Here is a 137,210-nt window from a genome sequence, read left to right on the forward strand (position 1 = left end):
CTCGCTTGTGAAACGTCGATCTGCGTGCAGATCGACGAGATCGCGACCGATAGGGCTACGAGCCACCCGTTTCGTTCTTTAATCAACCAGGCAGGTGTTCGAAACTCTATTACGTCACGCTTTCTAAGTCTTCGGGTCACCGATGGCTAACGTTTGTTTCTTTTTCGTTCGTTCTGAAACACTGCCGCACAACGACAATCGCAATTAACAAACAATGACGAACCACCCGTCGATCGACAGTCGCGATAAGCGTTGAAAAGTTGCTTGTCGATAATTGAGCCGTCGAGTTTCGATACCAGCCACCGTGATCAAATCGTCCCACGCAATTTGGAGAAATTGAACGTGTACTGTTTCGTTCGACCCCTCGGTTCAGACTTTCCAGGGAAAGTAAAGAAACTATCGATCCGTTTATTAATCTTTGTTAATGTTTATTATGCATTGCGGCAAAGTGGGAATATTACTTAGTCTCCGCGTTTCCGCGACACGAACTCGAAACTGGAAAATCTCCTGGTGATTGGAAAACGAAATGAGGAAATATCTCCCGAACACGCTCGTAAAGATCTATGAATATAAAATTCCCCACTCTCGCGTTCCGTGAACATAGTCGCGTTCTTGTATCCAGGAGGATTGCATAATTTCGTCGCGATACCCTGTACGCGTCTCCGACTTTGCACGATCAATTACAACGGTCGATTAATTATAGAGTATAAATATTCGAATTTGCAGCGTTTAAATATCGATCATATGTGCGTTAAAATATTGCAACAGTTCCAACCCTGGTCGCAATTATTGCAAATCTGCCTTTCACGGTCACTAAAACTGATCGATCGATCTGCCACCCATTTTTAGGAAATAAACAGAATCTACAACTATCGTGACATCTCAACAAGTAATAAATAAAACTGTATCCTGTCAAAAATAATGCCTGTACTTCTCTCCTCGACGTTCCGTTCACATACTCTTCAGGCGGGAAACTAGGAATCATAAACGATCGAATCATTAAAAAAATAAATTTTTATTACCTCCGGAAAAACGAGTTCCTATTGCCAAACAACATCTACACTTTCTACCGACTCTTTCGAAACGTCACAACGGTTGCAAACCTCCAATTTGCGGTCACTATAAACGATCGATCGAGTTCGACTCGTCCTGTGGATGAATTTCCTCTGAAAATCTTTCGACGAGACGTTTCGTTCACCGCGCGCACGAGTACGGATCGTCACAAAAAGGATGTTCCAGCCGCAGAGAGGAGCGTTTTCGTGCCTCTGGAGGTCCCACGATCGCGAGTTTCCTCTCGAAATGCCGCGTGCTCTTCGAGTCTCCTCGTTAGAGTCGCGAAGCTCGATCTATCCACGAGTCGGGCATATGTATCTGCATATAGTGCCCCGCGCTCTATTTACTTAGCCCCGACTGCCCGGCGCACGTTTAACGTGTTATACAACCTCGAGTGTACATTATGTATTATAATGTGTAACGAGTATGTGGCCGTATGGGATCGTGAGTAAATAGTGTACGGTAGGTGTGGCGATAGAACACCGAACGGCCATTGGCTTTCCATTGGCGGGGTGCACGCCGCGAATGAAAGTGAATTCCCTATATAAAGGGTGGTTTTCCTCCAATGCGACAGAACACGATTTAATTCATCGAGCCAGGACACGCTAACCAAAGTATTAACCTATCGGCCAACATGAGGATCTTGGTACGTCTAACGTTAAGTCCGAGTCCTAACTTCTTGACGTAAACTTCGACAAAATTTACTTTTGCCTTTTCGAAGCTGATCCGACGCTTCGTCAAGACCGACGATCGTTGCCTTAAGAAGATTTCTGTCGAAATTTAAAAATAGGAAAGGGTTCTCTAACGGACCCAACGTTAAGGGAACCATCGTGCGCTAATCTCTTGCGTTTCTCGCCGAAGGTATGCTTGTTGCTCATCTCCGCGGTGTTTGCCGAAGAGGCTGAAAAAAGCAAAGACAAAGCCGCGGTCCAGAAACGTGGCCTGACTGGTCTTGGCTGGGGTGGATGGAGCGGACTGGGTCTGGGTGGATGGGCCGGTGATGTAGGACACGGAGGACATGTCGCGGTCGCTGTTCAACAAAAGACTGTCGCGGTTCCAGTTCCGGTACCGCAACCGTACCCAGTCGCTGTAGACCGACCAGTCCCGGTTAAGGTGAGAAGAACACGCATGAAGTCTACTTCGAGCTCACGGTTACAAAACTCGACGCGCTCTATTAACTTGGTATCTTTCCGATAATTCGCAACGTTTCCAGAAATTCTCGTTAACCGTTCGATCTAGACGCAATCTAGAATCCAGGGACCATTTTCTAATCTTTGAGTTTCCGTACAAAACATTACTCTTTGCATAATTTACATCGTTTTACTCAAATTTTCTTCCTAATCTAAACAAGAAAGAAGGTGTATCGTGATTTAGGAACACAGGGAAGTTAACTTTGTTGCACCATGTTTTCTTCAGGTGCCAGTTGCGGTCCCACATCCAGTTCCGGTACCAGTTCCGGTTCTTAAGCCATACCCAGTGGTCCAGACCCAGACCGTCCATGTTCCAGTCGACAGACCAGTGCCAGTTTCGGTTCCAGTGAAGGTGGCAGTGCCTGTGCCCGCCCCGTACCCCGTGAAGGTGAGTCAAAATGTTCAATCCTCGTTGCAAGTACTATTGCACTTGGGAATATTGAATATCGAAGGAAATTATTCACTAATTAATTGATTTGTTTCTGATTTGCAGGTCGCCGTGCCCCAACCTGTTGCGGTCCCGGTCCCCCATGCAGTTCCAGTTCCGGTTCCACAGCCCGTCGTCGTTAAGGAATCGGTTCCCGTTGTCGTTCAAGCTCACGGTCACGGTCTTGGATACGGCGGACACTACTAGATGAATTTATCCCACAACATGCCACCATCAACCCATGTCCTCACCCTAGCCACCCCCGCAGCATCGCAAAAAGACATCGTAACGAGCGCCGTACCAAAACAATTTCTCCTTCTACCGTAGCAAATACGATTCGTGAAATAAATTGATTTTATAAATGTTTTCTAAAGAAATGTCTGTCATTCTCTTCCCACCGCTCCCTAAATCTCAATACTCTAACTACTAAGATATTTACAGTAAACGTGAACCTAGAAGAATATTTATATTTTTGAGCTCGAAAAGAGTGAATAAGGACCTGAGATTCTTCGAAACCAGTGCTGTTCTAGAGTGATAAATTCACGGGGGAACGGGACTGACGCAACAGGGATACACGAAATCCTAAGACGCGAACACGAACACGAACACGAACACCTCGGTTGATCGTAAAATCGGATTACCGGACTGTCGTGCAATACGCCGGTCTTTGCGGGAACAGAGCTGGTATTAATTATGTACGAAGCGTTTCGACATATCCTCGCGCGACAAGATATTACTATAGGTTCACGAGTGCTATCTGATCCCTCATTGTGCAGAAACTACCCACGACGTTCCCTCGTCGGAACCTTGACTGCGATTTCGCGCGATCTGGGAAACGTATCTACGATTCGAAATTTCTTCGGGATCTCACGGAGTACGCGGAATGCGTGTCACACCGTGAACTTTCCACCGAGTTTTCCTGCGATCCGCGCGCGTAAATAGACAAGGGGGCTTTTTATAATCGCGAACAAAAGCGAAGGATCGTCCCTGAAAGCGGCTCCCGACCGTGTACGGCGAACTTTTCACTTAATTGTTCCTGACGAATTCAGGTTTCTTCGAGGGAAACGCACCAGACGCGTTAAGAGGAACGTTTATCCGAAACAGGAGGGAAACAATCGAAAATTGGTACAATCTGATGTGTTACGTTGGTTCGATAAGACGAGACATGACTTGTCTTCCTCTAAGTCTCATCCAACCCTGATCAGCGACGCGTCTGGTAAAAGAAACATACAATGTTCAGCGAAAATAAAATAGAAAAAAAACGCGATAATGTGAAAGTTGGAAAGGAAGAAAGAGTCACAAACAACGATTGGCGAAATCTTTGATGCGAATGGACCAATCGTGGAAATTTACGATGGATCGGGAGTCATTTAACCGAGTCTTGACAACTCTTTCCATATTATCGAGAGAACGTTGGACGTAGAACGCGTGCCGTCTGGCTTTTTATCTTTCGCCACCTGTCACGGCCATCGAGCACTCAACTTTCTTCGATAGATTATTCAACGTGTCGCGCGGAAAACGAGATTCCGTCGCCAAAAATCGAAAGATTATACAATACGGTTTAACGTCACAGGCGCGAGCAACGCCACAATTACGCAAAGGCTACTTGAACCTCGAGTTATGAAAGTAAGTGTAACGACAAAAACAGCTCGAAACGAGTTTTTTTTTCTACGTAACTCATATCACGACACGCGAATTTCAGGTCAAATTCCGTTTGTCTGGTCACTATCGCGTGCATTTATTTTGCGACACGAGGTTGTGTTCATTTCGATGAAAACAATGAAATAAAAAACATCGACTTGCTAATTTCTTAACCGTAATCTACATGTATCGTGTGTAAACCGCTTGGTCACGGTAATCGATCAACGACGTGAATAATCGATCTTTGCAAACTTTTCCCCATATTTTTAGCAACTTATAAGCTTATGCTTACCTCTTGGACGTTGCAGAGGAATGCAACAGCCTCGGATCATCGCGCTCGAAGCTATGTTTTGCTATGGTTGTCAATAAACCGAGGTTTGCGTAATATTTGAGACATCTTAATAAAACCTAAATAACAGAGTTAATGAATTCGTGTTATAAAATTTAACGAAATACTGCGTCGCGTTGCGAAACGATACGGAACATCCGCAGTCGAATTCTGCCTACTAATTCGAAATCTGCCAAAGAATTACGATCCGAGGTGTTTCTGGTTTCACCTTATAAATGGTTAAGTGACAAGATGTGAAAACACTCGAAACATGACGAAATGAAGAGTAACGTCTGTAGCGAGGGATTACTTCACAGAAGCACATTTCGTGGAAGAAGCTCTGATTAACGCTTAAGGTTACCAAGGAAAGTTACACGAGAATCTCGTTTGCCGTGGTTCCAGGCAGGAATCTCGATCAAGTAGAAAATATTGTTGCTCGAATTCCGGATGATAACTTGAAACGTGGGATTGTCGTGGCTCGGATTCGGGAGTAAAAATAATTTATCGACGTTTACGTATTCCGGAATTTCGTGTCGATTGCTCAATTGATTTGTCATCGACGCGCGTGTAGTTTGTCGATTTAACGATATCGACGTCGACTACGCGACAAACTTGACTTTCTTTCTGGACGGAACGGAGGCCGACAAGGAGAAATCCGACGTGTAATAACAGCCCGATCATGCTCATTTTCATGACAATAAACGACGTGGACGGTGTCCTGAAGCCTGGCGACACAAGCTAACGTAAATCTTGCGTGAAATTTTGGTAGATTTCTGCACGCGACAGGTCGATCGCGAGCTACATGCAATAAACAGTTCGTGTAATCTTTTCGGTCGTTCGAGACCGAGCAAATTGCATGCTTCTCGCGTATAACGACGACTAATAAAGATATTTGAATCGTGATACATATTTGGACGTTACATCATACAGTAGCACCGTGTACTCCGGACAGTTATTATAGGAATCATAATTTTCAATACAAATACGAAGTTAAAATTATAAATATAGATTAGTAAGCGTGTTTTGCTGGAGATTTTTTCGAGACACGGAAATTCCAAAATTCCATTTATGTAACGTTTAACGTAGAACTTGAAATAATTCTTTCGCGGTGACGTCAATTTTATGCAATAATGCATTTTTTTAACGGTTTTAAAATTGAAGTAATCTTGCCTGTTGCTTCATAAATATTCACTTCCTTAATCAATGATCGGACAAGTTATGTATTTGGCATTGATCTTTGAGTCGAACTTTCCATTTGCTGATCTGAATTTGTTTTTCCAAACTGTGCAAATAACAAGAATTATATTTACTAACTATCGAACGAAGAAAACACATTTTCATTAAAGCCTATAAGCGGTTTTAGAAATCAATATTGCGCGATCAATTGCATCAAACGCTTTTCTAAAATCCATAAAGATAATATCAACATGAACGGTATGTTCAACTTCCGTAGATAAATTATTGCAAATTACGAAATTAGTCACAGTGGATCGTTCAAACGTGAAACTATGTTGAATATGTATAATATTTGTTAACGACTGACACAATTTGCTTCGAGTAACTTTTCTCCTTTTTGAATTAAACGAAAGGCTTGCAAAATCTTTAGTCGATGTTCCCTGCGTTCGATGAGTACCGAAATAAAATTGCAATTATTATTGGAGCTGTGTCTCTTCTCTTTTTGGTGACGGGGACCCATCTCAAAGGAAGGGAAAAGAACAAAGAGGGTTTCCGGTGTCGAAATCGGTCGACAAACAATTGATGCAACGCGCGGGGAGGATTCGGGGCCTCTTTCCAATCGACTATCGTCGATTAGGTGAAAGCTGTCGGGGATACAATGGGGGGCCCGTTGATCGGATGAAAACGAGCGACAACTTTGACGAAGGACGACGGAATTAAAAATACTGACGAGTACAAAGTCGCGCGAAATTGATGGACATCGCGAGTAAGCTTGAATTCCAGTCGACCTTCTTTCCCTTTCGCGATCCTACGTTACGAAGGTTGTTTCTCCGGGCGAAGGTACTCCGGAATCACGTACGTTTAGAAGAATTACACGGTCAGCCAAACTGCAATCCTAGCAGATAAATATTAATCGAGTTACTTTACTTGAGTTCCTAGATCTCTCTCTTCCTAGACGAACTCTTTTCGCGAGTATGAATTTTTATTCGCTAGATTCGTTGTTTGGCCCACTATGCGATGGCCTTGTAACACTGAGCACTGACCGCGTCGTGTTTCCAAGGGGTTAGATAGGTAAATTTATTCGGATCCAGACGATGAATCATCGACGATGACGGCAGAAAACAACAATCGACTTAATAAGAACAAGGCAAACTAGGAGGGAGGTTGTTTAGAATCCGACCAGGTCCAACTGGGAATGCAAAACGTCCTTCTAACGTAGTAGACGGGGTTTAGGTCTGGGTACCTGGTGTACAAAATCCATACAAAAAAAACCCTTTCCACCCGTGTCTCGGTCCTGACTCGTCTATTCGCCCGATCGTAACGAACTGGCATTCCTAGGTGGAGCATCCCGAGCATTATTCAGAATGACGCACACAAAGTTTCAAATTTACAACGACGATCGAGAACTATTAATTACGGACACGACACGGATCTGCTAATGTACAAGACTAGTCGTCGACCTGTCTGCTTTGGTAACGTGGGTTAAGGACGTTCGAACTAAGTATTCGCACCGTCTCGTTCGTCACGTTTTTAGACTATTTACATAGGAATCCAAAAGGATACGCCTCTTTCAATCGATTCGAAAATGCTTAATGCATGTTAAAAACATAAAGATCGATAGGATGTCAGAGCGCCGAAGAAAAAAACACTGGACGAGATCGGACAAACGAGCTCGTTCGAACGTTCTGATTTAAATAAAGTATACCTAACCCGGATCATTTAGAACACTCGAGTTTATTTTAACAAAAAAGAATCGCCAAAATGTTCTCCTTCCTTTCTGGAGTAAAGGAACAAAGCGTTAAAGAATTTGTATACTTTGATTCGTCTCCTATTGTTTATCTTCGTAATTTTCGAATATTTTCTCCCTCAACCCCGGATACTTAGGCGATCCCGTGGTCAGGGTGCGACGTCCAAGCGTGTTCACCGCCTGTCAAACAGTAACCAACGAGTAACAACGAGTCTGTACCAATATTCGCGCGATTATTACTCGTTGCAGGCGTCACCGGTACATCGGATGCACTTCGAACAGGCCAATAAAAAAAAACTGCACCGTGCTAAAGGCACCCTGACCCAGCCGAATAGATGACTGGCAACAAACTGACGACCGACGATACAAAGTATTAATCAAGAAGCGAGGGAGACGGAGGGGATATAATTCATCTTTCGCAAGAAAAAGGAGCGCGAAGAGCTTTGCCTTGGATTGCTTTTCGGGGACCCCTGCGCGCTCCCCACGCCCAATTTCTTTTCACCGTTTCTCTGGCCCGACACTGCCCACCACCTCCGTCCTGCTCAAGGGTTTCGTCCCACTGTATAAAAGCAGAGGATCTTCTTGGTATTTCATCAGTCGCAAAACCACGACGCACCAAGTCCGAATACTGCAGCACCATGAACGCCAAGGTGAGTACTCGAACTTCTTGGACACTCGGAATACTGTTGACCACCCTTTCGAACGAAGGGTTGGCAGTTTTTAAAAAGACTAATATATAACACACCCATTAACTTATTTCAATTTTGGCCTGACTCTACAGTAATTATTCGACTGCTATTTCTCGGAAAGGGTTCGTGTTGTTCGAACGCAATAAATTTTTGAATAATCTGCAATAAGTGGACCAAGAGATAGGCAAGTGATTACAAATAATACACGAAGCTAGTGAACGAAATTTCCGTAGTTTCACATAGTAAATTTTTAGGTAGAGAACTGTCTCTCGAAGGATGAGTCTTAAAGATAAGCTAATATATATGTTAATTATTTCATACCGACCGAAACCGTCCCACATTTTCAGCTCTTCATCGTTCTCGCCCTTGTGACGGTGGCTTTCGCCGAGGAGAAGAAGCCCCAAGCGGAGGAGCCGAAGAAGGACAAACGAGGAATCTACGGTCTGGGATACGGTCTGGACAATGGCCTAGGTCTGGGAAGCAGCTTAGGACTGGGTGGATACTCCAGCCTGCCATCCATCGGGATCCAGCACGGTGTTTCGACAGTCGTGACCAAGGAAGTTGCTGTTCCCGTTCCGCATCCGGTGGCCGTTCCCGTCGACAGACACGTCGCCGTCCCGGTTAAGGTAAGAGTTTACGCTCCATCTATAAAATATGAACAAACGTTTTTATCATCATCGACACACGAAATTTGACGCGCCATGGAAACAAAGGCGATTTGATCGTGGAAACGAGAGGACCTCGATCATCCAATCACGCTCTGTTTATCTCGGGATATCTGCTTGATTAGCAGGCGGAGCCTTCATCGTAAATCGTTAATTAACGTCTCAATGCGAGCGAGTACGAGGATTTCGTAATTCGGAAACGTTATAGTACGCACGGTTGCGTGTTGGCTTTCTTGAAAAACTTAGTGCACCGTTTAGATCGATTTCCATCGCGATTCTCGATCGGTAGGCTCGCTGGGAACGGATCAAATGCAATCTAGAGTTTCGAAACTTCGCGCAACTATTTTTATAATCTTTCGCAATAATTCGATTTGCAAAACCTGTAGCATGTTAATATTTATCTAACGCGTTGTCTTGCGATGTCCAGGTTCCAGTGGCCGTTCCAGTCGATCGCCCGTACCCTGTCCACGTCCCTAAACCCTACCCAGTGGAGGTGACCAGGAACGTTCCGGTTCCAGTCGACAGGCCAGTTCTCTACCCAGTCAACGTTCCAGTCAAGGTTGCAGTTCCAGCACCGTACGCCGTCAGGGTTCCCCATCCGGTTCCAGTTCCATTCGTAAAACACGTTCCGGTTCCGGTCGCACAGCCGATCGTCGTCGAGAAACAATACAGCGGCTGGGCACCATCTTACTCTTCATGGTAAACCAACAAGCATCATCGTGAACAACCGGGGAACCAATTTTCGGTCATATCACAATACGAAGCGACATCGTTGGGTTCCACCGACAGAAAAAGTTCCTGGCGACGAATCGTCTCGATGTCGACTCGGTGGAAGAATGATCGAGGACGATTCCGAACACTCCTGATAGATCAACCGTCAAACTACGATCGCAAACACCATTTCATATCTCGTTTTCGAGCAATCAGTTCATCAAAAATGGCGAGTGAATTGGTTCCCCTAACCCAGACCAGGAGACTGACGCCCCCACCTTCTGTTCTCGGTGTCCTCGAACGATATTCGACGGATATCCTTGAGAACCGAGTGAATTGAAACGAGCGTATCGCTACTGTGACATTAGATATAATTTTGTAATTGTTTAAATCCTTTTTTTTTTACGTAACTCGACGCGCGTCTTGCATCACTGAAATAAAGATCTTTTTTCGTACGAAAACCGGTCGTTCTTTATTTGCCTTGAAACCATTTTAAAAATACATTTGTAACGTTGTTTATGTCTAGAGAGACATGATCTACGTTACCAAGAACTTGAACAAGCAAACTAAGTTACATAGAACCTTACTCCCAAGTGTGGTATCTGAATATTTTGAATACTTTTAAAGTGGCCAATGAGCTAGATAGAGTAACAGCTAGCTGATCAGTTAACGCTAGTTCAAGAGATCATCCGGTATCGTGCAGCCGCAACAAGGTGGCGAACCGTCGAGTTCCCTTTTACTATACCTGGACAAGGTGCGAACGTTCACTGCAATTTTCCCCACCGTATGTGGATCGAAAATAGCTCGACTATCAAATATAGTTTGCGCGGACATTGAATCATGCGCGTGACTCATCAAACCGTGACACCATAATTTACTTTCCATTCCATCGAAGCATGAAAAACCGTTCGACGTATGGGCAGCATCTTTTTTCCTAACACTAGCAAATCTTACTGGGATTTTCTCGCGTACAATGAATTGTCAAAGCACGACGAGGAATACAGGTGTTTCAAACATACATCTAAACACTTAAATTAAGTAAAAAGTGTCCTACAATGGCGAGGATATGAATAGGGAAAAACATTTTCTTTTAAAGACGATCGACGTTAAAAGAATCAACCAACGTGCAGGATCAGGAGGGGGTTTGGATGCAAACCATACGAGTTTAACCAACCTTCCAGCTAGTAAAGAATCCCAAAAAGACCGTACAGTTCAGAGGCATTAACTTTTATTATAAAACATAGGAAAGGAAGAACAGAATTAACCAACAAGAGCAAATGACAAACACAAACTTAACGAGACAGACTTGTCGATACAAAGTACGTATAATCGGTGGAAGTGGTGTTAGTTCGAAAACTTCCGGTTTCAACTAACTGGTCGACGTCGATGCAAACGAACGGTGCAACCAAGGAGTAGATCGATCCTGGAAGTAAACGCGGCTCGTACTGGGTCAGACGTTTTGATCAGCCACCGCGAAAACCTACGAGAATTACTCTACGCTCTCACGTTCACCTTAACCCGGAACTGATCCGTTTTTCTCCTTGCAATACCTTCGTTTCTTCGATCGCTCATACTTTCTCTTTCGGTCTGCCCATTTGTGTGCAATACCCCCAACGCCTGGTACTGTATAGGGATGAGAAATTAATTGATTGACCTGGTCATAGACCAAAAGCGAGCAAAAGTTAAATTCGTATTCTCCACGAACGGTCGTTTGTCTTTTTTCGAATTTAGATATAAGCCTGCAGGGAAGCGTCTAACTTTTCGTCTCTGCACAGTACTCCAGACTTTATGACATAGTAAAGTTGTAAATTTCTTCAGACACAAAAACAAGTACGTATCGATTGCCGAAACAAGCTAGCAAGAAGGGTGCAAGACCAAGTCGTCGAAAGATCGTGTAGTAGATGTCATATCTACCTAAAGGCGAATAACTCGAGGAATATTGAGAAGAAAGTCTTGCACTCCCCTTTGACCCCTCTGAAGAAATTTACGACCTCGCTATATCGCGAAGGCGGTACGTTCTAAGTCACCGTGTCTATTCCACCGACTATATAACGAGAAATGGCGACTGCTCATTGATGGCCACTGTAGTCGGGCTGCGAAGGCTGGAAGTGGCCCTGTCCACCGACTTGCTGCTGATCGTATCCACCGTGGCCCTGATCGTTGACGGTGTAGGAGCTGTAGCTGCCCGATTCGTGAGCAGAGTGGTCGGAGGAGTCGTAGCCACCGCCGCCGCCGCCGCCTCCACCCTCGGATTCGCTGTACGCCTGATATGGAATCGGGTGCGGTACCGGGTAGTAGACAGACTTGGTAATGGCTACCGGGTGTGGAACAGGAATCGGCTGCGGTATTGGCACTGCCTTCGGCACCACCACCGGTACTTGCTGGTGAACAGTGATCGGGACTGGCTTGGGCACCTCGACCGGCAACTGTTCCTGGACTTTCACTAGCTTCGGGTACGGAACCGCGATAGGATGGTTCACCGGTACCGGAACTGGTATGTGATGGGGCACCTGCGAACGAAGAGAAAGGAACTCTAGATCGATCGGAAACAACGTCGATTCGGGCGACCAGAAATCTTCCGTTTCACGCGCCTCGGGGAAAGAGTCGATCGACTATGCAGTCACGTACGTCGAGTTACTCCAGATTGGACAGCGTTCGGGTGCTTTCTACTATCGATGCATTAGTCATTTATTTATTCAGTTTACGGGCAGAACCCATTTCGTATACAGAAATCAAATAAAACGAACGGAGAACGCGCGCATAATGGCGTGCAGAAGTTTCCGGCTAGATCGTATTTTCACTTTCCCTACCAAAGATGGAACTTAATAAGATTTGATTTAAAACTGCACTGTATTTAAAGAAAATAGGTCCTTTTAGTACGCACCTTGACCGGATACGGCACTGGAACCTTGACGACTGCCGTTTTGGTGACCTTGATGATCTTCGTCGGTATTTCTTTCAGATGCACCGACTGCGAGATAAGTTTTGGCTCACCGCCGCCGTAGCCATGGCCGCCGTAGCCATGGCCTCCATCCAGGGAGGATAAATAGGAGGCCCTCGCGACGGTCACGGCCAGGGCGAACAAAAACTGCAAAGTTCCAATCACGCCATGAAGAAGGTTTGTCGAACCGGACAGGCAAAGGGGCAAACAATAGGAACGCGATGCTCGTGATCTAAATTGTTAGTCACGCGATTCAAAGGATTAAACGTTGTTCAAATTCGAGAAGAGAGCCGTTCTCTCTCAACACGAGCAATCGACGCGGCGAGATCTACTTTCACTATCGATCGATATTCGCCACAATGTAATCTGTAGCCATCGGTGGCAACGATCATCGAGTTTGATCGAAGTACTTTCGCCGGGAAGAAAAATTAATCCCGTTCCACGATCGATAAGAGAGTTGACCCAATAGTTGATCGCTCAGTGAAAGATTTTCAACACTTAATTATTTCATTCTTTCGGTAACCACGATTGGATAGCAAAACTCTGTTGTACAAAGAGACGCGGGTAACTACACTTCTCTAAATTTCCGATTTCGTCCGAACCCGTCGTGGCACTGGTGTTACACCTTCACGAAGTTACAAGATCAAAGAGAGAATAATGGAGGGAAACGGAAATCCGTCGAAAACAGAGTCTTCCGGGTCTCGTTCAACTTCCTAGTCGATTTCGAATCAATGGTGAACTTACTACTCGCAACATCGTTATCCGGTTCGTTGGTATAAGAGATTAGGTGGTTTCGATGGGACGAATCACACTGACAATTGCTGTACCGGCAGTTGCTTATATACGAGGACCTTCACCGTCGTCGATTCACGAAGAAAGCACTCTCTTTCCGACTGGCTTGCGTTCTCCGATCTCGTCTCCGCTTCTCCCCTTTTTTTTTTTTTTTCTTCCTCGTTTATTCTCCCGTCGACTCCGGAGTTCGACGACCGACGCGAACGTACGGTCTTCGTTTCCGAGCTCGATTTCAAGTGCAATCGAAGCCCGATCCTCTCCGCTGGCGCATCCTCCTTCGACTGAGCTCTCAACCGAAGAAAATGTTGGTCGTTTCGTAACTGACCTCGTCTCCCAGCTTCCCTCGGTAATCCATGTGCCTCTTCTTTGATCCGATGTTCCAGATACCGGTGATCAATGAGTCTTCAAGTTTAAGATCAAGTCGTTTTCTTGCACAGTCAGACTCGACAGGATTTGCATCTGTTAGAAGCTTCTTATTAATTTCCTGATCGAGCAAATTTTTCCATTTCTCTACTAGTATTTTTATAAACGAATAAAAAGCATTCGAAGGCTCCGCGGTTAATCGAGGTACCAGCGTACCGATATTCAACTTTTGTAACCTGTTATGTACTCGAGGCTCAGCTCCGCGTTGAAACAAATCAAGAAGATATATATCTGAGAGTTCGGAAAAAACATGCGTCGCCATTAGTCTCGCCAATGTCCAACATCCTTTCCTGTTAATATATGGAGCCATCTCGAGCAGATCAGGGTAGTCAACACGATTATCGGGTGAAAGCGCAGTCTACCGTGATCACACGAGCCCAAGATGAACGAGTGGCGTCAACGAGTACTCGTTTAAACATTTGCGATTGAATTCTTAGCTGTCCCGTCTGGTTCTGGTAAGAAACGGTTGCTTTCTTCATAATGGGGTGTCATCGTAAGCAATGGTGGCAATTACGCAATATCGTATATTTCACGCGTGACGTTTCACGATCGTTCGTGCGTTCCACGCAATTTACACGTTCGGAACCCTGACGGGCAATCTTTCGAAATTAAGATTACGATGCCCACGCACGCGATGCAAAATGGAAGCTGTAGGATCCTGATCCCTTAAAATCATTTCTATTTTCTTTGGCAACGATGGCTCAAACGCTCGCTGTATGTGTTTCGCAGTTCTTAACTCTGATTAAAGTTAACGTTACCATTTGGTCGGAGTATAATTCGTCCCATCCGATTAAAGGGCAAGATAAGAGATTCTCTCGTTGGGCTTATAACGGGTTAAAAATGTTCTTTTCAGAGACAACGACAACGTGGTGTGTTCTCGCGCGAGTGCGTACGAACGAACTCGTAGCATGGAAAGAACCAGATGATCCAGATTAGTCCTCTTACTTTGGACGTTCTTTCAGTCTCTGAGCGGTAATCCTTTCACCGTTCTCTCCCCGGCCGTGAATCGTCTCAGCCGGATCGCGTTTCGGAATACCGATTACTCTCTCCATTTTTATAACAGGAAATCGTACCGCGAGACCGCGTACGAAACGTTACTTCCTGTCGCCGTTCCTTCGATCGCCGAGTATCTGAGAAGGAAGTACAGATAAAGCATTTCACGCATTGCTGTTTAACAATTCGCGCTCGCAAAAACATCTTGTGTAACAGAAACGTCTACAACCGATCTTTAAAATGTTCTCGTTAAAAGTGGCGAACGAACCATGAAAGATGACTGAATCACAGAATTTCATTTCAATTTTTATTGGTATCCGAGTTTATACCGTTGCTTCTACAATTTAATTACTGTAAAAGTAATCGCTAGAAGAAGCAAAGAAACGTCAGTAAAAATGATCTAGAATTCGATACGTTCCAGATTGCAAGACACCTATTACAAGATAGATATCTCAAGCGTCCTATTTGGTACCGGTATGTCAGTTTCTCTTCATGAGAAGCAGAGTAAAAACTTGACGGTCACGTGCAAACTTCAGTGAAGACGACGTGTCGAGGCAAGCATCGAAATAGGAAAAAGAAACTTCGAACATCTCCGACAAAATGAAATCTTCCCCCGTAACTTGGAAACATCTAAACTCACGTTTGCCTATCGCCATGAGAGCGACTCTGCTGGACATTTTCTCTCATTTTGAGGCGATCGATTCCTGAGAGGATCCTCGATCCTCCGACAGCCTGGGTGTGCCAGTTTATCCGATCACGGAGCAAAAATGTCGGATTTAATCGGTATCGGTCCTCTCGTAAGGGCGGCAAAAACCGGTTCAGTAAGTCACAAAAGCAAAAGTAATACTATTATTTGTCCAGCCTTCTTTCTCCTCTCACTTTCGATGAAAGCTAGCAATACCGCGCCAAAACGTACACCAATTGATCTCTCGTGCGGAACGAGATCAAAATTCGCAGCTGCTTCCTTTGGAACGAATCTGACTTAGATCGTGCCACTGCAAAACGAATGCAGTCATTTCTCTAGGCCATTTAAATAAATATACACGTATTTGTCTAAAGTAAAGTCGGCGAAGAGTTTCCTTCTGATGTCGGAATACTTCCGCGGTTTTGACCGTGACAAAAACTCATAGACACATACGATGAACTCCGCTTGTTCTTATTTTGTTAGTTTCGTTTTCGCGGGAGAAAGGCAGAAAGCAACAAAAGATACAAATCGAAAACGACACATCGAAAGAGTGGGCTGTGAGAGGGAAGGTCCACGAGTTTAACAAACCTGAAAGCGATAACGGTATCTGTATCTAATCACATAGAATGCCATCAAGAAACACAATATAACTTTCGTTCGGCCGTTCTTCCGACCTTTTTCAGTAACACGACTGCTCTTAATAATTTCAGACGTGTCCGTCGTGAGCAAATACGTTCCTCGCGAAAGAGACAAGCCGTCTTCACGGTTGAGCTGTCAAGAAAGCAGCGTAGGCGTAATTAAACTTTTACAAATAGGAAAAAAGCTGATTCCCGAAGCATGAACGGATAGATTCTACAAGATCGAGAACTTTAAGGTCCTGGAGTCAAACCAGACGAACCACTTAACATTGAAAGTGTGATAAATTTAATATTAAAGCTCAGGTACTCGCGATAAAAATGTTTGGTGAAACTTCGTACAGATAGGCGAGTATACGCGATAACAAAATCCAGAAGTAGTTTGAAAGAATTAATAATATGTATAACTTTCGAAAGCAAATTGAATTCAAATTAAATGAATCGACTTCAGTTTCTCGATCTGCCGAAAGATACGTAGAAAATAACGCTTGCGGCGAGTGTCGCGGATCGTCTGGGTGAAATGCGTACCAATTTATGCAGAACATAACGAAGATAATTAAGCCACGAACGGGAGCCTTTTCCTTCCGCGTAGCAAATCTTGCATCTTATGCCAGCGAATGGATAACTATGATATCCACTCGTTTAATGATATTTTTGCTAATGACGTGGGTGCAGTCGCGTTTGTCTGCAATTTATGATACGTTCACTCTCACCGCAACTTGCCTCGCCGCGATCTTGATTTCTGTCATTAACGATAAACGCGCTGTACTCTGAATCCTTTCAACAAACTTGCAAAATACTCGACAATGTTAACTGTGATCGTTGACATCAAAACTGAACCAATAAATCGGTTTCTCAACAATCAACTTGCCAGCTATTGTGCAACACCTATTTTGTACCAGAAAGTATTCTAAATAATTGTTATTGACTTTGTTTCAAAGTTTCGATAAGATCCAGAGTGCTGGTGATTCATGCACACCGAATCTTTGTTCGTGTGTCTTCCAATGTGGTAGAAATATCGCGATAAACTTAATTTTTTAAGTGGCTCTAGAAGAGAAAGTCAATTGGATGTTAACGGAGATCATTTTGAATACTTTCTAAAATAAAATAGGTATATATTTGTAATGAAATACGTGAATCTTACGAAGTTTATTTTCTGCTACGCAAACGTAATTTTTATTATACAATGTATCTAACGAGCTACGTTAATGGAACCATATCATTTCGTACAGAAGAATGTAATAAAGTAGTCGCCTACGGATTTTAGCTTTGAATGTTGATAACCCACTCTTGGCCAATGACACTTTTCTAGCAATAATCAGACTTATAGGTATCATGCTTCCTCTCCGATTATGTGTGAAGCAAAAGCGTCATTGCTCGATGGAAACCACGTGAAGGTGGTGGGTTCTCTTCCATCAGGACGGGGTCAGGAGAAAAAGGACAGATGGAGTCATTTTGAACAACAAGTTTTTAAATTGGGTCTAAAAAAAAGGCCATCTTGAGCAAGGAAAAAAGACAGAGGAATTCACTACGATCGATAGCTCCGAAAATAAACAAAGATCGCGAACTTTGGGATTACGTATTTCTTTTATAAATTCGACAACTTACACACTCTCTTTTAATTTCAATTTTGGTAAAATGACCGACTTCGAGCAGAGAAAGTAATCGATTTAGCATGCAGCGAGTCGTAGGTGCATAAATTATAGACGGATCTACATGGCCCCTACGTTCTGGCAACCTTTTACTCGCCTGTTCCAAGCAAAGTCTCCGCGCAGGCTGCAATTGCGACGTTCAGAACACACTGTTACTTTCACCCTCTTATTAACAGATAGAGCCACCATGCTGTTCAAAATTGTGAATTCGAATTTAGTTCTAATCGCAAAAGTTCTCCATACTGCATCGATATAACTTGATAAATTTAGAAAGATGAACAAAATTTATAATGTAAAAACATACGACTAATAGGAACGTGTTTTAAAATTATCTTAATTTTTTTCTCGAAACTGCATAGGAATTCGAGGGTATGTCTGTTCACCAAAACTGATTATAATTGACCCCTGCAACTGAAAATATTTTTTCCAGAACGTTTTGAAAATTTTTTTTTCGCCGAAAAATTGAGGTACATACGCGAATTTTTTTCTCGAAAATGGGTAGGATTTCAAGGGTGTGTTTATTCACCAAAAATGATTATAATGGACCCCTCCAACTGAAAATATTTTTTCTAGATCGATTTGGACAAATTTTTTTTCGCCGAAAAATTTAGGCACTTACCCCCTGTCGATTTTTCTTAGAAATTCGTTTTTGATTTTTAGTCATTTTCTTTGACGTCCTACAGAAAAATTGACTAACACTTTTTTGTACGTACTCATGAGCTTTACTTCAGAAAAAAGTTTCATTGAAATGTACTCATTATTGTAGGAGTTATGGCTGTTTGAAAATTGGACCATTTTTATGGGGTTTTTCTAACTTTATGGGGTCAAGTAACAACTTTTCCAATATTGTTAGAATTTCTGTATATTCTTTACCAAAATACGCGTCGTTTCTTTTTTTAAACATTAAAATCCTCCAATCCGTTCAGGATTCATGATGTTTTGAAGATACACATGACATTTCAGTAGATTATTCCTGGTCAGATATATTTTCGTTCATCACAAAATGTAGAAACAAGTCTGTCTAGACTCCAGATACGTCCATAATGCTAGACATTTCGATCGAGCATCTTCGCCAAGGTTACGAACCCACCTAATATCCATTCGAGAAATATCATTGGATTTTGAGCATTGTAATTCATCACTTTTAACTATGCTATCCATTACACTTAATTTTCTGTTGTTAAGAGAGATGTTAGGGAGAAGCTAGAAAAAAAAAACTCCAGTCATAATGAATAATCAAGGCATTTCGAAGCGTTAAAAATATTCAACGATTCCCCACAAAAAATGAACTGGCCAAAAAAAACACCTGGCAATTGAATTCCTGGATCGACAAAAAATAGAGACTAACAAGATCGACCTTACCTTAAGAATAATAATTCGACGATATTCGCTCGCTCGTGATACATATTTTGGGATATGATTTTATATTTATCTAAAATAAGACGAAATTGTATTATGGTTGCCTGTTTACGCGATTTCGCGTGCTGAGACCCACAGAGAATTTTAGGATGAAACAAACCAGCCGACGCAACGGGATCCGGGTTTTTATACGACGAGAAATAATGATCGAACGACCAAATTCTCTCACGAGCAATTTCGGCTGACAGTAAATGCACGTTGCAGAAATCTCGTTCTGCCACGAGCAGTCGTCACGGAAATCTTAACTGGCGGATGTACCTAGCATCGAAATAACAAATTCCTACTTAAAAAATGCTTCAACGCCCCGTTTTAGAAACGAGTTTTTATTGAAAAATACTCTTACACTTTCTGAGAAATGTCTTCGTTCGAGGATTTAGTAATGTAAAACGCCATTAAAATTAGTTCGAAAAAATTACGACACGACTCCCAGACGATCGACTATTTCTCGCAGGCCAAGGATAGGAGGTTTTCATTGATTTACAATTTAAATTCTCCGCGGAGATATTTATAGTTGTTAGCAGGTAGAACTGTAAAAATATGATACCCAAACTTATGTCTTCGTAGACTAGAAATGTGAATAACATTTTTGTAGAACTTTTGTAGAAACGAGTCTTCTCGACTGTTAAGTTTATTTGATTGTAAAGACATTTCCTCTTGAGTCTTTCTTATATTTGCTTATCGTTTGCTTGACACGAGACTGCCTAACACGGTCATTATTTATAACGTACGATCTGCATAAGTGGTGTAACCCGTATACTAAATAAATAAATAAATAAAAGACGGTGACGCAACGGTGGCTGTCACGAAATGAATCGATACGCGTGGCTGTTAGAGAAAGGAGATCGATCCGATGCACCCGTTCGAAGGCGCACAAATTACCCGTGCCCGGTGGCGACGGTCCATTAAACCTCACAGAAATTCGTTGTTCGTTATCCGAATCCTTTAAAAGCTTCCTGTCCTCTTAACGAGGCCCGATAATGGGCGTGTGCGCGTTCAAGGGACGTCGAAAAGGGAGAGTTCGAGAGAAAGAGGCGGCTGGGGATCTGCATAATCATCCGCGTTCCTACCGATCCCAACGAAGCGTCGAAAAAAACGCTGCAAACGCGAGAAGAAGAGAGACGAAGCTGTACCAATATCGTGAACGAACGAAGGAATTCTGTTTTCTTCGTCGTGTAACACACGGATGTCACGCAACACCAACACAACGGAGGGCTCGCTTTGGAAATATTTCGGAACATCGTCCGGGGAGAAGGCCTTTAAGAGGAGTCAAATCTAGTTCTACCAATGCCACAGGATTGCGAAATAAAATGGAGGGAGCATCGATCGGGTATAAAAGGTCGAAATATCATCGGGATGATGCTCAATTCCTTATCCAAACACCATACGGACACCATGAGGCTCCTGTTGATCGTTCTGGTAAGAGTCCTCCTTCATCGACTCCCTTGAAAAGTTAGTCCAAACAAGATAGCAACTCGTTCGAATATTCTTTTTATTTAAATTTATTTAGGAAATTACAGTTCACTACAGACGATCTTAATAATTACATCATTGTGTACCGTTAAATGTTCCTGCTTCTGATTCTAATGTATCGTGTGAATAGGCTGTTAGATCAACTTGAGACTTAAAACACATGCTCGCGTGTATGTCCAAAATAATTCGAAGCGTATTTCAGACCTGCCTGGCGGTTGCTTCGGCCAAACCCACGGAAAAGCAAAAGAGAGACATCCTACCAGGAGATCCTCGCTATGGAACCGAGCACGATCACCTCCACGGCCATGACAGCGTGGTAGAAACTACAAAATCTATCGGTGGGTATGCTTATAGTATTCCAGGCACCTCGTTTCAGTTACTTCAAGATAATTATGGACTCCTCGGCTATGAACCAGGTACTCCTTACAACAACGTGTACTTGTCGACGGTTCTCGATGCCAATCGATACTCCACGCCATTGTCAACTTACGGAATATCCGGCACTGTACAGGTAACCCTGATAAATCTTACGAATAGAAATGCACCTCGAAAGGCAAACGCGAAATTTTACGTCGACGAATCCCTGTACAGATCCCTCAACTATCCAAAACCGTTGTGAGACCAACCTTCTTGGAGACTAGGAAAACATTCTCGGGCGCGGCTATTCCAATTACATCCATAAAGGTAAACGCGTGTTTCATCTATTTTACGATCCCGTAATAAGAAAAAGAAAATGCTACTTTTCTTAACGCGCGTTGCTATAATCGCAGACGGTGAATGAATCGCCGCTAACAACCTCCTACGGAACTCCTGTGTTCGACCAGTCTAGAGTAAGTAAACTATTCTTATCTCGACAAATGCATACATCGACATTGAATAACTTTTTCGATCGTAACGTTTCAGGCCTCCTTCGGAACCGTCTCCGATCCTACGATCAAGACGATCAACGCCGAAATTCAAGGCCAGACGGTGCTGAACGAACAACCATCGCTCGTTCAAGGTAAAAATTTTGTCGAATTTTCCAACGAACAAAAAACCACGGAACGTCGAAATGGAAGACGCGATTGCGAAACGTTTGGGTTTCGAAACATTGTCAATACATTTAGGCGGTTAGCGAATTCGCGACAGCACGATGCATAGAAATGTATTCCGAAAATAATTTATGCGGCTAAAATCCTCGACGCCGCTTCCTCGAATGCAAATCGCGGTATTTTTAATGTCCTAATTTACAAGAATCCTGTCGTTTCGTGCCGTGGCTCTCTGATCGTAAAAATTAAGATCGAAGACTTTTCGAAGGACTGGCAAGGACAACTTTTTTACAGGTCTTAGGGAATTCGAAAAGTCTTCTATTTCTTTGATACAATTTGTGTAAACTTACTAATTTACAGGATATACTGGCTTCGCAAGTGGAGTGAATGTCCCTTCGGTTACCACCAGCGTAACGAAAAATCTCGTCGGCGGGACTGTGGTCGGCGAAAGGTTGCCTACCGTGTACAATACCGAAGGGCTCGTCAATGTGCCTGGTTATGAAATCCAATCGCAAAGGCCCTCCATCTACACCAACTATCAACCCGCCTACAACGCAGCTTTCCAAACCGGAGGAATTGGGTTGAAAACCGTGCAAGTTAACGTTCCAGCGCCGCTTCCTCTGACTTCCGTACAGGTCACGAAGAGCGTCCCGACTACCTATGCAATTCCAGTTGCCGTCGATCTCCAGAGAACGTACGTCCAGGTTCCGCAAACACTCACACAGATAGCCCAACGCGTGCAACCCGTGCAACCCCTGCAACCCGTGCAACCTCTGCAATCCGTGCAACCTGTGCAACCCGTACAAAACGTACAAAACGTACAAACCGTAAAAACCACGGCGTCCGAGCAGCCTATACGCACCATCCAGACCGTAAAAACGGTGAACGAGGTTCGTTATCCGTCCGTGAAACCCCAGCAGGTTCCTCAACATCCTGTCCAGACCGTGTCATCCGTCACCTCGGTGCCTCCGGTTACCACAGTACGCTCTGCGGAATTGCCACAGGTGAAAACATTGGAATCGGTGGCATCGCTTCCTGCCGTAGAATCAGTGCATAGCTATCCGTCTGTACAAACCTTGGAATCTGTAACACCAGCTGTCCAATCCGTGCAGAACTATCCGTTCGTGCAAACCTTGGAATCTGTAACGCCATTGCCTGCTGTCCAATCCGTGCACAGCTATCCGTCCGTACAAACCTTGGAGTCTGTGACGCCATTGCCTGCTGTCCAATCCGTGCACAGCTATCCGTCCGTACAGACACTGGAATCTGTAACGCCATTGCCTGCTGTCCACTCTGTGCAGACGTTACCTTCCCTGAAATCCGTGGGAACGATAACGTCCGTGCAACACCGTCAGCCTGTAGTCGACTTCGTATCGACGGCACAACCCGTTCATCCTGTGCAGTCCGTGGACGTCCTGACGCCTGTCCGTCATCCTGTGCAATCCGTGAACGTCCTGACGCATCCTGTGCAGTCTGTGCAGACTGTGACCAAAACTGTCCCGACGATTCAGAAGAACGTGAACGTTCAAGTGGAGAGAGGCCCGATAACCGATTTCTTCGAGAACTTCTCAGCTAACTTGCCCTCCTTGCCCTCCTTGCCTTCGTTACCTCAGTTACCCCAGTTACCCCAGTTACCTTCGTTGCCCCAATTTCCTTCGTCGACCGTTGCCCCGGTCGAATCGTCCACCCTACAGGCCGTCCATGTATCCAACGGCGTCGAAAAGGACTCCATCACGGTCGATAACCCATTTTTGCGCGGCGAGGTGTCTACTCATGAGTATGTCCAACCGACGGACGTCAACGGCGGATATATTTATTGAACGCGGCTTCTCGAGAAGTTATTCGTAATGTAAGTCGGAGGAGATTAGGTTAAACGAAGCGAACGTTACCAAGAGGAAGATGTAGAAGAATGTTGTCGCTACTGACTTATGAGATGATCTAATCTTAGTATATAGATATAGTTTCACAACCATGCTATTCCATGTCTAATTAAGTTTCTTAATTAGACTCCATTTCGTGCAGGTACAGACACAAAACGCAAACATGTAAACATTGTAAGTAAATAAATTTCTTTTATTACAAACATTGGATCGGCCTGTTATAATCAGATTCGAAATACTTCGATTTTACCGCCGTTTTATAGAATCGAAATGTCCCAAATCCCATTACTGCCCGTCAACTCTCGAACGTACTCGAACCGCAACGTTTCGATAACGAAGACTTGAAAACAATCATAAAAAACACTTGTTGCACGCGCGCAACCGTGCAATAGTCAGTAAAACTCGCATATTTCACACAATATTCTGAAAGAAGGAACAAAGTCTGATTAAAATCGTCGTTACCACACACGACATTTCTCAGCAGGATTCATGTTCGATCCCGCGGGACACTTCCAAGCCTTGCTGAATTCCTTGGAGTTCCTCAACACCCCGTGAAGTCTCACGTGTCCGGGGCAATGGGTGTCTTCCAATATCCATTTCAAAGATATTGGTGTGTATGCCTCGCACCACAACTACAGTCAATTAAAACGTCAATCTATTATTCCGTTGAGGACCCTTTCACGACATTTGCATCATCAATATTCATAGTGGATTACTTAATTTATTATGAATTTCATTTTCGTCCAAAGGATAGAGAACGTTTTTGTTGACAAATGACAAAACCGCATTAACGATACATAAGATCAGGTAATCTTACGTGCGCGAAACTGAGGAAAACGAGCTGCTCGTGAGTGAGATGAGTGAATCCCGGAAGCAGAAGCTCCTGACCGTGCCTAGCCTTCCATCTCTCGTAAGCAACGACAGCCTCTCTAAGGCCACCATTGTCGGCTATATTCTCCCCCAATGTTCGTTCCCCGTCGATGTAATCGTCTACCTACTCGAACAGGCTCGCGGTTAATCTGTCGTCATCTTGTGAACAGACACAACTATCGTTCGAAACCCCGATAGTGACGAAGATGTACCACCTCGTTTCGAAACAAATTTCAAAACAAGAACCAAACGAATTACTGTACTTCGAAATAGCTCACTTACCTCTTTTTCGTAGTAGCTGCTATAGTGTTTGATGAAGCACTCGGTCTTCTCGGTATACTCGAAAATGGTTTCATTGGTCCACCATTGCCTCACGTTTCCGTTACTGTCGAAGTGTCTGCCATTGTTGTCGAAACCGTGTGTCAGTTCGTGGCCGAGCACCGTACCTAAAGCGCCATAATTCAAAGCCCTGAAATCAGAGAAGTCCTAGAACCACGAGTCTGGTTTTCATATTCGAAACGATGTAACGATCGATGCAATTGATTCTGATCTTACTCGATACCCAATTCGTAAAATGGAAATTGAAGAATTCCAGCTGGTATAGCTGCATGTGTGTTTAAAGAAATGAAAGAAACGATTAAGCCTATTCGTGACCATATTTAATATTCTAATTAAAATCAGGATTATTCTATACAATTTATTGTTAATATCGAATCGCCACGTACTTATGTGATTGAACTCGTAGGTGTGATACGCGTTGACGTCTGTTGGATCGGTCGCCCAACTGAAAAAAAAAAACGAACGAAAACTCGGAAAATGTTGCACATTCGTTGTATCCTATGTTAGTATTTAAAATAGCAACGCACTGCAAAGCATTGTCATAATTGACGCGATGAATGCATTCCAATTTGGACACTGACATCAGACGGACAATTTGAATCATGTTGTTCAGGTATTCCGCCTCCATGAGGTCTATCTGAAAGTACGCACATTTCCAAAATCGATTAACGGTCGTATATTCAGAGAATTGGTAAAACGATGATGAGTTTCTTACGCCTTCGTAATAATAATTAAGGACATCTTCATCGAACAGCCACTTAGGAAAGCCAATCTGCGACTCCATCTTTCTGTTTTTCTCCAGTGTCGCCGTTTTTGTTTGCTTGTCCATCCAGTCGGTGTGCGAAACCAGCGAGGCGAAAGCTTCTTTTACGTCGTTCAGCATCTCAAACACTTTTTTACCTTTATCTTCGTGGAAGGACGGGTCCACGAACAACCACGAAACCGCCATTCCTAAATTATTGCAGCGTCCATAAAATTTCGCAACAAATTCCAACAATACCGGTATTCTTTCAACCGATATAACCTTGATCTTTAAACTAACCCATTAACTCGTTCACGGTGGACGCGCAACGTAAAGACTTGGATTCGCCTAGCTCGACGTACGTCACTTTGTTGACATGATCGAGCCAGATTTTTCTTAAACTATCGGACACATGCGGTACGACGATGTCGACCACGACCCACCAAATATAAGTCTCTGAAACGAACCAACATTTTTTTCTCGAGTTCCCTGCTTTCTTGCAATAACTGAAATTTACCTAACTCTTCCTCCTCGAACGTGGACAACGCAAGAGCAACATCCTTTAGGTATTCCAAATCGCCTATCAGTATTTTATCCCTGCCGCTCAAGTCCAAAGACTCGACATCTTTGTAAATCGTCTCGATGAACGGCCGCCATAACGGTTTAGGAGTTAGAGACGAATTTGCTTCTATTACATATTCGTCGGTCAACTTTTGAAGATCGTCCACTGAGATGCAGGTTATATCCGCTAAATCCTCGTCCCATATGCTTTCATTGCTTTCGAACCGCGATAACTATAGAAACATAACCTCCTAACTAAAAAATATGACTAACTCTACTCCGTAAACTCTACTTTGTCTCGCAAATATTGGACATATCCTAGATTTCTCGAATCGATAGTAAACCTACTAGAGGATCCTCCTGTAAAGAAATAAATAAATAACCGAGAAGTACTTACATAGTAAAAAATGCTGGTCAGTTCATAGAGCGACTCGACGACTTCCTTCAACTCATTTTCGTCGGCGAACGAGGAATTATCCTTTAAGGTACAAGAATCGAGAGTTCCGTTGTTGACAACCTGCTTAATGATATCAGTCATGTACGCCACTTCTGCTCCCTTCAGCTTGGACGAACTCTCGTCTTCCTCCAACTTCCGGAAACGCGATCTGACCGAGTGCAGTCGTTTCTCCAGTTCATTGTCGCTGTGTACGATTAAACGCTGATTAGCGTCAGGTACATTTTGAGCCAGTTATCTATGAGATCGTACTTCGGCAATGGGCTACTCGTGACCGGCGTGTGTAACATCATGACGTTGGTACTAGTATTCCGGGGATCGGGAAGAACGTCAAAGCTGAAGAAAACATCCCTTCCCAGTACTTTCTTCACCCTGGCCATCTGCTCGATGTAACCACTCGTCTTCTTCGTAAATGCCGGAGGAACCGGAGGTAAATTGAGCTCTTCCAATATCTCGAACAGCGGCGTCAGGCCCAGTTCGTTCACCGCATCTGAAGAAACGAAACTTGAAATTAGAAGCGGGAGTGTTCGGACGATTTCAATCGCTCGTTCGCCAAATCTTCAAGAAAATACCAACGTACGCACGTCCATACAGCTGTTGTACAGTATTTTAGCCTGCTTCACCGACCATGGAGCATTGTTATCGGTGATGTTCTCTCGAAGAAGTTCCCGAATCTTCCTCAACATTCGTTCTCTATGCTCCTCGAACCACGAATTCGATAGGCTGTTGTCGGGCATAGGGTGTTCGTTCGACCATTTTCCGCACGCGTACCTAAGTGATATAGTTCTATAGTATAGTATAGTAATATAGACACGCATATACTTACTTATAAAAATCGTCGCAAGGATCTACAGACGTGTCCATGGATTCTTTGAAACTAGCCGCTAGACAAACAGAAGTTTTGTTAAAGACTGCTTTCATTGATTGTCTTAATAGTACGTGGGTATACTTTTCTTAATAAAAATCATTGCTAATCATTTACTCACCTATGCGAACACAGTTCTCAGTCTCGCATAGCTTTGCCTGACTGTACATAAAGTCTATAAAACAAGACAAATGTAAGACATTTTTATGCAAGCCAATTGATGCGAAAGTAACTTCATTAACCAGTGATAAATATGCAAAACTCATACATACATGAAACTGCAAGCACCGCCGTCATTATCAATAAGAAAATCATCAGGAAAATCAAGAAAATCATAACCAAATTCGGTACGTGTCTTCGTCTCTTCAGGCTACAAAGAATACAGGGTATAATTATGATGTCCGGACAGTGAACGTAATTTTTCACTTACTAAGCGTGTCTAGATCTTATTGGGACCAGATTCGTGTTGCTGGCGACCGTGTAAATCGACTGCGTCTCATCTTCTGAAAAAAAGAATAGGTCGTCAACGTGGAAACGAAACTATAAAACCAACGTCTGCAACGGAAGTAAGGTTAAGAACTCTTCGGTCAAAAACACGAAGACACTTGGTTGTAGCGTTAATCTTCGGATCACTAAGACTTTAAGAAAACAAATCGTCCACAATTTTAACCTACAAAATATTTCAAACGAAAGAAAACAAATCTTTCCCGCGATAATATTTGATCACGAAGTTGAAAGATGCGAGAGATCCAAACGACACACGAAAGTAAAGATTGAGCAATGGAGGGGGGACTGTTTAATACCGATCCATCTCGTCAGAGGACACTGAAACTCGTATACGCTTTTCTATATGAAACTTTCCACTCTATCTAATTCTCTTTAATTTAAGAGGGGTTTAAGTAAATAGTACCCTCTTTAAAGAATTGATTCTTAAATCAAATCGTGATATTTGTTATTATGCAGTGCATTAAATGTAACAAAAATAGTTGAGCTCTAGTCACAAATTTTTCATTGGTAGTGAATGCAGAAATAATAATTGTGCATGATCCGGTGAGAGCCTGCATCTTTTATCTATTAAAATATTTTTATCTAATGAAAGTAAACGTTCTGAAGACACTGATAAGGTAACAATTACCAAGTACTTCTCTGGAATGATACTCAAAGTCGGATATATTGGCCTGTGCTATGGTCAATAATTTATTGGATTTCCCTCCCGAGGTATCGATAGTTGATCCGAATAATGTTTTGAATCGGTAAGCATCTCGTTCTAATGATTTTGAATAATACTTACATGATATTATCACTAATGCCATTCTCAGTATTCTTTTCGGTTGATATGATATTTGTTTGGTCGATTTCCCTCATTATCTTTGTAATACGGAAGTCTTCAATACGGAGGAAAACAAGACAACGGGGAAAGAAGAAATATCGATTATCGATTCTCAGGGAAAAGAATCGAAAATGTGTCGGTAGAAAGTCGATTAAAAAAATCGATTTTTTGACCGAACGTATCGATTTTTACAAGAATCAAATCGAAATCGAATGTGTCAATCAGGAAGCGGCAATTATAAAATATAAATATACTCACTGCGCTCCTTCATGCTGAATGGCCCACTGACCGGATCGAACTGACGACACTGAACAACCTCGAGGGACAACGGGCTATCCATACGTTCACATTTTCCTGGTCTGCCAGTGGTTCTCGTCACGACATCGTACAGTTCATCAATTTTCACCTGTGCCGTCGTTACGTTCACCCCAACCAGGTGCCTCGCCCCGTTCAAACAGCTGGTCACTTCTCTGTCAGCTATACCTTCGTAAAGTTTTAACACGTTCGTCGAGGATGACGCCATGTTGCGGCTTTATTTCCTTAAACATTCGTCCATCTCACTCGTTAGCGTTTCTGTAGTTTATTTCGCGTTCCGTTTGCTGATAGAATTTCCCAACCGAGCGTATCAATGGTGGTTTCGGTCGTATTGGCGTTGTCGCGTTGAACAGTCGCGCCATTTCCGTCTAATTGTTTTCCAGAAGTTCCTTGTTTTACCGGAAACTAAGGAAAACAAGAATCCGTCGACTTTGCATTCTATTTCTTAAGTCTGAAAATTGACTGAAATTAAATTAATGGCATCAGATGCGTAGAGAAGAAAAAGTTTTCGTAGTTTTTTATTTCGCGACAGTTCGTGCACTATAATTGCGATGTATAGAAGAAACTTTCTTTTAGGGGATTAAGAACGACCGTGAAAATTGTTGAAGACAGCCTAGCGAATCGACCTTCGCGGTAATCGACGATTTAATCATTAAAACATCCACTTCCTGGAAAGGGGCATGATCGATAGCATTATCGTTCATGGTTTGAAGAGTAGAGACTCTTTCCTAGTTACGAAAGAAACTCTGTAAAACGATCGTCTGTCTGGAATATAGTGTTCAGATCGTGACTAAGAACATAATCAAAGAAGTTAAGTAAAATTGAATTATAAATGTTTGGCTGAAACAGCAACGTTAGAAAATCCCATTTGCATAAACAATGTTTCGTCGATGTTATTTGCATGACTAAACAGCGTTCGCGCTATTTCGAATTATTCTTTGATGAAAACAATGGAATGTGGTTCCGTTCGAATACCCACGATATGTAATAATTAAGCTGTACACATTGGTTACGTAACAATTTCTAACGTCTGCGTTATAAACATTGTAATACTCGGAGAAAGTAGAGCCTAATGCGAGAGCACATGTGCCCGTCGTTAGTTCGCGTAATCGCCAAAGTACTGCATTAGTTATTCGACAAATTGTTGTTCGTGTTTCCGGACGTGGAATCGATTATCGATGCTGTTTCGTTGAGGGGAATAATCGGGCTACCGAGTAGACAAATAAGGTCAGCTTTGCAATTTATATTCGAATTTTGCATTCTAATTCGATAGGACGTTAAACCCTCGTACGGACAGTCACACGCCTCTATTAAAAACAAATTAAGCTTTCGATGAACAATGAAAAGTTCCGCGACGTTCCAACGATCGATACTGTTGTAGAAATAACATAATCGTATCGTGCAAAAGTGGGTGACATTGTGCCATCGCATGTCGGAATCGAACTCATGGAGTTCGACTTTGTTGAACTTAACGGAAACGCGCTAAATTATATTAGGTTCCGCGGATCAATCGAACGTCCCATCGTTATAGATCTTCGATCGTGTAAGTGATTGATCGTACTAAAATTTAGTTGCCGCGCTCCGACACGCTCGTTTTCAATTCAGAACGCATCTACTTTAGAATTAGCCGCGGGTAGCGAATTTGCACTTCGCTTTCCATTTTTCCGCCGCGTTCGTAGATGATTGGCAAAGAAATCGGCGGCCGTGCACCGCGGGAAAAAGTTTGCACCGAATAGTAACGACGCGGCCGGAGGGAATCGCCTAAGGCGAATTCTCTGCATTCTCCCCTCTCGATTTTATACACGTCTCGTTCGTTCGAACGACACCCGACACACCCGTTAATTATAATTAACATTTCAAAAGAATGGATGCTCGTTTCCTAGCGAAATTTAGGTAATATTCGTTTCTTTCATTATTTCTGTGTATCCAATTATTACGTAATGCTCGTTGAAAAGAACGTAATTGGACGCGCGGGAAACCCTTTCATGTTATTGAAAGCGGTTTGTACGGAGCCGTGCTCTCTCCAGCGTGTAAAATGGCCCGCGAATAACTTCGAACGTAATTTATTATGCGAGATTACGAGTGTCAGATCGATTATGCAACTGGATAAAATGCAGAATAGAACGCGACGATGGATGGAACGGTTGTAATCGACGTACACGGAAGACGAGCCGTATCGCCTCGATCGCCACGCGATTCGACCATTTTCCGGTTCGTTTGTGCGGAAATACGCTGCTCGAGGTAACTGTAGCAGAATTTCGTACGCGCATGTGCGATACGCGCGAATTGAATCCAGATTCTCTGCGTCCCGATCGAAGGATCGACGCGCATCGATCGAGAACTACGAAAGTTTGAATGTTGTACGCGTTCCGCGGCGCAGAACCCGCGAGATCCTTCGGTGAATTTCATTAAGTCCGAAGTGACTCATTTCGAGTTTCTACAATCGTTCTCTTCGTTCTTTTTTCTTTCGCGATAGTCTCGTCACACTCTGTGCCAAACCGATTTACGATTCATAACGCTTTCTCGTTGTGCAATTCTTACAGCGTCGCCTCTCGAACGGTTTTTCCTTTTATTTTTAAATAACTGCGATCGTAACGACGGTTGTAAAATGGAAACGTTGCTGCCGACGTCCTATTCGCGATCACTTTCGACCGATACCGGATAAAAAAGGAACCTAACCCAGACTCAAACGATACTTTGCAGACCTAACGTCACATTGCTAAATATGGATTAAAAATATAGTCACAGAGTTAAATAGCAGAGCAGGGCAGATTTTATTCGCGGATAACGAGCACAACTTTTCGATCGATTCGTAAACTAACTTCCATGTTTCATTTATAAATAAGATTCTATTAATGAATTTTTTATACGAATATTCAAAGTCGCGGGCAAAAGCTAGCTTACGAATGAATTGTCCGGGCGTAAAATTTGCCCGACTCTGTTCAGTAGCCTCTACCATTGTCCGAGAGGCTGAAAAGTAAACGGCCACTGTCTTCCCGAGAGTCTCGTTTCGAGTTTTTCACAACCGATTGGAAAACGTTGCGACACTTTAAATGGCGGTTGTTGCATGCGAGAACTCCGAACCCTGACGTTTCGAAATTCTATCGAGATCGTCGACTATCGTCGGAAACGAAACGATACGCCGTGTATTTTTTTCTCCCAGCACGCTGAACTGCGAAAACAATGACGGCGGGTTGAACGTTTCTGTTTGCACGATCGGTTACCCTGGATACATCGGATTGATTTCTATCGTGCAAACGCTATCGCGTCGCACACGCTCTCGAGAATTATTAAAAACGCGTGTCAATTCAAATTGATAACGATAACGTAAACAGAAGACAAAACAGTCGTTTTGGTCGAAACATTAACTGTATCGTTACTCTAATCGCAAATATGATAATTATGTGCCGTAATCGTTGCTTCTATTACTTCGAGGAAGTATTTCCGTCGCATTATAGAGACTCTTTACAGGAAACGCGTGTTCGAACGAATGCTCGTCCGCCGGGAGAAATCGCAGGAAAGAGTATAAACGAAATGACCACACCGCTGGTATTTATCACAAGACATAAAAATTAACTTTTATTAGAAAATAAATAAAAGTGTTGTTGCAGAAATATGATTGGGGGAGGAGAGTGGGGGTGGTAGGCGGAAAGAAGAGAAGAGAATATACAACGAAGGCTCCGATGTCGTGATGTCTTCTTCAATATCACATGCCGCACGAGAATTTCGACGCGATAATACAGGGGGTAAGGGGGAGGGGTTGGTGAGACTGTAAAGAAGTCGCTGCGCTCGTGTTGAATGTGTACCGTGTGTGTGTTTGCGTGTCGTATGTATAACTGCTCTAAAGAAAGACAAAAATAAAAAAATTGGAGAAGTAGACTTTTGTTTAAAGGTTGGCTGCCTGGTCTGAGGGTCTGAGGGTGGTCCAAAGCGTTCGCCGATCCTGAGTGGGCCGATTTTCGCGACTCCGCGGTACATCGTGCCTTTCGTCCGCGCGGTTCTAATTTCAGCTGGATAATACTGATCTGGACAATAGACCCGGCTCTCCTAGTCCCGAACGGATAACGCGGATCCGTTCGTTCGCTGGTGCGAGCTCCTGGCATCCCCCGAGGACGAAGGACCCGTGCCCCTCGTTGCCCCGATTCCTGTCGACGCGGTTTGCTTCGAGTGTATATCGTCTCGGGCCTCTTTCCCGCCAAGAGAATTTCGATGATTGGCCGTGGTTATCGTTGTACATCGCAAGGCGTCGCTACGTCAAGCACCTCAGGACGCGGCTCGTCCAGGATGGATCACCCTGGACCAGCGGGTTCAGTTGGTGCCGTTCCGAACCTTAATCCCAGGGATGATGGACGACGGGCTGGTGGACAGCCTTGACGACCTTCACGGGCTCCACGTACGTCTCGACACCGATCAGATGAGGCTTCACGATGCCAGCCGGGTGGTAAGGTATTCTAGTGGACTGGGCGTGCACCTTGATGTTCAGCGGCTGGGGATGAAGTGGCGGAATTGGCGGTTGCTGGGGGATCTGGATCGCGTGTATCACTTGCGGTGCATGTACCTGGAGGAACAGTTTTACGAGCGTTAATCTTCGTCCTGACGATAATCCGGATGATGAAGCGGCCTCTTCGACCGTCTACTCGCTTATTCTTAGAGGAGGATAAACTATCGACCGAGAGCAAAGGGTTAGGAAAACGTAACGCGATTAGAACGAGAACGACTGCCGATGATTTCGTTAGAAGGCTCACAGGTAGCTTGGTTCTGGCGAGAAATTCGATTAGACGATGATCGAGCGATTCGATTCCGTCTACCGACTGGGAAAGTCATGTTACGTGACTCGTAAATGACGCTCGGCATCAGACGGACCGTTAATCATGGGAAATGAGAAGTTATCGATGATGCGGTAGTCGTTACGAGGAAATCACCGGTCGGGGCTCGTAAATTACAGCGATGGTAGGAAACGATTTAGACGACCGGCTGAGAGGAACACGGAACAGAAGTCGCCAGAGCAGGGATTCTAACCGTAGCCTGGTTATCCAACCCAAAAGGGTTCGCGTTAGGGTTAGAATCCCTGGTTGCCAGTGAATCGTCGATTACTTTATCCTAAAATTATGAAACCTTATCGTCGAACGATAGTAGAGAATCCGACCGTTCTTTCCTTTGCTTCCTTTACCTGACGAGGCATTACCATTATCGATCTCGGATCATCTTTGTCGTTACCTGTGGCACCGCGACCTTCACGTACGAAGGCGCTGGAGCGACCTTCACGTACGTAGGCGCTGGAGCAACCTTCACGTACGAAGGTGCTGGAGCGACCTTGACGTACGTAGGCTGGGGTGCTACCCAGGGTTCAGGTGCTGGTGCTGGCCACGGTTGAGAGACCTAAGTGTTTCAAAATCACGAGTTCGTTTCAGTAAAACTGTCTCCGGGAACAGAGCGAACAGCTTGGTTACGGTTGGTTATTGTCGGGGAACAGTCGCGAGGAGATTTTTATTCCGAATAACTTGCGTTTCGAACTACTTCAGTTTAAGTCAAAGCATTATAGGTTCTGTATAGAGCCAATGCACTTTAACTTGAACCGATACAGTTCGAATTTTAGTCTCTTCGTAACAGATATTCGGAGTGAAAGTTCTTCGTATTAGTTTCGACCGAAACTTTTATATAACGGTTTGAAACAATTATTTTCAGAACCTTCTCAAGCCTTGGTTATTTTCCCCCGAGTGTGTCCAGTTACTCGGTTGTCGAAGAACGATGCGAAACGCATCGAGTAGACGATGACAGACAAGATGTCCAGAGGATTAAACGATGAACGAGAAGGTAGAAGAGACGCGAAAGTGGCTGAATCCTTCGCAGCCCAAGCTTTGTCGAAAGAAACTCGGGCGTCCAGGAGTTGCACGATGACGAAATTAATGAGGTATTAATTGAAGATTGGGCGAACGTTGCCAGAACGGTACATGATATAATTTCGGTTTTGCCAAGGCAAAGAACAGCGAGAAGCTTGTCAAAGTTAACGAGCACCGTTTTCATAATTACGACTCAACTATTACTGTTTTGACAACGTTTCTTTGATGGTAGACTTTCGAACACAGCGTCGATAAGAGTTACTCTTGTTATTTCATTAAAATTAAAATGTACCTTTCGGGAAATCCTTCCACGAAAAGTCGTGTTAAGGTTTTAATGTTTGAAGACAGTACGCAGTCCTGCGTTCCGCTGAATAGTAGAAAATTATTAGAAAATTATTATGCAACATGCAACGGTAATTTCTAAATGTTATATAATGAAATGCTACGCGAGGTTCGCTGTATTTATTATCGTCGAGGCTCGAATTTCAAGAAAATTGTAATTTTCGCTTACCGGTGCGGCCCATGGGATTCCGGGGAAGGCACTGGCGACGGCCATGACGGCGAACAGAACAATCTACAATTACAAAAACAACAAATGTAACGTGACAGTAATTAAAATACTACTCCTTACGATCCACGGTATCTTTTCCAAAACTTATTTACAACGAAAGGGAATCAATGATTGAAAACAGATCAGAAATTTTGACAAATACAGTAGAGCTCTTTCGCAAGAAATTGTTAAAAAACACTCACAAAAATGACGGACAATGAAATTTTACTAAGGAACAAAATCGTTCGGAAAAATAGCAATGTCTTACGACTGAAAATTATTTTCAAGATATTCTATCAGGGATAGAAGGAAACCAAAGACTAAGACGGAGTCCTGGGCCTTGTAACGGGGCCCGGGCGATGGCGGACAATGAAAGAGTCGCTGGTAGCAGGTTGAAACTTACGACGAACTTCATTGTGGGCGATTTTTCTTGTGCGGTACACGGGAAAACACTACGTATCTAAGGGGCGACGCAGTATGCTTTTATAGCGGTGCCCTGCCCAAGCCCAGGGAACCAAGATGAGGCGGGGGTATAACGATTGCATTGCATACGGACCCCTTTCACCAATGGCGATCGACCCTTTCGGACCCCTTATTCGGCGCTCTGCTGACCGAGGAATCATTCCACTTCCGGCAGCCACAAGGACACCAAAAGAAAACCCGAAATCCTGACCCCCATGGCCTGTGATAAGCTTTCGGACAAGACCCAGGTCGCCAATGATTGACCTCGTTTTCCGTTCCAACGACATTGCAGTCGCATTCGTCGAACGAGAAAAAACCGAGAGATTGGAGCACGCGGGAAATTCATCAAGGATCAGGTACTATGCCTTTCGCTTAAATAATTAGTCATCTGATCCTGCCTTTTTGTCCGTAAAATTTTGAAAAATCATGCTCTGCGAAATTTCTAACGTTTTTATTTTTAACGAGTCGGATAAATCTTATCTCATGCAAATATAGCGTTACGGGCTTAAAAATTAATTACCACGTGATCAATTACAGAACATTATACCGTGTGTTTCTATCGAGAATAACTGTTGCATAAGTCGTGCGAAAAAATTGATCGGTCTTCCTGTTTGGTTTTAACGCACGCACGGTGAAGGGGATATTCATGAAAGAAGAAATATTTATCTACAATTATTTTGCAACCGTTTCGAAAAGTAGACTAACGATGAAAAAGCGTATGTAAACGCGTGTAATAATCGCGACACGTTCGTTCTATCGGTTCGAAGACTCCGGGGACGACGTATCGGTGCCAAAAATTTCTAGAAAGTTTTCCACATTTGGCACCGTTAAATTAAATACAGACAAAGCTGTTTCGTTATCCGTCGAATTGCAATCCCGCGTCAATCATCTCGAAACAGCTGAATACCAATAGAGAATATTACACAACGGAAAATGAAGCACCACTTCCGGTTGGATTGGCGTAACCGCGGAATCGCAACGATTTTTCGTCGGTAATTTTGTGAAATTTCCCGCTGAAATTTTTCCTTCTCGCCGCATATTAATTTTCCCGCTCTCCTTTGCCTCGTCGTGCCCCGTTACCGCCCGACAATACTAATTTATTATCGATATGGCGTCGGGAACATGGCGCCTGCGTTCGTGCATTTCGCCCGGGACCGTTTCGCTCGGTCGTGCGATTACGCAATTTTGGTTAAAAGCAAGTTCGTCGCGGCAAGAAATCGTTACAACTGAAACAACGCTACGGATGACAAAAACTCCGAGGCGCGTTACCGTTTTATTGTTCCCCATGTACGGCGGGCATTGTACCGACGTGAAATTAAAACGTGCCACCTTTTTCTAGGCAAAGCAACACGTTGAATGCAATTTGAAAAACGAAAAAGAGAATCGTATCGTTCCGGGATGACGTGGGTGAGAAATTGACCGTTGTTCTTCGTAATCGCTCGCTGTTAATGCACCGCGCGAAAATGAGAAACGCTAATGATGGTGTTAAATATTCTCAGGATATTATCGTTAGACGATATTAATTGATACATGTATAACTGGTACGCTATCGCCGTGGAAAAGGAAGGTCAGATACATTCGCGAATCTGAGAATAAAACGTCGGTAATATTCGATTTCATAATTCCGAACGTACAGCCACATGACTACAATGGGAATGAAGAGGTTAATGGCGGCGAGGGAAGAAAGCGAGCGGTTCTCGTTGCGAGGCAAAATTCTTTGTACTAGATTTTTATTTAAGGAACATTATGCAATCCGCGAGGGAAAAAGGTGTGTTTCCGTGAGACCAAGCGACACGGGTAAAATTCAGTATCAATTTTCGTCTCTCCCACCCTATTTAGCCCAATTATCCCTCGCGTCGCTAATAGGCTGGCTTTTACGACTCGCCAATTTCGTAAGCGCTGTAAACGATAGAACGCTGTAACCTAACGAGCCAATGCGGTGCAAGCAAAGTCGTAAATGCAACCAGAACAAGATCATGCATTTGCATTATGTTCGAGTCGCGCGTTAATCGTAGGAAAATTGTCCTCCTCGTCGATCGCCGACGATCCTCGATCCTCCGAGCGGATTTTCGATCGGGACTGTCCCCAGTTCGTAAGCAAAGATAAAAGTCGTGTCTTGAAACCAGAAACCAAAAGTAACAACAGAAGAAAATTATGTACTGTAAAATCTAACGAGTTTCTCGTAGTCTAGCATCGTAAAAAGATATTAGACACAAAATGATATAATGTTTCGTGTAGGTTGTGGCGCAATTGATTTCTATCGATGTGACAAAACCGATTTCTTTCCTGGAAACGTTCAATTAAAATGCGATAGATACGGATTCACACGCAAACTTCTTGCTGTTTGGAAAAATTGCGAAAACTTTTGTTTCGCCGATAAATATCTCCCTTGAAGAGCGGACAGACATTCACCTACGTACTCTTCAGCTTCAAGCATGAAGGTTGCAACTATTCGCGAAGTTTCCACCTTGGCACGGATTCTCTAAAGCGACATTTCTCGCTACCTTTGGCCTGCACGATCGCCTTTTCGAGAAAACTGGCCGCCCTTTACATGGGAGTGTGCCAACCAGTTGGCCAATCTTCGCTACGCGAGCGGAAAATGCTTTGACGCATAGGCAAATTCTTCTAAAAAGATGACCGATTTTAACACGCCAATCAAATCGCGTTTGTGGGGTAAAATTGATCGTGCAAAGCGAGACATTCAACTTTGATCTATGTAAGAATTAAGTATTGTTCAAATTCAATTATTCCATCCACTCTTCAATTTCAACGTTAAACAGAGCAGAACCTACAACGAAACGGCTGAATCGTTCGATTAACAAACGTGCAGTTTACATATTAGTCAAATTTACTACGAAATTTGCGTTTTAATAAGTATGAAGTTTCTGGATAGTTTTTGCAGGTTTCTCTCTAATGCACGCATCCACCGTGCAAAAAACGATCCACGCGTACTTCGAAATTAGACTTCGACTTCGTTTTACATTTTCTGGATGGATACGATTCGAAAAATGCACGTAGGAGGCCCGATGTCCAAACTCGTTGCGTCTTTCGTGTTTCCTTAGTCCGTGAAAGTGATAAATAGCGATTATACGAGACCACGTTCGGTTTTGCCAGTTACCGCTCGAATTTTGCGCAACTGTTGGTGCTCTTTGTTTCTGGACGTGTGCCCGCGGAGAGACGGGAAGACAACCCCGCAAGGATCTAAACGCGCTCGGGGAAGCGCTTGCAAAACCTGGAAAGTTTAACGATTCGGTTCAGCTTGGATTAAATATGAAATGTTCGGCCACGGTTCCGTGGTCGTCCATGCCTGAGAACTTTGCAACAACGGTGATCATTTCGCAACGCGATAGCCTATCGGTCTCTCTTCCTACAACATTTATTCCGAACCTATATTTTCAATCGGACGCTGGAAAATCAAGATATAATTGCGCTTTGGTACAAATAATTACCGTCCACGAACGGCACACGGCACGGACAAAGCAGCGTGGAAAATGAATTAACCGTCGGCGCGATTCGATTTGAATCGAGTTCAATCGCTTGCTAATTAGCTGTAGCAACGTAACGCGATTGCCCCGTCGTAGTTACGTTTCATTAGAGCTTTCCTTATTCAGATACGATCTTCTGGGATCCTTAAGTCGTCGCAAATACCAACCGATCGCGATCGTTTCCATCCTGCAAAATTAGTCGACGACGAGACTCTGGAAACGCGTCCACTGTCTCGTCAAACATGTTTCCAGTTATTTCTTTTGCTTTCTGAAAAATAATTGTACACAATGTAAATTGGCCACCGAGTAAATCGAAAATGCATTTGACATGGCTGATTATAACGCTAGTTTCAGCATAGGTTCACGGGCCGGCGAGCGAGCAGCAATTTCTGCATGCATCGCGAGTTTCCCATACAATGGCGGTCCGATCGCGAAGAATGATCTATGCGTCGTGATCGACGGTGCACGAGGAAGCTCCGCGTACAACGAATTGGGCAATCCGTTTGTCCAGATAGAATCGCTCTTTCGCTGACCGTTTTAGATTATACGGATCGGAGGAATTAGAGAAGCTAATCGAAAGGCTAGATCTCAGTCATTCAGATCAGATTTTGCAAAAAGGAAATTGCTATACACGCTCCGTGTCGGAATTAATCTCTATTCGGAGGGTATTCTACTGTAAACCTTCCAAAAAGAATTCATTCTTTTTCTCTTACATTTAAACCTTCGATGCTTTTTGTACCTTCATCGACGTTAATTAAGAAAACATAGTAGCAATTACTACGTTTTCTCCTTTCCATGTCGTACAAGCATGCATTGCTGAATTCAGTAGCCGCATAATTATAAACTACGACTCTACCACGGTCACTTAACTGGATGCTTTTCTTGGAATGGAATATGAATATTAAAAAAATACGCTTCGAGCGATCGGAGACTCGATTATGCCGACGTAAAACCGGTCGCAGCAGAAAAATTCTAATTTAGAACCCCTGGAGCGAAACTAATTAAAATTGTTAACACCTTCGCATGGGCGATAATCTGTTCCGATCTCTGAGAAATAGTTGTGGAAACCACCTACGCGAATAATAACAAAACTATTCGGTCCATTAATTTTAAGAGATTTCCGCGATATCGGGGAGATTACCGAGGAACCGACAAAATTTCCTAGTCGCGACCAGAGTTGGGCAAAGTGTAATCTAATTACATCTGCCCGCGATACAATTACGTGTAATCACGCTGCAGTTACACGGTAATTGCCGTCTAATTGCGGTGCTATCGTAATCGTAAATCGTTTGAGCACGCGATAACTCTCTTGTTATTGCGTAATTGCACGATTACGATACAATTACAGGTCGATTAAACCTTTTGTAAACGTAACGGAGCGGAGAAAATGTCGCGTACCGATAGGACTGGCATTTTCGATCTACTTCGTCGAGATAATGGTACTACGGCGTTGTCAATTTGTTTCATGGAAAGATTATTATGCCATAAATCGTCGTGGAGCAGTACACGCGTGTCGTTAAAAGTACTCGAACGGATCAGGGAGTTAAAAGTTAAGGCGAACCACCGTTTCCAATACATTCCAGTGCATTTTTCTGCCTGGCGGACAGCTGAATTTGTCCTCGTGAACCTCGATCGTTCCCGATAGCGACGAATGGCAGAATGTGATTTCTTGTACCTCGAGTGATCGCGTTTCTTGACGTTCACGAACTGGACATTGCCCACGGGCTAACGTACCGTGTGACCTGACAATCAAACAGACTTAACCGTACTTGCTTTTTCTACGCGGCTATCCATCGGTTCTTTCTTCGCGGGTCCACCGCAAAACGAGATATCGCAAGACAGCGGAACGATTACGACGAAACGACCTCCGAACACGAACTTGGGGGAAAAAGCCTGACTCTAAGAGACATATTCCATATTTCGTACCAGCAGGTCTGAGCACGATTCGACCGTTTCGTAATAATAACGTAATTAAACTTAGCCGCCGAACAGTGCAATTAAAAAATAGGGGGAGCAGAATTCCCGGCGAGAAACGAACGTTGTAGCTCGGCTCCTCCGGTCGCGTCAATAAAATTTACGACTTTAATAACGGTGTCGATTACACGAATTCCGGGGCCCGAATTTTTACGAGAACGGTAACGATGAACAGCCGGTATCGACGCAACGAAGGAACATTTACGAAACCGACGTACAAGAGACATAAAAAATAGCATCGTTACCGAGCCACTTGCAACAGAACGCAATTCGAGGAATAGCAAAATACGATTCCTAATTCCTCGGCATTCCTGGCCGCTGGCACCGTACGGTGCCTTGGGGACCACGTACCGGGTGAACCGACAATATCTAATAACCGATAATCCTGAAAGACAGACGCAAAATGGCTGAACATCGTACGAATGATCGTGTTTGATTATAGTTCCTTCCGATGAAGAGGGGTGAAGATGACCACAGAGACTAAGAAAGGGAAGTAACCAACTTGTTGGGCTCTCTACGGTAGGGGTGGTGAACCAGCAGCTAATTGTGATCCCTTCCCCTACTTTCCTGATCCGTTCAAGCGCATACGAACTACCTACTCTGTACCTACTCCGCAGAGCTGGGACTGAGGCTTGCTGGGCATTTAATTAGCACCTTTCGTTTCCCATAAATCGAATTTTAATCCAAGGATTAGAGGACGCGTTCTTGATGCCTAAAAGTACTAGAAACGCGTAGAAGGGAGAATTAATTCTTTTTTGAACGTCCACGGTACAAAAAGACCCCTTAAGCTCGTTTGAGGCGGCGATTGGTCGCGTTCTCTATGTCCACCGACGGAGCCATGTGCTCTAGATTCGTGTCCCAAGGATGGCGATTGCAACAATCTTGGTGCCGATGCCCCCGGGGGCAACACGGATTCCCATATCTGCGAGCACACAGCACGTCAACGAGCTTAGAAAGTAAACTTCCATGCAGTGGGGCTACGCCTTCGGCTGCTCGCTGCTTAATTATTTAATTATACGAATCCCGGCGGCGGCGGCGGGAGCCCTGCTCGCGGAAGAAAGCAGAACAGCCCCCGTTGTTTGCTGCAACACGACGCCAGATCGAACGCGGCAGTTTTTTTTGTTTTATTATCTGGCAAAGATTTCCAATCGCTATTACTCTTTCAGCCACGGTCTGAAACGCTGTAGCTTTAACCCTTACGCAGGGAACCAAAAATCGCCCATTTTATAATTACGATCGAAGCTTTTAACACGCATGGGTTAAAAAAGAAATCGTACGACTTATTGCTAAAAGACAAATAACGAAAATAATTGCTGTCAAAAATTACACATTATTTCCCCCTTGTTATGTGACACGCATCCGGAATAACAAATCTTGGCGAACGTCCGGTTGAAATTAGTGTGTTCGATCCTTTTAATTGTTCGCCTGTCGTGTGTGGAACATTGCAAGTCACGGACATTGCAATTGGTTTAAAGGTCGCCTTTCGTAATTTCCACGAATTCTTAGCTTTGCTAATTCCAGATATTCTTCTGATTTTGGCTCATCCACTTCTCGTACGAATTGTACAGTATTATTCTCCAAGTGGTATTGTCGATCCTCGGAGACCAACACGGCGTTTAACGTGTTGTAATAGTTTTGACAGTGGCAGAATAATTGCACGTCTGTGACCCGTGCCAAAGTAAGCACCGGTCACCGAGAAAAGCCAAGTTTAACGTGCCTGGTGTAGAATGATCGAGCGTCGGATAGGAATGCCTGTCGATCAGCTGCGTCATCCGACGAGAAGCGTCGATTCCAAGTTTGTCACTCTCAAAGTCATTGCCCGGGGCTCTGGTACAACGAGATGAAATAATGCCAGACCAGTTCCTCCACAGCAATCGTCCCTCCATCTTCGATCGATCGACGGCTACCTTTAGTTAATAACCAGCCGTGGGGATGAGTATGAATTCGCAAGATCAACTTGACCTCGGTCTTCTTACGAGTAGTCCCATTCCGCGGATGCTCGTCGTTCCTCTCCGGGGTACGTCAGCGTTACGTTTACTTGCGTGATATGGTCGAAAAAATGGCTCCTTATTTTTCCATATTTGTTTCATTAAAATTTAATTTGCAAACCTAAAACGCCATTGAGCAGAGGAACATGACTCAACGCGGTCGATCGAAACGCGTCGGGGTACGGAGACCCGAGCGTTTGTTAATCCTGTATCATACTTTCGTAGCGGCGCGTTACGAAATAATGATAAGTCGGGCCGAGAAAGGTGAAGATCTGCACGCGATGCCGATCAAGATTAACGTAATAGCTCGCGTAAAATTCTCATTTTCTACGGAAGCACGGCCACGAAATCTGTTTAGCGTTACGGGGCGTTGAATTGCTTGGCCGATGCAGCGCCCATGCATGGACTTTCATCGCGAAAGCGTAGCGATAGATATGGAAAAGTGTATTACGTCCCGGAAGAAAATACGCGCTGTCGGTTACCGCAACCTGAGGAATCGGTGCCTCGTAAAATCATAGATTAAACAGTTCGTAACTAAATTGCGTTGCTCGACTTGGCGTTCGTTCCCGAAAGCGTACGCCGTTTCTCCATAGTAGCACATTGTGCCCAGTGATGGGAACGACACCGAATCAATACCATCGAAGCGAACTCTTAAGGGGCCTTTCTACCTTGTAGGATTAAAAAAATCGATATTTTTTTTTGCATTTTCCTTTAGTATGTAGTCTCGAAAATATGTCTACCAAATATTGAATTGAAATTTGAAAAACTAACGAAGTTATAGCCTGCTGAAATGTACCGCGCGCAGGTATAACAACTGGGCGTGAAACTTTACAGCTGTTTTTCTCGAAACTACATTTTTCGGCACTGCGTGCGTGATAACTAAAAAACTATTCAAGATATCATCAAATTTATACAGTATCTTCAGAACTGGTCTCCCTATAGCATGAACTAGGATAATTGCGATATATGCAATACTTTTTCTTTTATTAACAAAAAAGCAACCAAATATATGAAAATATTCAGTATTTTTTCGTAAAATAGCTGCCATTTTGCCATTTTTTGTTTTTTTGAAAAGATCCTAGTTCATGCTATAACCACACTCATCTATATTAAGAATATCGTTGGTTTTAGGATTTCGAATAACTTGTTCGCAAGATATCACGTACGCAGTCGGGTGCCGTTCGTAAAAACTGTTGTTTGATGATCAACAAAAACAGCGTAATCAATAGATATTATGCGTTGCAAAAATTCGTAAATATAGCTAAATATATAATAAATGTATCTACAAAATCCGGAATTAATCGCTCTTTAATAACCCGCAAAAAAAAATCACAAAGAAACACGTATTTTTCATGCCTACAAGGTAGAATGGCCCCTTAAATTCTAAACAGCCATCGGACGGTATAATAAGATAAAAATGATTGAAAATGTCTTCGAATAACATTACAATTTTTATAAACGAGACAATGTTTCATTATTTGAGACGTCGATGCTAGTTTCGATAGAAAGTCAATGGCTAGAAAATCAATTTAGATCCAATATGGAATCGATGCCGGAATCGATGTGATTCAATTTACTACGAGGTTTAATTCTTTGATTGTTACGTGCAATATCGAGATAATTGATCGATTGTTATTGTTGCTAGCAATTTCGATTGAAGTACGGTCGATAAAGCCTACACTCGGAAACGAGCCCCAGAAGATATGCAACCGACTGCCATCGTGCAACAAGCATGCACGACGGGTTGCATCCATGCAGGGTTCGCCATTTTAGCTCGCTGATAACCTCGCTATATGAATAAAGTATTTATGTTTCATATATTTATTGTAACTGTTACATGAGAATCTCCTCTTAATTTGTTACATATTGCGGGTTTCCATGAAGTACAGCACAAAATACGAATCACGAATCTAAGTAAGTTCATACTCAATGGTTATTGTGCATTTAAGATGTCGCCATATTTCGAACAACGGAATGCACTATGATAGCTAGCTATATTGCAAATAGTCGATGCATTGAAAAACAATATCACGATCGCGGTAAAAAAGAATATCGTTGTTTCCTATTTTTTATCGTATAAATTCGACAATTACGTACGTTCAAGTGTAAGAAATTAGTGGTATGCTGTCTCTAGACAGTAATGAAACTCACCAAGATGAGGTACGCGGATTCCAATATTCGTCCTATAGTGTTGTAAACGTTATATCCTCAACGTATTAGGTTATATTGTATTTGTCATTGCGATATTTATCTGATATTTTTTAGGGACTCTTGTATGCGTTTTAACTTTTATATTTTCGTTTTGCATACAGGTACCTAGAAAATATACGATTCAAACACTGTCGTATGTTATATCTTTTTGTACTGTTAATTGTTTACAGTGAAATGTGTCAATGTTTTCAAGACCTCGAAAAAAATATTGTTTAAACCGACTTGTTTCCTTTTTATTTGTTCCTTGAATTATCCTATTCCCAGTTAGCAATATTTCGACATTCGTATCTATCGTTTTTTCAAATCCAAAGGGCTAGAATAAAAACATTTTTTAGGAAACCACTAGCGAAAATGGATCCGACGATTATCAAAGAATACCTATCACCATGGATGAGCCAAAAGAATGGACTTACACAATGAGAAGACACATGCAGGTAAATCAAATATACATTTGCTGAAACAATGAACTGTTATAAGTATGTTGATATGAAATTAATTTATAAATGTCTATGTGTGTGTATATAAAAAATATTGTTTAAATTAATAATTACCTTATATTAGGAGGTGGTACCTGGATTATACCTCGGTCCATACAGTGCAGCTAGTCGGTCAAAACTACAATCTTTATTAGAACATGGCATAACTCATATAGTGTGTGTTAGACAGAATATAGAAGCAAATTTTATAAAACCTAACTTTCCAGACAAATTCAAGTACAAAATATATATATACAAGTTACTAGTACAACCTGGATAAAACGATACTTATCTAACAGATATTGCACGATTATCGTTTTCTCTAGATCCAGTTATGCATCTTCGGTGTAATCTATATTAAAATGTCCAATTGTAGGTATCTTGTTTTGAATATTGCTGATACAACAACAGAGAACATTATTCAACACTTTCAAAAAGTTAAAGCATTCATCGACGATGGTTTAAATTCTGGTGGTCAAGTCTTAGTACATGGCAATGCTGGTATATCAAGATCTGCTGCATTAGTGTTAGCATATGTTATGGAGACCTATGGATTATCACAAATGTAAATTTTTAATTTAGAGTAATATGTTATATTTTCTATAAAAACTATATACTGAAATGTTAAATATTTTTCAGACGCGCGTATGCAATGGTACAACAAAGAAGATTTTGTATAAATCCTAATGAAGGTTTCATGGCACAATTGAAAGAATACGAACCGATATATCAAGCACAAAAAACGTTAAAAAATGGGCAACAAAGTTCAATGAAACAACGAACTAAAAGAACGATTCATCAAATGGATACCGAACGGGTAGAAGATAGATGCAACGAGATGGACAGTTGATGTTATATGTGAAAATATTAAAAGTATCAAAAAGACTTATTCTAGATTAAGTTAAAATAGCGATAGACTTGACGGGAAGTAGCATGCTATACGTCATGTTTTGAAAAATACCTAAACATAGGTATATTGTGAAATCAAATTTAATTGCTAATATGATATATAAGAATTGAAAATTAATTGCAATATGTTCTTATATGTATTAGCTAAAGAAATTCATTATCTAGGTAAACAAGATATTATAGCTTTGAAAGCTCTGTCTAAATTTTAGACCACAGTATACACTTATAATAACCAATAAACTGTAAAAAAATTTTTAAACATACGTGATAAAAAAATAATAATTCTATTTTTTATTTATTCAGCTTCTAAGTTATTTATAACTTGTTACATATTTGCTAAAGAAATATAGATAATATTTTTAAGGTCTTCATTATTTATTGCCACAGTGTAATGTCCTATATTTATTTTTGCCAATACATTAACTTTTCCAAGACTAAACAAAATATTTGTACACGCAGTACATTAAAGTAACTTAAGAAACGTAATGAACAATATTTTACAATTGTAAATATTTTGTATTTATTTCGTACCATTTTCGTAAAATACACACTTCCTTAGAAATAATATCACGAACTGAATCGATACCATTCATTTAATTTTTGCTGGGATCAGCAAACAGACTATGTCTTCATTATTTTCATCTCTGAGTTCCCATTTTATAATAACCGATAACTACAACATAATAATAATAAAAATTATAAATATACCATTAAAAATCATAATAATATCGTATAGTATATAAATTAAAATACCTTAGGATAAGCTAATAGAACTGGTAATGTATTTTTATAATGATATACTTCTCCAGTCTTAGTTAAAGGACACGTGATTCCCGAATCTGGATCTTTGCAGGCATCTGCATTTGGTAATGGAAAAGGCATAGGCACCTCCATTATAATACCACGTACCATTGCATAAACATCTTTCATTTCTTTATCTGTAAAAAAAAACACCATAACTGTTCTAATTACTCTGTATATAGATTCAAAAATTATTCAACAGAAGCATACTAACCAACTGTAAAATCTATGTTGATTGATGCATTTGTATTCCTTACCAAATCACATACAGATTGGGTCATATCACAACCTGACAAACTTACAGATGTAAACTTGCCAACCTTTGAGCCTATATAAAAAAAAGAAGCTTATAAAATGTTTGACATTCAGTCACAACATTCAGGGATAATTTTAATAGTACCTGATAGTTGCTGAACCATTGATTTAACCAGATACTTGTAAACAGTCAAACAAATACTGTTTACTAAGTATTTTATCAATATGGTAAACATTTACTTTATTTTAACATTGAAAAAAAACACAGATTGGGGAAACATTTTGCATTTCTTTGACAAAAAAAAAAAACTTAAATAATCGCCGCTCGACCTCAGTTTTCGAAATAGTTGCCGTTGGCGCGTTTCGTCTACAAACGATCGTCGCTTGTTTCTCGTGATAAAATTTCGAAACGAAAATGTTGGTGCAATATTTGTTTAACATTTCGACCGAGTCGTAATTATTAAAGTGCGAAGTGAACAAACTCCTTTAAAAAAACAACTCTCGTTTGTATCTTTTACGTAAAAGGGTTTTCACACTGACGTAAGAATAAACCAGTAGCAAATTTCATGACTCGTAATATTTTTCCGGAGACAAGTATTGCCTCTATTATCATTGCAACCACATAGCATTACACCAATTACACTCCGTTCGGTCGATAATTAGGTATCATTTATTAGATTAGATACTTGCCGCGAGAATTAAAAGAAAATTGATACCAAATATGCTTTTCAGCTTAAAGAATTAACCGCAACTCGGTGAATAATGAAAACAAATTTACTGCATAATAAATAATAAACGAAACGCAAAAAACTTCAAATTCGTCTTTTTAAATCGAAATGTATGAATAATAAAAAATTATATTTCTGAAAACACAAAAATGCAAACACGATCAACCGTCGAATCGCAAAATTTGTACATATTAATTTGAGACCTGCACAAATAAATTCTGAAATTGTTTAAAACGTCGCATGATTTCATATACGTATAGCATGGTCTGATTATCAATTGCGATTGGAAGCACATGCACATTTATCAGCTGCGTATTATTTGAACGATGTGATGATGCATTCGTATCTGACATGAAATATATTGCTCAATTAAAAAATTGACATTTAATAATTCAATTATACGGACAAATTAATAATTCTTATATATACAATTTCGTTTCATTTAATTTTCGTAATACTTCGTTTTTCCAAAACATATTCATTTCTGCTTTGTTTGGTCTAATAATTGGTAATCGTAGAATTCTAAGTATTATACGAGATTCCCTTGCCTCGATTCCATTTCGATTGCAACAGTACACTCCTTAACTACGTGTTTACATCAAATACTTTTGAAACATACGATTGGGACGCTTGTATTGTAGGCACAATATGTATACATATGTTAGAGGTTAGTAGAATTGCTTACATTTGTCGAATATAGCTTTCAAAATGTAAATAGTGTATTATACGAATACAGAATAACCGTTAAGAAAAAAAAATATGACTCCAACGACAGCCTTAACAGAAACGAATTAGGTAAAAAACAAAGTGGACTGCTTAAAGGGAAACAACATGTACGACAAAATATAGATCACCATGATGTAATTATCGTGACTAATAACTAAACAGTCGATGAAGCGTAAGAAATAAGCAAAGAAGACTTAGAAACTGTAAAGGTCCATTTAAGGTCCGAGCCGAGCAAATAACTACACGGTCGAAGCATGCATTGACAATGTTTTATTGTTATTTCAGATTATTCGTTAATAATATATCCATGCAAAGCCCAATAACTGAATGCTAACTTAGCAGCTATGTCAACAAAATTTGTACGAGTCGCATGTTTGATTCGTTAGCAACGAATTTTCAACGAGCTCGGTCAATCCTAGTCCGGCATAGTTACAAAGTTATCATGCAGCAATAATCAACTGTTTGAATAATCGACGGTTCTGCTGTATATATTTATTCTTATATTATAGCCTTTTTATGTAGAACAAAGTCTAAACTTACCGCAGTCGGTGATCTCCACGGCTCGACATATCGGCGATACACACAAGCTTAGGAAGCATAAGACAAGAATGGTAGCGGTCGTTCCGTACATCTTGTTTGGTCGGTGTCCGCGCGGGTAATGAAGGTTCACGCTGCCTCGCATTGAAATAAACATCTCTAATCAGGTAGTTTCGGCATACACTACGACATCGTCGTCGTTTTCAAATTACGTGTAAGTACAGAGTGATTCTACAAAGTCGACAAACACAAACTGATACTCGCCCTCTTTCTCGATTCCCCGAAACTGTCCGAAATGAGCGCGAATGCACTTCGGATCGTCTTGAGGGAGCCGAGAAAGAAGACGAATTGTATGCCTTTCCTTTTCGCTCTCGAACCTTGCTCCTTTACCTTTCCCATTAATTTCTTAACTATTATAAATTCATAATAATGAACTTTTCCGAAAATACGCGATGCCATCTATAAAAGGGGATTCTAACTACCAGAAAGTTATCCGGGCCACAAAATACTAAAGGAGGTGTACAACGTATAAGTTTCCCGCCATTTCTACTACTCGTTCCACATATGTAGCTTGAGCATTTCCCTTGCACCGAGGGCTCCGTCTGATATCACTCTCTTGTAGTTTTTATTCTATGGTTCATGCAGTATCTGACGTGTACAAAAATCAAAGTGCACGGTCACTAGTAGGTTAGATCTCAACATTGAATAATAAACAATTTTTTATTATTAAGAAATCGTGTAATTATGCTCGATTTATTTACTATATTTAGTAAAGGTGGAATTGTGCTTTGGTGTTTCCAAAGTACTTCGCAAATATTTGCTCCTAGCGTTAATGCATTGATACGAAGTGTCATATTGCAAGTAAGTGCGCGCCTCAGTTAAAGTTTATTATTTTTTTTAATTTGTGTTCGTCCGTATGAAATGTTATTAAAGATACAATCCATGTCCAAAATAATGTAATTTGTACAAGAAACGAGAAAAAAACGTTTGTGTCCGATAACCTATTCACATGTTTAAAATTTCCATTTGCAGGAACGAACAGGGAATCACACCTTCGAGTATGATTCCTTACGTTTACAGTACAAACTTGACAATGAATTCGAGCTAGTGTTTGTTGTCGCCTACCAGAAAATACTGCAGTTATCTTACATAGATAAGTTTTTAAATGATATCCATCTGGAATTCAGAGATAGATTTAAAAATGAATTGGAGAGGTCCCAGTGGTTTTGTAATTTCAATTTTAAAAATAATTATGAGAATGTACTTGCTATGGCTGAACAATGGGCACGAACTCAGGCTAAATTACCTAAGCAAATGCGTACATTTGATGAAAGTCAAAAATCAAAAAAGACTGTTGCTAGTATGATCGAACGAAAGGATGACAAAGATAATAAAAAACAGGGTATGTATAAAGTTTTAGTTATGATAGAATTATTGAAACTTCAAGTACCTTTTCTCTGGTCTAATAAAAAAGTGTTTAGATTGTTTTGTAAATTTCTGGTTGGAAAGTGTTTGTCTAGGACACAATATAGAATCACAAGGAATTTTAATTTAGGTAGTTTGTCTATTCCAATATGGTTATCACTAACAGGAAATGGGGATTTTATTCTTGGCTTCTAGGTAAAAGGAAGAAAGGAATTAATACTAGTAAAGATGATCAATGTAAGTGATATTGAATTTCATGCACAATACATTATAAGCATGAGTCGCGTCTTTCTACCGCGTGCTAACGATATTAACAGTAATTGCATCTACAAGAGAGAATAAAATTGGATTTTTTATTTTAATTTTTGAATACTTAGCGTTTCCGTTAGTTAATTAATCGATTGGTTGATAATAAAAATTAATTGTCGCGTTTATGATTATTATTCTTTATTTCGTTCTTTAGCGAAAATTCAAGAGATCCCAAAGCAGGATCTATCGAATAATCGCAACGAAGAAATAGACGAAGAAATGTTAATTGCAAATCGTATGAAATTGGCACAAAAATTAAACAGTCAAAAAAAGAAAGTCGATAAACAGTAAGTTTATTGAGTTAGGGAGCGAAAAAAAGTGTATTTTAGATTTAATGGTAAAGTAGGTGTAATTTCGTAGGAAAAGTCCTAAGCCTGAAAAGGCGGGGAAAAAGCCTCGCGTTTGGGAATTAGGTGGGACCATCAAAGACCTCGCTACTCTAGAACGCACTAAAGATAAGCCAGAGGAAAGCGGCGATTACGTGGCAGCTGATAAAACAGTAAATTAATAAGTTTGAATCGCTCAGTCGTATATTAAAAGACGCGTGTACTATCGAAAACTATTTAACGTTTTGTTCAGTTAGTAGGCCAGATGAAAGGCAGTATACGTGACTTGGAAGTTGAAACTGAATCCGAGGATGAGTCTGACGAGGAAATCGAAACTTCCAAACCGCAAGTAAAAAAAAAAACGAATAGCATGTTTTCAATGTTCAAGAGTTTGGTTGGCAATAAGTGCTTGAAACACGAAGACATGGCTCCGGTTTTAGAAAAGCTGAAGGATCATTTAATTTCGAAAAACGTGGCTGCTGATATTTCTCAGAAATTGTGTGATTCTGTCGGCGTAAAACTCGAAGGGAAGGTACTCGGTACGTTCGACAGCGTGACGAATACTGTGAAGGCAACGTTGACGGAGGCATTGGTACAAATACTTTCACCGAAAAGACGAGTGGACATTTTACGAGACGCAATGGAAGCCAAGAAGAACAACAGACCGTACGTGATGACATTTTGCGGCGTAAACGGAGTAGGGAAATCGACCAACTTGGCGAAAATCTGTTTCTGGCTGATCGAAAACAACTTCCGTGTTCTTATCGCTGCGTGCGATACATTTAGGTGGTTTGAGCTACTTTATTGCCGTCAGTTTCTAAATGTCCATGCGCATTTAAATAAACGATTTGTTTTACTTCAGAGCCGGTGCAGTCGAGCAACTGAGGACGCATATGCGTCACTTGAATGCCCTACATCCGGCAGAGAAGCACGGAAATCAGTCTATGGTTCAATTATACGAAAAGGGTTATGGGAAAGATGCCGCCGGCATAGCTATGGAAGCGATACGATATGCAAAGGATTCAAAAATCGATGTGGTCTTAGTGGACACTGCTGGTAGAATGCAAGATAACGAACCATTGATGAGAGCATTGGCTAAGCTAATCAAAGTGAACGAGCCAGATTTAGTACTTTTCGTCGGTGAGGCTTTAGTTGGAAACGAAGCTGTCGATCAATTAGTGAAATTCAATCAGGCATTAGCCGATTATAGCCAATCTAGAAATCCTCATATCATTGATGGCATCGTCCTGACTAAATTTGATACAATCGATGATAAGGTAACCAAAATATAGTGTATTTTAGTAAGTTAGGGAATTTACGATAAATGTCTTTTATTTGCTTTATAAAGTTTCTATTTTCTCTGCGTATTCTTTGTGACGTTGTTCTAAGTTTGTTTCGAACAATGGAGTTTTAGGTTAAATTAGCGTTAGCAGTTATAGGTTAGTTTCTCGATATACGGTATAAAATTGATCGTTAATACTTTTTCAGGTAGGGGCAGCGATTTCTATGACATACATTACCGGACAACCTATTGTTTTTGTTGGTACAGGACAAACTTACACAGACTTGAAGTCGTTAAACGCGAAAGCTGTAGTACACGCTCTGATGAAATAATTGTTGATCGATTAATAAAACGATATTAAATTTATTGTATAAAAGATTACGATTTCATGGATTGTTATTGATAAACTGAAGAAAGGAATTGTTATTACTATGATCACGATAAATATAGAACAATTTCGAAATGATAATATATACGATAAGATCGCGTCGAGAGACAATGGTTTCGATATATTTCGATATATTCGAGAATAGAAAGGAGACCGACGTTGTTTTTAATTACGTTGGCGAAACGATCCGGTACACGATGCCGTACAATTTCCAGAAACGTTCGTATACTGTATTAAATCTGTTTGTGTTAAAAATTATTTATTGTATACGTTTATAGAAAGTTTTCTAAAAAATATAAATAATGTAATTGGAAACATTACGAATATACTACATGTCCGTTGTATGTACGTTTTCCTATCCACGTAAAGTTTGTTCGGTCGATAATCGATGATGGAACGTTTGATCAGTCGGTATATGTTAACTTTATGAACTTTGGTTTAAAAAAAGAATATTAATTTTTTTCTTTGATTTGTTCAGGTTCGTGTTATCGTTACGGTGGAAAAAATGCGTTAACGGTGGTGAGAGATTTGAGGGGAATTTATAATTTCAGCATTAAACGTTTGTCTAAAGATGTGCCGCAGCAGGTAACAAAAAGATTTATTTCAAACTGGACCCATCGGCAGCTGATCACTAGAGTTGTTTCCTCTTTTAATTTCAATTTCCTGCGAAGATTCTTCTTCTTCTAATTCCCAATGGGCTTCGTCGTCGAACTTGTGTTTCTCGAGAATCGAGCCGCAAATCGATGCGCGCATTATTAAACCTACGAAAGAATTTATTTATTTTCGTTATTGCTACAATCGAGATTGAGTCATCCTTGAGAAAATAAATTGACTTTCAACTCGATGAGGAAGAAAAAGTTTTGTCCGTACCTTCGTTACTTAGAAGCTGCACATTGTCGGAAGAATTTATAAAAAAATGACAACTACCTGTTATTAATCCCGAAACAATGGCAATTCCCAGAGTGATCACGAGTGCTAATAATTGATAGGACGCCTGTTGTCCTGCTGTTCTGTCCAGCCCAGGCAACGTGCAATCATTGACCCTCATCTTGGCCAGCTTCACTTCAGAGCTTGGCGCTCGAGCAGGGAAAATCTAATAAAAGATAAACGAAAATATTAGTAGCATGTACGAACGATGTGGAAACCTTAGGTACCTATCGATATTTTTTAAAGTTTCTCAGCCTAAAGACGAATCTGTTAACAATTATCCGGACAGCCAGCTGATTAATTCTTCTAACGGAGGAGGAAGTCGAATGGTGCATACGTACTTTGTAAAGGCAATCGTAAGAGGATTCCGTAGCTAGTCCAGCCATGAGCGCGCCGAAAATCCCACCCAACACACCAGGTATTCCGTGGAGGTTGTGTACACCGCACGTGTCGTGGATGCGGAGGCATTTTTGTATCAGGGGCTGAAAGAAACCGGACAAGAACACTCGACACCTGTGTAATTAGCGTAGATTTTGATCAGCAACTAGATAGGATAGGAAAAATGAATCGGTTACCGTGAGATATTTGTATCCAAGCACGCTGATGAAACCGGCGATAGCACCGACGATCGAGGCACCCACTGGCTCGCACATCATGGCTGCGTTCATTCGGAAAATGTGGTTCGATCAGCTTCGTTAGGAGCCTATTATGGGCCAGGAGCTAATTAATGGTCGGTATCTACCTGCAGCAGTGCCGATGGCTACACCACCGGCCAGCGTCGAATTCTGCACGTGCACCATGTTGAATTTGCCGTCCTTGGAGACCAACGCCGAGGTCGCGAAACCGATCACGCAGCTGGCAGAAATCGACAGCAGAGTGTTTATGATGGCTCTCTGTTGATCGTCCCCTTCGAGGGCGGCGCTGTTAAAAGATGGCCAGAACAGCCATAGAAACACCGTGCCTATCGCGAACAAACAATTTCTCTTGGCCAAAAGAAACTCTGGATCGCTTGAATTTATAGCCTCTATTATCTATATTTATATGTTTAATCAAACGATTGGGCAAACAGACCGATCATGGCGAATATGTCCGAGTTGTAGGAGGGCCCCTCGAGGCGATGTTCCTTCGGTTTATCCTTCATCCCGAGGACGAAGCTAACGGCCAGTCCAAAGTATGCCCCAAACGCGTGAACGAACATGCTGTCACCCGCGTCGACGGCCTAATATCGCAAAAGCGAGAAATTTTTGTTATTAACATCCTTGCTGGATCGATCGTTCGGCGAAAATTGAGAAATACGTTGTCACCGGTCGATAGATAGCTAAAGGATTAAACTCACCATGAGTATATGTTCCCCTACGTATTTATTCACAGTGAAGACGATCAGCTCGAGGATTCCCATGAATAGGAGTTGTATGTAGGTCGTCTTACCGAGTAGCGCGCCCATTGATATTAACGGGGTGGCCACTGCAATGTCGGCGCTCAGAAGGCTGAAAATGGCCATCGTTAAGGTATTAACGCACGAACGCGTTATTAACCTGCATCTAGCTAGAAACTGGAGATATCAGTATTCGTAACATTCGCGGGAACCGAACACACATACGTATTTCCATGTATCGTAGGCGACAATGCCAACATTGAGACGCTAATACGATTGATCGGTTACTCGTGCATCGAAGAGATTTTCGCTAACCTTTCCAGAGATAAGTAAGCCTTGTTGTCCGTTAGGTTCGTCACCCCCTCGCAAATCATGGCAACCTGAACGAGGAGCGCTCCGACCAGGAACGTTAGTCCTATGGCGCTCTGTCCGTACCGCCTCAGGAACGTCATCAGGAAACCGAATCCCATCCAGATCATCACGTGGACATCTTGATACACTAAGATGTTTTAGTGGGGCCCCGGAAGAGTGGAGAGAAAAGAACAGAAAGACCTGTTTGTAGGCACATGCATGGCTCGCGTGCAGTTAATGTGCGCGCAACTTGTTTGCTCGTTCGCTCGTCGAGTGCTGTTAATCGCGTGTTAATTGATCGCTGCAATTACGCGGTCTGGCTGGAGAGGCTAGCTGCCCGCGACGGATTCGAAGATAACCAGAGACTTACGCGGGAGACATTTCTATGTAACCAACCAATTTCGCTGTACAGGGCAGTTTCAAACGGAGAAATAGTTCTCACGAAATTTAGAATTGCTTCTCTGCATCTTCGTCCGTAAAGTGACTATTAATATTAGAACTTTCCATCTTAACGATAACATTAATTCATTTATAGTATCGTAATATTAATATTCTTACGTAGTTTTCGAGGGAAAGTAGGTCAGAATCGGGAACGAAGAGCCGTCTCGGCGGATGATCTATTTATTTACGTTGGATATTGCAATACCGCTGTCACCGGTGTAATTTATATCCAAATAACCGATGATCGAGAGGTCACGTCGAAACTCAAGAATTTAGGTCAAAACTGCATATCATAAATGGAAAAGCCTTTCTTCGATCCGTTAGTCCCACTGCCGTGCACGTACGTTTTCATCTCACCCTCTCCAACAATTTTTATTTTAAATTGTTCGCAAAAATGTAACCAAGACTCTATCTTGTTCGAGAAAAAAGAAGAAAACGAACAACCTTTCCACCGGGAAATCGGTGCTCGATTTGAAATTATTCGAGGCGCGTTCGTGTAATCTATTTATCACTCGAGGCAGTGCTGTCCCTACCGTGACTTTTATACGGGAAAAGCAGCAAATTCGACGACGAATCGAACAGTTTGATCTCGTGCAGTTTGATCATTATTAGAAGATTTTATGTTAGAATTTTGTCATCCCCGTTCTAAGAGGCGCCCAAGGAGAGGAAAGAAGGATTTTGAAAAATCCCTGTCCGCGTAAAAATATCGACAGGCCAATCGAGCCAATTACCAAGCACGGAAAACAGGCAATCTCGCAACAGCGAAGGTAATTATGGCCGGGAGCGTATAAGCAGAGCAACGCGAACGCAATACGATTTCGCGTAACACAATGCCGGCCATATTTCGCAAAGAGGTTTCTGGTGTATGGGGCCACGACGTTAATATACGTACGTACGTACATATATGTACACCTACTTTATTTGACTCCGCTGCAAAGTTAAGCCCCTTCGACCAACACGACGTCGCGTCCTCCTTTTGCATCGTTATGCATACATACGCGAGTTTCTTGGAATATGTACTACGTACGAGCCTCTCGTTATCTTCCAGGGCTAGTTTCCCTACTTTTCCCAGCCTTTCTTTCAGCCCCGCCGTGTAAGACTAGACAACCGGTTGCGTCTTTCAAGGTAAACTTGGAAAATACGCGCAGGGACTACGCAGCGAGGATAACAATTTGAAATTTCTTTGCCGACTTTGGAATCGCCTGCACCACCTGGCGTACTACCTGCCCTTATCGTCCAGTTTTTTGTTTTTTATGCTCGGTATCTTTTTGTCTTACGGTGGACTTTGGAGAACTCGTTTCCGCTGGGCCGAATATAAATACGGAATTAAGTAATTCAATTTACTCACTCGGATAAATTTTCAACGAGTCGTCGTCCCCTGGTTTCTTGACGTCCGACCAGTCCTCGTGGTTACCTGAAAGTTTAATTACCCCGTTATACCGTGCACGAAGCTCGGAAAATTATACGAATTGTGGAAATCTGTCGCGGGACACCGGCCCTTCTCCTGTCCTTTCGTTCCTAACGATTCGTTCGAGCATAAACGTGCAAGAAAGTCTTTATGTTTTCTGTATGAAAAGTGACTGAATCCGTACCGACCTGCGTGATTTTTTAGCAAGTTAGCATTCGCCTCCGGGCCGTACGTCACCAACGCTCCCATTATCACAATTAGGACGATCTGGACGAAGAACAGCATGTACACTTGCTGTTTTCCACTCGTCACTGAGAACATTTCCTATTCGTAGAAAAATAGAAGATGAAATTACATTAAGAAACAGGGTTCAGTTTTCGCAGTTAGTAACATTGAGAAAAATTGTTTGCCACGATTGCAAGAACTGTGGTAAATTGCTAAATAAAGTCCATGTTCACGTTAGGCTTACATGCAGAAATGTTTAATAATTATCAGCTAAGCTTACTATCTCCGTTTTAAAATGTTTGGTGCAGGATGCTAGCAACCATTCCGCCGGTCAGTTTGAGGTTTAAACGCGATCAAAGATCGATTGCTTTAATGAAAACTTGGTAATCCGTTAAACGTTTGTAAAGATAATATTTGTAGGGTAAATTGCGTACGGGAAGCAGATACGATAGAGGGGTAAATCAGTTTAATGAGATTGCATAACGTTAAAGTTTCCTCGTCGCGTCACTTTTCGACCGTGATATTATGCCGACAATTCGAAGCGTTTTTCAACCAAAAACGTGTACTCGACAAGTATGAAATTAATATGACACAATAACATTACTCGCCCGTGATCGTATTGGAAAACGAACAAACGATCGTTTTACCTTTGCAGCGCATATGTTCGAAATCTATGCATAGTTCTAATTAGGTGTCGAATTTAATATTGGTATAAAATTCGGCAAAAGACGAGAGTAAACTCCTGGCATGCACATTATGAACATGCAACGAGAATTCGAGCGAGGATATTAAACATTCGCAACGCGATGAGACAATACCTTTCCCATTTTGATTCGGACACCCTTACTATTTTCTCGATCGAAAGAACTCGTTTCTCCTTCGCACAACCGCGCACAGAAATAGGAACACTCACCGTGCCACGTTTAGTTTGTTTCTATTGTTTTTCGATATTGTTTCACTCACGGGATGTGTTGGTTCTTAAACAAAGGTACTTAAGTATCTTTAAGTATCTTAATAATGAATTTAATATTAATATTGACAAGGGCTGTATCGATGATCGTTGACGAAAAAAAAATACATAGATGGTAACGATAATTAATTTAATTTAAAAAATTACGTAATGCTAAAATTGTAGATAAGAAAGGAGACTGTAATTCGTGCTTCTTCTTAACGGTCCAGCAGTTTTGAAAAATTATAGAAATTCCTATCGCTATTGCATGACTAACGAACACGATGTCAATGATTGGTCGTATTGTCTGGCGATTAAGGTACGATTGCTATGGCCGTATCGATCAAGACGATTTTTCTTCGATGAGCTCCAGTCACGCGACGGCCGCTTAAATCTCTCAGATACATTAAAAATAAGACCAAGTTAACCGGTCGACGTTGTTTGCGCGACTTCATACGGAATAACAAAATGGAACCGCAAGTCGATTGTCATAGGTACGCGAAATAGCTAAACAAAGTGTGTATGTATATGTACTCCGTCGATGGTTCCTCGGAGGAAAGATTAGAACTTTTTAATAGAATCATTGGTGTAAGAAAAATTTCTTATCAGCGATTTATATGTACGTAAGTCAAGCTAGGGAAAAAGGAAATATGGAAACGGTAAATGTAATAATTTAAACGAGCTCGTGACTGGTCGCGCGAATCCCCGATATAAAGAACTCGTTCAATTTTTCCTCGCGGCCAAGAAAATATCGGTTCGAAGCAATATTGAATCGTGTAAATTGATTTTCGTTCGCTTCTTGCTCTCTTTCGTTCGTAACTCGAGCCTCGCGAAGACGAGAAGAACATCCAAAGGGAAAGCAAGCTACTGCCGTAGTAGGTTATTCGATCTACCACGGTCATATTTATTCGAAGAAAGCTTTTGAGCTCTCTGTAATTTATGAAACCATTTTACTAAATATCTAAATATCGATCGAGACTTATTCCCGCCACTGTTCTTACTTGGCTCGTTCGAAGGTAAACACCGTTTTGTTACTTGATCGATTATGGTCGATCGAAACAGTCGAGCGTTTAGGGGACCCAAAACACGTTTCACTGCACTCGACATACGTTCCAGCACTGTGAGTTTCTATGGTATCCTCGAACGCTTTTATGTAAACTCCGCGAATTAGCAACAATTGGCGGTTTTACATAATTCGCTGGCTCGCGATCCGGCGTCCTCGTCCCGCGTTCAGAAGTAGCCGCTCCTTGGCCACGAAGATCCCGCGAATCTGTCAACTTGAAACACGAAACCACGCGGTCGTCGGCAATTAGCGAGACTAATTGAAAGTAGACCGCCGAGGAATGAGGATTTATTGTGTTCAAACGCTAATGACGTCCGCGACGGGAGTCGGACTAGAAGATAATAACGCGACTGAGAGGTCAACAAGAGCCTGTAAACGATCGCGAACGGAGGCTAGAGAACAACGAGGTAGCCTCGTGACCAAAAGTACGCTTCGAGGACGGAAAAATGTTTTAATCGGTATCTATTTGATATCGTTTGCTCGAAAAGTTGCTTGTTTTTTGCTCGATTAACCAGGAAACAGCCGTTCGACCGATCATCGTCGCTATGGATCCATAAATTCGTGAATGCACGTCCTGGCGATCGCTGGGCGGAGATATTTGTTATATTTACGAGCTACTTACCGGAGCACATTTTCCGACGAGCTTACCGTGTCTTTAGAAAAGCCTCGATGCAACTGAACCATTTCGTGGTAATTTATGCCGTTGTATCGACAAACTTTCGAGTTAAATACGCCGAGCTAACCGTGCGTACGCGACAAGCTCTTCATCGTAAGAAAATCAATGATTCGTTGAATATCGCAGGTTTGAATTGCAACTAGGATCGCGATAGTGTTCTCTCGAAGACGAACGAAACGAAACTCACGGCGCGAATAGGCGTTCAATGTCGACGGATGACGCGTAATCGATTGGTTCTGGAACTCGAATCGATGAGAGTCAATTTGTGTGTCGATTCGATTATGCACCGGAGAGTTTGACGAGCGACTCAAAGGGAGGAAGAAAACGCGTGTTGCTCGAGTACAATTGTTTAGATCGAACAAGCTATTTATTTATCAAGTAATTCGTTCTTCGAGGGAAACGACGAAGGATTAATATTTTGTCGATGGTTTGTTTATTACTGTTAGATCTTACAAAAAAACATATAATACATATTACAGGTTGACAGTAAATTCATAAGTAGTTTAGTTAAATCTTAACTTATCGTAGCGCTCTTACGTCTGTGTAGCTTAAACGATAATCGTACGAAAAACTCGTGTTCTCTTAAACACGGACGAGTATACGCGTAAGGTACGAACCCTATGGAACGTCGTTCCATCGTGTTGTTCAGAAACACGGAAACACGCGAAGAGAAACGAATCATACGAGCGTAAATGCAGTCGTTGAAAGGAGTAAAAAAAAATGAAATTCCATGATTGGTGATAATAGATCGTTCGAACATGAAGAGAGGTAACAAACGCATTCTCCTTAAAACATTTGCCGGCCACTAGTGTTTGTTTGCATACTCGTTCGTAATAACTCGAGTTTAGCATTTAATCCGTAACTGCGATCAGACGGTTGAATTATGTTACGAGCTTTCTAACGACTAACATCGAACTTTCTTTATCTTTGGTATCTACGGGGTTTAATATTTTCAGTGGATTCGCGATGTGTATGCGAGCGAGTGTGCGTGTGCGTGTGAGTGTGAGTGTAAGTGAGAAAGAGATTCGTACTTAAGACTATCTTACGATATCCTATACTCGAGAATCATTGAAAACACTTTGACTGTCTGTTTAAAGACATTGCGTATAATCTTGATCGGGAAAAAACGCATTGCGCGCATGAAACGTTATGGGAAACCATCGTGATGCCCGGTTCGTGCGTCCATTAACAGTACTTTTAATTCTTCAGACTCGCGAGAGGAATAACGTTGCGTACGCGGTAATCCCGGGCTAAATAAACGCTATAATTTCAATTACTTTATCTCCCTAAATGTTTATTCTTCATACGCGTACGTGCGTCTCGATTGATAATTGTACTGGACGCTTGGACGACGAAGAACAAGGGTAAATTGGCACGGGACGCGGACCGCGACGAGATTCCCGGGTGCAGCGTGATATTCGTTGATGGGAACGTACGAAAATGCGTCTGATTTTTTATTATCGTTAAGGTGATTTTTAACGTTCGAAGAAATAAAAAACTGCGAATAGAATAGAGTAGAAAAAGTTGTGCGCGATCGTTCGGCTTCTGTCTTGGTTACGCTTGGATCTATGGATCGGGTGAATAAGTCTCTATCGAATGGCGGTTTGCTTCGCTCGGACCAACTTCACCATCAACGTACCCCCATATCGTCCCCGGCCACGTAATTCTCCACTCCGATCTTTCATATACTATATATCGCGATACTATATGTATATGATAACGTATATACTATGACAAACAATCTCAACATTATCGATAATTTCTTTGCTACTTTTGTCGTTTTTTTCGCATGTAGGGTAACCGACGCTCCGCGTTTATCGATCAGCCTGCCTGGACATTATCGAGGACAATGATTGCGTTTTGTTTTTTCCTCGCCAATACGATGCCTTTCGTTCTTTTCATTGCTCTCTTGCCGGTTCACGATAAAAGCGACGGGGTTTAATCGAATGGATAACAAAGAGAAAAGAAGACAACTAAACCTAGACAAAGAAACTTTTCGGCCTCTTCTTATGCGTACCAACCTCGATCCGTAGCACGATCCTACGAACGATCCTACGATTCGTTCGACTAACTTACTTATACGTATAGGCATATTTGGTCACGCATTGTGTGCTTCGCGGAAGTCGTTTTCGTGTTCGAACGTTTGCCTAATTTGCGATCGAATGGTCTTTACGATGGATCAGAACGCGGTAGACGTTGTAATATAACATATACACGTACACACGTATATAGAAGTTGTTATGAGATGGTAGATCATGATTTACAACGACGCGAAAACATGTTACTTGTTGATACAGCGACTTCTTAATTAAACTTTTATTTACACGAACGTTCGAAATAAATTATTCTTTGGTTGTTAATTGCTCTCTTGTCGCTCCTTTTCTGCCTGTCGTTTATTTTAATGCTACGGAAATGACATTAATCGTTATCTGCTCTTACCGTAATAAGATCTTATTATTTAATAGATACCTTACTATTTTTATAAAATATAAAAATTGTTCGTCGTTTCGTATTTAATTAAACATTGTTTCTTTGTTGAGCAATAATAAGGTAGTTTCGTAAATCAACGAACGTTATTATTCGCCAAGACATCAAAGAAGTACATATATACATAGATATATGTAATTTGTAAGTAACGAGAAACACGCGATAAGAAACTTTGCGTTATAGAATCGATCTATCTTTGGACGTCGCTTCGTAGTCTTAAATTTTTAATTCTACTACGTCGGAGATGTTACGTATATTATTTTCTAATTTCTTTTTTGCTATGTTCTTTTCGATACGTCTTCGTTATACCGCGAAAGAGCCGATTAATCGAAGTTGGTTTGTCGAGCACTGCCGCTAAAAGCTGATTAAACTGCGTCGACTGGCTCTTGTAACGTAAAGCCGATTGATTGGCAGGCAAAGTATATCACGTCTATTGCCATGTTATTAAAATCAAACCTGCCCGAAGGGTGCGAAAATCGAAGTAAATTTACAACGTACTTCAACGGTTGCTGTTTGCACATTTATAAACGCAGGAAAGTTTGATCACCGACGAATTAGTTTTACCGACTGAAAATTAAAAGGTTCTGGAAATAATAGGAAAACGATCGGCTCGTGTCTGAACGACTAATAGCTTCCACAAAGCTCACGAACTCCATACATACACAGTACAGATTTATTAAACCTTCTATCCCGGCGAGTTGGACGATCGCGGGGGATCTAAATCGTTAAAAATAATAAGTTAAGACGAAAATGGATAAGGGTACCGAGGGTGAAGGAAAGAAACGATGCTCGAGTCGCGACATTGGCAACCGATTCCCGTGTCACGCTGTTCCACTTTATCTTTTCATTTTCTTTTCTCTGCTCGGTCACCGCTCGGTGACTCTTCCCGACGTTCGTTCTCGATTGTCTGACGTTCAACTAGAGGCGTAATTAAGACGCGCTCGCTCGCTGAAGGAGGCTCGACGGAGACGAAGAGACGATAGACACACCGTGGGACGAAGAACGTAGTTGGAGCAGGGACATCCCCGGCCTTTGAATTCGAGATCATGCTAATTTATTCATTAGATACGGCACGCGTCGTTCTCCCGCACAAAACTGTAGAAGCAAAGTGTCGAGTTCGTGGGAAGAGCGTCGGAAGACGATTCACCAGGAATTCGAGTCACCGTGGACGTTGGGCGAGGCGAAGGATGCGCGAGGAAGATCCTTCGAGCGAAATTTCTTATCAACGACCGACACGCGGCGAGAGATACTTGCATACGTATACGATCGACGATCTATAAAAATTATTACAGCGCTGGAATGCTGAGAAAAGAAATTGTTTTACCGGTCGAACGTATGCGTATGGGAAAAGTAACTGATCGGGGAGAAAAGTATCTGTAAAAGTTGTCGATAGAAAGTGATCGATAAAAAGGTGTACCATTACCGCGAATGCTGTAAGTATCCTATAAATGTACAGCGATAACGATCCAACATGGAAATGGAAGCGAACGTTCGTTCGGAGTGGTCGTGGCGACTCTACTCACGATAAAACGCGTTCGATACTCTCGAAACAGTTACAGGTGCATCGGTCGTGATCCTTAATGTACCCGGTGAGCATGCGCGCGTTGTCGGAGATCGTCACACCGCACCGCACAGCACCACACACCACCGTCGTATCGCACCTCACCGCACCAGTTCCGATCTCCTCCGATTTCGCCCAAGGACGGACTGACACACTCGCGAGTCTCCTCGCAGCGACCAAATACCCATCGTCGCCTCTGCGAACCTTTGAACGAAACTTACCTTGCTTCCATTTTCGAACGCAACCGGGATGCACTCTGCAAGACCAACCGGTGTTCTCTGTGGCCTGACCAGACATTTCTATCGACTATATGACGCAAGATACTCCGATCGAACAGTGAAAACGGCAGAGTGAGAAACAACGATGGGTCTCGGTGAGCCGTTCTCGAGATTCGAGGCTGCTCGAAGTGTGTCGAGTCTCTGGCCCATACGCAACGATACACGTATGTACGTTGATTATACAAGCGTCTCGGAATACCGAGAACCACCGTCCTCGCCTTCGCGTTCGTGTTCGTCTTCATCCTCGTCCTCGTCTTCGTTCTCGTCTTTGTCCTCGTCCTCGTCCGTGGGCCATCCTTTCGATCTGTTTAGTGGGTCGTACGACGAACGGAGCCGCTTCTACGTGAAGAGCAACGACAGCAAAAGGATGAAGGGGTAGACGAGAACGGGCAGCTCGAGGTGGATGGTCTTCGCCGAAGATGAAAACCAGATGGAACCCGAGGATCCCACAGGAGCGTTCTCGTGCCGACTCGACGGCTGCTCGGAGGCCATTAGATCCTCTCTCGAGGGCTCCGGGCACGGTAGCTCCTCCATCTTCAGCTCGAATAGATTCTTCATCTGCATCGATTTGCCTTCTATCAGCTGCACCTGTAATAAACAGAGCGTGCGAGTGTCACATACGAAAATCGATCCCGCAATTGTCCAGGCAACGAAAACGCTTTGAGTTACGATATAACCGATGCTTTGTTTCGATGATAATTGAAAAAACGCAAGCTAGAGGTGCGGGAATCGTGTTAATTGTAAATGGAAATCCACCCAGCGGGCATGTTAAACAAATTAATCCGAAAAGGCTGTTAAAATTCGCGGCGTTCGAACTTCATTGCGTCATAAATCTTCGTTAAAAACCGTTTTACATTTTTCGATACGAGCGAACCTGTTTTTTCCTTAAATTGCTGTTCCCGTTCGCTGATACCCTTCGTTTTTATTTCGCGGTTCGAAAAATCCTCTTGATACCCGTTTAAATAAAACCTATTCGATGCTACGATCGTAATATTTATGTGTGAAACTGATCTCGGCTGTGGTATCGAGGAAAATATATGTAGAGGGTTACGGTATCGCTTACCTTGGACTGAAAATCGAAATTCGAATCCTCGTAGCCATCTTCGGTCTCGTATTCGTCACCCAAGTAAGCGTTGTCGTCCTCGATGTTCGCGGTTCTCAAGCTTTCAGGCACGTATTCCTCTGTAACAGTGAGAGAAATCGAAAAATTCTAACAAAAGTACCTACTAGTAAATCGAACGTTAAAGCTTGGATTAAGTAAGAAATTTGAAGTTTAGCGAACAAGGAACGCGAAAGGGATACGACAACCGATGAGAGTGTAAGCAGAGAGACCCACTTGGATTTCGTGCAATCTTGAAATCCTCGTTCCATTCGAGGTCCGCGTTGTTGATCTTCTGCGATGCGTTATTGCTTTCCAAGAAGCAAGTGAGCTTCTCCAAGGCATTCCGTAGCTTCCTGTTCTTTGTCTCGTTTCTCAGGCCCCAGATCCACGCCAGTTTGCAGTCACAAATCAGTTTGTTGCCTAAAACGAACAGAGTCAACGTTTTATTAGACACGTATCTTTCTATTAGTTATTTTTTTCATTTCCTCTCGTTTTAGAAAGCAGAAACGCAAAGTGGTCGTTGTCGAACAATTTGTAACGCAATCTGTTTAGGAAAGAATTGCTTCCAACGAGCGTTCGCGACTGCATAATTGAAAAAACGAAGTGAAGTTTTTGGAACGACGAAGAGGGTTTCGTTCGTGCGTGTCACGGCCGTGTTAATTAATTGTTAAATAATATATTCCGAGCGTCGTAGCGAAGGTTACCGCGTAGCCTTCTTCGGAATTTCCTCCCTGGTGACCTTGGAAAATTCATGCGATTGCTGTGTGCCGTCGCAGGCGGTACATATTCAACCGAACGCGACCGACCCCTCGCAAAACCCTCCGTGAGATTGGCTTTTCGAGTTCCTGCCGGTACTTTTACGGTTTCGTCGCCTCTGGTATCCGTGAAGCTAACCGCTTCGACGAAATTCGACTTTTCGCGTGGAATTTTAGGACGAAATTCAGGTTGGGAAAGCTTTAATGCCGATAGGCGGCTTCTTCGGTCGCTTTTAATCTTCGACCGATCGATAAAGCTACTTTACCAAAAATACGCTCATTTCATAATGGAACCATCGATATTGTACGTGAATGGAAAGTAATCGTTTTACCGTTTGAAAAGGTAGTACGTTTAAACAAAAGTACGTAGTAATTTTTAACGCTGTCCTTTTCGGAGCAGCAAAGCCGTGTAGCGTGGGAATTGAGCAGATCTATCTATGGCTGGAACTGGAAACAATGAGGCCATGATAAATGAAGATTGAAGGGACAGAGGGACAGTTGTGTGTCTTGGCTCGTCTTTAGCTACCGGCTCTACAGCTATTATGAGCCATCATCAGCTTCAAAGCACGAATATGGGGCATAGTTACTATATACATAGCGCTTTCATTGTTTCGAGTGCCGCTTTAAAATAATTGCTAAGCGCTATTGTCTACGCAACAATCACTACGGCGGTATCCATTACATTCGTAGCGACGCGGTGTTACCTTCCGCTAATCCCTCTTCTCTGAATCGAAAATTAAACAATCGACTTTGGTCCTTTCGCGGGAGAAATACTCTTATCACTTTCGCGTCAACGGAGCCCACGGCGAGCAGCACACTGGACGTTCGAAAATTCCTCGGATGATTTCGGAGGAGCAAGAGCTCCAACTATTTTCAATCGAGCTAGCCATATCGAAGCGAAATCCTGATGCGAGGGACCAAGGATCAAAGAAAAGATGCGGTTCAGGATCAGCCTTTCCTCCTTTGAACTGTCGCAAATGTTTTCTCCGAATCGAACCTATTTCCGTCCAAGATGAAAGGCCCGTAGAGAGAAAATCGATGGCTTTCCCCAAGAAATTACTCGCTAAATCTATCGAATAGTTGGCAGGAATAATTTGTAACTCGTTGAAAGTTTATCTGCCGCGAGCGATGGTATTTAAGACGATCTTAAAAGAAAAAGGGAAAGCTATGTTGGATATTTTGAAAAAATTACTTCTCGATTTCATTGGGTGTACGATCACTATCCGCGGCCAATACGATCCGTCGAATCTTCGTTTCACGATTTTGTACATACATACGTACATACTGTATACGTATGTGTACGACATTCGACATTCGACACGGTTTCTCAGCGCATCCACCGCCGCAAACCGCTTTCAATCAGTGATATCGTCGGGGCGGGCGGTTTGGGGGTTTGGAAAATTTCCTGGCGCGAAGGATGCCGGAACAAAAGAGAAGAGAAGGATAAACGGCTAGCGGTGTTTCCCTTTTTCGAGCGTGCCGCGAATGCTTCCCGTCGCGTCGCGTCGGTTCCATCGGGCTTTCCATTCGTCTGGCAGGATAGAGGGCACATCGGGAACCGATCATCGATTCTATCGAAATGAAAGAAAATTAATGGTTCACTTTTCCTCCAAAGAAACGACGCGTGAGCGAAGAAAAACTCGAGGAAACAGCGAACAGCGAATTCTATTCGTATTCTAATCTGTTTCATACAAAACAACCGTCTAGTCTTGTTTGTTACATATATTTAGGACATTTTTATCGACATTTGTTCGTGCTAGTATGGACCAGTTTGTTTGAAGCTGCTGTACCTAGACAGTTGAGTAGTCGGGATCTGCAACAATGATTGAACGCAACGCCAACGATGCCGACGATTTCAGATTCGTGGTAGAACTGTCGCGTTTCACGTTTCGTTTCTCGATCGAGATGAAAGCACGACGAGCAGGCAGGATCGGAAAAGCGGCGCTCGCAGATGATTTAGTGGAAACGCGAAAGCCTCGAAGCGGAACGATCACGTTCCAAGTCACGATATCACAGGGTGGGTGACGAGAATTAAGTTTGTCCGCCAGCAATGACACCTTTAGAGCGTCATATTTGCGGAACTTTGTACGTCATGAATCATAGATAGGCTTTCTGCCTTGCCAAGACGTATTTCTTTCGTACATATCGCGTTTAATACCTTGAATTTTGTTTCAGAAATAATCTAATATTATCGTACATCAGTCGTATAATCAATAGGAATTGTTGAAACCTTTTTAGGTATGTAGCGTCAAAGTAAATGTGAAATTAAACATAGAAGGGAGGATAAATTGGAATAGTTGATATGGCCATCGGATAGGGGATGAAATGCCCTTTAAAATGAGCGTTCGAACGAGTCGATAGCTTTATTAGTTCCGGAGATATAGCGATTTTAGTTTCAAGTCGATGCGGTGGCTAGTTTCGGAGATAGAAGAGTCCGAAGCGTTTGTTTACTACAGCCTTGTCAAGGCCGTTGACCGCACGTGCGCGTAGTAAGTAGTAAACATTACGTCACTCATTCACGCGGTCAGTGGGTCAACGTGCGACAAGGAGGTCCGACGCGACGCGTTAGACGAAGACAGCGATAGTCGAATTAAGAAAAATTACCTTTTACATAAATTACGATATCTCGAAAACGGAAAGTACGATCGTCAAAAACCAAAAACCATTTCAAAGAGGAAGGCTTACCGCTTCCAATCATACCTCGATTTTGCAAAAAACATGAGTGGCTTCGGAACTGCGAGCGTTTAAAATTTATCTATTTTTAATACGTGTCGATACACTATTTGAATTTTTTTCTCGAAAACCCGTAAGATTTCGAGGGTACGTGTATTGACCAAAAATGATTGTAATTGACCCCCGCAACTGAAAATAATTTTTTTAGAACGATTTGAACAAATTTTTTTTCGCCGACAATTTCATCACATATTCAAATTTTTTTTCTCGAAACTGGGTAGGAATTCGAGGATATATCCGGTTAGATTATTCTAAGACATTGTAGATTCTCTCCTTTTATCTTTGCTATAAATTTTCTATTGATCTCTGGTCAAGATTCATTTCATTAATCCAATTGTCCTTTCGTTGAACCAATACCGACGAGCCACCGCTAATTCCTGAATTAATCTGCACAGCCGCAAGCTGCGTAGTTTACTCGGCGCCGCAACTTTCCATTCGTTATCGTGGCTCGTTTTGTTTTCCGGTGAATAGCACGAGGGTACGGCATTTGTCTCGCGAACACGAAACCGATAATGGAGAAACGGGAAGATGCAGCAACGAACGAACGAAAAAAACTAGCGGAAAGGAAAGGGAGAACCGGTGATATTTGACGTAGAATTCGATCGAGATCGACTCTTTCGCTTATTGTTAGTTTTTTTCTTTTTTTATCCCGCTCGTAACATCGTTACATTGGGATCGAGACTAAATTTTTAGCATATTAATTTCATTTATCGCGTCGATGGAATCTGATTATCTGCGTGGTTTGCACAGTGCCCGAACGAACCATAATGTTATCACGAATTGAATAATCTGAAATACGCTTCGACCTAGCAGGCGCATACAAGGTAGAACTGCAGAAATATAATATAATAAAATTTCAATGTGTTATTTCGAAACACGTGTACGAACTCCCCAGTTTTTCCACGCGTTCGTTAACCGTACGAATTAAAACTGGGCTCACCCAATGTTCCATGAAAATCCAACATGCGCGACGTATGCATGTTTCATGAACTAAACGAAATAAACTCGATTTCCTAATGGAAGGCTTTGGTAGAAAATATTTAATACCTTTTATCACGGATTCCTGCTGAATTAAAATAACTTTATATTTTTGTTCGTTTTTGCATTTTCTCTCGAAAAGGGAATATGCACCTCCAAACTGCCAAGATTTGACTGAAAATTTCTGAAATAAGATACGTCTGTCCCTTTGAGTAAGGGGAAACACGACGCTGCGACGCACCAGACGGTTTGTTTGGCCGGAACTTGGTCAGTAAATAGCGAACCGAGCAAACGAGCATACAAGAGTCTACATACAACGTTACTCTTTTCATCCCGTAAATTTATTAAAATATTATTGCTACTCGTAGTAATATTGAATAGATATGGATTCTCGCGATAGCCTCTTATTACGAATTTCGGTTGGGGGTCTCTTAATTAACCGGATGTTCGCAACGGAATGATCTTTCGCTGGTTTTCGACCGACAAGATATATTGGGCAACGCGTGCTGCTGCGAATTTCCGCCGAATTAATAATTGCCTTTTGATGAATTGCACAGATTACGCGTCCTGTTACGCGGTAAGAGTCCGGGCCTCTCCGCGCCGGCAGGACGGATTAATCGTTCAGGGTAACGAGGATTTAACGTTGGCCAAACTTCTGGAACTTGGAACGGGCTTCCCTGGCCACCGCGGCAGGTTGCTGTAGCCGCCGCCGTTTAGAAGCTCTTTTGCTTTTACGATTGTTTAATTAATCGAAAATATGTAGACGATCGAAATTGGGGAGTTGCGGTAGAGGACTGGTTCCCGAACGGATTTATGGACGGAGAGACGAAACGCGGAACTATTTCAACGACGCGAACTTGCTCGATCCTCGCGTAATTTGTCGACAAATTGCATACCTTCTTGGTACCTCCGCGACAAGCGTATTTGGCGAATACTCGGACGAAGCGGCGACTTTCAGAATTGCATGGTCTTCTTTCGTTGCGAGAGAAACGCATCGCTAACGAAACGTCGAACCTTTTGCCGGGAAGAATATAAACGGGGAGAAGTTCGTTTGGCAACGAAACAGGACGTTTGACGATGAGCAGCGTCCTCGTAGGAAATGTAACTTTACGTCGAGCACCGGTCTTAAATCCAGAGTTTCAATTTAGCCAAGAAGTTCGTGTGAATTCTGAAGGGGGGTTAAGAGACGCTCGGTATCTTGTAGAACAGTTTCGTATTTTCTTAGAAAATCTTGCGTCTTGAATTTCGAGGAGAATGTTTTCGTATTAAAAACATTCCGAGCGAATTATCAATTCCATTTATAAGTATTCGAAGCGTCTATCGTAACGAATCTTGTAATAATCGTGTCTCGTATCGATTTCAGGTAAAAGGGCGAGGCTAGCAATTACCGTGCCCGGAATTGCGGAAAGAAATCCTGTCGTTGTCATCTAATGTTATGGTAGTATAATTGTACGTATCACTGGGAGGCTGTGATTCTCGCAAACCACTTGCTCCGACCTATAACGAAGACATCCTTTTCTCCCTCGACGAGCTACCCTCCGGTTCGACGGCCTCGCTTCGATACTTTCAACCCTTGTCGGTCCTCGTTCGTCGTGCAAACCAACGAGCGAAATTGGAGCCAGTGACCTTGAAAATACAGCCACGGATTTGTGGGAGGGTATCTCGACCCTCGTGGGACAGTCGTCGGTGACGGCGGTGGAGGCGGAGGCGAAATGCGAAAAAACACCGTTTACAAGTATGGGTCGAGGAAAAGCAGGGAGACACGGCGGAAAAACGATGAAAGGCGAACGAGGGAAAGCGAGAGGACCAGTGAAAGTGAGCGTAGGATCAACTAACCGGTACGCGGGGGTGTCGGTGGGGGTGAAAATGGAAACATAGGGGAAGAGCGACGTCAACGAAGGGTTCGACGGGCATCCTCCGGTAGGCGTGTCCGTATATTAGGTTTTAATCATTCGGGGGATGAAATTTTAGGGACGGGGCGTGGTAGTCTGCTTCTGTACCGGGAACACCCTCTTCCTGAATCGAGATTCATCGATGTCGGGAATGTATCCGCGCTCGTACCACGCACCTGTTTACGCGGGGGCCAAAATTTTCGAGGTTTACCTTTACGAAAATTTCTCCAAACGATCGACACACAATTCTGCTACGTAATCGGTAGAGGTATGTACCTTGTATATACATACCATCCCGAGATCGTAGCGGAGACACGAGCTCGTAGATCGTCGCGGGGGCGAAGATGGTCTCACCCCGGAAAAAAGTCTGCAACCTGACCCCGTTGTAGGTAATCTGCAGTAAATTTCTCTCTCTGGCGCGAGTAGGATGGTCGCGCGCTCGCGACTACGTAAGCCGGTCCGTGGATTTACGTTATCTTGCGATCTACCGTCGCGATTTACAATCTTTCGGACTCTGGTCCCGTTTCCCCCTGAGCGGAATTCACGCGAGAAAGCTCCACGCGATGGATTCCATTTTGGTTGTCGACGAGTTCCACCGAGACATCGAAACCGGACCGTCTATCTCGCTCTCGTCGCCAACAAATTATTTACGAGCTTTTTTCCTTTCTTGGACTACGATTCGATCGTGTGTCGGATTATGGAGCGAATCTAGATAGGAATTTCTTTTTAGATAAAACGAATGCTTTATTCGCTGCGTTCGAAATCGGAAAACTTATTCAGCACAAAATAGAGGATATTCTAAAGGGATAGTTTTTGACCACGAACCAACGACCGTATTGTAAAGTCGAGATCGAGAAGAAAAAGAATAGAATGTCTCTCGAGCCGATACGACGGTTTCTCAGCGAGAAAATTGGCTTCTCAATTATTCAACGCGATGCATCTTTCCCGAATCCTCGAAGCAGCGAGACCGATCTTCGAAGGGAAAGCGCAGGAAAGTGGTTTTCGCGTTTTCTTTTCTTCGTTGCTCCTTTTGCGCGCGTCTATTCGCGACAGAGGCTTCGTCGTAGTGTTTTTTCGAGACGGGAATCGATACGGTCTCGTCTTTCCGAAGGGAATCGTAAGACAATTCGGAAAATATTCTGCCACGGTACACCCTTTACTGCTAGCTTTCTTCTCAAAATTCTGCTAACAAATAAATTCACCAATAAAAGCGCTGGACGTTACATCAGTTGAAAGATTTTTGCTATATTTTCCCTCGATGATCGAACAATAAATTATTAAGCTTCGCTGGATTAAAGTTGTTATTATCTGGCAGAAATAGGAAATTCCCATTATCGATAATAATGTCGTTGTAACGGTTACGGCGGAAATAATATTTCGTCGACGATTGGCAAAACATTTCGTAACGGCGGTGGAAAAAAAAATTGGATCAAATTCACGGTGGACTTGGATAGGAACGCGTAATTTAAATTCATGAAATTGGTTCCCTGGCGGATACAAAAAATGCTTTTCATTCTGCTTTTTAATGGATAAATGGTGTTCGCGTTTCTCTTGGTACTCCATCCACGATTTTCCATTACTCTTTAAAATCGATTTTTTTTATAAAACAAGGCCTGGAAGGCCGTGAAATTTTAGCTAAAGGTTAATAAACGCTGCTTACACGCGGGCGGATCGTTCGTCGCGAAGTTTGGATGAATTTTAAACGCGAAAGACAATTTACCGGCCGTTATCGTAACGTTGCTCGTTTCTCGAGGAATTCAGGGCGGAAGGGGCGCGCGGGAAATGAAATTCAAGTCGACGTTTGGTCCGTTGAACTTTTCGTCCATCCGGGAACTCGGTAATATCGTCCATTCTACGTTTTACTTCCAACACCGTCTCTTCTCGCTTCGGTCGCGGCCCGTCCGTTCCTTCTCGAGTCGCCACACTTTCTTCCCGACTTTTCGTGTTCCTTTCTCGCCGAGTTTCGAACTCGCGCAACTTGCGCGCCCTTCCGACAACGGATGTAACGAGGCGGGTGTAATTTCGTCGCGTCGCAAAACTTCCGGCTCCCGGTGTCCAGAGTCGCGACGAACGAATTTAATTTTTCGATTCGAAACGGGAACAAAGCACGGGGCCAAACGATCGTTTCACCGGCTAATTTTGATCGTAACCGATTTCGTGGCTCACGGTGTTTGCCGCCGAGTAAATTGCGTCCGTCGAAATCGGCCGAAGCAACGCAACGACCACAACCGAAATGCCACGCATTGAAATCACTGGTTCGCCTCCTCCTGCAGTCTATATCGCACCCGGCTCGTTTCCCCTAACTATACTGATTGGTGTAAATCAAGTTGTTCGTTTGCGTTTTTCTCTCATCCGCGATCCCTCTCCCGCTCTTGATGTTCGCTTATAAAATTTTAACGCGGCCCGTTTCATCGATCTCGTTTCACGTTTTTTCCGAACCCGTTTCACGGATGAAAAGCGTCCAAGTTTCGAAACTCCACGTTTCCTGGCTGAAGAAAGGGTCAAACGGACGACTAGGAATCGGCGGTAATTAACGATGGTCTCGGTAAGACGGGAAAAATAGAGAATAATGGGCGTTTATCGCGGCAGTCGTCGACGTAGGAAGTTTCGCGTTAACTGATGGGGACCGTGAACTTCCGTTTCGCGGTAGGATCGTTCTCCCGTGGCAAGTATCTGCGTCTCGAGGAGATAACTCCGAAAATGCAAATCCGAGGAACATAGCCGCGGGCCGCAAGATGGCGTAAACCGTTCCCGCCCCCAAGTCAGCTATCTCCGCAGCCCCTCCTCGTCAGCCGATTCGGGGAATCCCTTTGTGCTGCGAAATTGGCCGAGTTCGGTGGCTTGGCTTCTATAAACAAAGGCTCGGAGGCTGGAAACGGGAGCATCCGTTTCGTCTTGCCGACACAGCAAAATCCAACGTTCGATCGGCGAATGCGGAACCACCCCTTTGCTCTGGGAAACCGAACCGTTAACGCGAGCATGCGTTGGGTACTTTGGTCGTCTCGAGAATCTTTCCTTACGATCCAATATTTAAAATAAAAATGTATAGTAGATGGGTGCATTCTCTGGCAAAATCGTCTGCCCTGGTCCGATCGCTAATCATTTTTCCTGTATCGTTTGCGTTCTTCTATCTCCTGTTACGCGAGCGTCAGCCTCGACGTTCCTATCGACGAGCGAGCGTTAACTGTATCTCGATCGCTCCAGAACGAAGATAGATCCTCGTCTGTCGTCGTTTTGGCGAAGTCGATAGCAGGCAGCAACAACGAGGTTGACGTTGACGTTAACGTCGACGCCGTCGCTCGTATGGCAGGATTCCTTAATGGGTGACGGGTCGATGCGTGAAGACTGTTCGACGGACGGTTATAGCTGTTATATTAATCCATTATCGGGACGCGTCCAACGCGATAATTGTCCGAGCGACGAGCTCGTTAACTAACTGGTAGGGACATGACATGGTATTCAGGATGGGGAGAAGCGAAATGGCGGGGAACTCTTCGGAATCGAGGAAGCCGATGCAATTTGAGAACGCGAGGAGGGAGCACGTTGTAGCATCACACCGGCAAAATTGAGACCAGGGACGCGAGAATTTCGGTCGGACCGTGATAACGTTTGGCCGTTACTCGCGAAACGACGGTTTTTTTCGGAGGCTGGTGTTTTTTTACACCGTTTTTACCAGTCGCGTCGCGTCGCGCCATAACTTACCGTTAAGAGTCTAGAGCACCTCTCTATTGTATTTTTCCGGATATCGGGCTCAGATTCTCCTTCGTGCAATGAAATTCCCACGGAACCATCATTCTTTCTCTACGAAGCCGGCCTTTCCTGGCTGGAGAAACTGAATTTCCCCGGGACAGCGAGCAATTATGTAAAGTGCCTTCATTACAGCCAGGTTGAATTATTTCCGGGGTCATTTTTAGTTCGTCTTTCTGGCCGTCCGATGCCCGACCCGTCGACTGAAATAAACATTTTGTCTAACAAACGAACGAACGACCAAAGACGAAGGAAAAGTAACTTGGTAACTTCTCTCTATCTGTGACTCTTAACTTATTTCGGAGGGATTGTGAAATACGTTCCATTTCGCAATGAAACGCGAAACGACTCGTTTTTTTCCCTCACATTTTCGGAATGATTTGCATGCTTCGCGCCGACGCGATTTCAGCCAGTCGTAATGTATCTTTATCCGTTGGTTAAATGTGAAATATTTCCATCTTAAATTTGTACGATGCGCTACATAAACATTCCAGGATGATTTAAGCACGACAGATGTTTACCATCGTGTCTGTTCATAATTTATAGGCCGTACGTTCGGCGGCTGAATGAACGCAGAAATTTTTGAACGAGGTAAACGCAAGGTTCTATGTGTTCCACGAGCGAGAAACAGAATCATTTCTCTAGGTTTATGAATGATTCGAAAAACAACGAAGGAAGGCGCTACTTATCCCAGCGGTTAATACGTTGTAACTTTTTTACGCGTTACAGTTTAAAACCGCCAAGTGAAAAGTTGGCATATAAAGCAGGGTATAAAATTATACGAGTCCATAAAGAAATTTTTAATTCTCGTAAAAAGGAAAGGTGGTTATTTTTCAGGTTGGTGTTGCGGGGGCGTCTAACACTGTCGAAACAGAGGGAAAGAATGTGTATATTCGGTGGTTGATTCCAACGCGCGTTCGAGTAATTAGCGCCGTGAAAAAGAATGTGCTTCGAGCGTCGTTAGATCTAGAAAGAGCATTCAGGATCTCACGCGGAGTTACTTGTATCGGTGAAAATGAACCGTTGATCGATTCGTCTGTCCTGAAAGTGTCGGATGGAAGTGGTGCAGCCGGTCCTTGTCCTCCCTTTGTGTCTCATCTTTTCTTCCAGACAAAGAGGTCCCGCCGACCTCTTTCGCGCGTTTCCTACCAGACACGGGGCAGCTCGCAATTTCCGCTTTAAGTTCCCGCCAACGCTCCTCTCGTTTTTTCCTCCGTGCTTTGCATAATTCACAGCCACACCCCGCCCCCGCCCTGTCCTGGCCTGCCCTGCTCCGCTCTGCCCTGACTCTACATAAAAGTCGGGGGCCATTGACAACCGCGAAACGAACAAGATGAAATATTGCTCTGCGACGCGATTCCCTCGTCTCGCCCTGTCGTCTTCCGAGAAACATCGTTCCGGAATCGGAACGCGAGACAACGCGAACCGAGACTCGATTTGCGGCACGTTGACGTTCCATTCTCCGTTTCCAATTATGTAAAAGTTTGTATAAAAGCATCTTCCTTTCAAAAGATAATACGTTTTGTTAAAACAAGATTCGTAACTGGAATAGTATCGAACTTTCGAGCTCTCGAGTACAACGAATCTTGTTCAAGTGGGAGCGCGTGTGCGGTTCGCTGTTTATGGGCCATTGCAACGACAGGTAAAATACAAGGGGTTGGCGAGACGGCTATAATTCAAGGAACTGTCGAGGATACTTGCACTTACTCACACGTGACGCGCGAAGACGGCCACCGGTGTCATTTGTAACCACTTACACGCCACCTTTACGCCCTAAAGTTTCTCGTCTCCCGCTGCTCCGGATCAAACGTTACCGGTTACGGTCTTCATTTTTCCGGGCAGTCGAGCATTCGAGGATTTCCCACATGACCGCGTATCTGAAGTGTATCGTTTGCCGCCAGGCTGGTGAGAAATTAAAATTCCTAGTCCACTTTTATTTATCTTGGAGTCTCGTATCGAGATTTGACCGAAAAAATAAAACCGAGGTTCGCGTTCTCCAGCCCATAAAAACCGCAGCCTTTAATAACGATCGATAACCTTTTAAACGCGTTTCGTCGTGATTTTGTTCCACCATAGTATTCGGTACGATCGTTTATCGGACATACATAGAATGTCTTTGGAACGCTACATCCTCGTCGTCGTTGAAAATGTTCTTGGCTCCCAGTTCGGGACGTCTTCTTGGCCTGTTTTATGCTAATGGTGGCAAAGTGCGGTGCATTAAACGAGTGACCATCGCTCGGAGGAGTCCTGGCTTACCAGCTTATGCTCATTTGCGTGAAAATGTGCCAGACGCTAACGATATTTGCTAGACCGGTTTTAATTGGTAAGGCCATTAAACGAGCGCTGACGAATTGCATTTCAAAACGAAAATTGCTTACCGCGACGAGGAATTTTTGAACACGGACCGTATTTAAACGCCGAACCTGCGTTGTAGCATTTGCATACACCGTTGAACGGTTGTGTACGAATTATTGGTACTCAAAAGTTATAGTTCCTCTCGTAGATAGTGTTTGTAAAAGCAGCGTTCAAAGAACTCGGTTCGATCGGTCGCGTCGGTAAAAAATAATTTACGCTGGCGAGTTGTTGGCCGAGTCGAGCAGATGTATTTGGAAGAAATTGGAGATTCTCGTTTGGTAACCGTATACGTTCGTCTACGGACACGCATGCAAAGAGGACGAAAACGAAAGGGGCGGCTGTATGATATTTCATATATTTGTCAATTTATTAAAGTGCTTTTAATGGATTGCAACGAGGGCGCAGACGGCGTCGAGCGTAATCGCTGTGAATCATCTCGGCAAACTTTTACTCGGGAGAAGAATGCGCAACGGGTCGATTACCCTGGGACCACGGTCGACGTGGCGTTCCTCCTCGTCGAACGAATTGCGAGAAATAAAATTTTCGTGCCTTTCCGTTCGCAGTCGAGAATGGAAACGAGAAACGGTGATAATATCGAGCGCGAGGATAAAAAGAGAGCGTAGCGTACATTCGCTCGCGAATAATCTGTTCCTTTCTTGTTCCGTCGTCGACAACAGGACAGCCCTTGTACGTTACACGCCGCGAATTGGTCGCGTGCAAGTTCACAGTTGAAAAACACCCCCCGGTTGAATCATGATCCAAGCGGCGTCGCGTCGGGGATGACAGAGTTTGGCGCGGTACGCGTAAATGAAATTAATCTGTAGTAATTAAGGCGACGGCGGCAACCTGCAACCGCAACCCTTCGTCGGTCGGAATTACTTTTGCAATTTTTGTGCACCCCCAAAGTAATTCCGGCGAAAGAGAGGGTGCGCGAGGAAGCGGCCTTTCAAGTCTCGCTGCCGGTCATTATAAATCGGGGCCATTCTCCGCGTCTCCGAGAGATTTCGACGCGAGAAACACGCGTACGTGGCCGGAGGGTAATAATTTCATGATTATTTCATAGAACGGGGGGATGAGGGCAGAGAAACAGAAACGGCGGAAGAGAGAAAAGCAAAGCACACAGGGGAAAGTAACAGCGGGGCAGAGCGGCGCTGTAAGAAACGAGGAGGTGCTCGCGGGGGGTTGGAGAGACACGTTGTACGATTTGAATATGCATGCATCGAAATTTATAGCCGGCTAGGAGGGTAGGGGCGTAATTGTAGACCAGCCGCGAGTTTCGAGGGCCAGAGGGGTTCGAACATAGGGGTTGGCAGCACGCTATAATGGAACCAAAACATCCCTTAGGCCGGCCACCGGCGAACCTTTAATTATATTTCGACTCCCCATCGCGAAGGTACACAGACCGGCTTCGCTAATAACCAGAAAGCAGTATTACGAGTTTTCCTTTTCTTTCGTTTTTCCACGACCCGGCCCAGCCCGGACCGAATCAACGTGCGTTTCGTCCGATGTCGAGGGATCGAGGCCACTGCGGTACCTACGCGGGCCCTGTAGCTCCATGCTCTTTCGAGGGACTAACGGAGAGGCCGAGGAGGACAGGGGATTGTTTGCACCCCGAGGGAATTGTCGTTTGTTCGTCGCGGGTAAAGTTTCATCCGGAAACCTACCGATTCTATCCCGTCCCTCGAGGCGCGTTCATCCTTCTCGCGCGTCGGGACGTCTTCCGCTAACGCTGAAACCTTTGAGGTTGTTTGCTGAATATCGTGGCCACAGTACCGATATTCGCCGCTCGAGCGATATTTTTCGCTCGAGTCGAAAACAGCGAGGAAGGAAAATAAACGACGACGTTGATCAATTTAAAGGGGTAGCGTTCGTTAACGCGCTCGTTTCGCATTACCACTCGATATAATAACCCCCTACGGAGGTTACGAAGGGAACGCTGTCCGAACTGTCAACCCCCTCTCTTCCGTCCCCCCTGTCACGCGAGGCTGGTTTCGTGTTTTCGCGGACCATGTTGCTCGTTTCCGAGTGGTAGCTTTTTTACGTGTTCCGCGCGGAACACCTTGGAGGAACGAGCATCGCGATGCTTTCGATGCAACGTACTCACGGTACTATCTGCGTATGTACATACGTATCCAGCAACCGAGATTTTTCCCTCGATGCGGCGCAGTTTTATTCCCCTCCGACAATACCGCTGGATGCCACGTAAAAGCATCCAACGCACGCACCCACGCACACACGCAATTACTCTCCAACGATATTATTACTTCCCTCGAGTTCCTACCTCCCTCTCGGCGTCTTTGCATAATACTTTGAGAGGCACGCGATGACCTAAAAATTCTAACAACCATCGGTATTGTTATTAGAACGACTGCGCGGGGAAAGGAGCGTCAGCTCTAGAAGCAATTAACCGGCGGTATCGCCAGAGGAAGATCGCGTTAATGGAGTCTCTTTGTCTACCGCGAAATTAATTGCCAACCATGACTCGCGACACCTGGTTAATGCGATGTTATCGATATCGTTAAAAATCTTGGCAAAGAATATTCGACGATTAGCGAATGCTGCCGCATGCATCGCGTCGTTGGAGAACTTTCGAAGAATTTTCCCAACGGGAAACCGTCTCGTCGCGAAGACGAAATAAATCGGCGATAAATCAAGGGCCGCGCTGCTGTCGGAAGTACCGTAGCGTCGAATCATGCCAGACAAAACCGAATAAAATCTCCGAGGCTTCCGTGAACGAGTTCTTGCGACTGAGGCTTCCGTTCCCGACGCCTCGTCGAGTCGATAAAACGTGGTCAGCGATTTATCTCTATCCGGCGTTAAATCGTGTACCACGCGTTCTAGGTTCAGACGGGGTTTCGGCAAGTGGAATAGAATTGCTCCCGAAACGACGAATAAACGAGGACGAAAAATTTTAATGTATATATGTATCGTTGTAAATTTTTCGTAAACTTTTCAATGCGTTCCAATATCCAAAGGCTTTCGTGGCTCGCGGGGACTTCGAAGGCTTTTAAATTCATTAAAACCGTCAAAGAACTATTCGAGACCCTCGAGAAATAGTAGCGTTCCAAAAGTTTAGTCCCACTAAAAGCTTTCGAGACCTTCGAACTCGAGGCACGGAGTCGTTGAACATTGCCAAGTCTTCTCGATGGTTTTGCATTCGAGCGATTTTCGATTCGATAAAAAGAATAGCGCGCGTGTAATCGAATCAAAACGGTACGTTTAATATTTCGAGTCTCAAAGGATCGTCCAGTCAAGGAACGATCATCCGGGATTACGGTCGATCCAGACCCCAATTTTCCCACCGATTCCACGCGGTAACGTTTTGGCAATTAACTGGATCTTTGCCGTCGCACCCTTGGTCCGCCTGGTTCAACGTACGTATCGCTGTCCAACCCTCGTGCGGGAATGGCTATTTACACAAGAATAACGCGCTTTATGGGATTACGTCAAAACATGGGCGCGGAATCACCGGTTCGCTATCCACCCGGAGAGGATAACAATGAAGGAAAAATAGAGAAGAAACGAGAGAGACGGGGATACGATAGGAACGTCGTTGGGGGAAAGGGAAAAAGAAAGGGTAAGGGTGCGGGCGCGTAGCTCGAGCTAGGGTTACGGTTACCCCCGTTGACGAATGCAAAATCAGCGGACTATTGTTGCTCGCTGGAGGGATAGGAGCTCGAGCGTGTACGCGGCTTCTTCAGGGTACCGGGTGCGCGTTGCATCGCCGAGCGTCGCGTCGCGTCGTGCAGCGTCGGGCCCCAGGGCTGCGCGAAACGTGCTACGATTCGAGCGCGCTAATTGGAACGCGGCTATCTCGAGGGTGGTATTCGAGAACCCATCGCCGCGCCGCTACGTCGACTGTTTACACTCTCGCATTTTACTCCTCATTACAGGTTTTTCATTTTTTATTATCCCTTTACAAATGCCCTACATTTCTATAGACCGCGGGAAATAAAAATACATAATTCATCCCCGAAGTCTGAACGTTGGAACAGAATCGTGCACGTCTGGTGTTATTTCGTGGAATCGATTAGACGTAATCTCGTCTGGTAATTATCTTTGGATATCCGGTATAACCCGCGACTGAAAGACAACATTGCGTTGGCTACGTACGTATATTGTTGGGTTGGTAAACGTTCGATGTTCCGCGTTACGGTTTCGCACACACCCTCCGGTGGATCGATTGCGTGCTCTCGAACGAGACGACTTGTTCGAAAATCATCCATCAACCGGGGATAAAGCGTAACGCGGGAACGAAAGAGAGGCGCTAGTCTGTCGTTTGCAATCGAAGCCCGGAGGTTTGTCTTTAACGCGGAAACCGCAACGAAATCCATCGGAGTTTATTGGGAAAAATTGGTTTTCCCGTGCGGCGAACGTTGATATTTCTTTGCGTACGCGCGGTCGGTAGACCCGTTCGACGTTTTGTTCGTTCGCCCCGGCGTTCTTACAGCATTTATGCGACGCGCGAGGATGCGATAATTTCTCCCGCGTCTTCCCAGGAATTCCCCGGGGCTTCGGAGCGAACGAAGGCCAAGAGAAAGAGGCGACATGGACGCGAGGTAAAACGTAGAAAAAGGAGCGTCTACTCATCGAAATTCAAGTAGCCTCGTATTCGAGTATCGCGCCGGTTCGATCGATATCCATCCCCCTGGTGGCGTTGGCTATCGCGCCGCCAACCTCGTCAGGGAAAGGGCTCGCCGATTTTTCTGCAGGGCCGAGCATCGATTGGAGGAGCGACGAACCAAAAGTCGTGCCGTGCACCGAATAAATTACCCGTTGGTTTTAAAGCGATTACGAAGGTCAGATTCTAATCCGGCCAGATGCGTTCCTCGCCTCTAAGCCTGCCCGCCACGCCACGCTACACCGCGTCACGCCAACACCCGCGTTATTGTTACCTTTTCCTAAAGATCCTAACGAGGTTACCTGCGCACGAGGACGACCCGGATACGTGGCCCTACTGGCAAACTGCAGGAAACTACCCCTCCCGGAATATCAACGCACGACAGAACCGAATTTACCCGTCCCGATTTAAACTCTGAATATCCTTTTACATCCTTCGGGTATAACCTCGTTGCTGGATCTTTTGCGAGACCGTCGATCGAATATTCTCGTTGCATCCGTGTTGTTCTCCAGCCGCGTCACGTATCCTAGACTAATTTCATTTCGCGAGTATCGTTACGTCGCCGCGGAGGAAAGAAATCCCTTAGATTTTCGGTACGGTTCTTTACGGACCGCGGTCTATGGATTTGAAATTCATATCGCGATCACTGGGTAATATTACCGACGCGTTACCGGACGGGACGGTCGAGATTTCGTCGAAATCGAGCTCAAATAAAACGTTGCCTTACTTCTCTTACGTCTCGTCGAGCAAAAATTGTTATTGCTCGATGTTATCTTATCGCGATTCTCCTGCTCCGGCTACGATACTCCCTTAAAGGACAGGGAAACGGTAATCGAGAGATTTGTCACGTAAAACTAAAAAATAACGATAATTTTTTTACAAATCCGTTATTGTCCCGTCTAAAGAAAGCGCAACGCACGGAGGTTTAACAGATAATGGGTAAAACTGAAAATAAAATATTTTCGCTCGGTCGGAGGAGTAATCCGCTTATGCGTACAACGAACAAAGTCTCTGTAAACGGGGGAGTGTGCGAGGGAGTAGGAGTTGAAGTTGAAGGGTTGGAAAGCAAGGGTACGGTGAAAAAACGCGAGGCGTCCAGTCACCCCGTGCATGTTCTTTGCCGCGTTTCCGGACAGAATGGGCGTTCGGCCGTGTCTCTGTATGACGCAATCCGTTCCATTTATTAAAAGGCGATCCCCCCATTGTTTTAGGAAAGTCGCGCGCGGCGTACAATGCGTCTCGACGCGAGCCACATGGCGTCGTCGATCGGCTTACACGCGCTCGAGCGTTTTCAACGGTACTCGTGCATGTGCACCCGCGATCTCGTGGGAAATATCTCGCTCGCTCTCTTTCTGGTTGTGTGTTAACAGCCGCGTAGGGGTGGTGGTCGACGTCCACGGGGGTTGGCAATAAAAAATTCGTACGGCCGTTAAGCGGGATCGGGCTCGAGAATTCAGAGTTGTTTTTTTTCACGAAAAACAATGTACGAAACGAAGGGGCGTTCGAAGCGTCGCGACGATGTCCTCTCGGGGACCAACTGGAAATCCTCCGCTAGTCGCAAACGTTAATAATCGAAACCCGGAGGGGATTGACTTTCGTCGGAAGAATCGAACGAAACGAGACAAGTTTCCAAAACCGTTGAGCTAATAAAATCGTAGGACGAATTAACACTTTGACTGCCACGTCACCCATATATGGGTGACAGAACTTTTAACAGTGGAACTAAAACAATGAATTCTCAAGTTGAAATGTTAAAAAAAAATTAATTTTAATAGGCTTCGTAAATTTTAACGAGGTTAGAAAAGTAAATATTACGACAACTTTTAAGTTGTGTAGTTTACAATTGCCTAAAATCAGAGTTTTGGTCTCGCAAACAATTTTAGGATTTTAGACTGGCAGTGAACGTGTTAAACGACGAAAAGGAAGCTGAATGCGTATCATTTTTTCTTCGATGTTCGTCCAACGATCGACTGGTAGCGAACGAAGAAGCCTGTCTTTTGCGGACCGGCTACCAGAGCTCGCAGATTCGTTAAACATTAAAAGAACGGTTCGCTCCATTGCCGGAGATCCTAAACAAAGAAAAGAAGCGAAAGCTTCGTGCATCTTTGAACGGGTGCCGTTCTTCGTAAATCTTTCACGGCCAGTGCATACGAGTGTTTGCGTTCGCGTTAAACAACTTGGTTTACATTCGGTGCGTTCCAAGTCGTAACGTCGGACTTTGCGACGCGACGGCTGTTCTACCGACGCTCGGAGAATAGGCGTCCTGTATTTTTACGGGCCCATAAATCTTTCCGCTAACCGAAAACATTAATAATCGAAAGGGACGAAATTAACCCTCGTGGTAAGCGTTTGTATTCAAAGCTGAAGGGGAGGAGGGCGCGTGCCGTTGCGATCGTTGTTTGCAGATTATTTGACACGGGGTACACATCGACCCCTAACACAAACCTTTTTTTTTCGCTGGAATAGGCGCTCCAGGATATCAGACGCTCGGTCTTTGCCACACAGGAACCAACGTTGCTTCGAATATTCTCTATAAAAAATTCGCTATTGTAAAAGCGGAAGTTAATATGGACTTGTTCGAAGAAAGGAAACGGGTCCGTTAAAAAATTTGTAGGAACTAAGTAGAATATATTGCAAAATTCCCTGCCACTTTGAGACCGATACGTGTTTCTGAATTCTACGGCTAAAGCTTCGAGGAAACTCGGATCGAGGCTGTAACCGGGCTCAAGATCCGTCGATTTATGGCACTTGTACGAACGACATATGGTTTCGTTTCTTTTCTTTTCATTGTCAAACTTGCGGACGTTTATTGTCGTTTGCGCGTCGGGTATGAATCTAGACTGATGCTTGGAAGCCAGTATATGTAGACAGCAAGGCGAGAACGAACCTTTAATGGAATATACGATCGTGCTAATAATCTTCTACGTTTCTATTTCTTACGGTAATTGCAACAATAATTAATTCACACCGAGTAAACGGTCGGAGAAATCGTGCAAACTCGCGAATATCCAACACCGATCAACTTGTACTTCCATTTCGTTAACGGAAGATTTACCAAGGATCCTGTGGAAACAAAAGCTTCGTACGCTTTTACCAAACTTTCTCTCCAAAGTTCAAAGACCAGAAGCTACGACTTTCCAGGGATAGCCTTTCAACAACGCGCTGTAGCGTAAAAATGTTATTCGACGCGAATTAAGTAAGTTAGCCGCTTAAAATGTTGGCGTTTTTGAACAGCCGAGCGAGCCGGTCGTCGTAATATCGGTAAACAAAAGCAGCCGTACGAGTTGGAGGTTTTTCGAGGCCGGTTAAGCCGTTTTAAAAGCTTAATAAGCTGCATGCATAAATTCCGCTCAACGAAAAATTCGATTACGCGCCATTTTAAAGCCCCATTGTTGTTTCGTGCATTTTAATACACAAAATCGACGAACGAAAATGATATCATTAGCGTCGGAATTATTTTAGCGCGTTTAGCGAACACGATCATTGTTCTCCCTGCAAAGAGGGAACACGAATTTTCGAGACGCGGATATACGTAACGCGGAAAGGCAAAATTGAACAAATTCCACTATGGAAAAAGCCTTGGAATTTTGTTGAACGCGGTCTTGAAAATTTGTTAGGCCCGTACGACGGGAAAGGTGGATGCGATGAATATATTTTCCCTTCCATAAACCAGACTTGGTATATTTCCTGCTCTCGGAGCTCTTCCTTTCCGGTTTATTTTCAGTCGAGATATCTTTTCTTTTAACTGGAATATTTGGTCTTTAGTTTGACAGGATACATTTCAGCCACTTCGATACATATGTTCAGGTTTTGTTACACGAGCATTGAAGTTTCATGGAGAAAAAAAGGCAAAGTTGTACCAATATGCTTCGACGAGCAGATAAATAAAATAATTTCATCGAACCAGGTATTTACGATTCTTTATTCGCTCTTCTTCTGTGCCGTACCGGTGGGCTCGCGTGTAAATAAATATGTGCACGTTCGTTCGGACCATCGATTTCATTTAAAGGCACATATCAATTTCGTTGTTTTTTATTTTTTCCCCCGTTACGTTGGATACACGCGTAATGTCTGCGGTAAATCGTTATTGGCGGTCGTTAAACTTAAATAACGATGCTTTCGGTTTTATAAGTCGAGACAGGCTGGCAATAACGAAACGGTGTTTTGGTGAAACTTTTTACGGGACATCTCGAGTGCATAAATCCACGCGGAATGGATGTAAAGTTATCTCTCGTATTCCATACATGTATTCTGGTAACAATCGCTCGTTTCCCGTATACACTGGGGAACGATTAAATCTTTCCGCGTCTCTTTTATTCGGTCCATTTATTAAACACTTTGTCCGCGATTTTCTTTCCCGTGTTTGTTAAGCGCCAGGAAATTATCATGTCGCGAAACAACTTTAAGATTCCATCGATGATTGTGGCTGATTTCACAAACGCGGAAGCCCTTCGTATTTTCTCGTTTTTACGATCGGCCGCTTTACGACGCGGACCACCGGGAAAAGAAGAATGCTTTTCTCGCGTCTCGTTGGTACCCCGCGGCATCTATAAATAATTACGCGTTTCGTTGTTGAACGAAGAACGAAAACCTTGGGCATTAATATTTCGGAAAGCTGTAGGAGGAAACGGTTCGGGACAACTTCCGGAACACACACGCAATTTCGCGTAATTTTTCCACCAACAAGAATGCGCTTCCTACTAGCTTCTTTCAATTATTTCGCATTCCCTTTGCGAGCATGCGTGAAACCGCGTTTGAACGGAGGAGATTGTTTCTCGCTGAAAACGAATTCCTTTTGTTCCTTACAAAGAGACACAAAGAGAGGACACGACACAGTGTAATATGAAAACCTCGGACTCGGACCATGTACCATTTATTTAACGTCTTTTTTACTCACGAAAAAACGAAGGCAAAAATTTCACGGGGACAAACAAACGTTATAGCGGTAAACACGGAACTCGACGGACAAACGTAATTTCGAATGAGGTAAATTTATTTTCATATCGTGTTCGATCGAGCGTTAATTCGAGCTTCGAAAGCACGGCAAATATAGCGGCCATAACTCGTTTGCAAAGCTCCAAGGTGATACGAGGGTGAGAATGAAAGGAAGCGGGGGCGGATCGAGTTTATTAGGGGTCCTATATTTATACACGTATACCGACGGGGGGTTGTCCTTGGTTAACGCGAAAATCGCAGACTTTACGAATCGTTAAAACGCGATTCGTGACGTTTTATTACCGCGATCTACTCGACGACGAGAAAACCGGGAAATTGGGAAATGTAGGAACCAGAGTCGAACATTAGGCGTTGAGCAGCGTATCGAGGCGATAGAAACGAATACGATGTAGGTACGCTTATCTGTAGGGTAGATTGTATAGAGGGTGGACCGAAACGAGCGAAATAAATCGAAAGTACGAACTGACGGTCGCTTCGCGGAAACTTCCGTTTTCGAGGCAGATTTCTTAAACGGCCTATTAAGCTCCAACATCCTCACGGTACAATACCAAATGCTACATCGGGGGCCGAGTCCACGACCTCGATGCCACGCCATCCGAAACAGTCCAATCCGGGGATAGTTTTTCGCATCGAACGACTCCAACTCTGCAAGTCCGTTCGCATAAACGAAATTGTGTCGTTCGAGGTGACTGCATTCTCGAGAGAAGAGGAGAAAATTCTTTCTCGCGAAGCTCCTCTTACGTTCTACATAAATTCTTACAACGCGTCGATGATCTCGAACGTTTCTTCGTTTTTCGCCAGAAATATTTCAATCGCCCATGGTCCGATCGGTCGTAATTTTTTGGTACGCGTCATCCGGCAACGTCTGCTTTCGGTTTATCATTTATTTGGCCCGGCGTTATTCGTCGTTCGGTCTCTCGACGCGCTCGAATGATTTACGCTCGAACGCAATGTTTCCCTCGTACGCATCGGGGGAAAAAAAGAATCGTTCCGAACGCGACGTACGGAAATTTTTACCTTCGGGCTGCATTTCGAGCCCCATTATTCGACGACCTCGTCGATGGGCTACAGCGCGCGCGATGTTCCCTCGATAATGTATCATTTGCGAAGGGGAGGGCAAGGGTGGCGCGCATTCACCGATGGAAATGACGCCGCACCGGTCTGCGGCTCGAGTGGATCCATCGTTCATTCGTTCCGGGCTGATTGGTTCTCCGCGGACACATTCTTTATTTAAATGAATCGGCCGCGGGAACGTTATGCGAACAACGCAGCGCCTGGCCGCCTCGGCGTCGTTCGAGGCGTTATCGTATGCACGATTTATCGCGGCATCGATTTGCCATAATTCGGCCGATTTTATGGCGCTCGAGCTCAAAATTTGTCGTCGCGATCAAGTAAGCTAGAAACCCCGGGGCGGTACTTCCGCCCGGAAGTAGCCGCTCGTCGGGATAATTGGGTCAGAGGTTCTCGCCCGTAGAATCGATTAAAATTATTTACATTTTTCTATGTTATCGTTTGCGTACAATCCAGTTTGTACAATTTCGTCGAGACGGATATAACGAACTGGAAATATCCAACTAGGAGGCAGCAATTATTTAGATTTTATTTTATCGAACGAACGCGGTAAACATTCTAAATCGCCCACGCCAAGTATCCTACAGGTAATTAAAAGCTGGCCAAATTAAATTACGGTGCATCGCGACTCGTTCTACCGTAAAAATCAATTGTTGCCCGCTAAATCATTCTTGTTCGTTATTCGGTCCAGTAGTTTTCGCTGATTTTTATTCGTTAACGGGCACCGAACGATCCAGTTGCTTCCAACGGTTATCGCTTGAAACGCACTTCACGGCGAAACGATCTATTTAAGACCATTTGTGCTCGGTCGCGTTGCTGGAAAATCGTGATCGCGGAGTTTCCGTATTTCTGCTTAGGACAACAGACACGTTAAATAAATAAATCAGAGTTGGATGTGAAACAATTTTTACAGCTATGATAACTCGTTTCGAAAGAATTATTCTCCCAAAGGGTTAATATTTCTTCTTCTGCTGTATCTTTACGCGGGGATCGCGGGAAAAGAGTAAACGAGCAAAATAAATGAGAATAAAAAATATGGAAAGGTATCGCCCGTTGCTGCAAGAGCATCCTCCTGGTGTTTCGTATTTTGTTTTATCGCGTGCAACGTACCGAAAAGAAGAACGCAACAACGTTAGGGAACAAATATGAGCTTTCGTCTGTTTGTTTGCGGAGGATTATGCTCCATGCTCGACAACGCAACGTTCAAGTTATATAAAGAGAAAACATTGTCTAAGGATACATGGAAAATTGAATGAGTGACTACATGCATATAGTCGGGGCAAGGACAAGGATCGTGAATCGTAAGAGACACGTACAAGGTCTCGCGAATTCGGGGAACAGCAATAACGATTCCGAAGGTCGCGATACATCGAGGATAGAAGTACAGTGAAGCGTAGAGCTGGTTGAGAACACAGCTCGATTCTTAAAAGAGCAACCAAGCGAGCGGTGGTTCGGTTTAAGCAGTTGCTTTAGAGGATCGGTAGTACTTAATTCGGAACGCGGGTCGGGAAAGTGCACTTTTGCCCCCGGGGACTTTTCGTGCGGCGCTTAAGCGTATGCTCGAACCTAGAGAGCGAACGATACGAGTTCCGTACGACTCGTTGTAAGCGGACCGAGGTAAAATCACAGACGAGGTATACGAGTAGATCTTACACCTTATGAACTTTCGTGGCCCGAATTTACTGTCGTACCGATCTTAAAATTGAGAGGTGATTTTAGCGTCCTCCTCTCACGAATCGCGGTCAGTTGAGAAACCCACATATGAGTTGAAAAGTAACTTTGACCAGTTAAAGTTCCAAATAATTTCCCATGTAATCACCGAAGTGAATGATGTTAACAAATTCGAGAATCTTGTCATCTGCTACTATAAATCGACAAAAGCGTGAGTTATATTTAATTTGTACCTTGTATCGCCGTCCATCGATAGGATTCCAAAGTCGAGGTATTTATGCTGTTCTCGTAAATCGTTCTTGTTCCTTGTGTCCGCGGTTTCTACCTGAGGCGTCCTTCGGGTTCGTAATAAATACAAGCTTCGCGAGACATCGGGTCTTCCCCCACGCCGCCGCCTAATTCGCGAGCGTTACCGAGAGACCGCCATTTTTACTCTGATAATTAACGTAGTTACAAGTGTCAAGACGTATCGGCGTTTCAAGGTGCGTAATTTTAATCTCGCGTTTTAATTACGATCTTTTGCAATACGATTTCGATTTAATCATTACTTAATTATCTTTGTTTCGTATCTGTTACAGTCTCTTATTGGAATTCGAGATCAAGAAATTCCTTTTCGAAATATAAAAAAATCATATCAAGACGTGCCAACGAAGTACGTATTTATCAATGCTAAATTCTGGACCATTGGGTGAAAGGTCTACTCGTATACCTCGTTTGTGGTAAAATATTGGTGCTTTTACCGGCGACGGATATGGAGCGCCGAACTGGCAGCGTTGTTCGAGCGGGAAAGAGGACTCTGTGGTAACCACGTGGACGGTCGTTCGATCGACGACAGTTTTGCCCTCCGTATAAGGCTTCTTCTCTTTCATCCTTCGTGCTTCCAAGTGTATACGTTAGTTTGGAGGAAATCGATTGGCCACTCAAGACCACCGAGAACACTACGCCCGACTCTTTCTTCGTCGAAGTAACGTTTAGCGTCGATAGGTGCAAAAACGAACTTGACCACAGACGAATCGGCTGGAAATGGACGTACTCGTTGAAAGTTTAATCTTCAAATCGGTGAAAGGAACAGATGCGAGAAAGGTACGTATCGAGAATTGCATAGTCGGCATGCACTGGCATATTTCTCGCGATGTGGTTCCCGCAAGATATCGGATGATTAATGCGCGACTCGCGTTCCAAGGATCGTAATAACTCGCAATTAGCGTGCGTCTGAGAATTCACAGAAAACGCCGTGAAAGTTAAGCGACGCAAAACGATTCAACGACTGCCGGGAGAATCGGGTCGAACTCGAGCCGTAAAGTTAACATCTCGTGCTGAGATGAGAGCTCACCGGTAAGTAATGTCTTCGAGTAATAGTTTTATCTCGCTCGCTAAATCATCGCTGCGTTTTACGGGATGAGCACACGGGCGAACCTTTCTTCTCGAATTTATTCTCCGTCTCTGTGTTTAAAAGTAATACATATCGATAAGAAAACTTTCCGAACCCGTAGTTTGAATGTAACTTCGTGTAGAGATCGACCGACGTTGCGGCGAGCTGACGAGGAAATCACAGTGCAACGATAAATATGGCAGTAGGTACAACGTAGCTTTGATCGTATCGAAGCTTTCCGCTATTTATTCGTCGATCTCAACGTCCGCGTAATCATCCTGTTCCGCGATATTTCACCGCTTCGAACACGAACTTCCCGTTTCGTGAAAAGTCCTCGAGTCTTAAACGCGTTTTATAGACCGTTCGCGGCACGCCGGCAACGGGGAAACAATGGACGCGTGCTTGATTTATGATTTCTTCGAACCCTTTGTTACATGCTTCTGCTTCGGTTTTCGTAATTCCCCGTGATTCTAATGCCGAACTGAAAAACGTCGTTGATACGGCGTTCTGCCTCGTAATTGGGGTTTAGATCGAACAGGAATTGGGCCGAATAATGCCTTTCGGATACCAAGGCGAACGAACCCAAGTTTAACTTTTAATTGGAAAATTGAAAACTCGACGATATCGCTATTTATTTGTTCGTGGTTCGATAGTGGTGGTTCAGGCTCTTCGAACAGGGGCATAAACTTCCGTTGCTAAGCGTAATCTCTTACGACTTTAAGGAACAATATCGGTGTTAAATATTGGAGCATTTGCGTGCCACCTGTGGCACACATATTCAAGTACGTATTTTCTATAATCGGCTGCTTCGCATATCCGATATCCAAGTTTTCCCTTCGCCTTGGGAAAACAGCTTTCGCGATAAGTTCCACGCGGCCAGGCTCCTGGAATATACGCGCATATATTCGTGGATCAAGGAACGGGGTGCGTAAACTATTCGTGAATAAAAATGTACCAGAGAGGAAGTGGAACCGATAACAATATCTCGGTTATATTAATACGTTCGTCATTTTACTGTGTGTCGCAAATATTTCACTTGATAATTCGTCCGCTGGAAATATTACATCTATCGCTGGTATTTTATGGTTATAGAAAGTTTTATCGTGTTGCGTTGCGTTGCGTTCCGTTTTCGTTTCGCAATTATTGGAAGCTGAAAACGTATTATGTGCCCATATATATTCGACGCTGCAATGAAATTTCGATGTTGTCGAATTTAGACGAAAATAATGAAACGTTCTTTTTATATAATTAAACCCGTACAATATGTATTATCGGACAGATAAATACCGAATCAACGATAGTTAAATACCTCGACGTCTCATTCATAGGTAACAACGTTAAATTGGTCGTAACAATTATTTATATCTACTTTGTCGAAATCGAACAGAGTCCGTATTTACGTTATTTCATTCGGTTCGACGGAATTTGCTTTTATAGACGTAATCGTTGTTAATTAATTAGATTATTTTCGTTATTGGAAAAATATACTGTTAAATGGCTATTTGTATATATAAATAATCATTATTCGCGATACCAGTCTCGATATTCGATCTGTTTTAGAGAAATCGTGTATTCGCGCCAATGAATCCTTGGACATTTAACCGAAGTCACTCGACTATTACGTTCACCAAATATTTTGACACGCTTCCAAAGCTTCCACTTATCCTGAATGTTAGTGTTACGGTTCGTGTAATTTCCGAGCGACGCGACGACGAGCAGAGACGACGCGCGACTAGCCTTTTTGTCGGTCTATGGTAATTCCAGGATGGATGGAACGCTGGAAAAGACAGACCGAACTGCTATATCGGAAATTGCGCGTCGAATGGAAATATCGCATCTGGAATTATTTACATTTCGAACCAAAGAACGGAGACTTGCGAAAAGTGTCGTTAATTTCGGGGGCTGGACCACCACGTATCCGCGGCGGACTATAATAGTTACCACGAACCGGTATATTCGGAGAAAATACCCTCGGTTTGATCGTAAAACATGCATGGGGTAAAACCTGTGCGGGAATCGCGGGAGTTCCCCTTAAACGGCGCGTTTAAACGACCGCGAAATTGGCACGCATCTCGTTTAACGAGCTAAATTAAAGATTTTACGTCGCGATAACAATGTCCGACCCTTCGTTCGAAACGAGTTACCGAGAGCGGAAGTTCACCGAGGCGATTCAAACGTCGAATCGCGGGTCGTCTTTACGACTTGGAATTTCAATTTTTCACGCGTCGAGGCTCGGTAGTTTCGAGAATCAGTTTTACTCACCGTTCAGGTAGAAGTGGCTGGTTACGTTGTACATGTTCGTCACGATGGGCTTGACATTATCGAAGGTTATCGTTTTCAGTTGATTGTCCCTAAGGTCTAGGAAGTAAACACCCGGTGCACCGGCCAGAAAGTCCGGCTCGAGAGTGGCGAGCTTGTTGTCGCTGAGACTGAGTTTCCTCAGGTTTCTTAGACCTTCGAGCGCCTTGTCCGAAATATATACGATCTTGTTCGAATCCAGCTCGAGCTCTTGCAACGACGGCATTTCGATAAAGGTTCGACCGCCGATCATGTCGAGCAAATTGTTCCGAAGATCGAGTCGCACCAGATTCCGTAAACCGTGAAAGCTGTCACCGGTGATCACCTTGATCCGATTGTCCGACAGCTCCAATTCTTCCAGGGTGGTCAAATGCTTGAAAGCCTTGTCGTGCATCGTGCTGATGTTGTTGTGAGCGAGCAAGAGACTCTTCATCGACGGCAGATTTACGAACGTATGTCTGTGAATCAAACCCATACAGTTCAGAGGACACGACCAGACGCGACAAACGCCTCGACAGCTTTCTCGAAGGAATTTCGAAGTCGTTTCGAAGTTGTACTGTTCGCGAAAATTAGATTTCCCGGATCGATCGTATCTACGCAACAAATTTATTCGTCCCTAACGAACATTACGAGTCTATCGTTTGGCGAACCTCTGTATCTACCCTTCTTTTCGCGTTACGATCTCCTAGACACCATCCCGTTCGAACGACCATAGTTTTCGCTATCGCAACAACGACATAGGTATCGTAAAGTTTGGTTGCTCGTTCCACGACCTCGTTCGCTAAGCGCGGCGAGCTTTTAAGCGCACGAAAGTCGAGGGAAAAGCGTAGCGATCGCAACCGCGGAAAACTGCGCCCATCCTCCGGACTGCATTGTTCGCGTCACTGAATTCGTATCGTCAGCGATCTCTGCGTTTATTTAGAGCGACGCAGCGACCGTCTCGATGTCGAGATTACGAGTTTCGCGCAATAAAAATCGCGCTGCAGCGCTGAGTCGCGCCATGGGGGCGTACGACACCCCCAGTTTTCCTCGATAAGGAGCTTTCGGACGACAAGCGTGTCGGTGAACTATAATGTACGCTTACCAAATACCAAACTACGATACCTATGTACCTGCTATACGTCGTTACGTTTGCGCAGAATATTAATTCTAACTTGCCATCGTGTTTTAACCACGATGGATTCTAACATCGAACAATTTTCTGCTTCACAAACGCGTATCGATGTACCTTGCCAATGCCAGTCGGTTCGTAGTTAATTAGCCGCGCAAAGTCTCTCCGGAACCCCCGTAGGGTGATAACGATGGCCTTTGACAACCAATTACTTCAGCTATTGTAAATCGCCTTTAATAATACTGCAACGAGTAACGAATCAGAGGAACGTCTGGTCGGGATGTTTAAAATTTCAAGTAATCGTATCGTGTAAAATTCACAACTCAACGCTTCGATTCGTAATTTTCGTAGTTGTACAAGTTTTAATAATTCCCCGGTGCTAATCGATCGATCAATTATTAACGGAGCCCCGTCACCCGTCGCTCGCTTACCCGTTTATTCGAGTTTCGAGAGCTTCGGGGTCCTATATTTATCGCTGCACGAACCGTTCGTTCGATTATTATCAGAGAAGTCCGGTGATTCACCGGGACGGCTCGATGTTGGAAATTCCTGGTGCGTCGTGATCCGAAGAAATTCCTCGGCAATTTGTCTCGCAGCGTTCCTTGTAAAACGCGACTATGCGCGCTAAAGGCGTTTTCAATTCGCTCGGTCGGAGACTCGCGACGCGATACGACATAATTGAACGAATCATTCGGAACTAGAAGGGGTACTCGACGGGAAAAGCTCTTAACGCCTCGAATACTATCGAAAGCAGAATCCGCGGAGCACGTGGTATATATAGCCGCAACACCCAACTATTACCTCACGCAACAATTTTCGATTACGCGATTTAAATTCGTACCATCTTCAGCGAAGTTTAGCTCGACAAGAGCGTTGCTCGCGGTACCTTTGTACACGGAAATTACTTTGCAAGCGATACGCGGAGTTAATAAATTTGCAGAACACGACGTTTTCGAAAATGCTGTCGCAGGAGGATGATGGATCTAGTAAAAAGAAACGATCGACGAGTACCTGTTAATCTCGGTGATTCGATTTTCGTTTAAACTGACGACCCGCAGGCTCTTCATATTCTCGAACGCGTGCGTCTTCAACGCGGTGATGGAATTTTTGTTGAGATCGATGTCCGTGATCGTGGACAGATTCGAGAACACGTAATCGGGCAGCTCGGCGATCTTCGCGTAGTGAAACGTGATCTTCTGCAGATTTTTCAGCTGCCGCAGCAGCTGCGTGGGTATGTAGTCTAAGCTGTCGAGCATCTTCACGTTGAACGTCAGCTCCTGCAAGTAGATCTGCGAGTCGAAGTAGTCCCATGACGGATCGTTTGGATCTAACGAGCTCAGAACCAAACATTTCGCCTCCGTCGCGTTCCTGACTACGTTGTCGTTGCAGTAGCAATAAATCGGTACGTGCGGGTCCTCGATTTCGCAAATGTTTACTTCCTTCGTTTCTTTGGCGACCTTCTTTTTCCCGCGGGATCTCGTCGAGGCAGACCGGCTCGAGGAGAGCAACGAGGTCAGCAGAAGTACTTGAAGAAACACAAAGATCCACGGTAACTGCCTCATACCGACGACTCCGTTCTTGCTTTGCCTGCAACGAAACAAATCGTTCGCGTTAGAAACTGTTCTCCCTCGAAATCTGTCGCGCTCGGTTCGATTCGATCGGTAAAATCGAGAAAAATACGTTTGCATAGGCATATACCATTCGAATACAGTTTTGCGCGAAGGGAGAAAAAGGTTTTGTAAAAATAGTTGAGAGATTGTTGAAAAATCACTCGTCGAAGCTTAACGCGGACGGATTCGTCGAACTTTTCGTAACTCGTTACACGAAGATATCTATTCTGCGGGTAGACAATTTTTCTCCGTGACAGTAATCCTTGGACGACTGTGGTATATTAATTGCAGTTAAAAAAACTCCATTATCGTCCAGCCGTGAGCTGGAATCGTTTTATATCAGGGTTCGTTTGTAATTAAATTTGTTTAGGAGACGTGTTATCGAACGGAAGACGGATTGACGGGCGGCGTTCCTCGGCGAGCTACTTGAAATCGCTGTGTCGCCTTCGAAGAAGCGGAGCGAACGATGCTTCATCGGGCGAGAAAAATCTTGTCGCGAGTTGGAAAAAAGTGAAAAAGAAAATTGGTAGGTAGCGGGACGTAAAGGCCGTGAAAAAGGTAAACGAAATACGTTGGATGAAGGTAGCTGGTGCTCACGGATAGCTGGACAGGCGCGAGAGTCGCGACGGTGCAACGACGCCGGCCCCTCGACGCCTGGCTCGCATTTTTTTCTCCGCAAAACGAAGACGAGCCGAAAAGGGACACCACCTCGCCAAGACCCTTTGAAAAATTATCCTCTCGAGCGGAAGCTCGCATAATACTCGCCGCGAGAGTCGCGCGCGGTTTCTCGTTTGCCTTTATTTTCTCAACCGCGTCGCGTCGTCGATCCGTCGCGCGCGCCTCGGCCTCGCACGCGCGTTCTGCGCTTTACGAGCGTGGAAAACGCACGCGAGCTTTTGTTTCCCCGGTCTGGGTTCAGCTTTTTTCGCGGTCACGATGCTCGCTTGGAAGAGGAACGGGGAAAAAGCGTCGCTTCTTGCCGAGAGAAATGCGATTCGGTCGTCGTTATGCAGTTCGGTACTTTTTATCCGCGCGATATATAAATATTTTTGCGTTGTCGTACGTTATGCAAAACGGTCCATTGATAAACATCCATTCGAAAAATGGAATCGCGGGATCCAGCAGCAGACGAAAGTCTGATTCGTGGATAACTGATTGCTCGCGATAGAAATGTTTGATCGAGCGATCATCGGGCACGAGAGGACGAGTGCTCGCGTTCCCATCGCATCGTTTCAATTAGCGCGCGATATGCATCCGAGCGGGGCTCCGGTAGTCAGTGGTGCGTTTCCGGTGGGTACGTAACACGAGCCAGCCGGATCAGAGACATCGCGCGTATAAAAGGCACTTTCCATTTTGAAGCTATCGCCATCGTATATCCGCGAGAATCTCTCTTGAAAATGAACTCGATTATCCAAATTCCTACGATCGACGGGCAACGACTCTGCGAAAACCACGGGAATCCTGGCCGTGCAATGTTAACGGTGCAACGATTATCCGAGTATTCGGGTATAAAATAGCCGGGAATACCTCACGTTAAGCAAAAATTCTGCTTTCAAAGCTCGAATCGCTGGCCCGCAACATTCGAAATCGGTTTGCGCAGCGACAAAGGACGATAGGCTACGGTATAAACCACGCTCGCGTTTTCAAAGCTTCCGTGCTGCGTGATATTCAAAATTCGTCTTTTGTTCCTCCGCGTCTCGCGAGCTATTATTAATAAGCAGGCTCGTGTAATATTCTCGAGACCGATAGGGAGTTGCGGAACAACGTAAATTGGTTTTTCCACCAATGACACACTTTTCTCGGGAGGAATTGAAAACGGAGCGACGATCGAAGTTGCGCGAAATAAAAGAAGCAGAGAAGTAGGGCACAAAATGTTTCTCGATGCTTGAATCCCGCGGAAATACGAATTCGCGATGGGTAAGGTGGAACAAAGAATCCTCTTTGGATTTCAATTTTCGCCGCAGATCTATGACGTTTTATCGTCTCGTGTTTCTTTGGCGAATGGATTTTTGCGGGACATCGATAGGCGTTCGATATTCTTTCTATCAGATTTTCGAACCAGTCGCACGGTCGCGCATAATTTCGAACGAGAAGTCACTCGAACGCCTCGGAAAGACGGATATATCGGAGCGTTCCTAAGCGAGCGGATTATTTTTACGCAATGGGTATACGCTTTCGAGTATCGCGCGAAAGCGTATCGAACATCGATTCGATATCGCAGCACAAAATGCCAAGCGTTTCGACGCAACAGGGCATTCGATACTCGCTTAATGTTTTCCATTATCCTCGTCAACAGATATTTCGTTTGCGCGTTACGAAGCATACGGAACGAAGCGAAATTCCAACTCGAAATTTAAGTTAAAACGCGACATCGGCGCGCAGGTTTCAAAGAGCGCCGGTTAAAGCCAATAATTTCGGCTACCGATTAAATACTTTTAGATACTTGATCAATAAATCGATATTATTCGCGGGTCGAGCAAAGCGGTTTCGACGCCATGAATATGTACGGGCTCGACGGGCACAGGTTCGAAGAGAATTCGAGGAACGAGAACGCCAGCCAGCCACACCCATTGCGCGTAAAAGTGTCGAAAAGTTTCAAGGAAAAGGGCGAAAGAAAAGAGGACGAACGTAAAAAGATAAAGAACGAAAAGGGCTCGTTCCATTACCATGCATCGTTTGTTGCGTTTCGAATTTTGTAAACCGAAATACCACGAAACTGAAACTTGCATAATTTACAGTCAGATTATTATCACAGACGAGCTATATGAACGCATGATATTTCGGACAAACATTTCTGTTCATTATATTTTCAGTAATGAATTTTTTTTTCCAATGGGCGTAGGAATTCGGGGGTATGTGTATTCACCAAAAATGCTTATAATTGGACCCTGCAATTGAAAATAATTTTTCCAGAACGATTTGAAAAATTTTTTTTCCGGCAAACAATTGCGGCACCAATTCGAATTTTTTTCTCGAAAATGCGTAGAATTTCGGGGGTATGTCTATTGACAAAAAATGATCGCAATTGAACCTCAAAACTAAAAATAATTTTTTCAGATCGATTTGAAAAAAATTTTTTTCAGGGAAAAATTTCAGTAGTACGTTCCTCATATGGTCAGACATTATATTTTCGGTAATGAATTTTTTTCTCGAAACTGAGTAGGATTTCGGGGATATGTCTATTGACCGAAAATGATTGTAATTAACCTCTGCAACTAAAAATAATTTTTCCAGAACGATTTGAAAATTTTTTTTTCGCCGAGATATTTAAGTAGCCTGTACCCTATGGAATTTTCTTTAAAATTCAATCTCCGTGGATTCTAGAAATGGATTTAAAGAATGCGTCGAACGGAGAGGAGGCTTGGTCCTTGGATCGTTTCAGCGAAACTTTTAAACGAAATTCTCGAACGCGTTCACCCTTTCGCGACTATGTACGTACATACAGGGTGCTCGCGGAAGCGCCGTGTGTCGATTTACCGATGCATACACGCTTATGTAGAAACACTGTTCGGCAATTATCCAGCGCAGGAATTCGAGCAAGAATGCAGCGAGTAGGATCGGCTCGGACTAGGTACCTTTGAACGGTCACCCGACATCCGTGGAACGTCCAAACGCGGTAGACATCGGTTCTGGAAAAGAACCTTTCGATCCGGGGGAATGTTCTCTCCATTCTTTTTCACCGAGAACTCGTCCTTTATCTACGTGTGTCTACCTCGTTTTGTAACGTGTCGAATCTTTATGTTCTCAAAGTGTAATATTTGAGTAATATCTGGACGCGTTCCTTAGAGAAAAGTCGAAAGCGATTCGATTAGGATTTTCGCGCGACCCGGTGTACAAGAGAGTAGGCCTGTTTCGGGACACCCTGTAGCCAGCTCGTGCATCTGGTTCGCGTTCCGATAAGATTCTAATTAAGGAGACTTATCGGGGGTCGTCCGCGAGGATGGCCTGCGATTCCGTGTGTCTGGAGCGATTTGCTATTCCGTTCGGGGCAGGGCGCATACGTCTGGCCCGGTCGAGGCGCGAGGCGAGTTTTTCTTCGGTGTGGGTGGCGACAAATACCCGTCTGCCGAGCGCATCGATCTCTTAAACGGGACGTTGACAGCGTGACTTACGCGAAACGAGTGCGATTCGACTTCCCAGGCTGGATTCGTTTTATCCTCCGTAGGATTCATTGGGAGTTTCCGTATGCCAATCGGCACGGTGAATGTTTCGAATTGTTTGACCGGGATTTGCACTTGGTCCGTGTCCCGCGTTTTGGCCACGACACGATCGAGGCGACGATAACAAAAAGGCGATTACGACCACGAACCGACGAGGAAAGTTTGTCGGTTTTGGCGTGCCAGATTCACGATTGCGTTCGCCTTTATCTTTCGAGTTGAAAGTTTCGGTTGCAACGCGACCGGCGCACGATTCAAGAGCGTGCTCGTTTTCCCTGCCAGGGTACTTGCCGGACACTCGACGGCGCATCCGGTACAGCTATCGAGCCTGTGCTCAAGGAAACCGGAGAGAGGGCAAGAAAACCGCGTAATCCTCTGTTAATTATAGATTCCCGACTCGATACGCTGCCAGCCGTGCCTAGACCTTTCGAGAGGCTGCACAAAACCCGCTGCAAGGAGTATTCGAGATGTTTTCGGGTACTCGGCTCGTCCAGAGATTTTGTATCGCCGCCTCTAGAAATACGAGGGAAACGAACGCGGACAGCGAATGGAAATATCGCGTATCGCGAGTCGATGTTCGATCAAAATGGCCTGGGAATACGCGAAAAAGGACTGTTTCCGCGCGGACACGGCTAACGATGAAAAATACCATTGTACGTACAGGCAACGCGTATAAAAATTTAATGTCGTTTAGCGAACCCGGAAATCGCTAGCTCGAATTCGGGTATTTCCCGCCCCGTTGGTTTTGCGCCCCTGCTCTGCTTTCTTCGCGCTTCCCAAAATCTTGCACCGATCTGCGTTTGAAATCTAAGCTTCGCCCGAGTAAATTGGATTACCAGACTCCGCGAGAAGTGAGCCATTATCGTGAAAAAAATGGTTTACTTTACCGCAACGGAGCGTTAATTATTCGCAGTCTGGGTCGTAAAGGTGATTAAAATGTTCTACCGAAGAACTTCAGGAACAAAAGTCGCTCGTAATTAATAACCATAAGAAGCGAGAATGTTTCTACAAACTGTGAACTGCCGCACTGAAAATTACTCGAAACCTGTATTAAACGCGAGAGGTGCGTAATTAATTACTAAGAGCCTCCTTATCAATTTCTCGCAAATTAATGGGACCTCTCCGGGTAATCCTCGATAGTTCCTTATTAATTACGAAGGACCTTTTTCCTCGGTTTCTCGATAATTAGAAAAGCTCCGCTTAATAGTTCCTCGATAGGTACATTGTTTTTTAGAGTGGAAAATGTCTCGCGTCTCGAGAAGTTTGCGCCGTACTTTGCTTTATCGGCGCGAAGGGAAACCTAAAAACGAGCCTACTTTAACATCTCATGGGTTTATTTTCAACTTCGCCAATATCCCAAGAGAGGAAGATTGAAAAAAGTAGAAAAAAACACAGAGAAAGGAATTTAGGAAGTCCACGAGGTGCGAGGAATTTCATTTTGTCTTATCGGAGGATTCGCGCAAGAACGTAATAATGGTCAGCGGACCACCGAAACGATGCGTTCCGGAATTCATGTAGCTGCGTAAATAGCGTGAAATATTTGTAATTATCCTAGAAATTAGTCCGTGTAATTTTCAAGAGGCAGGTAGGGGGGAAAAGTCTAAATAAAATTAAAGATATCGTCCATGGTATTATAGCTCGTTGAAACGATCAGCCTTCTCGGGATGCTTTTCTGTTTGTAATCCGCGGGTTCGTTTTTTTATCTATCGATTTCCATGGCATTCGTCGCGTATCGAATTCGGATAAACGCGCGCGGAAAACGAAGAATTCTATCACCGCGCTGCGCCGGTTCGTTTATGATCCTGGCGAGTAAATATACGTCGTCGGTGTGTTTCGCAAAATCTTCGAACCGTAAGCCACCGAAGATTATTTCGCTGGTTGCCGCCGGGGTGCAATGTCGTTCTGTGTTTACGCGTTGTAATACGCTGTTACGTTATCGCCGCGGAGAAGCTAGGCGTACAAAGAGGACACCGAGGCACGAGCAGAGGCTCCGACGAGGCGACAAGAAATTGGAGAAGACAGAGAGAAACGCATAGCTACACCGACCGACTGCCTCGAAATACATCTGCTAATTTCTTACTAAATTCAGCCCTTCTGCCGTCTACAGCGAAAGAACCGTTTACGAGGAACGAGGATAGACAAAGGTAAATGTTTATGTACGAAGATCGTCCTACGAGCCCTTAAACAAGGAATTCAGGAATAGAAAACGAACGAAAACTGATATTGCAAATGAAATACTTTTGGAGAAACTCGCTAGCGATATTTCGGAATAATTGAACCGTTTGTTCCGCGAATCATTCGTTCTAAAATCTGCCCCGGCGAAGACTCGTTGCAAAAACATGCGAAACGTTCTTGCGGGGGCAAACTATCGCGCAGCACCTCGGAAATTGTTTATAGTCTTTGCATCCCATTTACTTACAGGTATCCCGAGTATCAACGTCTCGTCGCAAAAACTGACAAACGGTCCTCTCGGCGCGAAACACGGCTCTAAATTGCCAGGATGCTCTGTTCGGTTTTCTTTGTCCAGCGACGCTTTATTTTCGACCTGGATGAAGAGTTCCAGCTTTTACTCCGCCGCGTTTAACTATCGGTCGACACCAACCGCTTGGGTAATTACCGGCGTTTTCAAGGTTTATTAGCGCGTCTCCGCGTATCCTCGGCTAACGGAGCTCGTTTCATTTCCGGAACTATGGACCACTGATTGGAAACTAACTTTAATTATCTTAATTAACGTCGTTTTCTTTGCTTTACGCGCGAAACTGTCGTTTGAATATCTCTCGTCGGAAGCGATACGAATAATTATAGGTTCAAAGATGTTTGAACGACAAAATTCGTTTCTAACTAACTTTGCCTGCGATTCGCGTCACTTTTGGAAGATGCAAATTTTCGCGTAAGAGCACGCGAGCCTTGGGAACGGACGGTGAATTAAACGTATAATCCGCGGAAACTCGAGCAACATGCAAATCTTTGAAGCCACTTCGTAAACAGGTAAATTGCTTAAGCATTGTACGATGCAACGCTGTCGAGGATAATCTTTCCGTGCCGTTTCGCGAAACAATATGATTATATTTTCATACGTTCCGTACACGCCAAGATGATCTTCTGTTCCCGAGAACGTGTTATCGATTTCCAAGTTTGTAACGATAGTAACGAAAAACGTTATTGTTACGATACAAAGATAAATAAGGATAAAATCTTTGATACGGGGAATAACAGGTATTAGAGATCCTAAACTTCATAAACATTCCACGGTATAATCAGACATAGTAACGAAACGTTATCGAGTTATGTCAGGGCACGGAAAGTAGTCTTTTTGCGCCCATAAATGGAATTTGAATCGCATTAATTGTTTAAAATCGATGTCAATTTTGTACCGAGATGGACGATTTTCTCGTTATTCTTACCTTAGTTTGAAACGTTAACGAGGCCTCCAGAATCTTTAATTACAAGTTCCAATCTGTAACAGAACATATGAATCTTTAATAATGATAAAAGCACGGGTGACCTTTTTACTTGGAATGATTTTTCGATTAAATTATACATATAATGTAAATCGCATTATCGCGCGTCTAAAATTGGAATATTTGGCATAATTTCCGAACACCGGCAATCTCGATAGAACGTCCATCGGTACGGCAACTTCGTTTAGTCGTTTATATCGAGATTCCATCGTATTAAAGAGAGGCAGGGGCGATAAAGGACGCTCGTGACTTAATCGGCGCTGGAAAGTGCGGATTACAGTCGAAAGGGAAGGTACACCGATGCTTTGCTGGTCTTAATTGGTTCTGATCGATCCGGCCCTCGTACTAATTAGTAACGACGAGTTGTTAACGAGGTTCCCACCGTTGACTACACGAGTCGAGGCGGCACGATGGAGGGAAACGCGGGTAAACCGACTCACAGCGGTCCGAAATCTCGAAAAGATGGCTAAAACTAAAAGGAGTTTACGAATCTGGCCAGAATTCAATATTACAATCAGTATTATTCAAGTTCGATGTCAATGGATCCAATAACGGCGATTAATATAGGTCGAACGGTATCAACGTAGGGCGTAATTTCATTGCACGACATACTACGGAAGCACATAAAACGGGAGAATGTTTAGCCGGACAGTTTGATCGCTGGCGATGTAATTTCTATTAAGATCGATGTCTTGGCGGGCAATTAATACAGGGCAATTTTCTTGCTTCCATCCGAAACATAAATCACTCTGTAATATACTTTCGGATCGTGTCGTTCGATTAAACCGTGGTCACGCAACAGAACGTACGTATGTACGATGGCGAGTGTGTTTAACCCCGTAAACGTTTTAACGTACCACCCATCTCTATTATCGGATATATTATATTTCTTGCGCCCGGTTTTGGTACATCGACAAGCATTTTACGCACAAGTTAATTAGAAGCACGATCGCGAGTACGTGTCGTGACCTTAACCGTATTTAGAAACGTTCTAGTTCCCCCGATAAACATACAAACGTTGCCGCTATCGCGGTAGAGTAAACATCGCGCAGTTGCCTGGTAAATGTAGTTTTCGCGTTCCCAGGCCAGCAGCTGGCTACCTGCTCAAGTACCCAAGTACTCAAAGTTTTCAAATTTAAATATGCTTGGTAGGCGAATAAACTGGCCGCCAGGTATTCGTACTTTCTGCCAGTGTGCCGTTCGCTTTTTTTTGTTTTTCACAAAAATTAGCTCCACGGTGAAATTTATTCCCAAAAGGCGAAGGCGAACGGAAAGCGAACTTACAGTTTAATCGTTTTACGTTCTGTCGGATAATTAATTCTCCACCCCCGTTAACGAGCAGAAAGCCGCTTGGCCAACCTTTTTCAATTCGTGTCGTAGCGATAATTGAAGCGGCTGATCGCGTTTCCCAGCGTTAAACGGACAACACGTTTCCTCGAATTATGTCGATAAGCGTGGCTCCGACTGGTAATTACTCGACGGCGATTACCGCGTCGGACCTGCAAACACGTTGACAAAGTTTATGTTGCTCGCCTCTGGCCTACAGTGACGGCTACGAGGAGGATGATCTTGACGTTCGACGGAGATCGATTCGAAGGTGGTGGGACGATCAGCAGAACCGTGAATAGCTTGGTCGAGACAGCCAGGGATTTCGCTTGATTCTACGAGCAACCATTTTCCGCGGTCGTTCGTCCGGCAAGAAGATAATTGCTGTCAAGTAAAAGGGGCATGATGTTAAACCGTATCTCGTCGAAACAACCGCAATTAAGGTCGAGCAGCTAGTCTCCCGACCCACGGACCGGCTATAATAACTCGCATAATAAACAGGTTATACGATCGCGTAAACTATCTCGACGATGTTACGCGATTACCTATACGAGTGATCGGTTCGTGGTATTTTCTCGGTATCGTGTTTTCCCTGGATCCAAACGGTATCTGGTTGTACATTTAATTCCCACCCGTTATTTCCTGTTGTGGCTTGACCTGGCCGCAATTGGTGGCACATAGGTATCGAAATTTATTCGATCTATCGGTTCACTGTTGCCTGGCTTAGAGGAACGAAAGTACAGCGTAACCAGCTGTGCTAGGTAGTAAAATATAATATTTTTAAACAACGTACGAATAAAAAAGTTGCACGTGATTAACGTTAATGTGACACGCGTTACGCCAACCGACAAGAATGTCCATCGAGAATGACAACGAGCCGCGCGTAAAGTGAGTCACACGGTGAGTCTCGGTGGACTGTCTCGTCTTATTGAGTTTGAAAGTCGTCGTTACTTTATCGAGGATATCACCGTTACATCCGGATTCGCTGACTCCCATAAGATTCGCCCGATCGGTTTCCCTCTTGATTCGAACTAATCAAAGTTGGAACAATTACGGAAGAGAGACGAGCGACATTAATACCTCCCCGTCACGTAATGCGTTAACCCAGGTTTTCCATCGAACCGAAGTTGAATTCAATTTTCTCGAGCCATCGATTTCTCGTAATAGAAATTTCCCTAAGTATCTAATTAGGACGATCGCGATCGGAGTTGGTCCGTGTACGGAAATACGGACGGATTTCGCCGGCTCGTAAATTTCGTTTACGCGCGGTCACGACGATATGCAAATTGGTTTGTCGTATGTCAGATTAACGACACGGGACTGGTTCGATGTATGGATCGAACGACGACGATGATTAACGAACAAATACAATATAACAAATATCGACGAACCGAACGTAGAATGCGTCTGTGTGTTTGCTCGATAATCGGACGAGTACCTGTTTCTAGAGTTGGATGAATTCTCACCGACGAATGAATATATAGTACATACTAGTAGCATAATTATTATCATCGATAGCCGTAATAACGACAGCGTTGCTCGTTCTAACGTGTATAGAATAATAGGTAGTATTACGACAAACACGTAGCCGCAAGTAATGGGTAGAAAAATTGAATTATCAGACAGTGGCGTCGAAATAAATTTCCATCGATGCGGCAACAAACGTTTGCTCGATATCGCGTACTATGTTCCAGGCGCCGTAACCAGATTCCATAATAAGTTCGAAACATTAAACGAGATACGACATTTTTCAGAATTATTTTCGAGCAGGAAGCGCATAAATTTAATTTCCCGACGTTGAAAAATAATAGCTGGAAATATGCTTTGTTCGCACAAGGCGTAGCACAACAAATCACGCACCTCGCTGTTTTCAAGTAACGAAACTAAAACGTGTGCAGCGAAAATACGACTCCGCGATCTTGCAATCGTCGAAGAGAAAACCAGTGATTGTAATTCCTAAAAAAAAAGACGGAATTGGAACTAATTTCAAAACCAGCGGCGTTCTTTCTTTCAGGAGGAGAAAAGAATATCCTGCAGCCACCGAAAACGCGCGAACGTACTTTTAGCGCGGTTGAGATTCTCGAAACGTTCACCCATTCTTCGCTATTTATTTATTTCCGTTCTGCAGGGTATGTGTGCGCGTGCTCTTTGCCCCCGCGTTTCACCTTCGCGGTAAATTATTGTCGTCCTCCTGCTTCTTCCTACTTCCGTTTTCCATGGCACGACGATGCTACACGTTCTAAGTACGTACGTGGCTGGAACCAGGTCCGCGAAATAGAGGTGGGGTCTACCAAGGAGGTCGTTGATCCAAATTTCGGAAGGGATACCTTTTGTCCTTGGCGAGATTTATGTCGTTCGCCGACGCGCGTTCGCTTGGAACGTATCCGCGCGGAATAAAAAGCGTTCGGGGCAAAGGAAGGCTCGTTCCAAAGACCGATCTGTTATTTAGGAGGCGTTCGATGCGTACACGAACGCTGCGTTGAAACGTTAACTTTCAAAAAGTTTAACGGGACCTACGAGGCGTCGTAAAACCGAGTTAAATCGGTTAATACGGATTTACCAATCTCTCTGTCAGCCCCGTTGTACGGAGCAGTTTCCAATTCCGTTCGGTGTCCAGGTGGCGACTCGCGGCCACCTTCTCCTTTGCCCGCCATTAATTTCACGAGCACGTTCCACGTCCTCGGTTCTCTCTTTTTATATTTTAACCTCTTTCCTGCGACAACCGGGGCGGAAAGTTCGTGTCCCGCAAACGAGTTCCGAGCCAATACTTGCTCGCTGGGGGAGAGTTCGTCGTACAAACGTGCGGAACGATCTCCTCTTTTTCTCTTCCGCCTTTCTCCCACACGGGTCCACCCCCACCTCGCGTCTATTTCGTACGGTTAAGGCGGCAACTTCATAAGCGACGGTGGTTTCGTTTCTTCTCCGGAACCGGTACGGAACGGTCCGCAAAAATACCAACCAACGTATACGGGTTAATTGAAAACTCGGAGAAGCGAGTTTCGATTGTTCTCGTTCCTGCGAGCACGGCTGTTAATTAACAACGCGTAACGGTGATCTGCTTACCAGCTGTACAGTTCGTTGTAATGGCCTTTATTTTAATAGAAAAATGCGACTCGAAATCGACGAAAGGGGTCGAGAACGCCGAGCAGCAATATTAATACCCAAGACGAGGTAAACGAAACACGATCGAAACGAGTCGAGTTCTCCGAATATGTACTTCTTTCTCGAAGAACACGGTAACGTTTCGGGATAATTAAATCGGCCCCGTCCGCGAAGAGGAGTTTTAAAAGTGACTGGCAGGTCAGGAGGCTGGCTCCTTCTTCCGTCGAGTTCGACTACGCTTCTTGGTCGAAATGAATTTCAAATGAATTTTCTACAAACACGCTCGGCAAACTCTCGGAAATGGCGCTGTGGCTAATAATATAATGTCGCTTCGTCGAGATAAATAATTAGAAAATCGATAAAAAGATCGGAGATGATTTGCTTTAACTACGATACATAGGATCACGCTGCTTAATAATCTATCGTCGTCGACGAAGCGGCAGAAATTCTTTCGTCGAGGACCGGCAGAAGATTCATGGATCCTCTTAACCGAATCAACGTAAACCTAGTCGATGAACGTAGCGTACCGATAAATTCCGTCATCGGCGCTGAATCGAGCCATCGTCGGGCTTTAATTATACATGCATACGATCGATGGATCGAGGAAGGATGCGCTGCGTCGAGCTGCGCGCCTGCAGGCTACTGCGCGTTTCTGCGCGAAACAATGCCCGCCATCGACACAATCCGAATTCTCTATTATAATCGTGTACCCCGGTTATCCGGTGTCCGAATACTGTGACGGGTTCGAGTGCGCGAAACGAGTCAGCTGTTCCATCGTCATCGATGTTGCGCGTTCCCCTCGATTTTACTCGACAGACACCATACAAACGGCCGTTATTTTCCAACCGTTTCACGTTCAAAACCGTTAGTTTCGTGTGCACGTAAAGTTTGCGATCTCTTTGGATTTTTCGAACGAAACAAGAACGATAGAAAAAAAGCGGTTAGAATTTCAGGGGAGAATGTTCGATAAAAATTGAATAACGTAAGGGCTTTAATTAGGATGCTCGAAAAATGATAAAACCAGGAAGAAAGGAAGGATAGACGCGCGCGTCAGAGTAACTTGAACCCATAAAATGAGGAAGTTTAGACGTTTGGGCGGGGGTGGGTTGGAATGGGGTGAACGGAACGAGCAGAGGTTGCGCGTGGCAGTGATCCGGAGGCCGCAAGGAACCCTGCATGACGTCTAAATCATATGTCATGGGTTGGAAATACGCATATCGGGAAACGTAAACTTGATTCCCGGTAATGCTTCCGGCGTTGCGCTTTAACCTCGGAACCCTCTGCTCGCAACACACGCGTACCCGATATGGGCGTATACGCATAGAGGGTGGCTTGATCATTTTACGTAAAAATCGAGCGAAAACGAAGAAATTGCGTTGGAAAAGGACTGACCGAAATTCAACTCGAAACAATCTATTTCATTCGTACACTCTTGTTTCTCTTTATAAAATAATTAATATCCACCACTTATCGAACTACAATATAAATATTTATTTGAGAGTTTTTCTAAAACTGCTACGTAGGAACGTTTAAAGGTACGCTGGAACTTCCTGTTAGTAAATTCACCCTATAGATAGCGAGCACACCGGCCAGCGGCCAGATCGCGGTTGAGTTGTGTGTGTTTACGATACGTCCCTCGAAACATATATTTGATATAGGTGGTTTGGGGTATGTGTATAACGCAGGTTTGGACGGCCGCCGTCTCGAATAGACGGACCGTGCAGTTTCGTTGCACCGATACCCGATATTTACTGGGCAAATCACAAATTTAACGGGCGATTTCCCGCACCGCGGATAATGTAACTCGAACAAAATCGACTCGTGCATTAAGAGCACGGTTAAAGATTGCGACGCGTACGATCGCTGAAAAACGAAAAACAACGCGAAGAATTATTGGATCAAAGAAAGAAATAATTCGTGTAAAAGCTAATGCACTGGACACCAAGACGCAAAATCCTCGGTAAAGCGACAAAATTTATCGCGTTAACTTGGATCGTTTATAACGCCATGTCAGTAATTCCCTTTCCGTAGATACGCGTTTCTTCCAAGAAAAAAGTTGCATACTTATTCTCAATTATACCATCGATGATACAAGCTTGTTATGTCTTCTGTAAATTACGGTCGTCGAGCAATCCTATCCTATAATCGATCCTTTCTCGCGTCGAATGGAGCCACGGTGGCTAATATATGTGCACGGCCATCGCGACGATTCGTAATTATATTGGGAATGGCTGTTGCTTTATCGAACGACACCGTTAACGGGATATTTATCGAGAACTAACGGTAATTCGAGTAATTGGCGATAATACAAATAGCCGATAAAACGAATTGGACGTTTGTTCTTCGATTTCCGAGTCGGACGATGGATCGTACACCGCATCGTTCATCGCGGCGGAATTATACGCGTCTTTTTCGCAAACTTTGGCGAAACGAGATTTCATCGATTACGGTGCGCGTTGGCCGTTCGACGAAATAAGCAGCTGGAACGTATCGACAGCCTTTTCTCATCCGTTAGCGGCGCACGAAAAGTTAATATTATTAAGGAGTAGTTCGATAACGTACGTTATCGATGAACCGTTCGTGCGTTGACCTCCATTGAACGATTACGGACGACGATGCGAAACGCGTACCCTCCGCGCTTAAATTTTACGAGAAGATAACTGATAATTGAGTCGGATATAATAAGTTTTGCAAGGTCGTTTCAATCGGCTTTCCAGCGCCTCGGGATCGATTCCCTCCCGTCCGATGCGACTTTCTCTATCCCCGTAAAACTTCATTCCGTCGGATTGAAAGATTACTCGTATGAGTTACGATGTCAGCCCAGAACACCGAATAATCGAATTTTATGGCGTTCCAGCCTGTAGATTCGTGCGAGGCAAACCGATAATTTCAAGCATTTTATTCCGTAGAGACGATAGAGGCGCGTGTTCTCGAGACGACGTCTGGAGGATGATGCGTGCCAGATACAAGCGAGACGAGATTCTTTATCAAGCCGTTGCCAGCGATCGGAGTCGAAGAGCAAAGTGGAGCTCGATTCTCTTGGGTCGAACGAGTGCAACGGCATCGTGTAATCGAGGAACGATCGCGAACGAATTTTCAACGCTCGACTTTCCAGACAGCGACTCGTCCATCGCGAGGAACGTCGCGCAATTTAATCGGAAAACTCGACGCGTGAGAGGAATCGTTTCATCGCGTCGTTGCACCGTTGCGTTCCGTCGATCATAGTCGAACGATGAATTTCGTTGGGTATTCTCGACGTCGAACAGTATCCAATCTACAACGTTACGACGCGTCTAATTGTTTTAAAAACGTTTCAAGCTCGATCGTCGAAGCTAGGAGCAAGGTAAATGGGTCTATGAAGAATACGCAATCCGAGCAGTAAACATTTTGGGAGACGTCGTCGTGGCACTCGCGAGGAAATGCAAACGAAACTTTGTCGATGTAACGCAATCAGCTCCGTTTAATTAACATCCGGAGCCCCTGATGTCTCGACCGTACTCGAACTTTCGAACCCCGCGGGGTTATCGTTTTCGATCGAATCGGTGCACTCCGACGTCGCGCCAGAAACGATCTGAAAACTCGCGTCCCGCCGGTACTCGTTACGAAATCGTGTATCCCATGATCAACGAGTTCGTTTGAGACCCGTGGAAACGTTCGACGAGCACTATACACCACACGAGAACTTTATTTTCTTACATCTGTGCTACAAAAACGATTTGTTGAAATGTCCTTCTATTCGATCAAGCTTTGCAAGCTCCGTTAAAGTCTTGGTCAGAATCGAAACACTCGACTGTCCGGCTAAAAGACTGATTGGAGGGGCCAGTAATTCGTAACCACAGCAAAACCACATCAAAGATAACGAACATGGAAATGCAGTTCCGTGTGCACCACTTCGGAAAGGTAGTTTTAATTGGACCAGCATCGTTACTTAAGATCAAACTCGACGACGGTGCTATTTCAGTTGTAGCCCAGTTGTTGGGCAAAATGTTGGGATCATTATTTAAGAAATAAAATCGCGGTATCGGCGTTTCGGCACGTAGCATTCAAGGCGAGTGTCTGGGAGAACTGCGAGCGTAGAAAATGGAACGGGTAAATAGATTTGCCGGAGGATGCGGCCGGGCGACTGAATATTTCCGAACGAAAGAAAGGAGTCGATAAAATATCGCTGAATTCAAAGCGAATTCGCATTTTGAGAGAGGTAGGCGGGTAAAAAATACGTGTGACGACGCTGGTATTAAAAATGTAACGACGCGGCGATAAAAGGGGCAAGGTTAAAAGGGGAATAGGCGTCCCAGGATGTTTTTTAGGACCGCCGAAAGGAAACCTGCGGGAAAAAAGTTGCGTCGATTTACGGGAAAGCCAACGTCGAGACTTGCCGATAGCACGAAGGTACGGGCAGTAGACCTATTAGTGGATGGTAAAAACGCGGCTTGATAAACCGCAGGGCTGGTCACTGTCAGGGTCCAGCAAAAAAGCAAACGCTGTTTCGCCCCCAACTTATTTCCGACGATTCCTGGACCACGATAAGGAATTTATCGACGATTCGTTCGCGGACTGAAATTTATAGCTGGAATTAATTTATAGCCCGATAAATTGCAAATTAATTTGTAGTAATCACCGATCGACGAATACGAATTGCAAAATTCGGATGGAACAAATTCGTTTACGTATGTAAACCGTTGGAGTTCTCTGCAAGTAGCAGCTTTTTTCTAAATTGCATAAAACGGGGACACATTCAAGTAGGCGAGAAATAATTGAACAACGTGATTTAGAAAGAAGCACGCGTTGAAACGGTCCATTGTGTACGTGTTTCTGGTTAACGGCGTACTCGGAAAACCGATGCAAAGCATAATCTACTTAAGCGAAATTATTCCGGACCGTGCAACTCAGGAATTGTTATTGCGTTAGAATGCTACGGCGAAACGACGATCGCTTAGATTTTGGCGGCGCAAAGTGTAACATGCGAAAACCACGCCAGGTTACGGGTCAACGTGTAAACGATATTGGTGGTCCAATTGTTATAGAATGGTTAGAAACAATACGTTGGCAGTTATTTGTTAACGAAACGCGTGGGATGCCGGTCGAATCGTCGCGATAGCAGCAACTATTCGAGCAGCAATTAAAGCATATTCTCGCGTATCGAAGGAACAAACAGCTCGTAAGCGAGCGTGATACGGTGGCTGTTCTGGCTAAGGTAATTAGCCGCGGCTTATTACCACGACCGCAAAGCGGCTGTTACGAAACGAGAACCGCGTTAAAACGCAACGTGCAACATTCTTGCTCGGAGGGTACTCTTGGCCGGTTTCGTTAGGCCGCGCGACAATGCGATAGAGGAGCTTATGAATATGGAATAGCGACCCTTTATGAAATTCGAATCCCCGACGGACACCGACAACCCGAAACTCCCGAATACGTAATATCTCGGGGCGACGGTGTAATTAGTTGTTAGTTCGCAAAGACCGCGTTTCATTGTCGTCGATAACTTTAATCATGGAACCCGTGCGAATCGCGGTACCGTACGCTGCTTTCTGCTCGTAACCGCGATACCAACCAAGTTATTGTTTTTACTTCTTCTCCGATTCGGTAGTTAAACATTATTTAGAAAACTGTTGTTTGTTTAACTACCAGTAGAGTAGAGAAAGTAGATCGAACAGTAGAGACAGAGAGTACGCGCGTAACCGAGTAGAGAAACCCGCGATGAGTCGAACCAAGCACGCCCAAGTAGAACAAACCAGCGTTTGGTCGGACCACGCGTCACCAAGTGGAACCAACTGTCGTAGAGTCGGACCGCGCGTAACTTTATCGATCGTCGCAGTTATATGCATGCATGTACCCACCAAGAGCCTTCGGGCTTGTGCTTTTCAATTAATTAGCCATACAATTAAATAATATAACCGTAATGGAACGTCGTACCGTAAAATTGCAAGAATCGTCGGACGCAGACGAAAATATTATTTTTTCTTGTCATCTTTGATCCGTGCGTGGAATGTAGGTATGTATTACGCGAGTAAGCGTGCGCAATGGATCGATCCACGGCGTTCGACAAGAACCTCCGCGCGCCGGGTCGCGTCGCGACATCGTGTCGGCCGGCTGACACGTTTAGATTGATGGCGAGAGGGGAGTCGCCGTAAAATGATATCCGCGAGGGCCGCTCGAATGTTAATTACCTGCATAATTAATGCCATTACGGACTCGAAACGTACCGCCCTTGCGTAAAACCTCCGCGAGCTTTACTTAATCGAAATCTCACGCGACGCGTCCTCCATTCTCTCCCTTTCGAACGTTCCTTTTTATCGAGACGACCCGTATCGAGATCATCGATTAGAACCGCGTTACGTACAACTTTTCACCGTGCGTTTTACTTTCCAATTACTCCTCCGTTCTTCTCCGAACTAGCATTTTTCGCTTCCCTTTGTTACTCGTGGTTCAACGTCCCGTCTCCTCGCGGCGAACGAGACCCTTTGTTATCCGCGCAGTTGGATAAACCCTGTGCTTTCTAATTTTCATTCGGGTAGCTCCTCCCCTAAGTCGTTTCTGCTCTGCACCGGTTATTAGACCGCAATAATTCCGATCGCGACTACGCGTTACTCGAACGTACGTGACCGCGGTTGGTTTTGCCTACCTGGAAAATGGACATTTTGTACTTCGAACTGCGATACGATAACGGTACAATTACAAGGTAAAGGGTGTATACACGAACGCGATTCAGTGTACCTGCGCGACATTAGCATATAAATACGAAAAATTTACTATGGAAGGTACGTTTCGAATCGACGTTAGTGGACGTCTTGTCGTTGACCCTAACCTTGCTCTTGACCTTAATATTCTTTTTACAGGCGAGTATATCGATCGATCGTTGGAAACGTTTTGGTTGGCATTCTCTTACGGTTAAAAGTATTTACCCTGAATGGTCGTAGAGTTGAGTGAACGATACCCTTCTGGACGACAACACGGAGCAGAATCACGATTCGATTGTACCATCGTTTCGGTATTTCCGCGTGTATTTACCAACGCTGGGGACCAGCGGGAGATGGGAAAAAACGATTGAAAGTGTTTGCCTCGCTGTGTTCCATTTCCCCGCGATTTTCGAAAAGCGCAATGCCGTGTCGGGAGATCGGACAGTTCCGGTGCCCCGCGCGGGAATAACGACCGCGATTATATACCGTGCGGGATAAATAAACGGCGACCCGGCTTCCCTTTGATCATTCATTCCGGAACCGTGCGGTCGGGTTCGATTGCCGCGAACGAACCTGCACACCGAACAAATCGCCATAAAGTACTAAATTCCTCCGAATGACGGCACGGAATGCGTTAACGCCTGATCCAACGCGCGATACTGCGCGGCTATATCAACTACGTACGATCATCGAATCGGTGATAACAACTTATCGATAATTATGTCGAGCATGCAATTTTTTTTCGTAGGATTTTCGTCGATGGTAAAATAAATATCTCTCTCTCTTTGTATAGTGTACTGTACCTGTATTGGTGTAAAAATTTGAAAATATATGGACGAAATTTCATTAAAATAACTAAAATAGAATGAAAAGTTAAATATTTGACCGGCGAAATCTGTTTTTTCGCACCGTGTACCCCATACATAATATCTACGTACGAGTTCCGCGAGTAAGTTCCCACTCGCAGATACGTTAACCGTATGGCGCGAGTATAAATTTTCCGTAAATAGCTCGAGCTCGGTGTGCGCGGATGCGTACGAAGCGAATTGTTGGTAAACGTTGGCTTTAATTTCATTCTTGCGAGTGTTGCGTATACGAGAGCTCGTTTGTTCCTCGTGAGATTAAGTTGAAAAATACACTCGACCGATGAATATTTCACGATGAGAGCAAAGAATATCCCGTGGTCTCGGAATCCAGTTGCTCGTAATAGCTTCGCGTTTACGGGAAAAACGTTATTCGATCGAACAAAGGGTATCGAACGCAGTTGGATCTCGTTCCTTGGGTATTTTTCTGAAATTGCACCGATATCGCGCGGACCACCGTACAATGGAATAGAGAAGTCCATTTGCTCAGCTGTAGCGAGGTATATGTGTACCATGGTATCTGGCGCGTTTCGAACCACGGAATCGCTCTATAGTCGCACATTCGTTGTACAAATCATCCTTGGCAGATCGGTTTCGCGGGTTCGCGAACGCTCTCGCGCCGTTCCTTTGTCCGTTGGTCCGACTTCCTCCGCAACTAGCACGAGACCCATCGTTTATACGATTCAATCCCGTCGTCGTCGGTTAACACCAAAGTGCTCTAACAGTCGCCTAGGCTGCGCGGCTGTAAATCACGTGGGACGCGAGTGCCATTTCGGATTCCCGGCGTGGCCCTTTGTCGGCGTATAATTCACACTCGGTCACGTATTACACCAGTACACCAGCCGTTACAGCCTGCATTACACTAATGTCAAACAACGATCCCGACTAGCATGGACAGCGTTAATTTCGCGGACGAACCGTTCGATCGTTCGATCAAAAATTACCTCGTTCTCTGGTACCTCGAGTCCAAGACGTTGCAACATTTTAGTTTACGTACGAAACAACTTTTGATCGATTGCTCCGTCCAGACGCGGGGAAGAGCCTCGAATTCAGGTTTCCCGTCGAGTGGCAAGTTCTCGTACACGATCGAAAACCGTACTCGAGCACGAAAACTGTTTCGCCGTTTGTATCGACGATCGTGGACGGCAACTTGCAAATTCTCTGACCACGATTTCCTCGCGGCATCTCGAGAACGGAGTCCTCGGAAGGCGGTGAACGTGTACGACGGGTGCCTTTTAGGTGTGAAACGTGATTCGAGCCAGAGATACGTACGTGTCCCCCGGAATCGATATTTCGCCGGTAACGCGTCCTTAGCTCATCGAACGACAGCTTGTACCGGAAGATTGAACAAGCACTTCGGCTTTTATTGTCCGCGAAGCAGGGAAGTTCCAGCGTCTGGTGCATCCGACGAGGAGTTGGAACAACCCGTCGCGTATTCCGATAACAGAATAGAAATCGAAGGGAGAAAAAAGAGCCAAGGAATGGAATAACGGCGATCGAGATCGAGTAGGACGAGTCTTTTCCGGCTTCGGATATTACCTCGGACCGTTCAACTTGAATCCGAACTCGCGGCTCGATTTAAAAGTATTTTCGTTTCTTCCCCCGTTGATTTACGTTTCGCGAACAACCGAAAAGACTGCGCACCGATCTCGACTAATTGAATTTTCAACGACGACGAAATCCAAAGTACCAAAGACAAATGTAATGTCTTTGTTTGTAGTTAAATCGGCACCGAGAGTACAGACGCTTATTGTCTCGCGATTACCTTGGACAAACAACAAGAATTGCAGCCAGACGGACGCGTTTCTGGTGCGCGTCTGCCGTGAAACGTCAGCGTCCCTTTGTAGTAAACGCGGGCTGTTAGGATCCCGGACCGTCCCTTTGCTCGGAAACTGGCTAAGATAAATTCGAAATTGCACGACGAACGCGTCTCACGTTGGGAACCAGACTGTGTACACGATAGAAAAACGATACAGAGTGACGGTCGTTGTCTGGAATAATGTCTACCCTTTTGTCCTGCTAACACCGAAACATCAAACGATTAAATGCATTTTTATCTTTTACCTTGATACCTTTATTAATAAGTTACCTAACGATCGTAGAATGGATATGCGAATGGCTAAAGATCGTCAGGGTATTAATAATCTATCCGTAAGAGCAAATCGATCCCGTCGGTAATTGCTATATATTGATTCAATTAATTGGCTAATCGTTATGTTAATTAGCGGCACTAAGTTTGCACGTTCCCGTCGAATGGAAGGCCAGACCATCGGGAATCGCTTCGGTAATCGACTACCTGAGAAATTTCGACGCTGTACTGGGAATGTCAGTAGCGGCGCATGAATATTCCGCCAATTTACAGGAAACATCCAACTTTAATGGCATACTCGTTAACCTACGGACGGACCGACCTCCTGTCTCTCGAACTGTCCAAACTTGATCGAACATCAGGAAACTCCTTTCGTCGAATCGCGACGTTCATTCGGGCCCTGGGCGTGGAATAAAACCAATCTCTCGGAACGCGTTTCGCAATCGTTTACCGTAAAATTGCACGCAAAGCGAAGGGAACGGAACGCTCGTTGAAAAAAGTTGGCGCAAAAGCGAACGATCGTCGGTCGGTCCAAGAAAACCTTTTCCGAGCGGCCGCCACTTTCGCTCGAAAGCTTTTCCTTGGTGTTTGTCGATGAGAAAGGGGCATCCGAGTGTATTAATTTCCATGAAAGATGCCGGTGGGAGGCAAACGGCAAACACGCAGCGCGGCTGCATGGAACGAGCGACGGCCGAATGAAAGGGTTGCTGGTAGGTTTCGCGATAAATAAAGAAATCTCGGAGAACCGTTGTACCAGACGTAAACAGAAAAAGCAGAGAGAAGCCGCGAAAGGAGACGCGAGGAGGGAGACGAACTTACGTAAATACGTAACGATGCTACTGGGTGTACATTTGCATTTCGTGCCGACCGTTAGAAAACTCGGCACGCAATGTCGCTTTCTGCCCGAGCCCTTATTCGACGGACTCTTTCCTTCGATAGGCGGTCGGATAGCATCTCGATTCGCCGTTGACACGCAACACCTTTTAACTCTCGACCATCGAAACGCTAACTAGTCCGCGAGTATCGCAACCGCCATCGGATTCGCCTCGTACGAGTACGAATTTCTTTTATTCTTGCAGAAAATGGACTATGCGCGATTCGATCGCGTGTAAAAAAATATCGCTCCGAGGGATTGCGGATCCAAAATGTTAAAGAGCGCCGGATGGAACCTCGGTAACATAGGAAATAGCCCTGGCGAAGGGGAATCGACTCGAAACCCCGAATCAGCTCTCTAGGTCTGCCCACTTTTCCCACGGATGTAGTAATATCGACGGAATTTCCTATCGCGAGAATTTCAGAAAATACTGCAAATCCCGATGACGCTTGTAACGGGAACGAAGATTTCGACGCAAATCGATAATTCCTTCTCCTTTCGCGAACAAATCTTCCGGAAGCTTATAAATTTATGGAATTCTGGAGGATCCCAAAGGCAATTGTAAAACATGGATTCTCGACGACTTCGTTAGAACTTTATAGATGAAAACGTTCCTTCTGTCTGTAAAAGTATTCTAATTTTCTGTCGGTCCGTTGTCGTGTATCGACGTCCCGGAATTTATATTCCGGAATAAAATACGCTATTAGCAAACGAAACATGGGACAACGCGTAGGAAATTTATTTCAGCCCAGTCCGCTGCCTAACAACGGACTTGCTCGACTCGCCGATGGTTTATCGACACTGGGGAATAGTCGAACGCAACTCTGGGAAACCAGTAGTTTTGCGTATGACACGCGTGCCCGAACCTCGAATTTCCCTACTCGATAAGCGAAACAGAATACTGTTCCGACGTATCGGGGCGCACTATCTACGTCAGGAAATTAACTTAACTGCTAACCTACATTCGATCTGCACTGCCGCCGATACGGATAATGCATCGAGAGTGATATTGACCAAACTCGATTCCTGTACGGTGATATTTATCTTCGCGACATGTACTCTTCACGTTCTATGTATAAATGATACAGAGATATTTCCACTACACCAATATAGTTTTATTATTTTTTAAAAGCCAATTCTGAACAAAGTACGGCATTCAGAAACGATGAAACAAAGTAGCTACACGACAAATCGCCATTAAGACGATAGATGAAACTTGCCAGCCACACGACACTCTCTCTCGGGTATGAAATGCGTAATTTCCGTTGTTCCGGTGCACGTAGCTTATCTTTCGGACGCGGTAGCGCGTGACTTTCGACGCGGCGCGGAATATCCACGGTCCTGTTGCAAACTGACAGAGATAACGGGTCGCGGAACAAACGCCACTCGTATAAATTCATATTAGCGCCGCTTATACGCTCTTTTCCCGCGACCTCCCAAACTTTTCTTCCGCCGTTGCGTCGTGACTCGAATTACGCGGGGATATTTCGCCCCCGCGACCACTGAAAATTAGACGAAAAAGACGAGCCTTGCTTGAATCGATGCTCGTGTTATTATTTTCCCGTTCTGGATTCGCCCGAGTCGTCTATAAATTCTCGTGACGGGCTTCTTGGTTCGCAGACACGATATTCTCGAGGACTCGATTGCATAAACACCGAACGCTTCAAACATAACTGGCTCTCGGCTTGGAAATCCTTAACAAGGACTCTTTGTCCGCTCATGGAAGGTAATTCTTACTTAAACGGAATGCCAGAACGAACGAGATAGGGAGAGAGCTGAATTACTTAGGTGCACGAATTAGGAGCGAGCGGCCCTTGTTTTAGACTCTTGTTTAATTTGGTGTCCCCTTGTGTCAACCGGGTTTCACCAAGATATACTCGCATTTCGTAACGTTCCCCGGTTCTCTCTTGTTGGTCTTTCTATCCAACGATATTTTTCATTCTCGGTTCTATTTTCTTTTTATTTAACGAAATTATGTTCATAAAATATCCGTACGCCAAACCTGGACGCTTTCTGGCATTTTAAATTTCATCGCGCATCGATCGGAGGGGAAAAATAGCGTAAAAAGCGCATCACGGAGATATCGTTATGGTTTTTTTGGTCGTTAGTTCGTTAATCGCGGTTTATGGGGACGTTCACGGCCCGGAATTATAATTAGCAGCATCTACTTGGCGAACGGCGGAGCAATTAAACGTTCGCCCACCTGCGCGATTCTTCTCCGTTCCCTTTGCCATTGTTCCCGCCCGGTGCAAAAATATCGAAAACTTTTCGTATCTCCGCGAATCTCTCGAGAATAATCCGGCTGGCACGTTTCTCCAATTATCATTTAACCGACAATCGGTTCTATATAATGGGCGTCGCGCGGCACGGCGAACTTTTAAAACGTCAACAAACGTGTAAAAAACTAAAACCAACGAAAAATCCCTGGACGTTTCGCGATGTTTCTCTTTTTATTAACTCGATCGTTTCGCTTTTTTGGACGGTTACTCGATTTACGTTAACCTGTGTACGTACCAAGCACATATGTACGAAATCGAAGCTTGGAAATATGTATGGTTACGATCCATCGCGCTCGAACGCGACGCGTTGTCGCTCCGTTAAACTCGATCCCGGCATTCCATACGCGGCGATCGTTCTCTCGAAAACGCCTTTGAAAACAATAGTCGCGTGGACGATTTTTGTTCGTGTTACCTTTGCCTTCGATTCGACGACGGTCCTCGGGAATAGCTGGTCCAGGCCGCCGCGAACCGAAGCAGGAAACTCGACCGTTTTGCCCTCCGATTTCAAAGCAAACGTGCATCTCGCGTGCGAACGTAAACGTTTATTAGTCCCAGCTGGAGACACACGCGGGTATTTTAATCCGTACGGAGGGATCGAGCCGCTCCGCACCGGGCCGGGGATCGATCGCGTCGATTGTACGAGCTCGGTAACCCCAAAGTGCCTCGAAGCAAGAACAAAGCCAACGCGCGAATAGTAAGTTGGCCTGCTGGCAGTCCCAGCAGGATCTAAAACTTACGAGATTGGTAAACGGTGGCACGCAGGTGTCCCTTGCAGCTCGCGTCGCTTCTGCCCGGAATGGTCTCGCCGCGACAAGCTGTTGATTAGCTGGTGTCGTCGAGCACCTATCCAATCACTACTGAGACTGTTCCTTCAAGTTCTGTGCAACGTGTACACGTACGTCAAAAATACAGGGAGGACTTAATCTTTCGCGAGCGTCTAAAATTATATAACTTGGCTACGGTCTCGTTCAATAATAGTCACCGTTTCGCTTAAACCCCTGATCAATTATTTGCGCATGATACTTGGTACCGGCTGCTCGAAGCAACTAAAAATAACCTCGTAAACTTGTAAGCTGATTCCAGTTTCTGCTCCGAAGATTCACCAAGCAAGAGCAAAACGAAAATATTGGCGAAAGTCGTTTTTAATGGTTATAATTCCAAGTCAGATAAAAGAAAAGGTCGTTTTAGCTTTAATTAAAGCACGCGACACGCACGCGTCTCGGGCAGACACGTGGCGTTCGCGTTATCAAGAAATCGAAATTGAAGTGGTTGAAAGAGCGTGTGCGGTGGAAAGGGAGTAATAGGAGTGGAAGATGAATCGAGAGAAAAGGTAGGAAAAAGTTCTCGCTGTCGGTCAGATTTTTAGCAAACGGAACAGTTTTTAATTAAAAACAACTTCTGCTGATGTCGAGGATTACCCATCGTGGGAATATTAAATGAAAAATTAAGTACTTTCTGGATCAACGAGCATAGCAATCAGTCCATTCCTAGTAGATTCCTGCTAAATCATGACTCTCTGTTCCCCAAGAGTTTTAACGATGAAAGTGTACGTACGTTTAAACAAACAGAAGCTAAGATAGCTCCTAGAAAAGTCTAGGTACACGGTAGACGTCTTTCGCAAAGAGATCCGATTCACCGGGATGAAAAATGTTTTCGCTAGGAGTTTAGGTAGTGTGTTCGTTTTCTCGGACGTTGGCCCGGGGAAAAATAAATAATCCTAATTGCGACTGAATGGGTAAGCCACGAGGAGAAAGAGAAGTATAAGAACGTCGGAACCGAGACGGTTTCTGCTTCGAAACAATAGCCGTCTACTGGTGCTCTGCCGGCACTGTTGTGCTCCCGGCTTTTTCTCTTCGCCAACGGCTTTTTCTTTCATCATCCAGCTGCACTGGCACGATAATAATTTAACTAATTATTTATTCGCGAAACCGCGTGCAAAGTAGCCTAGCGCGGTTTATATCACCGTCGATATATCACGTTGAACACGCCATGTATATTAGGTGGCGATTTTTCCACTTACGGTCGTTTCTTCTTTCATGCGCGGGGTTTTCCATAGTTTTGAGGAACTTGGTCACGGTTTTGTTTTTTGAAACTTGTAAATTAAAATTGGTATTTTATGAATCAAGTTGTTCGGGTTTTCAAGGGTTTTTGGAGGCGAGGTGATCTACTGCTTCAATTATTCTAGCAGATCCTCCAATCCCACGGTCACTGCTCGGCTGCTCTTTCCGTGATGCCTTTTACCGGAGTGGCCAGAGATTTAATTGAATTTAATTTAATTAAAACGGATGCACGGTATCAAAAATTTACTTGAAATCTTAATTAAATAGTAAAAATCATAGTCTAATTAATCGTTGCGTTAATGAGATCGAACAAAGAATTTTATACGATCCCAATCGTTATCCCTGCCTTCTTCTTTTTTCATTTTACGCGATTCGTATCGTTGAAGGTTTGTAACTCTATATGCCATTAAATTAATATCAGGAAACGGACTGTTTTTGTTCAGAAAACTACAAGGCATCGTTTCCAAGTTATTCCATTCTATTCTATTCGGTATCAGGTTGTCGTTTATTTTTCTCGTTCGGGTCTGTTCGTTCCCCTGTTTCGATTCTACGCACGTTTTACGGATTAATGTATGCGGGCGTGTCGCTGGCCCGACAAACATTTGCTCCGACAGCGGTGTCAAAAGACACCAAAGAACCCCTCCTCGTTTCGAACGTCTCTGTTACGTCGAAGGGGGATTAAGCGTATGGTTAACCACGGTGACCTGTGTGACTCACACTCGTTGTCGGGAACGTTTGCCTGAAAAGCGAAGCAGGTCAATCCCACGCTGACGCGTTAATAGACTCCAAAGATACCATGGATAATATTACTGCCAACGCCTCTTTGGAATCCACCGTCGTTGAATCGCCAACTGTTTTCAAAGAAGAGGATTGAAACAACGAACAAAGTTTACCATTAACAACCTAATTCGTGATACGATAGAATCTTGATAACTCCGTGCGTTGGAGGCCACAGAGGACGCACTAACGCGTTCAATGCGTGCGTCAATGTGGCTTTCTTAACAGCTAGTTATCGAGCAGCCAGTTAACCAGATTCTATTGTATGTACATAGGTACTAACTGGACCATTATGATCGCGAAATGAAGCCAAGGCTCTCGAGGTAGGATCAATAAGATGCTCGAGACTGTAACGTGAATTCGTGAAAAGATCGTAATTGCTTGGAATTCGCAGAGTCGCTGGTCGAAAAGGCAAATCGAGGATCTAACGAGAGTTCGTCCGTGCATTTGTTGGAAACGGATGATACATACGTATGCGAGGAAGAAGCAGTACCTAGGCATTTAACAGCGGAACTGGTGCGAGTCGTATACTCCGAACAACCCGTTTGTTACCGAATTACTGTACGAGTCGAGTGCGCTCGACTTAACGCGTTATTCCTCGGGGTGCGCGATAAAGCGTTCGTAAATCGCGGCTGCGACACGCGTGATTTTCTTCTTTCTTCCCTCTGTAATCAGATCTTGGTTCCCCGACTGGTATCGTTTCGAGCGTTCGCGAATACTCCGGATTCAAACAACGCGAAAACCTTTTTCCGCGCACCCTTTGCGATCGTATCTTTGCTCATTTTTCACGCCCGCGCGCTTTATCAGATTTCGCCAAACGAGAAGAACAGTGCGTTCGAGACGTAGTTCGGCAAAATGCTTTTAGAAAAATGATTTCTCTCTGAATTATACACCTTTGTCGTTTCCCTTTGGATGTTCAATAATCGAGGACGTACGATATCCTGAATGGTAGTTTTAATCCTCGAACGTGGACAGTCGATAAATTGGCCGTTAACGAACGAGTGACCAATCCACTCGGTTTTATATTTGAAACAGAATCGTTGAGTAAACCTTTTAATAAAGCGTAAACGCGTAGGTACGTCGAGCTCGATCGATAGATTTTCTCGCGAGCAAACCTATAATTTCTTCGCGTACTGTATTTCGTTAAATGGCGCTTGAACCAGACACGCAACACGTGCGAGTCAAGTATGTTAATTCCGCGGCTCTGAAACCGTACGTTTTCTTTTACCGGGAAAGTCGCGCGCCTCGAAGCCGCTGTGTTGCTATTCGCGCGGAGTCGCGCTAATTTCAACGTTTCGCGTTCCCCGAGTTTTAAATTGCTGTACGGCATTCAGCGTTTAATTAGGAATTTACAGTTACCGCGAGGTAGTCGTAGCCTGTCGAGGGAAACGTTCAAGCGCGCCAGAAAGTTGCGGGTTCCGCGTCTTTCGACGCGGCCTTTACTTTTTCGCCCGGTGGAACCGGGCGAAAGCATTAATCCGCGGTTCAGAGCGAAAGCTTGATATCGAGGCTTTAAATTCGCGCTAAGATTAAGGTAAAACTTATCCGGGATTATGCGCAAGTTTAACTCGAAACCAAATTGTTGGAGTTTAATCTCTAATTAGCATCACGTTGGTGAATCTGCCGATGCGTATTTCGCCTTGGGCGCGTTCGCAAACTTCTCAACTAACGTCTTGCCCGTTTCTTTCCCCAAACTCCTGGTATCTCAATATTTTTCGCGCGTTCTCTGATTTCCCCTTTATTTAATACTCGACTCTCTATACGCGACAGCTTTCTCTCTCGTTTACACTTTTCTTTCGCTCTCGTTCGTTTCTCGGTTTCCGTAACCCGTTCTCGCGCTATTTCTTGCCCCGCTCGAGCACGCTTTCCCACACTCTCCACGTCCTCTCTTTTCACGGTCTTTTACACATTCTCGAGTAATGGTCGTACAGTCGGTCCTTCGGACTCTTAGCAGTTCATTTTTACTTTGATCCGCGGTAGCTACTTTGGCACGCGTGCGCCGCCTTTCTCGTTGCTTCTTTCCAAACATCCCTCATTTGCTATCGCTGGATCGTCCCGTTTCTCCGTTCGCGAAACATACCAATGATTTCCCACGTTTATAAATAAAAACGATCGATGGCTCGTTTTGTTCATCCCGCTGAAAGCGTTAACGGTCGGGCAGCTTCCGAGGCGGTATCTACGCGTTCGCAGAGACTCGAGGGAGTCCTTCCGCCCGTCGAAGCGCATTATCTTAAGATGCTCCATGGTACGTTCTATTTATACGCGCAACGCGAGACGCAAACGCAAACGCAAACCCACTCGAACGCGACTTCTCTAATCGACGCAACCGTACTCGCAAGAACGTTAACAAGTTCTTCCGACCGTCGCAGTTGAACGATCCCGTGAGAAACCGTCGCGTCTCGTCGGCTCCAATTCCCGGAGTTCGATAATCCATCGATCCAAATACGTCAAAGGAGTTCCGAGGTTCGAAATCGAACGGTTCGACGACGATCGAAAAAGAACAGCTATTTTCCGCGCGATCTCACAGACTCGATAACGCGATGGCCGGATTGTTTTGAAGAGGAGAGTTTGGTCGATGGTATACGTCCTATCGTTGATCCCTCGCGGCGTGTTGGGCGGAGAAGCATGGGTTTTGTTTCCAGCGCGGATAGAATTACGAGGGTGGCCTGTTGCCGTCCGGCTTGTTGCCCTACGCCCTACGACCTACGATGTTGAAGGTAGCTCGCGGCGAGGTGCGGCGCTTCGCCAGGAGGATGCATTTAATTTCGCGTATTTCGTTCACGGGCTGGATACGTCGCGTCGAGTCGCGTCGTCGGGGATACGAGAGGCAGGAAGGAAGAGGGCCGGGTTAATGTACGGGCGCTGCGAGCTCGGTCTTTTCAGAAACGGGATCTAAACGGCCCTTTCTGAATAAGACGCTACCCAAAGACGGAAGCGAGGCGGATACCCGGTTAGACGAGAAACTCGTAAATAATTTTGGTCCGTCGCGTCGGTAGTTTGGTTAAAGGAGACTTTTTTCCCCCACCGGATTACAGAGTACGCTTCTCCGCTGTAATCTCGTTCCTAGATACGGTTAAACCTCGGTTAATTCGACGCGGACTCGAACGACCGAACGATACGTGTTTCGTGTACCTGGGAAGTGCAAGTTAAAATCGTCTAATATCCAGGGGAACTCGTAGCTCAAGAAAATGCAAAGTTCCGCAGATGCTGCTACGGGGTTTCCGATCTATTGCAGCCCGTTCCTGGTCCACGGCTCCGCCCAGTTTTGCCTTTTCGATAAATGAACTCTCCTTACGCCCGCGAACGGGTTCCATTATCGATAAGAGGCGTCTCCATTTTTTTCCCGGCCACTGCTTTTTTCACGGCTCGTAAAAAACAGAGGAAGCCGGAGGATCGTCTAGCGAAAACGAGATCGATTCGTTCCTCTCGTCGTTCGGCGCGCGTTTTTCGACCGGCGCGGAAACGAATCCGACGGAAAGGCATACTTCTAACGCGTCCTTATCTGTAAGCTTATGCAAATGCCGAGCAGTTTGCCACGAGGATTTGCATACACTAGCCCGACGATCTATACGGGATCATGTCTAGGCATAATCTCAAGAAGCCCTGCAGTTATGCAACGGTTTTCCGAGTAGTCGCGTTAGTGGCTACTCTTTTTCTTTCCCTTTTCTCGTCTGCCGTGAAACAGGGACCAGCGAGTTTCGTTGCTCTTCAAACACGACCAGACCGACGACGAATATATAACGGACGTCCGTTAATTCGAACGGAATTCTACTTTTCCTGGAAACGAGCGTTCGATGGCACCTAAAAGGAAAGTGTCTTGACGACGACTCCGTCGAACGGATAACGACGACGCTTCTCGTTCGTGCATCAAAGTTCAGGTGCGTCGAACATGGTTAAGTACTCGAACGAATGATCCTTTGGAAACTTCGTAGCACTGGCATCGATAATTTGCATACCGCCTAACGCCTACCGGTTTCCGGTTACGCGTTTCTCAAACGGCCGTTCACCGTTCATCGTTTATTCCTTCTCGTCGAAACTTTCCACGGGAATATTCGATTTCGCCGGAACATCGCTCCTCCGTGATAAACGACGACCCGACGAAACAGCTTGTCGACCGTCGAGGCGCGTTCCGAAACAATTTTGACAGGCTGGCGAATAGATGGACCGTTGTACTTTTCGCGGCCGATTTTCTAACTCGGTTACGGGCTACTTTAATCCAATGGGAAGTTACTTTCCACCTAACTCGATCACCGTGGTTTCCGTCGCGATAGTGTTGATTAATTTGTTCCGAAATGGCTTATCTGGCTGCCGTGGCAAACTATAAATGCAATCGGGACGCGGATACGAGTAGCTGTGTCTCGGCTCGAGAGTAACGTAGAATCGGAGAGAGAGAGAGAGAGAGAAAACTTTTGCATAGTTCCCGGTGGCGTTCAGTCGCGACTACAAAGTGTTTATCTTTCCGATTCTTGCCAGCTTCTAAAAGAACTTGCAACGCCGGTTCGTTAAACGAAAACACAAGTGTGAACCGTGGATGCTCCTTAAGACTTTGGGTCAACTTTTAATGAACTTGTCGTTATTAATTAGCAACGATTAACTTGTAATGGAGTTATTCGCAGGTAATATCGTACGATGTGTTTCTTGAGAATCAACGAATAAAGAACGGAAATACGGAAACTCCGGTCGATGGTACGTCCAAGCAGTACCAGAATACGTAGCAGAAATTGCTTTCGAATATAGAAAAAGGAAGATCGCGAAACGTCGATTTATTGGAATACATAGTTGGACGTTCTCGTGGTCGGGCTGAAATTGGCCTGAAACGTGGATGGCGACGGTGGAACTTTTGATCCCCCATCGGTGGAAAGTCGACGCTAGGTCCGATTTGATCGCGGCGTACACACAGGACGCGCGAGGATCATCGAAGGACGAAGGAAGATCGTGTTCCGCGTGACAGCTCGCCGTTGGAAAGCGAGCGCGGTTCTCTTTTCCGTCGGTGGAAGACATCAAAGGACTCGTGGCAGTCCGCGCGCACAGACCCGGATAGATAGGGAGAAACCGAGTTCATATAATTTACTTTTCGCTCCGACGGGTTTCAATAGTATCGGAAATCTAGGTATCCCTCTTCGGTACGTTCGCTGATGTCTGCCGGCGGTAATGACGCGAATCCACAAAGGCACGAAATTAGTTTCCAACGAGATTCGATTCTTCGTGAAACTCGGCGGCGCGCCGGGGAAAAGGACGCGTGGCGAACCGAAGGGAGGAGCCGCCGGAAGCTGCCCCCAACGTTCACCGAAACTGGCACCCGGTCTGATCAAACACGATGGAATAAGAAAAATTAAGTTACGAGGATCGACGTTAAAGAGAAACAATTTTGACTGTCTGACAGACGCTTTTCCTCCCTTGACGAATGATTCTCTCGAGTGGCCGCAACACTCACGGAGTGCTTTCGCAAACGTGGCCAACGTTTCTTCGCGTCAACTGAAATATTTCACGTTTACATATTCTGGTGCACGTTTCGGAGTCGTTCTGAATTTGTGGCAGCGTTTCGAACAATGCGAAAAGATCAATCGAACGTAGTACGTACGAAACATGACCTGTGGCGTTTGCAAACAATTCGTTCAAAATATTCTACAGTTTTGCTTGAAAAAATAATGTTATATTGCATAGTATAACGCAGGTATGTACGTACGTTTATCGGAAAACGTTACCTCGCGTTCCAACAGATTCTAGCAACGGCGGAACCATTTTTAAAAAGACAAGATACTAATATGCGTAATTTTCGATACGAGAAAAAGTTCGCGGTTATTTTACGTTACCTAGCTGCCGGCTGAAACTTCCAAGATCTTTTCTCGTTCCTCTTCGACCTTCTGACACTTCGCGGCAGAGAAAAGAGACAAGCCGAATAGATTACTCGTCTTGAAAATTGATCACGGCCGGACCCGAGAGACTCGATCGCGTCTCAAGACAAATCTATATTGATCCAGGGTATCGAACTTTGACGGTGTACGATCAATATCAGTGTCAATATCCACCGTTGTCCAATATCGAAGTTTACGTTTGGAAATAATGTAGAAATTCGTCAAACTTCAAAACCTCGCGCGGACGATATTATCAATATTTATCGGTATTTACCAATACAGTCCGTGCGTGGACGGCGTTTGAAGCGTGATATTTTGCAATATTAAATAAGAGACTCGTGCAGCGAAACGTTAAAGAGCCGTGTAAAGCAAGAGGAAAAGATTAATTTTGAACGTTTATTAATTTCGATGGGTATGTAATTTGATAATCGTTTGGCTACCCAAGCTTAGCAAATATGGTACACCGTCTGGTCACCGAGCGGTCGCCAGGGGGGACAAGCTGTAAGGTTGGTTTGAGCATTATGCACGTGCACGACAGGATCCGAGACTTACACGATTAATACGAATAGAAGAATAATTACTGACACTATATTTCCAAGTAAATTAATCAGTGATCATATTTTATGACCAGCAATTATTCTGAATAAATAAATAAATAAACAAACTTAGTATTTATACAATTAAGCCGGTGGCTGCGAGTCTGAGTAGGGTGACGAAATTTCGTTAGGCCAATCGGAGCGTGAAACCGTTCGCGGCCCCAACCCCTCCGTCAAAATGGCCCCCATTACCGGATCAAAGATGGCGTCCCTCGACGTCTGGCTAATTTTTGTGAAAATTACGCGCAGACCCGGCCTACCATCTCCGTTCGTTCCTAGTTAGAGGGGTTATACGCCATCTTGCGATTCTTCAATCGGAAGACCACGAATCCAGCAACCACCCTTCCCCGATCGCTCGTCGCAATTAATTTTACCGCCGTTTACCGTTTACCGTGCCGGCAGTTTATTTATTCCAAAGTAATGCGCAACTTTTGGGTTTGAACGTCGATGCGGAAACACGGATGATCGATGACAGTCGCTTCCGTACGAGTAATCCGGAGAACAGTTGGTGGACACTCGCGCGTCTCTTTTCGAAACGAGGAGAAACAGAGGGACGAAGCGGTGACGAAAGCGGTGCTGTTGAATACAGCCGCAACTCCACCCACCTGTTCCACCGGTCAACAAACTTGTTCCGCGTTCCCGACGTCCTTTCGCCGCGGATTTTACCGCGCGTTAAACGCACCACGAAACCACGATCGAAGGATTAAAGGGTATTCCTTTAACCTCTCGGAATCTCTCGACGTGCAAACTCTCACGGAGACAACGGAATGGTTAATTTGAGCGATGCAAATCAACAAGTGGGATACTACCGATCGTTGATGCAACGGTATGTCCAGCGATCTATCGGATCGAGGCATCGTGAGAGTTAGGAATATAGGTAATATTATGTTTAGTATTCGAAACGAGTCGTTGTGTATGGTTTTAATCCCTGGCCGACATCGAGAGGCCGGGCAAGCGCAACAAAATCAAGACTCCGCAAACTGGTCGACGTTAATGAAAATTCTAAAATATGTAACGGTTCCCCCGGTGCTAACGGCGGCAGCTTAAGCCTCGGTTTCGTTGTGCTAGCCTGGTTTTCCGACTTAATGCTAAGCAAACTCTGTACCAGCAACAAATTACGCGTCTCGGCTACGTTACAGTAATTCCGTGCGTTTCGTTAAAATGTACTCGCTTAATAAGCGAACGTTTGTCCTGTATTTCGTGAGGTAGGAAATTTAGGTACACGCGTTACGTTGGCCTCGCGAAAAGGAAGTTCCGATACGAGTACGCATTCTGTGAGCGAGTTCCTGGTGTAGCGTATCGACGAACGAGGACAACGGTTACGCGAGCTGAAATTCGCAGAAATTTAGCCCGCGAAATACCGAACTCGCTGCTTTGATTTACCCTTTGAAGGTGTTCTTGCTAATTTTCACCGTCAAACGGTGCTCGTGTAATTTTCAACTTCGAGCCTTCCTGTACGCGGATCAGTGGTCGAGATCGATACAAAGATGGCCCGCAACGAATTTGCAAATAGTCATCCATTCCGACCGTGTTCGCGTTTTACTTATTTTCTAATTACTTTGCACACCGGCGAGCGTTTTATTAATGCATTCCTGACGTGTGTACGGGTGTGTTTGCTCGCCCGATTGCCTGTTTTCCATTTACTCCCGATTGTTATTCCCCACGAGACGGTTCCTAATTGTCGAAACTGAATCCTGAAAAAATATCGTTCGAAGAACTTTGAGAGCACAACGTAGGTTGCATTAGAGTTTTCAGGGTGGAAAGAACTTCAGGCCGAAATATTGTTTTAACCAGCCAATGGAACGCATTCGTTTCCCGATACGGCTTCTTGCGTAATCACGAAAAATGGCTAATGTATTCGAGTCGCCCTCTGTTCCAGTCGGAATTCAGAATTAAAACATGCGAGGATACTTCGTTCCTCTCTGAGGAGAGATTCGTTTTCGTTAGGTCTGGTTTCTTAGTAAAAGGAATTAATTTCCGTGCGTATTTCCTGGTAACCAGTAATTTCTATTTTCGTGAAACGCGGTTGTAATGGAATTGCAGTGAAATCTTAATGCCATTATTTACCAGTTTCCGCACGAACTTGGGCCATAAAAGGCTACACATGACTTACACGGACTGTGCATCCTAGTCGGTGTCTTTTGCTTTAAAGCTTTTTAAAATATAATGGACCCAACAAGCTTAGAACGTTCTTTACTTTCCCTGGTGTGCTTTCCCGTTGCAGTTTTAAATCTTTCCTATAGTATTAACTTATATTTATAGTATCTTGCCAGCGAGAGAATCCCGTACAATCAAGTTCAGCGAAATATAGATCCGTGTCAACTACCGATTATGACAGCCTTCCTACTTTCCATCCAAATAAGTAGACCTATCAATCGGATATTACTTGTTCTTGCCTACTGCACCCGAAGAGCATCCAATCTCGAATCTCTCGGGTATCGATCGTCTCCGTCGTTCTCTTTGTTGCAATTCTTCGCCGAAGCGTATCATTCGGTTTCAATTTGGGCGTTGCTCGTTTATGAATACATTTTATAGTATTTAGATTTCTAAAATAGTACATTTTTAGTATGTGTATCCACCAAAAATGATTGTAATTTATCTCTGCAACTGAAAATATTTTTTCCAGAACGATTTTAAATTTTTTAATTTCACCGAAAAATTCCAGCACCTACTCGAATTTTTTTCTCGAAACTGCGTAGGAATTCGAGGGTATGTATGTTCATAAAAAATGCTTGTAATTAACCCCCCGAATCGAAAATAATTTTTCCAAAACAATTTGAAAAAATTTTTCCTCGCGTAAAAATTTCAGTAGAACATGCCTGATATGGTCAGACATTATATTATATTTTCAGTAATGAATTTTTTTCTCGAAACTGAGTAGGATTTCGTGGGTATATCTATTGATAAAAAATGATTGTAATTGGCCCCCGCAACTAAATATAATTTTTTCCAGAATGATTGGAAATTTTTTAATAACTTTTTAACGAAGTTCCCATTAAAATTGTTCCCAGGGATGGTCGAGCACCCTGTATAGAGATTCGATGAAACGGAAAGTAAGTTGCCCTAAATTCTGGCTTTTCCAACGACCATCTTTCTCGCTAAAAAAATTCTGTACACGCTTTGCGTACGATCCCTTGATTCTTCTAGTTTTACGCGAGCGGATAAGAGACGGAGCGGGAAGGAAAAGGGGTAGCTAAACGGTGAATCGCGAAGGAACCCGCTCAAAAGCCTGGAACACCTAATTGGTTTTGCTCCGAGGAAATAGCTAGTGGTAATGGAACCAAGGGGTGGGATCCCATTCAAAATCATTCGAAACTTTCTAAACTTACTTTTCCTACGAGTTCTGCTATTTCCCTCGGATAGAACTACATCGGCAAACTTACCTGAAACGAAGAGAAACACTGTTAGCAAAGACACCACGACGATAATAGGAACTCTGAAAATCATAGTCTGCGCGACGCGATGATCGTAAAATAGAAATACACCGTGGACGAGGACGCTAACCCGTTACATCGAAAACCGTCGCCGCAATGTCCCGGTCGTTGTATAATGACTTTCGAGCGTATTTCGTGCAAGCCAATATTTGTACGTGCACCGCCCAGCGAGGGTAATTAATAATCGGTACGAAGACAAATACACGAAACGCGTGACAAATGAATCGTCGTCCGAATTAACGTACCGCGCCTCGAAATGGCTCTTGATATTTGTTTTTTACGAGAGTGAATTTCCAACCGTCGCTAGTACGAGTCCAGCGCGAGGCGGGCCCGAAATTCTACGTATTATCCTGCGCCAGAAATATAGTTTATCGAGTAACACGCTCAATGTACGTATCAATCATGATCGGGGTCACGATAATTTGCATCAACGATGAGATTGAAACGGCAAACCAGCGCAAATATGCCGATTCCTCGCTAAATCGATCATTTTTGTATTCGATACACAATGTTGTGGTCTCCAAATTAAACAATTTATACCAGGTTCCGTTAAAAAGACTTTGGTTCTTATTTCTTATTTTTTTCCGTAGAATCCCTTCGTGCTCGGTCGTACCACGATTACTCAACCACCCTGTAAATATCGATCCATCGTTTATGTATATTTCATACACGCGTACGCACATAAATCACGAAAAATGTTCTAAAAAGAAATACATCCGCACCGCGATGAACTCGAAGCATTTATATTTGTTACGGATACGTCGAACTTTGGAGGTAAATAACTCGAGAATTACACGATTTCGTATCGAATATCAATTATAAATATATTAATTCGAGAATTCTACGAAACGCCTCGTTAACAGACAACATTTATTCATATTTATAAATCCGTAGTTTACCGAAGCATCGAATAATGCGAGGAAAAAATGCCGAATGCATTAGCCGCGCAAAGAACGTTATGCAACGTGAAATATGGCCGTTATTATCCGAGCAGTTTTGCATTTTATTTTCTCGAATAACTAATAGTTCGGCATACATTATGTCGCGAAGTAACCTGGTTCTTATTACGGTCTTATGAAAAATTCAATCGGTCCGCGGACCGGTAAACAAGTGCCCGGTACAAAGGCAACGATAATGACACGCGGCTACACTTAAAAGCAACGTGGCCGTTGCGCGCATAATTACTGCAAAAACGGAAATGACTGTTCCGTTGTTGGGTACTTAGGACGAAGATCGATGACGAACATGCTTGTAATCGACTTAAGAAAAAGCCTTTTTCGTCCGCGAGAGCAGACTTTGTCGAAGCTGCGCCGTAACGTCGATTCGAGATTTATTCGTCTGTAATAGAAACTCGGTGGACGGTACTCTGGCTACGAGGTTACCTATACGTAAAAATTGCGTGTAACAACGCGTAGGTACTTTGATTCGACAAATTGAAATAACCAAAGCTTTTGATTGAATCGATTTGGTCTCGAAATTTGATCCAAGTTTTGTATCGCGCGACAGGAGGGTGGCGGGCAACGTCGAAAAATATCAATTGCACGGTGGTCGCGCATTGTTGATACCAGTTTTCGAGCACACAGATTTCGGGACATTCTTTAAAATTCGGTTTTTGCGATGGTGGGTCGGGCTCGGTACGGCTCGGCCGTTCGAATTTACCTCGCGTGGTGCGATTTTTGCCCGTGTCCACGGACCGAAGTTATTTTCCCCGTCCGCCTTTTTCCGGTCCGAGGTCGTACCGGGTTTCGATTTATGATTTGTCGAACGGGAACGCCCGATTTCTACGGAATGAATCTGCATAACGCGACCGTCGCGGTCCCAACACCCGTTCGTGTCGATGCAGGATAAGCAACAATGTGATAACAAATGATGCGCGATAAAATAAAATTGCGCTCGTTTCGCATATTGCCGCCGCTGCCGCCGTTCCCGTCGCCGCCACCGATTACTCTTGCAT

At 44.1% G+C, this 137,210-nt stretch overlaps 9 protein-coding genes across 13 annotated transcripts; 4 read left to right on the forward strand and 5 right to left on the reverse strand.

Annotated features, from left to right (window-relative positions):
- The first annotated feature begins 1,687 nt into the window (after positions 1 to 1,687).
- On the forward strand, positions 1,688 to 10,040 carry LOC122396993. The gene is made up of 7 exons (XM_043395793.1): positions 1,688 to 1,699; positions 1,915 to 2,166; positions 2,470 to 2,631; positions 2,737 to 2,872; positions 8,160 to 8,212; positions 8,599 to 8,877; positions 9,344 to 10,040. Exons 1-7 carry the CDS (start codon positions 1,688 to 1,690, stop codon positions 9,617 to 9,619), a joined length of 1,170 nt encoding a protein of 389 aa, XP_043251728.1. The 3' UTR covers positions 9,620 to 10,040.
- A 1,562-nt stretch (positions 10,041 to 11,602) lies between these two features.
- On the reverse strand, positions 11,603 to 13,797 carry LOC122396854 (E3 ubiquitin-protein ligase RNF12-B-like). The gene is made up of 3 exons (XM_043395568.1): positions 13,313 to 13,797; positions 12,512 to 12,715; positions 11,603 to 12,137 (listed from the first exon to the last, which is right to left on the reverse strand). Exons 1-3 carry the CDS (start codon positions 13,322 to 13,324, stop codon positions 11,697 to 11,699), a joined length of 657 nt encoding a protein of 218 aa, XP_043251503.1. The 5' UTR covers positions 13,325 to 13,797; the 3' UTR covers positions 11,603 to 11,696.
- A 6,723-nt stretch (positions 13,798 to 20,520) lies between these two features.
- LOC122396994 lies at positions 20,521 to 23,485 on the forward strand. The gene is made up of 6 exons (XM_043395794.1): positions 20,521 to 20,583; positions 20,840 to 21,148; positions 21,229 to 21,321; positions 21,408 to 21,467; positions 21,541 to 21,637; positions 22,026 to 23,485. Exons 1-6 carry the CDS (start codon positions 20,521 to 20,523, stop codon positions 23,483 to 23,485), a joined length of 2,082 nt encoding a protein of 693 aa, XP_043251729.1.
- A 518-nt stretch (positions 23,486 to 24,003) lies between these two features.
- Positions 24,004 to 29,229, reverse strand: LOC122396995 (endothelin-converting enzyme homolog). The gene is made up of 17 exons (XM_043395795.1): positions 28,965 to 29,229; positions 27,807 to 27,879; positions 27,649 to 27,746; positions 27,498 to 27,551; positions 27,338 to 27,395; positions 27,092 to 27,282; positions 26,764 to 27,001; positions 26,455 to 26,698; positions 26,014 to 26,290; positions 25,797 to 25,952; positions 25,470 to 25,705; positions 25,282 to 25,391; positions 25,141 to 25,199; positions 24,971 to 25,019; positions 24,698 to 24,884; positions 24,363 to 24,539; positions 24,004 to 24,177 (listed from the first exon to the last, which is right to left on the reverse strand). Exons 1-17 carry the CDS (start codon positions 29,227 to 29,229, stop codon positions 24,004 to 24,006), a joined length of 2,646 nt encoding a protein of 881 aa, XP_043251730.1.
- Positions 29,230 to 45,319: 16,090 nt separating this feature from the next.
- Positions 45,320 to 47,137, forward strand: LOC122396771 (serine/threonine/tyrosine-interacting protein-like). Its single transcript, XM_043395428.1, has 5 exons — positions 45,320 to 45,480; positions 45,867 to 45,965; positions 46,093 to 46,244; positions 46,384 to 46,572; positions 46,647 to 47,137. The coding sequence occupies exons 1-5, from the start codon at positions 45,442 to 45,444 to the stop codon at positions 46,855 to 46,857; spliced, it is 690 nt and encodes a 229-aa protein (XP_043251363.1). The 5' UTR covers positions 45,320 to 45,441; the 3' UTR covers positions 46,858 to 47,137.
- Positions 47,138 to 47,288: 151 nt separating this feature from the next.
- Positions 47,289 to 53,691, reverse strand: LOC122396744 (NPC intracellular cholesterol transporter 2 homolog a-like). Of its 2 annotated transcripts, none has more exons than XM_043395392.1 (5): positions 53,584 to 53,691; positions 49,967 to 50,120; positions 47,932 to 48,045; positions 47,670 to 47,854; positions 47,289 to 47,589 (listed from the first exon to the last, which is right to left on the reverse strand). In XM_043395392.1, exons 2-5 carry the CDS (start codon positions 50,118 to 50,120, stop codon positions 47,506 to 47,508), a joined length of 537 nt encoding a protein of 178 aa, XP_043251327.1. In that variant the 5' UTR covers positions 53,584 to 53,691; the 3' UTR covers positions 47,289 to 47,505. The 2 variants fall into 2 exon arrangements, with proteins under 2 accessions (XP_043251327.1, XP_043251326.1); XM_043395391.1 differs by lacking the exon at positions 53,584 to 53,691 and adding an exon at positions 50,354 to 50,460.
- On the forward strand, positions 50,627 to 53,651 carry LOC122396741 (signal recognition particle receptor subunit alpha homolog). 3 transcript variants are annotated; one of them, XM_043395388.1, is made up of 8 exons: positions 50,627 to 50,824; positions 50,996 to 51,369; positions 51,505 to 51,518; positions 51,864 to 51,984; positions 52,058 to 52,196; positions 52,277 to 52,809; positions 52,886 to 53,300; positions 53,512 to 53,651. In XM_043395388.1, exons 1-8 carry the CDS (start codon positions 50,708 to 50,710, stop codon positions 53,635 to 53,637), a joined length of 1,839 nt encoding a protein of 612 aa, XP_043251323.1. In that variant the 5' UTR covers positions 50,627 to 50,707; the 3' UTR covers positions 53,638 to 53,651. The 3 variants fall into 3 exon arrangements, with proteins under 3 accessions (XP_043251323.1, XP_043251321.1, XP_043251322.1); XM_043395386.1 differs by lacking the exon at positions 51,505 to 51,518 and adding an exon at positions 51,584 to 51,625 and having other exon boundaries at positions 50,996 to 51,365; positions 51,852 to 51,984; XM_043395387.1 differs by lacking the exon at positions 51,505 to 51,518 and having other exon boundaries at positions 50,996 to 51,365; positions 51,852 to 51,984.
- Positions 53,692 to 54,296: 605 nt separating the features above from the next.
- Positions 54,297 to 61,266, reverse strand: LOC122396742 (ammonium transporter Rh type A). Of its 2 annotated transcripts, XM_043395390.1 has the most exons (12): positions 60,371 to 60,483; positions 59,239 to 59,397; positions 58,384 to 58,519; positions 58,136 to 58,201; positions 56,311 to 56,494; positions 55,957 to 56,107; positions 55,692 to 55,839; positions 55,363 to 55,581; positions 55,196 to 55,278; positions 54,962 to 55,102; positions 54,621 to 54,786; positions 54,297 to 54,454 (listed from the first exon to the last, which is right to left on the reverse strand). In XM_043395390.1, exons 2-12 carry the CDS (start codon positions 59,245 to 59,247, stop codon positions 54,297 to 54,299), a joined length of 1,461 nt encoding a protein of 486 aa, XP_043251325.1. In that variant the 5' UTR covers positions 59,248 to 59,397; positions 60,371 to 60,483. The 2 variants fall into 2 exon arrangements, with proteins under 2 accessions (XP_043251325.1, XP_043251324.1); XM_043395389.1 differs by lacking the exons at positions 59,239 to 59,397; positions 60,371 to 60,483 and adding an exon at positions 61,081 to 61,266.
- Positions 61,267 to 65,658: 4,392 nt separating this feature from the next.
- LOC122396717 (connectin) lies at positions 65,659 to 105,321 on the reverse strand. Its single transcript, XM_043395346.1, has 6 exons — positions 105,268 to 105,321; positions 97,108 to 97,683; positions 94,950 to 95,443; positions 66,771 to 66,956; positions 66,498 to 66,616; positions 65,659 to 66,022 (listed from the first exon to the last, which is right to left on the reverse strand). The coding sequence occupies exons 2-6, from the start codon at positions 97,656 to 97,658 to the stop codon at positions 65,774 to 65,776; spliced, it is 1,599 nt and encodes a 532-aa protein (XP_043251281.1). The 5' UTR covers positions 97,659 to 97,683; positions 105,268 to 105,321; the 3' UTR covers positions 65,659 to 65,773.
- Between the last annotated feature and the right edge of the window lie 31,889 nt (positions 105,322 to 137,210).

Source organism: Colletes gigas, unplaced genomic scaffold (genome assembly GCF_013123115.1).
Source record: "Colletes gigas isolate AHSC1104 unplaced genomic scaffold, ASM1312311v1 Colletes_gigas_Sc00008, whole genome shotgun sequence".
In the NCBI taxonomy this organism is placed as follows: Eukaryota; Metazoa; Arthropoda; class Insecta; order Hymenoptera; family Colletidae; genus Colletes; species Colletes gigas.

Bases quoted from the DNA above. Each gene is read 5' to 3' on its own strand.
- LOC122396993 (XM_043395793.1), top strand. The intron at 2,167-2,469 runs GTGAGAAGAACA...TGTTTTCTTCAG, and splicing joins ACCGACCAGTCCCGGTTAAG to GTGCCAGTTGCGGTCCCACA. The intron at 8,213-8,598 runs GTGAGTACTCGA...CCACATTTTCAG, and splicing joins GCAGCACCATGAACGCCAAG to CTCTTCATCGTTCTCGCCCT.
- LOC122396744 (XM_043395391.1), bottom strand. From the start codon at position 50,422: ATGGCATCGCGTATTTTCGGAAAAGTTCATTATTATGAATTTATAATA. The intron at 50,121-50,353 runs GTAAAGGAGCAA...ACCTGATTAGAG, and splicing joins TTAAGAAATTAATGGGAAAG to ATGTTTATTTCAATGCGAGG. The intron at 47,590-47,669 runs GTATTTTAATTT...ATTATGTTGTAG, and splicing joins TTCTATTAGCTTATCCTAAG to TTATCGGTTATTATAAAATG.
- LOC122396994 (XM_043395794.1), top strand. From the start codon at position 20,521: ATGATGCTCAATTCCTTATCCAAACACCATACGGACACCATGAGGCTC. The intron at 21,322-21,407 runs GTAAACGCGTGT...CTATAATCGCAG, and splicing joins TTCCAATTACATCCATAAAG to ACGGTGAATGAATCGCCGCT. The intron at 21,638-22,025 runs GTAAAAATTTTG...ACTAATTTACAG, and splicing joins ACAACCATCGCTCGTTCAAG to GATATACTGGCTTCGCAAGT.
- LOC122396995 (XM_043395795.1), bottom strand. From the start codon at position 29,229: ATGGCGTCATCCTCGACGAACGTGTTAAAACTTTACGAAGGTATAGCT. The intron at 26,699-26,763 runs GTACGATCTCAT...AATCGTACACAG, and splicing joins ACGAGTAGCCCATTGCCGAA to CGACAATGAACTGGAGAAAC. The intron at 24,885-24,970 runs GTAAGATCAGAA...CTCTGATTTCAG, and splicing joins TTTTACGAATTGGGTATCGA to GGCTTTGAATTATGGCGCTT.
- LOC122396742 (XM_043395389.1), bottom strand. From the start codon at position 61,116: ATGGTTCAGTTGCATCGAGGCTTTTCTAAAGACACG. The intron at 58,520-61,080 runs GTAAGCTCGTCG...TTCTACGAATAG, and splicing joins GAGGCTTTTCTAAAGACACG to GAAATGTTCTCAGTGACGAG. The intron at 55,103-55,195 runs GTAACCGATTCA...GGTTTCTTTCAG, and splicing joins TTGGATACAAATATCTCACG to CCCCTGATACAAAAATGCCT.
- LOC122396741 (XM_043395386.1), top strand. From the start codon at position 50,708: ATGCTCGATTTATTTACTATATTTAGTAAAGGTGGAATTGTGCTTTGG. The intron at 50,825-50,995 runs GTAAGTGCGCGC...TTCCATTTGCAG, and splicing joins TACGAAGTGTCATATTGCAA to GAACGAACAGGGAATCACAC. The intron at 51,985-52,057 runs GTAAGTTTATTG...GTAATTTCGTAG, and splicing joins AAAAAGAAAGTCGATAAACA to GAAAAGTCCTAAGCCTGAAA.
- LOC122396717 (XM_043395346.1), bottom strand. From the start codon at position 97,658: ATGAGGCAGTTACCGTGGATCTTTGTGTTTCTTCAAGTACTTCTGCTG. The intron at 66,957-94,949 runs GTGAGTAAAACT...TGTTCGTTTTAG, and splicing joins CAGCCACTTCTACCTGAACG to GCAACAAACTGATTTGTGAC. The intron at 66,023-66,497 runs GTAAGCGATACC...TGTTTATTACAG, and splicing joins ATTTCGATTTTCAGTCCAAG to GTGCAGCTGATAGAAGGCAA.
- LOC122396854 (XM_043395568.1), bottom strand. The intron at 12,138-12,511 runs GTGCGTACTAAA...CTTCGTTCGCAG, and splicing joins CAGTGCCGTATCCGGTCAAG to GTGCCCCATCACATACCAGT.
- LOC122396771 (XM_043395428.1), top strand. From the start codon at position 45,442: ATGCTGTCTCTAGACAGTAATGAAACTCACCAAGATGAG. The intron at 46,245-46,383 runs GTACAAAATATA...GTCCAATTGTAG, and splicing joins AACTTTCCAGACAAATTCAA to GTATCTTGTTTTGAATATTG. The intron at 46,573-46,646 runs GTAAATTTTTAA...AATATTTTTCAG, and splicing joins ACCTATGGATTATCACAAAT to ACGCGCGTATGCAATGGTAC.